A 140,740-nucleotide genomic window follows, 5' to 3' on the forward strand; every position below is an offset into this window, starting at 1 on the left:
ACATGCACGCCTGTGGGAGGGTGGTGCAGAGGGACAGGACGTGGGTTTGGAGGGACCGTGAGGGACCCTGAGGAGCCGCCTCCTTAGTCCTCCAGGGACACGTGGTTTTGCGGTGATCCTGACTAGAGGAAGCATGCACGGGACGGCATCACAGCAATGCAGGGCACGCTTCCAGGAGAAAGGGTACAGGGAGAAGCTCTCCAAGCGGGGTGAACGGGGCGGTAGCAGAGCCACCGGGCCACGAGTGCCCCGCTCGGCACGCCCCTTCCCCTGCCCTGAAGAACACGGCTCCCATGTAGAGAGGTGTGCCCTTTCCCGTCCTCCTCCCTGACCTGCCGAGCAAGAGCGGTGGTCTCTCCACAACCAAGCCCTGCCCTGCCCTGCCCCCGTGCCTTACAGCCCCCGCACACACGGAATCCCACAGGCCAGGGCTGATCTCCTACTGGCCGTGTGCTGGGTCCCCCATACCCATCCACACACAGACACATAGGGCTTCTGAACTTGTTTATGACTCGCCCGCCATCCCTGGCGATCTGGGTGCTGGACACTCTCTAGAGCTGGCCCTGAAGATCTGTTCCCCCACGTCTGTCCTGTGCGGGCAGAGCACCACGTAGACTCGTCCACCCGTCTCTCACAACGCTGGACGCCTCCTCCACTGCTTCTCGTTGGTCCAACTCTGATGCTCTGCGGTGTCCACGTCCGCACAGCTGCCGTGCCCGCGACACACACACACAAACACACGACACACGGACGCACAAGGGAGGTGTTCGTGACACTGCCTCATGCCGAGGATCGCTAAGGCGGCGGTGACCGAGGGCCCTGTCCTTGTGGGATCCCGCTTCCTCCTCCTCTAGGGCTTCACCACCCTCCTCCAGATGGCCTAGTACCATTGCCAAGAATGGCCGTGTGGCTCTGGGAGGCCACGGGGTGGTCCGTAACACGGAGGGACGTCGGAGCGTCTCGGGACAAGGGAGCCCCACTCGAAAAATTTGGCAGACTGTCCCCACCTGAAAAGCCAGCAGGAGAACTGAGGACCCGGCGGACGGCCATGGGTGAGTGTTCAGAGAAATGGGGTGGAGGAGCCTTGCTTCCCCCGAACGACCTGAGACTTTCTGGCTCCCACCTGGCTCACCGGATGAACTTGCCCCAGTGGACACCCTGCCCTGGGTGTGTGCCCTGAGTTCCCTCGCCAGGGTCCCTACTCTCCCTCCAGCCGCTCCCTGGGTGATCCGGGGCCCAGGGTCCTCTGAGCCTCAGTTTCCAAACTGAGTCCCAAACCCGACTGTGCCCTGGCACCTCCCACACATATTTCAGGACGCAGTGGCCCGGCTGCTCACCGACAGGTCCTCCTGTCTGCTCAGTGTCGTCGGCTGCCTCCCTGCCTCAGGTAGTACCGCAAGGGATTGCGCCACAGGTCCTCGATGATGATCTGGTAGGGGAAACCGCCCAGGTGAGCACGGGGCCCGGGACCCCTTCCCAGGCTGCCCCCATTGCCATCACCAATGCTAATGAAGGCCTCAGCGGCCCCACCTCGGCAATCTTGTTAGACCCTGGGCAGCTGGGGTCGCACAACCACTTGAAGAAGGTAAGGCTGGTGGAGTCGAGTCTTCGGCTGGGAGCTCCACGTTCTTCATCCCAGAACCACTGCACTGGAGTGGACCGAGTCGCCCTGTATCCTGCAGGAAGGGAAAATTCAGGGGAGGCTCTGCACTGCCTAGGACCCACACCCTGTCGCCCTCTCTCCCGCTCTCCTCTCAGCCTCTCTCCCTCCTGTGCCGGCTCTGGCTTCCACTTGTGTCCCTGCACACTCCCTGCTCCTCCCGAGTGCCCACCTGCCCCCGCCGGCCCGCCCCCGGCACCCTCGAAGCTCTAGCCCACTCCTACCGGCAATGCTAAGGTGATACTCCTTAAGGATCACTTTGTTCTGGAAGTAGGGGTTGTTCCCAAAGAAGAACATCAACCTGCTGTGGTCCTTGGGACGGCCCAGTTCCTCCACCTGCAACATAAAAGAAAGACGAGGGGAAGGGGACTTGTCCTCCACGGGTCCCGAGATGCTCCCTGCATCCTCCGCTGAACAATACTACCGGGCCCTCCCTTGCCCAAATTCCACTCCCAGTGGTCCTACCCCCGCCACCCACTCCCAGTGCTGACCTCCAAATCGGTCATGTAGCTGAGCACATCTTTGTCCTGGTCACCCGTCACGGCTGATATCTGGGGGTGATTCAGGATCTGCCTTGGGTCAAGGAGCCTCGCCTTCAGCGCTATGGAAGGAGAGCCAGGACCAACCCAGCCCTTCCCGGGGAGAGGAAGGGCCCCAAACAGGGCACGGGTAGAACCACCAGGCCCTGCTGCCCTCCCAAGCCACTCAGCTCCTGCTCTTTCATCACAGCTGCTCAATACCAGCAGGTGCCTTGGCTTCCAGTGCCTCCGAGAGGGTCTGCGCCCGGCAGGACAAGGTCAAGGGCCTGCCTGTTCTCCCTTCCACCGTCACCCTGGCCTGTGTGTTTGGCAGGCAGGCAGTGACTGCTTTGGGTGTCCAGATGTGGTCGGTCGCGCTCTCAGGGCCGTGTTTGCTTATGTGTTGGCCTGCAGGCCTGTGTCCTGGAGGGGCCTTCTGCGCCCACAAAGGGGCCACTCATCTCCCTTAGCCTGGCTGCACACCCACAGGGCAAAGGGAGGGCCCGTTAGGTTCAGCGAGAGAGGGAGGGAAGGGGGTTGGGTGGCAACGGGGGGGGGGGAAAGCAAAGGAGAGACAGAGACAGAGATACCCACACAGGAGGAAGGGACACAGAGGGAGGGCAGAGGGGAGCGAGGGAGAGGGTGGGACGCACATAGAGGGGAGAGACACGGAGGGAGCAAACGGGGGGTGGGGGGGCGCCTGGGCATGGGGCCGCAGCCTGGCTGTGTAGGGCCTGAGGAGACAGTTTGCAGCACCGCGTACAGCGTGTCTGGGTTTCTGATGTACGGGGAAGCCTGGCGGCCTGCTGAATGACTCTGGAAGCCGCATGAGGACGCAGCAGTGGGTGGGCACTGTACTCTTTGGAAAAGAACACAGGCTCTGAAGGACAGGGAAGGGGGTGGCCTGCCTCTCAATGGGCATACCCCACGCAGCCGGCAGGACGTTTCCTTCCAGGACCTGCTCCGAGCCAAGGGTGGAACTACACTAGACATGCAGGGTGTGGACATGTGCTCCATGACCCCTGGGAGAGTGTTGGGAGTGCTCCCTGCAGTCCCAGAGCATTTGCCCGCAGCTTCTGCTCAGACGTGGTCTCCACAAGCCTCAGCCCTTGCCTTCCCCCCACCTTCCAGGCCCACGCCCCTGTGCTGCGCCTTATAGGGACGGGGGACCCACTCCCACTGGGGGTGGAGAGGGGCCGGGGACCCTTTCCCCCAGCGCTCCTGCCCCTGGCAGAGCCTCTGCTGGTCCCTTCCTCCCAGTGGACCTCCACCGCAGACAAACCCAAGCCCAGCAGGAGAAAGGATACCGCCTGGGCCCAGAAGCCGGGGATGCGCTGGATGATGGCCCTTCTTCGAGCCAGGTGAGAACTCCGCTTCTGATTCATCCTGCGCTTGAGCCGCAAGTAGGCCCTGGTAGCTTGGGCATCCACAGAGCTGAGCGCGAACTGAGCCATCTCCAGCGCGGCAAGTGGGGCGCTGGCTGTCTCGGGACCCGGCCCTGACTCCCCCTGCTGCAGCTGCTGCAGCTGCTCGTCCTGCTGTGCTTGCACCGCCTCCTGGTCTTCCTCGGCCACGACCTCCACCACCGCCATGATATCCTCCACCACCAGCACCAACTCGTCCCCGGGGCCGGCCTGCTCTCTGCCCTGCTGGGCCTCCGCACCCAGCACAGCCTCTGCGCCCATCCCCCCGGCACCTAGGGCCTGCAGCGGCCCCGCCTCACCCCAGGCGCCTGCCTGGGCGCAGGGCTCCGGCGCCTCACGGCCCCCCTCCAGGAACAAGGTGCTCCAGGATGGCAGGGCAGCCCCGCCTTGCCCGGAGCCCGCCGCGCTCTCCATGTGGTGCTGGTGCTGAGGGAGCAGAGCCCGCAGCGGAGCGAAGGAGTTGGAGGAGCCAGCACCTGGCTCCCGCACGCGGCCGGCAGGTGGAGCTCTGGCGCCCCCAACTGGAGGCGGGAAGCAGAGGCCTCCAAGAGGCCGGAGGCTGGTGAAGGCATGCGCAGAAGAGCTAGGGACCAGATGGCCACGGGGCGACGGTGACGCGACGCCACGCATGCGGCCTTTGTGACACGGAGCCCTGAGTCACGCCCAGGCCGCTGGGCACGGAGCGTACTGAGGATGACAGGGCGGAGCGTGTGCCCGCCCAGACCCCCGCCCCTCGGCCCCCGAAGGCACCAGCCAGGGAGCCGGCCTGTGTGCCTCCTCCTCCGGGGTGGCCTCCGCATCTGGAACCTGGTCTATTCCCGGCTATCACCTGCCAGGCCATGAGCCGGAGGTCCCTCCTATCACACAGCCCGTGTTGCCTTTCCCGGCCGTCCAGGGGGACCAGGCTGCTGGCACTGGGGAATTCCAATGCAACGGCTCAAGAGGGTGACCCCCTGACCCCCGGAAGCCTCACCCGGCCCTTTCTTAGTGACCCTGAAGGAAAGCCCTGGAGCCATTACCTGGTGCTCCAACCACCGCCAGATCGCTGTGCCCATGGCCTTCCCGCATTTACCCGAACGGTGGCGAAGGGTGTCAGGGGGCCGCCCACCAGGATCCAGGATGCAGGGGCTGCCTCCCTCACCCCCTCCGCGCCCGGACTCTCCTCAAAAGAGAGGAAACACACACACATAACTGGCCTCAAATTAGCAAAGAGCCAAGGTCCCTGGCCACCCCACGGTGCCTACAGAGCTACTAACACAGCCCCAGGGAGGTCCGGGATTCGGACTCGGTGGCATGCCAGTGGGCAGGCCATGTAGCCTACACAGTGACTCGGGGTAGTCTTTCGTCAAAGCCGCTGGCAGGACTTGCTCCCGCTGTACTTTCCTCTGCCACACCCTTCTCTGTCTGGCTCTCTTCCCATCTTTGCTTTCTCCTTCCTTGGGGGACTCTCGTGTCCTCCTTCCCTCCTGCTCTAACTGCCAAGGATGTCAGAGCTCCAGCAGAATGGTCCACGGAGCCTGCTTTTATCCACCTTCCTGAGGAGCTGAGGCTGCTGGGCAGCTCCACTGCCTTTGGTCCCCCCACTGGCTGCATGTTCCTGCTGTGTCTGTCACCGAGTGGACCACCTGCCTGCGAGGGGATATGGCAGCGAGCATTGGCAGCACACGTGCCCTTTCTCCGGTACTCACCAGGTCCTTCGGGACAGTCCCACGCCTCATGGCGGTCCCCACCTTGGGTGAACATTGAGGTGCCCGAGGGATACCGCCTTGAGTGCCAGGAAGGCCGCGTGGGTGATGCCAAGGCCGCGAGGGTTAGTGTTGCATTGTGGGAGGGCCTCATTTAAAAGGAATGGGTCTGGGCGCCTGGAGGATTTCAACCGGAAAGGGGCAGGAGGGTCCCCCTTGGGGTAAAGTGCAGGGCTTTTGGCGGTAGCACGTTTCAGTGTTTCAAAATCTGCTTGTGGACGCAAACGAGGAAGGGAGCAAAACCAAAGGCCATATGGCGGGAGAAGCAAAATTTTCTAACACCGTCCCTGAGACAGCCCAGACGTTGGAGTTACCACTACAGTCCTAAGTACACTAGCTCTTGTCATGTTGCTCGAGCCCCTGAAGGAAGCTCCTGAGGCAACACTGCACCAGAAGCAGCACAGCCATGGAAATGGAGAAGGCTGGGGGCTCCAGGTGATGGGAGACGGGGAAGAGAGCAAGAGGGGGAAGAGAGGGAGAGTAGGACTGAGGAGGGAGGAAAAGGGAGGGAGGGGAAGGAAGAGAGAGGAGGGAGAGAGGAGGGAGAGGGACACAGAAGGGAGAGGGGGAGGAGAGGGAGAGGGTGAAGAGAGGGAAAGGAGGGGAGAAGTAGAGGAGGAGGGAGGGGGAAGAAGAGAGAGGAGGGAGAGAGGAGGGAGAGGGACACAGAAGGGTGAGGGAGAGAGGAGGGAGAGGGAGAGGAGGGATGGAGAGGAGAAGCGAGGGAAAGGGAGAGGGAGAGAGGAGGGAGAGACTCTGCAGGGAGAGAGGAAGGGAGAGAGGGAGAGGGAGGGAGAGGGGTCAGCTCATGCTGACCACCAGCAGGCACAAATTGGGAATGCCAGGAAGAGGTGGGAGAGAGGAAGAGGCAGCCAGTGCATGAGGACCTAAGGTGATAAAGCTTTGCCACTTTGCGGACAATGCTGACTCTGCACATCCAAGGAGCCCAATGCAGTCCTAGGGGAAGGAAGGATCCAAAGGGATGCCCAGGCCAATGGGCTCTTGTGTTTGGTGCAAAGGCAAGGACAGGCCTCTCGGCAGCCCACAGAGGCGGGACTGACCCATCACACCCCGGGGTTCCTCAGTGGGAGGAAGAGCCAGCTTCCCCTTAGGATGGACGGTGGCCAGAAGGCAGTGGGTGATAACCTTCAACACGTTCAGGGAAAAAGAGTGTAACGTAAAGGTTATGGTCGCCAAGGACGCCCGAGAAAATATGCACCAGGCATCAGGAGAAGGAGTGAGAGGATGAGCCTAGGGTGGTAGGGAGAGGGCCGTGGGGTGGCGGTGGGGGTGTGTGGCTCTAAGATAAGCAGAGTCCTACCCGCTGAAAGGAAGCCGGTCACTAGACCCTTAAGTCAAAGGGCTAGCCTGAGATACAAGGCATCCCCGTAAAGTACTCGCAGAGGAAACAGGAGAGCAGGATTTGCCTATGGAACCACGCTGCGTTGCCTGTGTGGCCTGAAGGACAAGTGCATCCAAGCAGGGGCACGTGTAGGATCGTCGGCTCAGCATGCACAGAGCTGGGTCTTGTAAGCTGTGGGAACGTGAAGTGGAGTCACGACACCCAGCCGGGAGCAGGCCCCTCGCCCACTACGTCAACCAAGTCCACGTATGGGCAAACCTGGGTTCCCCCAGGCTGGGGTGTTCCCTGCAACTGTGAGTGGGGAGGGCCCCCAAGAAGGGGCGTTCAGCGTAGAATCGGTAAAGCACTGTCTACCGTGGAGGAAGCCAGCCCCTTCCCAGGAGGAAGCCTATGGGTGGGAGCACCCATGTGTAGGAAGCTAACAGAGCCAGAGGCGGGCAAGCAACCCCAGGGTAGAGCAGTGGTGACGGGGTGAACGGGGTCGGGGTGTGAACACTGAGTTACGCCAGGCGCAGGAGTTCTACCGACCCAAGGTGCCCCGGGCCTGCAGGTGGCAATATTGGCTTCGTCCCTAGCGTTGGGATCAGCCAAGCGTTTGCAGAGGAATTTCAGAACGAAGGGGCAGGAAGGACCTCTTGGAGGTCCCCGCATGTCCCTGACGGTGCCTTGGGTACCTCGCTCACGCACAAGGTCTCGGAGGCCTAGCGCAGTTCGATCCAGTGGTGCCAGAGATGTCCGCCTGTCTCCCAGACACACGAAGCGGACAGCAAAGGAGGACGTAACGCAGGAATTGAGGATGGAAAGGGGCATGGGTTACACAGAAACCAAGTACCACAGTGGCGGACGTCAGTCGGTCCTGCTCAGGAGCAGGCGACGGGGCAACACAGCAAGATGGGGACGGCAGCAGGACGTTCTGCCTTTGAAAACCTGCCCACATCAACGCACTGTGCAAGAGACTGAGGCCACAAAGTAGTTGAAAGCGGGAAAAGGGAGAACGATGAGTGACCTTCGGCCCTAAGCGGGGCGGCTGAGGACCCTTTGGTGAGCCCCTCGCTGCCCGGCAGGAGGAGCTTGGCCCTTCCTCTGTTTCCAAGGAGGCGTCACTGCGCCACCCTACGGTCCAGGAAGTGAAGGACTTCTCAAGACTCACCAAAGATTCCTAACGCGCCCCCGTCGGAGGAGGAGAGGATTCTGACCCCAAAATGGATGAAACGGGGTCCAATTCACAGGTGGACAGACTCAGAGACAGGAACCCTTACGCCAACACATTGGCAGGCCAACGGCCCGGCAGCTGTAGCCAAGCAGAGACTCGCAAAGCCCAAAGCACTCCTAGAGGCACAGCTGTGCCTATCTGGGCTCAGCACGGATGCGAGATGGGAGACCTGACGGCACAGGCACAGCCGGGCCAAGACACGCCAAGGCATGTTCGGGAAGACAGACTAACACGGGCAAAGAGGGACGCTTTACACAGACAAGAACACGAAGATCCAGAAGGGCCAGGGACACACACGTGGTTCAGAGTCATGGAGCCAGAACGCTAGTGAACTCCTGATGTGGTCCTCTCCGATGAGACAGCAGTCTGGGATCCAGGACTGTGGGTCCCTCAGTGCCCGGGTTCTCGGTCATGCCGTGTCGTGGAAAGGAGATGTAGTCCAGAAGAGGAGTGGTGGGCAGCAGGGCAAAGTTTATTCAGCAAGTGTACAGAGCTCCCCAAAGGGTTGCTGCGTTCCTGTTCAAGTTTAGGGGGTTTGGGGCGCCTGGGTGGCTAGACGCTTAAGCGTCTTGCCTTCGGCTCAGGTCCTGCAGCCAGGCTCCTGGGATCGAGCCCCGCTTCGGGCTCCCTGCTCGACGGGAAGCCTGCCTCTCCCTCTCCCTGGGCTGTTTCCCTGCTTGTTCTCTCTCTCTCTCTCTCTCTGATAAATAAATAAATAAATAAATAAATAAATAAATAAATAAGTTTAAATAAAATAAGTTTCAGGATCTTGGAAGCCATGGTAATGTACAAAACAAAAGTTTAGGGAGTTGGATAAGCTCTTTCCAACCTGGAGTGTGGGGCCCTGTGCAATCCCTGATAAGGTGTTGCAATCACGGCTTTGATCCTGCCCCTACCTATGGGGTTATTGTTCACGTGTGGAAGGGTCTTGTGGGCTGACACCTGGAGACTAACTGCCTCAGCTTGTGACAGGGACCAGTGATTCGTGCCTCTTGGTGGTGCTTACCTTGTGGGGTCTTCAGCGGAGAGAGGGCCTTGGGCAAACGCCTTAAGCCCATGTGGAAACAGGAATCTCAGCACCACAGTGGTCATGGGACAGACAGCACACCGCTGCGGGGACTGGGCCTTGCCAGTCCTGAGGAACCATACCACCCCTCCCGCACGCCTCCGCCTCTTTGTCGTCTGGGGGAGCCCAAACGAGGGCCCTAGGGAGTCAGGGCACTAGAGATGCCGGCAGAGCGTGGCTGTGTGAGCTTGTGTGTGCCAGGACAAGTGAGGGAGTGGAGTGTGTGGGGGGGTGGGTGACTGAGGGTGCACCTGAGTGAGTGTGTGTGTCAGCTTGTGGGTGCGGCTGTTTGAGTGTGTGTGTGAGGACGCAGTGTCTGTGCACCACTGTGTGTGAGCGTGCGTGTGTGTGTGTCCCCCTGCAATTTCTCCTTTCTCCTGGGCCCTTGTGCCGGAACGAGAGGGTCATGTTTCCTACCCTCCCAGCTCCCTCTGTCCCCTCTCCCACAGTCCCTCCATACAGCCTGGCCCTCACTCCTTAACGTGGTTGCTGGTCCTCAGAGCCTGACTGTGTCAGCAGGAGGCTGTGTGCGTTCCTAGACCTGGGGAGAGCAGTGGCACTGGGTTCGACAGAGTCATGGACCTTGAGTCCTCCCCCCATGGAATGTGCGGTGGGTGTGTCTGAGGCCATCCACCAGGGAGCATCCCTGGAGGCCACCATCGGCGTCCACCTAACCTGGCTACTGGACGTGTTTGGCCCTGGCTCGTTATTCCCTTTCCTTGAACTCCCTCATTTCCCCAGGGAAGAGATGAGCCCCGGTTGGCTGGCCTTTCGATCAGGTCTTCTCCCTGCCCGGCTCCACTGGGCCTGGGGGAACGGTACCTCTGCCCCCTGGGATGCAGTCCCAGACCATGCGTGTCCTAGCCCTGTGGGCAAGCCTACAGGACAGGCCGATCCACAGACTGGGGAAGCCCAGGCGCAGAAGGAAAACACCGACATGCAGCCGCTGTGTTCAGTCAGTCCCCTGGAGCCCCTTCCAGGAGGAAGAGTGCGTGTGCCAGAGCACACAGACACACACACACACACACACACACAAACACACACACACACACACACGGAAACACACTTGACGTTGTTTATTTACATTTCGATATTTCTCCAGGGCTCCCGGGGCCTCAACAGGCCGTGTTTCGCCCCGGCACCTGTCTTCAGTTATTTCCTGCAGAGAGGAAGCGGGTTGACCCTTCGGCTCCTTCTGAAGTTTCCGGACTGCTTTCCGTCAAGTGCGATGGTCCTCATCCTCACTTCAACATCATGAAGCTCCCTAGACGAGATGGCACACACACACACACGCACACGCACACGCACAAGCACGCACGCGGGGACACACGTGCACACGGACACAGGAGGACAGCAGTGGGTATCTTCACTGGGCCATACTTAAGGTTGCTTGAGGGTTTCAAGGTTCTCGATGGGAATGGCGTTCATTCTCCCCTGGCCAAGCCCCTGCCCCCGACTGTGATCGCTTTATGTTTCCTCCAGCCACGTGTTACCGAGCCTGCTCCTTCATGACTGCCCGCGGGCCAGTGGGCTTGGCAAAGGAGATGCCTCCGGAATTTAAGGGGACAACTGTGGTGATCAACACAGAGAAGGGACGGGAAGGCGGGGTGCGGCTTTGCACCAGGACACCCAGACATTTGGGCCAAGGGTGCCTCTGGTCACCCTTGTAATGCGCTGCTCGCAGACCTGAGGCTGGGGTTCACGGGCCACAGAATGACAGTTGCCGCAAGTGCAGCCGCTGAGCCGGCTTTGCTTCTCCGGCTCCGCTCCATGACGCTGCGTGGCCTCGCCTGCCTCAAGCTTCCCCAGGCACAACCCGTTTGGCACTGCACCTCCCCACGTTCCATGTCAGGGTGACGTGCTTTGTCCCGGGGTCGCTGTCTCGGAGTGTTCCTGTGAACCTCAGTGTCTCCCTTTGTGTAGCCCAGGGCCCAGGGATCCCGACAGCACACGTCTCGGCGCCCACGCCCTGGGCTCCTCACCTGTCGTCCTCTCAGTTCCCTCTCCTGCTGCCTTCTTGCTCACATAATACTGCAGGGGATTGGGCCACAGGTCGTCCATGAGGATCTGGCAGGAGAAACGGGGGCAGGGCTCAGGTGTCCATCCCAAGCAGCTGGAGAAGCCAGCAAGGTCATTTACGCTGTTTGTCACAGGGCCCCACCTCAGCTATCCTGCTAGCCCCGGCAAAGCTGTGGTCAGAGAACCAGTTGAAGAAGTTAAGGCTGCTGTTGTGGTGCCTGCGGCTGTGGGCCTCTCGTTCGAAATCCTGGTGCCACTGGATGGGAGGGGAATGAGATGGCCCGTACCCTGCAGGAAGACGAGTGTGTGACAGGGTGCTGGGTAATGAGTCGGGGAAGGCAACCCGCCCTCCTCCACCTGCCACCGCCCATCCAGACAGCGGCCTCTTACCAGCAGCGCTGACGACATACTCCTTCACAACCACTTCATTCCGGAAGTAGGAGTTCTTGCGAAAGAAGAGCAGGATGTGGCGGCACTCACGGGGAAACCGCAGTTCCTCCACCTGCCCGGCGGGAAAGTGGGGCAGAGGCGTGAAAGCTCTGTCCAGCAGACCTTGACCCTCCTGACTTTGGGGAGGACTCACTTTGGCCACCCTCTCCTCTCCTGTCCCCCACCCCGGCCTCAGTCTCCCGGGCCAGACCTTCAAATCCGTCAGGTAGCCAAGTATGCCTTCATCTTGCTCACTGATCATGGCTGACATCTGCGAGTGGTTCACAGACTGCTTTCGGTCAAGGATCTCCGAGGGCTGGAGATGAAAGAGCTACAGCAACAGAGCGAGTCTGGACAGCAACCGGGCACTGTCTCCCCTCTCCGCCGCGGGGTCCCACTGCCTCCGCCCCGGCTGCCTCAAGGACCACGGCGCCCCGTGGTGCTACATATCTCAGCAGGGACACAGGCAGCTGGCATCCTGAGAGACACCCCTCCCGCCCCACACCCCCTCCACAGCTCATCCTCGTGTGCTGATGGCTAGGCAGAACTAGCGCGTTTCCGGACAGCACACATTCCTGCCTCAGGCTGACCGGGTGGGCTCTCACCACCCCTTGCCTGCAGCATTCTACCCAGGGGAACCCGTGCTTGGTGTGAATGTGTTTTGGGTGAAGAGACCCTGCTGCTATTCCTGACTCTGACCCGAACCAGTGCTCCTAGATGCCCAGCGGAGTTTCAGTGCCTCGTGCGACACCCAGAGCACCCTGCGGCCCCCACGCCCAACCGGAACCAGGATTTCCAGGCTGTCTTGATCCCCACGGCATGAGCGTGTCCTCTGCAATGCTGCGGGGCGTGAGGGGGGTTCCCCCCCATGATGCATGTTGATAGTCAACAGCCCCCTCCCTCTCGTTCCTCACGCACTGGCCCAGATACATCGGAATCCCTCAGTGACAGCATGAAGGATACAGCCTTGGCCCAGAAGCCAGGGATGCCCCGGATAATGGCGCTTCGGTGTTCCAGGTGACGCTGCCGCCTCTGACATGACTTGAGCTTGAGCAGAGAGTAGGACCTGCTGGCTTGCTTATTCCCGGGCTCCAGCTCGGACTGCAGGGCCCCTAGAGCCTCGAGCGGGGACAGGGATGGACCCCGCCGTGCCTCTGGCTGTTCTTCCCCTTCCTGCTTCTCCTGCGCCTCTTCCTCCTTCTGGCCCTCCTCCCTGGCCTCCTCCTGCACAGCCACCTCCTCAGCCTCTTCAGCCTTCTCCCCTTCCTCAGGCTGCTCCCACTCCTCGGCCTCCTCTTCCTCAGCCACCTGCTCTTCACCATCTGCGTCCTCCTCCTTCTTAGCCTCCTCCTCCTTGGCCTCAGATGCTCCGTCCACAGAATCCTCCTCAGCCTTCTCCGCCTCCTCATGCTCTTTCTCCGTGGACTTCTCATTTCCCTCATCAGCTTCCTCCCCCACCTCCGTAACCTCTTGGAGGTATATCTCAGACTCTTCCGCAACAGCCCCCTCCTCAGTGTCCTCCTTCTCATCCTCAACAGCCTCCCCTTCCTCAGCCTCTTCAGGCCGTGCCACCACTTCAGCTTTCTCCTCTTCCTCAGACTTGACTGTGTCCTGAGACTCCACCGCAACTTTGGCTTCCTGCTCAGCCTCCTTGTCCTCCTCCTCCTCTGATTCCTCTACAGTGTGCTCCCCTCCAACCTCCTCTACACCAGGGTCCAGCGCTACCATGACATCCACCACCAGCACCAACTCGTCCCCGGGGCCGGCCTGCTCTCTGCCCTGCTGGGCCTCAGCACCCACCACAGCCTCTGCGCCCATCCCGGCGGCACCTAGGGCCTGCAGCGGCCCTGCGTCCCCCCGGGCGCCTGCCTGGGCGCGGGGCCCCGACGCCTCACGGCCCCCCTCCAGGACCAAGGTGGTGCAGGACGGCGGGGCAGCCCCGCCTTCCCCGGAGCCCGCCGCGCTCTCCATGTGGTCCTGGTCGTGAGCGAGCAGAGCCAGCAGCGGAGAGGAGCTGGAGGTGAGAGCACGTGGCTCCCGCAAACGGTCGGGCAGGTGGAGCTCCGGCGCCCCTGGTTGTCTGCGGGAGGCAGCGTCCTCCCAGAGGCCGTGGGCCGCTGAACGCATGCGCACAAGGGATAGCGGGCATGCTGTGACGCCCCAGGAGGACGCTGTATCACGTGTGCGGTCTTGGTGGGACTGAGTCCTGGGCTGGCCTTGGACGAGGGAGAACCCCGCGTCCAATCAGGTAACGGCTGGTGGGCGTGGTCACGCAGGGCCCCGCCCCTCGCGCTGCAGGCACCACTCAGGGAGCCAGCTGCGGCGCCCCCGCCTGCCGTCCCGCCGGGACACACCTCCACCTTCACCCCTCCCGCCGCTTCCTCCCGGGGGGCCCTCCGCCTGGTATTTGAAGCCAGGCAATGCCAGGCTGTCCCTCGCCTACCCGAATAGACTCCTCTAGGACTCAGGACACGGTACACACCCCCGAGAGCCCTGGACCAGTGTGTGTGGAAAGCGTCAGCCCATGCCCCGGAGAATCTAGGGCAATTCCAGGACACAGGTGCCCCGATGCTCTCTGCCAGGCCAGCGTGGGGGGAAAAGTGTGGCCACAGTTTGTTCCAGCCCATGTCCTTTGCTACTCAGGAGAAGAGTGACAAAGAGTGCTCTGTCCATCTGCGTGCCTGTGCTTTCTTCTTGCTCTCCTCTCCGTCTTCCTCTAAGTCTTTGGGTTCAGGTGCTCTTTCTCTGGCCCCTCACTGGCCACACGGTCTCTAGGGGAGAAGGACTTCAGGACAGAAGATGCATTCACCCCTCTGAGCAGCTCTTTTCCCTGGGCATAAAAGCCCTGTCCCCCTCTGTGACTGGCACCCAGTCAGGTGACCCTGGAAAAGGTCCCAAGCGGGGTCCCACAGCAGCACACTCACCCAACAACCACGCAAGCAGACACGCAGTGTGTTTGCCCTGGAGGACAGAGCAACTGACCCTTAGAGGAGCCACGAGCATAGAGCAAAGGGGACCCTGAAGAGGATGTCTGGGTGAACCCTGTTAAGAGGGTGGCAGGTGATGCCGTCTGCTGGCCTGGAGCCACCTGTCTGTCTGCTGTTAGGGAGGTCAGGCGGCAAGGAGCTGAGGACGGCACCCAGGACACACGTAGCAGGAATGCACACGCCTTTCCCACTAGACACAGAATGTGTTGTGCTGCATTGTGCCAACACTGCGAATGCCATGGGAAGGGGTTCCCGGCTCGCCTGGCCTGCAGAAGAGAACGTACCCTTCCTAGCCTTGGCCCGTCCAGGCCACCCGGGTCAGACCGTGAGCGGAATATCAGGCCGGGCCACCACGGCCCCGCGGCGGGCTCGCAGTCGTGGTGAGAGGACACCCAGAGTGTGCTTGTAAGCCGGCACAGTAAGCTTTGGGCAGTTGCTTTGGTGCCAATGCAAGCCAGTCTCTCCAGGCATGACTGAAAAGTAGGGCCTTCTTCCACACCCACTTTGTCCTCGGTGCCGGCAAAGTGCCTCACGAGCCATGCCCCGGAGACGGCGTGGCAACGTAAGACTTACTCCCTGGCAGCTGATGCCTGCATCCAATCAACCCCACCTCATTCCACGGCAGACAGGTCTTCCACGTGGCCGAGGCAGCACGGCGCCTTGCTCTGGGGGCACAGGGCATGTGGCTACCGTCCAGCCTTTCCTCTCCCTTTTATAGCTGGGAGGTCCTTCCCGAAAGGCCAGAGGAAGCCCAGAAGGTTCCAGGGAAAACAGGCATGGTGGGCTGGCCCTTTCTGGGGACTTCTAGGGCCTAAGGCATGCTGGCCGGTCCCGTGGGACCAGTGGGGTCCATGGGTCTTCAGCTCCACCTTGCGGACATGAAGAATCCTAGGGACCAGACCATGGGAGCTGCCAGGTTGCCCTGCAGCTTAGGAGTCAAGGAGCCGGGAAGACGTGTATGAGGGAACAGCCTTTCCAGTGGCTCAAGGGAAGCTCCCTGTGCCCACGGCACTGCGGCTCTCCAGCGCACTACTCTGTTCCTGAGGAGTGTATCGGGCTTCAGATCCCCACCACTGCCGCACAGTGGTGCCACCTAGTGCTGTTCCGGACATGGGGCCATGGGCCCAGCAGGGCTTCCAGAGCCCGAAGGCCAGAACCCTCCTCTACCTACAGCTAGCTGCTCCGACAGGCAGGAAGGAACAGAGTTCCCCAAAGACGAGAGGCCAAGAGTCCAAACAGGCTGAGCTGTCAGCATAGCAGCCCAGGGGCCACTGGGTCGCTCACACAGAGACCATTGATGGGCAACAGGAAGACAGAGCTGGGGCCCACGTTGCGAGGTCCAGTTGTGGCAGAGCTAGTGGGGAACGTCACCTGGGGAAGTGCGTCCTCGGGGGCGTGCTGGTGGTGGGAGCCAGCTCAGGGGTAGTGAGAGGTGTTGATTTGGGAAGCGCCTGTCGACTCAGGAGCAGCAAGCTAGGTGCCCCTCGGTGAGGCAGAGAACACGGGCCCTGAGGGTCCACCTCCTCTCCTTTCCCTCTTCTCCACCTGGTCCACAGGAGGCAGAGATGACCGCCCCAACCGGGAGCTCATCGGACACCAGGACGGCCCTTCGGCCAGGAGGAGCGCTCCCCTCAGGACTCTTTCCTCTGCAGAAACGTACTGCCAGTGGGGACTTACTTACTCTTTGGGACCCTTGGCCGACAGCGCAAATCGGGGCACAAGTTCTTAGCCCCTCTGTAGCACATGCTGAAACCTCACGGTGTTTCCCACAGCTGGGACCAGCCGTGCCAGCAGCACAGATGGGAGGTCGCTTGACATACGCCTGCCAGCTCCCACCCCTCCCTGCTCCCCTTGGCCCCTCTGCGTGTGGCATCCGGGGGCAGACACACCCCTGAATACCCAAGGAATGCCCACGACGTCTGTGTGTCAGGAGGGATGTGGCTGCAGTCAGCCACTGGCCCCTTTCTCCTCAGTCAGCAGAGCTAGAAACCCCGCAGTCCCTCTCCATCATCGAACAGGGCCTACAACCACACTGGGACAGGTGTGTGCTCATGCAGACACTTGAACACGCAACACACACACACACACACACACACACACACACACACACATGCACGCCTGTGGGAGGGTGGTGCAGAGGGACAGGACGTGGGTTTGGAGGGACCGTGAGGGACCCTGAGGAACCGCCTCCTTAGTCCTCCAGGGACACGTGGTTTTGCGGTGATCCTGACTAGAGGAAGCATGCACGGGACGGCATCACAGCAATGCAGGGCACGCTTCCAGGAGAAAGGGTACAGGGAGAAGCTCTCCAAGCGGGGTGAACGGGGCGGTAGCAGAGCCACCGGGCCACGAGTGCCCCGCTCGGCACGCCCCTTCCCCTGCCCTGAAGAACACGGCTCCCATGTAGAGAGGTGTGCCCTTTCCCGTCCTCCTCCCTGACCTGCCGAGCAAGAGCGGTGGTCTCTCCACAACCAAGCCCTGCCCTGCCCTGCCCCCGTGCCTTACAGCCCCCGCACACACGGAATCCCACAGGCCAGGGCTGATCTCCTACTGGCCGTGTGCTGGGTCCCCCATACACATCCACACACAGACACATAGGGCTTCTGAACTTGTTTATGACTCGCCCGCCATCCCTGGCGATCTGGGTGCTGGACACTCTCTAGAGCTGGCCCTGAAGATCTGTTCCCCCACGTCTGTCCTGTGCGGGCAGAGCACCACGTAGACTCGTCCACCCGTCTCTCACAACGCTGGACGCCTCCTCCACTGCTTCTCGTTGGTCCAACTCTGATGCTCTGCGGTGTCCACGTCCGCACAGCTGCCGTGCCCGCGACACACACACACAAACACACGACACACGGACGCACAAGGGAGGTGTTCGTGACACTGCCTCATGCCGAGGATCGCTAAGGCGGCGGTGACCGAGGGCCCTGTCCTTGTGGGATCCCGCTTCCTCCTCCTCTAGGGCTTCACCACCCTCCTCCAGATGGCCTAGTACCATTGCCAAGAATGGCCGTGTGGCTCTGGGAGGCCACGGGGTGGTCCGTAACACGGAGGGACGTCGGAGCGTCTCGGGACAAGGGAGCCCCACTCGAAAACTTTGGCAGACTGTCCCCACCTGAAAAGCCAGCAGGAGAACTGAGGACCCGGCGGACGGCCATGGGTGAGTGTTCAGAGAAATGGGGTGGAGGAGCCTTGCTTCCCCCGAACGACCTGAGACTTTCTGGCTCCCACCTGGCTCACCGGATGAACTTGCCCCAGTGGACACCCTGCCCTGGGTGTGTGCCCTGAGTTCCCTCGCCAGGGTCCCTACTCTCCCTCCAGCCGCTCCCTGGGTGATCCGGGGCCCAGGGTCCTCTGAGCCTCAGTTTCCAAACTGAGTCCCAAACCCGACTGTGCCCTGGCACCTCCCACACATATTTCAGGACGCAGTGGCCCGGCTGCTCACCGACAGGTCCTCCTGTCTGCTCAGTGTCGTCGGCTGCCTCCCTGCCTCAGGTAGTACCGCAAGGGATTGCGCCACAGGTCCTCGATGATGATCTGGTAGGGGAAACCGCCCAGGTGAGCACGGGGCCCGGGACCCCTTCCCAGGCTGCCCCCATTGCCATCACCAATGCTAATGAAGGCCTCAGCGGCCCCACCTCGGCAATCTTGTTAGACCCTGGGCAGCTGGGGTCGCACAACCACTTGAAGAAGGTAAGGCTGGTGGAGTCGAGTCTTCGGCTGGGAGCTCCACGTTCTTCATCCCAGAACCACTGCACTGGAGTGGACCGAGTCGCCCTGTATCCTGCAGGAAGGGAAAATTCAGGGGAGGCTCTGCACTGCCTAGGACCCACACCCTGTCGCCCTCTCTCCCGCTCTCCTCTCAGCCTCTCTCCCTCCTGTGCCGGCTCTGGCTTCCACTTGTGTCCCTGCACACTCCCTGCTCCTCCCGAGTGCCCACCTGCCCCCGCCGGCCCGCCCCCGGCACCCTCGAAGCTCTAGCCCACTCCTACCGGCAATGCTAAGGTGATACTCCTTAAGGATCACTTTGTTCTGGAAGTAGGGGTTGTTCCCAAAGAAGAACATCAACCTGCTGTGGTCCTTGGGACGGCCAAGTTCCTCCACCTGCAACATAAAAGAAAGACGAGGGGAAGGGGACTTGTCCTCCACGGGTCCCGAGATGCTCCCTGCATCCTCCGCTGAACAATACTACCGGGCCCTCCCTTGCCCAAATTCCACTCCCAGTGGTCCTACCCCCGCCACCCACTCCCAGTGCTGACCTCCAAATCGGTCATGTAGCTGAGCACATCTTTGTCCTGGTCACCCGTCACGGCTGATATCTGGGGGTGATTCAGGATCTGCCTTGGGTCAAGGAGCCTCGCCTTCAGCGCTATGGAAGGAGAGCCAGGACCAACCCAGCCCTTCCCGGGGAGAGGAAGGGCCCCAAACAGGGCACGGGTAGAACCACCAGGCCCTGCTGCCCTCCCAAGCCACTCAGCTCCTGCTCTTTCATCACAGCTGCTCAATACCAGCAGGTGCCTTGGCTTCCAGTGCCTCCGAGAGGGTCTGCGCCCGGCAGGACAAGGTCAAGGGCCTGCCTGTTCTCCCTTCCACCGTCACCCTGGCCTGTGTGTTTGGCAGGCAGGCAGTGACTGCTTTGGGTGTCCAGATGTGGTCGGTCGCGCTCTCAGGGCCGTGTTTGCTTATGTGTTGGCCTGCAGGCCTGTGTCCTGGAGGGGCCTTCTGCGCCCACAAAGGGGCCACTCATCTCCCTTAGCCTGGCTGCACACCCACAGGGCAAAGGGAGGGCCCGTTAGGTTCAGCGAGAGAGGGAGGGAAGGGGGGGGGAAAGCAAAGGGGGGGGGAAGCAAAGGAGAGACAGAGACAGAGATACCCACACAGGAGGAAGGGACACAGAGGGAGGGCAGAGGGGAGCGAGGGAGAGGGTGGGACGCACATAGAGGGGAGAGACACGGAGGGAGCAAACGGGGGGTGGGGGGGCGCCTGGGCATGGGGCCGCAGCCTGGCTGTGTAGGGCCTGAGGAGACAGTTTGCAGCACCGCGTACAGCGTGTCTGGGTTTCTGATGTACGGGGAAGCCTGGCGGCCTGCTGAATGACTCTGGAAGCCGCATGAGGACGCAGCAGTGGGTGGGCACTGTACTCTTTGGAAAAGAACACAGGCTCTGAAGGACAGGGAAGGGGGTGGCCTGCCTCTCAATGGGCATACCCCACGCAGCCGGCAGGACGTTTCCTTCCAGGACCTGCTCCGAGCCAAGGGTGGAACTACACTAGACATGCAGGGTGTGGACATGTGCTCCATGACCCCTGGGAGAGTGTTGGGAGTGCTCCCTGCAGTCCCAGAGCATTTGCCCGCAGCTTCTGCTCAGACGTGGTCTCCACAAGCCTCAGCCCTTGCCTTCCCCCCACCTTCCAGGCCCACGCCCCTGTGCTGCGCCTTATAGGGACGGGGGACCCACTCCCACTGGGGGTGGAGAGGGGCCGGGGACCCTTTCCCCCAGCGCTCCTGCCCCTGGCAGAGCCTCTGCTGGTCCCTTCCTCCCAGTGGACCTCCACCGCAGACAAACCCAAGCCCAGCAGGAGAAAGGATACCGCCTGGGCCCAGAAGCCGGGGATGCGCTGGATGATGGCCCTTCTTCGAGCCAGGTGAGAACTCCGCTTCTGATTCATCCTGCGCTTGAGCCGCAAGTAGGCCCTGGTAGCTTGGGCATCCACAGAGCTGAGCGCGAACTGAACCATCTCCAGCGCGGCAAGTGGGGCGCCGGCTGTCTCGGGACCCGGCCCTGACTCCCCCTGCTGCAGCTGCTGCAGCTGCTCGTCCTGCTGTGCTTGCACCGCCTCCTGGTCTTCCTCGGCCACGACCTCCACCACCGCCATGATATCCTCCACCACCAGCACCAACTCGTCCCCGGGGCCGGCCTGCTCTCTGCCCTGCTGGGCCTCCGCACCCAGCACAGCCTCTGCGCCCATCCCCCCGGCACCTAGGGCCTGCAGCGGCCCCGCCTCACCCCAGGCGCCTGCCTGGGCGCAGGGCTCCGGCGCCTCACGGCCCCCCTCCAGGAACAAGGTGCTCCAGGATGGCAGGGCAGCCCCGCCTTGCCCGGAGCCCGCCGCGCTCTCCATGTGGTGCTGGTGCTGAGGGAGCAGAGCCCGCAGCGGAGCGAAGGAGCTGGAGGAGCCAGCACCTGGCTCCCGCACGCGGCCGGCAGGTGGAGCTCTGGCGCCCCCAACTGGAGGCGGGAAGCAGAGGCCTCCAAGAGGCCGGAGGCTGGTGAAGGCATGCGCAGAAGAGCTAGGGACCAGATGGCCACGGGGCGACGGTGACGCGACGCCACGCATGCGGCCTTTGTGACACGGAGCCCTGAGTCACGCCCAGGCCGCTGGGCACGGAGCGTACTGAGGATGACAGGGCGGAGCGTGTGCCCGCCCAGACCCCCGCCCCTCGGCCCCCGAAGGCACCAGCCAGGGAGCCGGCCTGTGTGCCTCCTCCTCCGGGGTGGCCTCCGCATCTGGAACCTGGTCTATTCCCGGCTATCACCTGCCAGGCCATGAGCCGGAGGTCCCTCCTATCACACAGCCCGTGTTGCCTTTCCCGGCCGTCCAGGGGGACCAGGCTGCTGGCACTGGGGAATTCCAATGCAACGGCTCAAGAGGGTGACCCCCTGACCCCCGGAAGCCTCACCCGGCCCTTTCTTAGTGACCCTGAAGGAAAGCCCTGGAGCCATTACCTGGTGCTCCAACCACCGCCAGATCGCTGTGCCCATGGCCTTCCCGCATTTACCCGAACGGTGGCGAAGGGTGTCAGGGGGCCGCCCACCAGGATCCAGGATGCAGGGGCTGCCTCCCTCACCCCCTCCGCGCCCGGACTCTCCTCAAAAGAGAGGAAACACACACACATAACTGGCCTCAAATTAGCAAAGAGCCAAGGTCCCTGGCCACCCCACGGTGCCTACAGAGCTACTAACACAGCCCCAGGGAGGTCCGGGATTCGGACTGGGTGGCATGCCAATGGGCAGGCCATGTAGCCTACACAGTGACTCGGGGTAGTCTTTCGTCAAAGCCGCTGGCAGGACTTGCTCCCGCTGTACTTTCCTCTGCCACACCCTTCTCTGTCTGGCTCTCTTCCCATCTTTGCTTTCTCCTTCCTTGGGGGACTCTCGTGTCCTCCTTCCCTCCTGCTCTAACTGCCAAGGATGTCAGAGCTCCAGCAGAATGGTCCACGGAGCCTGCTTTTATCCACCTTCCTGAGGAGCTGAGGCTGCTGGGCAGCTCCACTGCCTTTGGTCCCCCCACTGGCTGCATGTTCCTGCTGTGTCTGTCACCGAGTGGACCACCTGCCTGCGAGGGGATATGGCAGCGAGCATTGGCAGCACACGTGCCCTTTCTCCGGTACTCACCAGGTCCTTCGGGACAGTCCCACGCCTCATGGCGGTCCCCACCTTGGGTGAACATTGAGGTGCCCGAGGGATACCGCCTTGAGTGCCAGGAAGGCCGCGTGGGTGATGCCAAGGCCGCGAGGGTTAGTGTTGCATTGTGGGAGGGCCTCATTTAAAAGGAATGGGTCTGGGCGCCTGGAGGATTTCAACCGGAAAGGGGCAGGAGGGTCCCCCTTGGGGTAAAGTGCAGGGCTTTTGGCGGTAGCACGTTTCAGTGTTTCAAAATCTGCTTGTGGACGCAAACGAGGAAGGGAGCAAAACCAAAGGCCATATGGCGGGAGAAGCAAAATTTTCTAACACCGTCCCTGAGACAGCCCAGACGTTGGAGTTACCACTACAGTCCTAAGTACACTAGCTCTTGTCATGTTGCTCGAGCCCCTGAAGGAAGCTCCTGAGGCAACACTGCACCAGAAGCAGCACAGCCATGGAAATGGAGAAGGCTGGGGGCTCCAGGTGATGGGAGACGGGGAAGAGAGCAAGAGGGGGAAGAGAGGGAGAGTAGGACTGAGGAGGGAGGAAAAGGGAGGGAGGGGAAGGAAGAGAGAGGAGGGAGAGAGGAGGGAGAGGGACACAGAAGGGAGAGGGGGAGGAGAGGGAGAGGGTGAAGAGAGGGAAAGGAGGGGAGAAGTAGAGGAGGAGGGAGGGGGAAGAAGAGAGAGGAGGGAGAGAGGAGGGAGAGGGACACAGAAGGGTGAGGGAGAGAGGAGGGAGAGGGAGAGGAGGGATGGAGAGGAGAAGCGAGGGAAAGGGAGAGGGAGAGAGGAGGGAGAGACTCTGCAGGGAGAGAGGAAGGGAGAGAGGGAGAGGGAGGGAGAGGGGTCAGCTCATGCTGACCACCAGCAGGCACAAATTGGGAATGCCAGGAAGAGGTGGGAGAGAGGAAGAGGCAGCCAGTGCATGAGGACCTAAGGTGATAAAGCTTTGCCACTTTGCGGACAATGCTGACTCTGCACATCCAAGGAGCCCAATGCAGTCCTAGGGGAAGGAAGGATCCAAAGGGATGCCCAGGCCAATGGGCTCTTGTGTTTGGTGCAAAGGCAAGGACAGGCCTCTCGGCAGCCCACAGAGGCGGGACTGACCCATCACACCCCGGGGTTCCTCAGTGGGAGGAAGAGCCAGCTTCCCCTTAGGATGGACGGTGGCCAGAAGGCAGTGGGTGATAACCTTCAACACGTTCAGGGAAAAAGAGTGTAACGTAAAGGTTATGGTCGCCAAGGACGCCCGAGAAAATATGCACCAGGCATCAGGAGAAGGAGTGAGAGGATGAGCCTAGGGTGGTAGGGAGAGGGCCGTGGGGTGGCGGTGGGGGTGTGTGGCTCCAAGATAAGCAGAGTCCTACCCGCTGAAAGGAAGCCGGTCACTAGACCCTTAAGTCAAAGGGCTAGCCTGAGATACAAGGCATCCCCGTAAAGTACTCGCAGAGGAAACAGGAGAGCAGGATTTGCCTATGGAACCATGCTGCGTTGCCTGTGTGGCCTGAAGGACAAGTGCATCCAAGCAGGGGCACGTGTAGGATCGTCGGCTCAGCATGCACAGAGCTGGGTCTTGTAAGCTGTGGGAACGTGAAGTGGAGTCACGACACCCAGCCGGGAGCAGGCCCCTCGCCCACGACGTCAACCAAGTCCACGTATGGGCAAACCTGGGTTCCCCCAGGCTGGGGTGTTCCCTGCAACTGTGAGTGGGGAGGGCCCCCAAGAAGGGGCGTTCAGCGTAGAATCGGTAAAGCACAGTCTACCGTGGAGGAAGCCAGCCCCTTCCCAGAAGGAAGCCTATGGGTGGGAGCACCCATGTGTAGGAAGCTAATAGAGCCAGAGGCGGGCAAGCAACCCCAGGGTAGAGCAGTGGTGACGGGGTGAACGGGGTCGGGGAGGGCTCAAGGGTGTCAACACTGAGTTCCGCCCGGCGCAGGAGTTCTACCGACCCAAGGTGCCCTGGGCCGGCAGGTGGCAATATTGGCTGCGTCCCTAGCGTTGGGATCAGCCAAGCGTTTGCAGAGGAATTTCAGAACGAAGGGGCAGGAAGGACCTCTTGGAGGTCCCCGCATGTCCCTGACGGTGCCTTGGGTACCTCGCTCACGCACAAGGTCTCGGAGGCCTAGCGGAGCTCGATCCAGTGGTGCCAGAGATGTCCGCCTGTCTCCCAGACACACGACACGGACAGCAAAGGAGGACGTAACGCAGGAATTGAGGATGGAAAGGGGCATGGGTTACACAGAAACCAAGTACAACAGTGGCGGACGTCAGTCGGTCCTGCTCAGGAGCAGGCTACGCGGCAACACAGCAAGATGGGGACGGCAGCAGGACGTTCTGCCTTTGAAAACCTGCCCACATCAATGCACTGTGCAAGAGACTGAGGCCACAAAGTAGTTGAAAGTGGGAAAAGGGAGAACGATGAGTGACCTTCGGCCCTAAGCGGGGCGGCTGAGGACACTTTGGTGAGCCCCTCGCTGCCCGGCAGGAGGAGCTTGGCCCTTCCTCTGTTTCCAAGGAGGCGTCACTGCGCCACCCTACGGTACAGGAAGTGAAGGACTTCTCAAGACTCACCAAAGATTCCTAATGCGCCCCCGTCGGAGGAGGAGAGGATTCTGACCCCAAAATGGATGAAACGGGGTCCAATTCACAGGTGGACAGACTCAGAGACAGGAACCCTTACGCCAACACATTGGCAGGCCAACGGCCCGGCAGCTGTAGCCAAGCAGAGACTCGCAAAGCCCAAAGCACTCCTAGAGGCACAGCTGTGCCTATCTGGGCTCAGCACGGATGCGAGATGGGAGACCTGACGGCACAGGCACAGCCGGGCCAAGACACGCCAAGGCATGTTCGGGAAGACAGACTAACACGGGCAAAGAGGGACGCTTTACACAGACAAGAACACGAAGATCCAGAAGGGCCAGGGACACACACGTGGTTCAGAGTCATGGAGCCAGAACGCTAGTGAACTCCTGATGTGGTCCTCTCCGATGAGACAGCAGTCTGGGATCCAGGACTGTGGGTCCCTCAGTGCCCGGGTTCTCGGTCATGCCGTGTCGTGGAAAGGAGATGTAGTCCAGAAGAGGAGTGGTGGGCAGCAGGGCAAAGTTTATTCAGCAAGTGTACAGAGCTCCCCAAAGGGTTGCTGCGTTCCTGTTCAAGTTTAGGGGGTTTGGGGCGCCTGGGTGGCTAGACGCTTAAGCGTCTGCCTTCGGCTCAGGTCCTGCAGCCAGGCTCCTGGGATCGAGCCCCGCTTCGGGCTCCCTGCTCGACGGGAAGCCTGCCTCTCCCTCTCCCTGGGCTGTTTCCCTGCTTGTTCTCTCTCTCTCTCTCTCTCTGATAAATAAATAAATAAATAAATAAATAAATAAATAAATAAGTTTAAATAAAATAAGTTTCAGGATCTTGGAAGCCATGGTAATGTACAAAACAAAAGTTTAGGGAGTTGGATAAGCTCTTTCCAACCTGGAGTGTGGGGCCCTGTGCAATCCCTGATAAGGTGTTGCAATCACGGCTTTGATCCTGCCCCTACCTATGGGGTTATTGTTCACGTGTGGAAGGGTCTTGTGGGCTGACACCTGGAGACTAACTGCCTCAGCTTGTGACAGGGACCAGTGATTCGTGCCTCTTGGTGGTGCTTACCTTGTGGGGTCTTCAGCGGAGAGAGGGCCTTGGGCAAACGCCTTAAGCCCATGTGGAAACAGGAATCTCAGCACCACAGTGGTCATGGGACAGACAGCACACCGCTGCGGGGACTGGGCCTTGCCAGTCCTGAGGAACCATACCACCCCTCCCGCACGCCTCCGCCTCTTTGTCGTCTGGGGGAGCCCAAACGAGGGCCCTAGGGAGTCAGGGCACTAGAGATGCCGGCAGAGCGTGGCTGTGTGAGCTTGTGTGTGCCAGGACAAGTGAGGGAGTGGAGTGTGTGGGGGGGTGGGTGACTGAGGGTGCACCTGAGTGAGTGTGTGTGTCAGCTTGTGGGTGCGGCTGTTTGAGTGTGTGTGTGAGGACGCAGTGTCTGTGCACCACTGTGTGTGAGCGTGCGTGTGTGTGTGTCCCCGTGCAATTTCTCCTTTCTCCTGGGCCCTTGTGCCGGAACGAGAGGGTCATCTTTCCTACCCTCCCAGCTCCCTCTGTCCCCTCTCCCACAGTCCCTCCATACAGCCTGGCCCTCACTCCTTAACGTGGTTGCTGGTCCTCAGAGCCTGACTGTGTCAGCAGGAGGCTGTGTGCGTTCCTAGACCTGGGGAGAGCAGTGGCACTGGGTTCGACAGAGTCATGGACCTTGAGTCCTCCCCCCATGGAATGTGCGGTGGGTGTGTCTGAGGCCATCCACCAGGGAGCATCCCTGGAGGCCACCATCGGCGTCCACCTAACCTGGCTACTGGACGTGTTTGTCCCTGGCTCGTTATTCCCTTTCCTTGAACTCCCTCATTTCCCCAGGGAAGAGATGAGCCCCGGTTGGCTGGCCTTTCGATCAGGTCTTCTCCCTGCCCAGCCCCACTGGGCCTGGGGGAACGGTACCTCTGCCCCCTGGGATGCAGTCCCAGACCATGCGTGTCCTAGCCCTGTGGGCAAGCCTACAGGACAGGCCGATCCACAGACTGGGGAAGCCCAGGCGCAGAAGGAAAACACCGACATGCAGCCGCTGTGTTCAGTCAGTCCCCTGGAGCCCCTTCCAGGAGGAAGAGTGCGTGTGCCAGAGCACACAGACACACACAGACACACACACACACACACACAGACACACACACACACACACACACGGAAACACACTTGACGTTGTTTATTTACATTTCGATATTTCTCCAGGGCTCCCGGGGCCTCAACAGGCCGTGTTTCACCCCGGCACCTGTCTTCAGTTATTTCCTGCAGAGAGGAAGCGGGTTGACCCTTCGGCTCCTTCTGAAGTTTCCGGACTGCTTTCCGTCAAGTGCGATGGTCCTCATCCTCATTTCAACATCATGAAGCTCCCTAGACGAGATGGCACACACACACACACGCACACGCACACGCACAAGCACGCACGCGGGGACACACGTGCACACGGACACAGGAGGACAGCAGTGGGTATCTTCACTGGGCCATACTTAAGGTTGCTTGAGGGTTTCAAGGTTCTCGTCGGGAATGGCGTTCATTCTCCCCTGGCCAAGCCCCTGCCCCCGACTGTGATCGCTTTATGTTTCCTCCAGCCACGTGTTACCGAGCCTGCTCCTTCATGACTGCCCGCGGGCCAGTGGGCTTGGCAAAGGAGATGCCTCCGGAATTTAAGGGGACAACTGTGGTGATCAACAAAGAGAAGGGACGGGAAGGCGGGGTGCGGCTTTGCACCAGGACACCCAGACATTTGGGCCAAGGGTGCCTCTGGTCACCCTTGTAATGCGCTGCTCGCAGACCTGAGGCTGGGGTTCACGGGCCACAGAATGACAGTTGCCGCAAGTGCAGCCGCTGAGCCGGCTTTGCTTCTCCGGCTCTGCTCCATGACGCTGCGTGGCCTCGCCTGCCTCAAGCTTCCCCAGGCACAACCCGTTTGGCACGGCACCTCCCCACGTTCCATGTCAGGGTGACGTGCTTTGTCCCGGGGTCGCTGTCTCGGAGTGTTCCTGTGAACCTCAGTGTCTCCCTTTGTGTAGCCCAGGGCCCAGGGATCCCGACAGCACACGTCTCGGCGCCCACGCCCTGGGCTCCTCACCTGTCGTCCTCTCAGTTCCCTCTCCTGCTGCCTTCTTGCTCACATAATACTGCAGGGGATTGGGCCACAGGTCGTCCATGAGGATCTGGCAGGAGAAACGGGGGCAGGGCTCAGGTGTCCATCCCAAGCAGCTGGAGAAGCCAGCAAGGTCATTTACGCTGTTTGTCACAGGGCCCCACCTCAGCTATCCTGCTAGCCCCGGCAAAGCTGTGGTCAGAGAACCAGTTGAAGAAGTTAAGGCTGCTGTTGTGGTGCCTGCGGCTGTGGGCCTCTCGTTCGAAATCCTGGTGCCACTGGATGGGAGGGGAATGAGATGGCCCGTACCCTGCAGGAAGACGAGTGTGTGAGAGGGTGCTGGGTAATGAGTCGGGGAAGGCAACCCGCCCTCCTCCACCTGCCACCGCCCATCCAGACAGCGGCCTCTTACCAGCAGCGCTGACGACATACTCCTTCACAACCACTTCATTCCGGAAGTAGGAGTTCTTGCGAAAGAAGAGCAGGATGTGGCGGCACTCACGGGGAAACCGCAGTTCCTCCACCTGCCCGGCGGGAAAGTGGGGCAGAGGCGTGAAAGCTCTGTCCAGCAGACCTTGACCCTCCTGACTTTGGGGAGGACTCACTTTGGCCACCCTCTCCTCTCCTGTCCCCCACCCTGGCCTCAGTCTCCCGGGCCAGACCTTCAAATCCGTCAGGTAGCCAAGTATGCCTTCATCTTGCTCACTGATCATGGCTGACATCTGCGAGTGGTTCACAGACTGCTTTCGGTCAAGGATCTCCGAGGGCTGGAGATGAAAGAGCTACAGCAACAGAGCGAGTCTGGACAGCAACCGGGCACTGTCTCCCCTCTCCGCCGCGGGGTCCCACTGCCTCCGCCCCGGCTGCCTCAAGGACCACGGCGCCCCGTGGTGCTACATATCTCAGCAGGGACACAGGCAGCTGGCATCCTGAGAGACACCCCTCCTGCCCCACACCCCCTCCACAGCTCATCCTCGTGTGCTGATGGCTAGGCAGAACTAGTGCGTTTCCGGACAGCACACATTCCTGCCTCAGGCTGACCGGGTGGGCTCTCACCACCCCTTGCCTGCAGCATTCTACCCAGGGGAACCCGTGCTTGGTGTGAATGTGTTTTGGGTGAAGAGACCCTGCTGCTATTCCTGACTCTGACCCGAACCAGTGCTCCTAGATGCCCAGCGGAGTTTCAGTGCCTCGTGCGACACCCAGAGCACCCTGCGGCCCCCACGCCCAACCGGAACCAGGATTTCCAGGCTGTCTTGATCCCCACGGCATGAGCGTGTCCTCTGCAATGCTGCGGGGCGTGAGGGGGGTTCCCCCCCATGATGCATGTTGATAGTCAACAGCCCCCTCCCTCTCGTTCCTCACGCACTGGCCCAGATACATCGGAATCCCTCAGTGACAGCATGAAGGATACAGCCTTGGCCCAGAAGCCAGGGATGCCCCGGATAATGGCGCTTCGGTGTTCCAGGTGACGCTGCCGCCTCTGACATGACTTGAGCTTGAGCAGAGAGTAGGACCTGCTGGCTTGCTTATTCCCGGGCTCCAGCTCGGACTGCAGGGCCCCTAGAGCCTCGAGCGGGCACAGGGATGGACCCCGCCGTGCCTCTGGCTGTTCTTCCCCTTCCTGCTTCTCCTGCGCCTCTTCCTCCTTCTGGCCCTCCTCCCTGGCCTCCTCCTGCACAGCCACCTCCTCAGCCTCTTCAGCCTTCTCCCCTTCCTCAGGCTGCTCCCACTCCTCGGCCTCCTCTTCCTCAGCCACCTGCTCTTCACCATCTGCGTCCTCCTCCTTCTTAGCCTCCTCCTCCTTGGCCTCAGATGCTCCGTCCACAGAATCCTCCTCAGCCTTCTCCGCCTCCTCATGCTCTTTCTCCGTGGACTTCTCATTTCCCTCATCAGCTTCCTCCCCCACCTCCGTAACCTCTTGGAGGTATATCTCAGACTCTTCCGCAACAGCCCCCTCCTCAGTGTCCTCCTTCTCATCCTCAACAGCCTCCCCTTCCTCAGCCTCTTCAGGCCGTGCCACCACTTCAGCTTTCTCCTCTTCCTCAGACTTGACTGTGTCCTGAGACTCCACCGCAACTTTGGCTTCCTGCTCAGCCTCCTTGTCCTCCTCCTCCTCTGATTCCTCTACAGTGTGCTCCCCTCCAACCTCCTCTACACCAGGGTCCAGCGCTACCATGACATCCACCACCAGCACCAACTCGTCCCCGGGGCCGGCCTGCTCTCTGCCCTGCTGGGCCTCAGCACCCACCACAGCCTCTGCGCCCATCCCGGCGGCACCTAGGGCCTGCAGCGGCCCTGCGTCCCCCCGGGCGCCTGCCTGGGCGCGGGGCCCCGACGCCTCACGGCCCCCCTCCAGGACCAAGGTGGTGCAGGACGGCGGGGCAGCCCCGCCTTCCCCGGAGCCCGCCGCGCTCTCCATGTGGTCCTGGTCGTGAGCGAGCAGAGCCAGCAGCGGAGAGGAGCTGGAGGTGAGAGCACGTGGCTCCCGCAAACGGTCGGGCAGGTGGAGCTCCGGCGCCCCTGGTTGTCTGCGGGAGGCAGCGTCCTCCCAGAGGCCGTGGGCCGCTGAACGCATGCGCACAAGGGATAGCGGGCATGCTGTGACGCCCCAGGAGGACGCTGTATCACGTGTGCGGCCTTGGTGGGACTGAGTCCTGGGCTGGCCTTGGACGAGGGAGAACCCCGCGTCCAATCAGGTAACGGCTGGTGGGCGTGGTCACGCAGGGCCCCGCCCCTCGCGCTGCAGGCACCACTCAGGGAGCCAGCTGCGGCGCCCCCGCCTGCCGTCCCGCCGGGACACACCTCCACCTTCACCCCTCCCGCCGCTTCCTCCCGGGGGGCCCTCCGCCTGGTATTTGAAGCCAGGCAATGCCAGGCTGTCCCTCGCCTACCCGAATAGACTCCTCTAGGACTCAGGACACGGTACACACCCCCGAGAGCCCTGGACCAGTGTGTGTGGAAAGCGTCAGCCCATGCCCCGGAGAATCTAGGGCAATTCCAGGACACAGGTGCCCCGATGCTCTCTGCCAGGCCAGCGTGGGGGGAAAAGTGTGGCCACAGTTTGTTCCAGCCCATGTCCTTTGCTACTCAGGAGAAGAGTGACAAAGAGTGCTCTGTCCATCTGCGTGCCTGTGCTTTCTTCTTGCTCTCCTCTCCGTCTTCCTCTAAGTCTTTGGGTTCAGGTGCTCTTTCTCTGGCCCCTCACTGGCCACACGGTCTCTAGGGGAGAAGGACTTCAGGACAGAAGATGCATTCACCCCTCTGAGCAGCTCTTTTCCCTGGGCATAAAAGCCCTGTCCCCCTCTGTGACTGGCACCCAGTCAGGTGACCCTGGAAAAGGTCCCAAGCGGGGTCCCACAGCAGCACACTCACCCAACAACCACGCAAGCAGACACGCAGTGTGTTTGCCCTGGAGGACAGAGCAACTGACCCTTAGAGGAGCCACGAGCATAGAGCAAAGGGGACCCTGAAGAGGATGTCTGGGTGAACCCTGTTAAGAGGGTGGCAGGTGATGCCGTCTGCTGGCCTGGAGCCACCTGTCTGTCTGCTGTTAGGGAGGTCAGGCGGCAAGGAGCTGAGGACGGCACCCAGGACACACGTAGCAGGAATGCACACGCCTTTCCCACTAGACACAGAATGTGTTGTGCTGCATTGTGCCAACACTGCGAATGCCATGGGAAGGGGTTCCCGGCTCGCCTGGCCTGCAGAAGAGAACGTACCCTTCCTAGCCTTGGCCCGTCCAGGCCACCCGGGTCAGACCGTGAGCGGAATATCAGGCCGGGCCACCACGGCCCCGCGGCGGGCTCGCAGTCGTGGTGAGAGGACACCCAGAGTGTGCTTGTAAGCCGGCACAGTAAGCTTTGGGCAGTTGCTTTGGTGCCAATGCAAGCCAGTCTCTCCAGGCATGACTGAAAAGTAGGGCCTTCTTCCACACCCACTTTGTCCTCGGTGCCGGCAAAGTGCCTCACGAGCCATGCCCCGGAGACGGCGTGGCAACGTAAGACTTACTCCCTGGCAGCTGATGCCTGCATCCAATCAACCCCACCTCATTCCACGGCAGACAGGTCTTCCACGTGGCCGAGGCAGCACGGCGCCTTGCTCTGGGGGCACAGGGCATGTGGCTACCGTCCAGCCTTTCCTCTCCCTTTTATAGCTGGGAGGTCCTTCCCGAAAGGCCAGAGGAAGCCCAGAAGGTTCCAGGGAAAACAGGCATGGTGGGCTGGCCCTTTCTGGGGACTTCTAGGGCCTAAGGCATGCTGGCCGGTCCCGTGGGGGACCAGTGGGGTCCATGGGTCTTCAGCTCCACCTTGCGGACATGAAGAATCCTAGGGACCAGACCATGGGAGCTGCCAGGTTGCCCTGCAGCTTAGGAGTCAAGGAGCCGGGAAGACGTGTATGAGGGAACAGCCTTTCCAGTGGCTCAAGGGAAGCTCCCTGTGCCCACGGCACTGCGGCTCTCCAGCGCACTACTCTGTTCCTGAGGAGTGTATCGGGCTTCAGATCCCCACCACTGCCGCACAGTGGTGCCACCTAGTGCTGTTCCGGACATGGGGCCATGGGCCCAGCAGGGCTTCCAGAGCCCGAAGGCCAGAACCCTCCTCTACCTACAGCTAGCTGCTCCGACAGGCAGGAAGGAACAGAGTTCCCCAAAGACGAGAGGCCAAGAGTCCAAACAGGCTGAGCTGTCAGCATAGCAGCCCAGGGGCCACTGGGTCGCTCACACAGAGACCATTGATGGGCAACAGGAAGACAGAGCTGGGGCCCACGTTGCGAGGTCCAGTTGTGGCAGAGCTAGTGGGGAACGTCACCTGGGGAAGTGCGTCCTCGGGGGCGTGCTGGTGGTGGGAGCCAGCTCAGGGGTAGTGAGAGGTGTTGATTTGGGAAGCGCCTGTCGACTCAGGAGCAGCAAGCTAGGTGCCCCTCGGTGAGGCAGAGAACACGGGCCCTGAGGGTCCACCTCCTCTCCTTTCCCTCTTCTCCACCTGGTCCACAGGAGGCAGAGATGACCGCCCCAACCGGGAGCTCATCGGACACCAGGACGGCCCTTCGGCCAGGAGGAGCGCTCCCCTCAGGACTCTTTCCTCTGCAGAAACGTACTGCCAGTGGGGACTTACTTACTCTTTGGGACCCTTGGCCGACAGCGCAAATCGGGGCACAAGTTCTTAGCCCCTCTGTAGCACATGCTGAAACCTCACGGTGTTTCCCACAGCTGGGACCAGCCGTGCCAGCAGCACAGATGGGAGGTCGCTTGACATACGCCTGCCAGCTCCCACCCCTCCCTGCTCCCCTTGGCCCCTCTGCGTGTGGCATCCGGGGGCAGACACACCCCTGAATACCCAAGGAATGCCCACGACGTCTGTGTGTCAGGAGGGATGTGGCTGCAGTCAGCCACTGGCCCCTTTCTCCTCAGTCAGCAGAGCTAGAAACCCCGCAGTCCCTCTCCATCATCGAACAGGGCCTACAACCACACTGGGACAGGTGTGTGCTCATGCAGACACTTGAACACGCAACACACACACACACACACACACACACACACACACACACATGCACGCCTGTGGGAGGGTGGTGCAGAGGGACAGGACGTGGGTTTGGAGGGACCGTGAGGGACCCTGAGGAACCGCCTCCTTAGTCCTCCAGGGACACGTGGTTTTGCGGTGATCCTGACTAGAGGAAGCATGCACGGGACGGCATCACAGCAATGCAGGGCACGCTTCCAGGAGAAAGGGTACAGGGAGAAGCTCTCCAAGCGGGGTGAACGGGGCGGTAGCAGAGCCACCGGGCCACGAGTGCCCCGCTCGGCACGCCCCTTCCCCTGCCCTGAAGAACACGGCTCCCATGTAGAGAGGTGTGCCCTTTCCCGTCCTCCTCCCTGACCTGCCGAGCAAGAGCGGTGGTCTCTCCACAACCAAGCCCTGCCCTGCCCTGCCCCCGTGCCTTACAGCCCCCGCACACACGGAATCCCACAGGCCAGGGCTGATCTCCTACTGGCCGTGTGCTGGGTCCCCCATACACATCCACACACAGACACATAGGGCTTCTGAACTTGTTTATGACTCGCCCGCCATCCCTGGCGATCTGGGTGCTGGACACTCTCTAGAGCTGGCCCTGAAGATCTGTTCCCCCACGTCTGTCCTGTGCGGGCAGAGCACCACGTAGACTCGTCCACCCGTCTCTCACAACGCTGGACGCCTCCTCCACTGCTTCTCGTTGGTCCAACTCTGATGCTCTGCGGTGTCCACGTCCGCACAGCTGCCGTGCCCGCGACACACACACACAAACACACGACACACGGACGCACAAGGGAGGTGTTCGTGACACTGCCTCATGCCGAGGATCGCTAAGGCGGCGGTGACCGAGGGCCCTGTCCTTGTGGGATCCCGCTTCCTCCTCCTCTAGGGCTTCACCACCCTCCTCCAGATGGCCTAGTACCATTGCCAAGAATGGCCGTGTGGCTCTGGGAGGCCACGGGGTGGTCCGTAACACGGAGGGACGTCGGAGCGTCTCGGGACAAGGGAGCCCCACTCGAAAAATTTGGCAGACTGTCCCCACCTGAAAAGCCAGCAGGAGAACTGAGGACCCGGCGGACGGCCATGGGTGAGTGTTCAGAGAAATGGGGTGGAGGAGCCTTGCTTCCCCCGAACGACCTGAGACTTTCTGGCTCCCACCTGGCTCACCGGATGAACTTGCCCCAGTGGACACCCTGCCCTGGGTGTGTGCCCTGAGTTCCCTCGCCAGGGTCCCTACTCTCCCTCCAGCCGCTCCCTGGGTGATCCGGGGCCCAGGGTCCTCTGAGCCTCAGTTTCCAAACTGAGTCCCAAACCCGACTGTGCCCTGGCACCTCCCACACATATTTCAGGACGCAGTGGCCCGGCTACTCACCGACAGGTCCTCCTGTCTGCTCAGTGTCGTCGGCTGCCTCCCTGCCTCAGGTAGTACCGCAAGGGATTGCGCCACAGGTCCTCGATGATGATCTGGTAGGGGAAACCGCCCAGGTGAGCACGGGGCCCGGGACCCCTTCCCAGGCTGCCCCCATTGCCATCACCAATGCTAATGAAGGCCTCAGCGGCCCCACCTCGGCAATCTTGTTAGACCCTGGGCAGCTGGGGTCGCACAACCACTTGAAGAAGGTAAGGCTGGTGGAGTCGAGTCTTCGGCTGGGAGCTCCACGTTCTTCATCCCAGAACCACTGCACTGGAGTGGACCGAGTCGCCCTGTATCCTGCAGGAAGGGAAAATTCAGGGGAGGCTCTGCACTGCCTAGGACCCACACCCTGTCGCCCTCTCTCCCGCTCTCCTCTCAGCCTCTCTCCCTCCTGTGCCGGCTCTGGCTTCCACTTGTGTCCCTGCACACTCCCTGCTCCTCCCGAGTGCCCACCTGCCCCCGCCGGCCCGCCCCCGGCACCCTCGAAGCTCTAGCCCACTCCTACCGGCAATGCTAAGGTGATACTCCTTAAGGATCACTTTGTTCTGGAAGTAGGGGTTGTTCCCAAAGAAGAACATCAACCTGCTGTGGTCCTTGGGACGGCCCAGTTCCTCCACCTGCAACATAAAAGAAAGACGAGGGGAAGGGGACTTGTCCTCCACGGGTCCCGAGATGCTCCCTGCATCCTCCGCTGAACAATACTACCGGGCCCTCCCTTGCCCAAATTCCACTCCCAGTGGTCCTACCCCCGCCACCCACTCCCAGTGCTGACCTCCAAATCGGTCATGTAGCTGAGCACATCTTTGTCCTGGTCACCCGTCACGGCTGATATCTGGGGGTGATTCAGGATCTGCCTTGGGTCAAGGAGCCTCGCCTTCAGCGCTATGGAAGGAGAGCCAGGACCAACCCAGCCCTTCCCGGGGAGAGGAAGGGCCCCAAACAGGGCACGGGTAGAACCACCAGGCCCTGCTGCCCTCCCAAGCCACTCAGCTCCTGCTCTTTCATCACAGCTGCTCAATACCAGCAGGTGCCTTGGCTTCCAGTGCCTCCGAGAGGGTCTGCGCCCGGCAGGACAAGGTCAAGGGCCTGCCTGTTCTCCCTTCCACCGTCACCCTGGCCTGTGTGTTTGGCAGGCAGGCAGTGACTGCTTTGGGTGTCCAGATGTGGTCGGTCGCGCTCTCAGGGCCGTGTTTGCTTATGTGTTGGCCTGCAGGCCTGTGTCCTGGAGGGGCCTTCTGCGCCCACAAAGGGGCCACTCATCTCCCTTAGCCTGGCTGCACACCCACAGGGCAAAGGGAGGGCCCGTTAGGTTCAGCGAGAGAGGGAGGGAAGGGGGGGGGAAAGCAAAGGGGGGGGGGAAGCAAAGGAGAGACAGAGACAGAGATACCCACACAGGAGGAAGGGACACAGAGGGAGGGCAGAGGGGAGCGAGGGAGAGGGTGGGACGCACATAGAGGGGAGAGACACGGAGGGAGCAAACGGGGGGTGGGGGGGCGCCTGGGCATGGGGCCGCAGCCTGGCTGTGTAGGGCCTGAGGAGACAGTTTGCAGCACCGCGTACAGCGTGTCTGGGTTTCTGATGTACGGGGAAGCCTGGCGGCCTGCTGAATGACTCTGGAAGCCGCATGAGGACGCAGCAGTGGGTGGGCACTGTACTCTTTGGAAAAGAACACAGGCTCTGAAGGACAGGGAAGGGGGTGGCCTGCCTCTCAATGGGCATACCCCACGCAGCCGGCAGGACGTTTCCTTCCAGGACCTGCTCCGAGCCAAGGGTGGAACTACACTAGACATGCAGGGTGTGGACATGTGCTCCATGACCCCTGGGAGAGTGTTGGGAGTGCTCCCTGCAGTCCCAGAGCATTTGCCCGCAGCTTCTGCTCAGACGTGGTCTCCACAAGCCTCAGCCCTTGCCTTCCCCCCACCTTCCAGGCCCACGCCCCTGTGCTGCGCCTTATAGGGACGGGGGACCCACTCCCACTGGGGGTGGAGAGGGGCCGGGGACCCTTTCCCCCAGCGCTCCTGCCCCTGGCAGAGCCTCTGCTGGTCCCTTCCTCCCAGTGGACCTCCACCGCAGACAAACCCAAGCCCAGCAGGAGAAAGGATACCGCCTGGGCCCAGAAGCCGGGGATGCGCTGGATGATGGCCCTTCTTCGAGCCAGGTGAGAACTCCGCTTCTGATTCATCCTGCGCTTGAGCCGCAAGTAGGCCCTGGTAGCTTGGGCATCCACAGAGCTGAGCGCGAACTGAACCATCTCCAGCGCGGCAAGTGGGGCGCCGGCTGTCTCGGGACCCGGCCCTGACTCCCCCTGCTGCAGCTGCTGCAGCTGCTCGTCCTGCTGTGCTTGCACCGCCTCCTGGTCTTCCTCGGCCACGACCTCCACCACCGCCATGATATCCTCCACCACCAGCACCAACTCGTCCCCGGGGCCGGCCTGCTCTCTGCCCTGCTGGGCCTCCGCACCCAGCACAGCCTCTGCGCCCATCCCCCCGGCACCTAGGGCCTGCAGCGGCCCCGCCTCACCCCAGGCGCCTGCCTGGGCGCAGGGCTCCGGCGCCTCACGGCCCCCCTCCAGGAACAAGGTGCTCCAGGATGGCAGGGCAGCCCCGCCTTGCCCGGAGCCCGCCGCGCTCTCCATGTGGTGCTGGTGCTGAGGGAGCAGAGCCCGCAGCGGAGCGAAGGAGCTGGAGGAGCCAGCACCTGGCTCCCGCACGCGGCCGGCAGGTGGAGCTCTGGCGCCCCCAACTGGAGGCGGGAAGCAGAGGCCTCCAAGAGGCCGGAGGCTGGTGAAGGCATGCGCAGAAGAGCTAGGGACCAGATGGCCACGGGGCGACGGTGACGCGACGCCACGCATGCGGCCTTTGTGACACGGAGCCCTGAGTCACGCCCAGGCCGCTGGGCACGGAGCGTACTGAGGATGACAGGGCGGAGCGTGTGCCCGCCCAGACCCCCGCCCCTCGGCCCCCGAAGGCACCAGCCAGGGAGCCGGCCTGTGTGCCTCCTCCTCCGGGGTGGCCTCCGCATCTGGAACCTGGTCTATTCCCGGCTATCACCTGCCAGGCCATGAGCCGGAGGTCCCTCCTATCACACAGCCCGTGTTGCCTTTCCCGGCCGTCCAGGGGGACCAGGCTGCTGGCACTGGGGAATTCCAATGCAACGGCTCAAGAGGGTGACCCCCTGACCCCCGGAAGCCTCACCCGGCCCTTTCTTAGTGACCCTGAAGGAAAGCCCTGGAGCCATTACCTGGTGCTCCAACCACCGCCAGATCGCTGTGCCCATGGCCTTCCCGCATTTACCCGAACGGTGGCGAAGGGTGTCAGGGGGCCGCCCACCAGGATCCAGGATGCAGGGGCTGCCTCCCTCACCCCCTCCGCGCCCGGACTCTCCTCAAAAGAGAGGAAACACACACACATAACTGGCCTCAAATTAGCAAAGAGCCAAGGTCCCTGGCCACCCCACGGTGCCTACAGAGCTACTAACACAGCCCCAGGGAGGTCCGGGATTCGGACTGGGTGGCATGCCAATGGGCAGGCCATGTAGCCTACACAGTGACTCGGGGTAGTCTTTCGTCAAAGCCGCTGGCAGGACTTGCTCCCGCTGTACTTTCCTCTGCCACACCCTTCTCTGTCTGGCTCTCTTCCCATCTTTGCTTTCTCCTTCCTTGGGGGACTCTCGTGTCCTCCTTCCCTCCTGCTCTAACTGCCAAGGATGTCAGAGCTCCAGCAGAATGGTCCACGGAGCCTGCTTTTATCCACCTTCCTGAGGAGCTGAGGCTGCTGGGCAGCTCCACTGCCTTTGGTCCCCCCACTGGCTGCATGTTCCTGCTGTGTCTGTCACCGAGTGGACCACCTGCCTGCGAGGGGATATGGCAGCGAGCATTGGCAGCACACGTGCCCTTTCTCCGGTACTCACCAGGTCCTTCGGGACAGTCCCACGCCTCATGGCGGTCCCCACCTTGGGTGAACATTGAGGTGCCCGAGGGATACCGCCTTGAGTGCCAGGAAGGCCGCGTGGGTGATGCCAAGGCCGCGAGGGTTAGTGTTGCATTGTGGGAGGGCCTCATTTAAAAGGAATGGGTCTGGGCGCCTGGAGGATTTCAACCGGAAAGGGGCAGGAGGGTCCCCCTTGGGGTAAAGTGCAGGGCTTTTGGCGGTAGCACGTTTCAGTGTTTCAAAATCTGCTTGTGGACGCAAACAAGGAAGGGAGCAAAACCAAAGGCCATATGGCGGGAGAAGCAAAATTTTCTAACACCGTCCCTGAGACAGCCCAGACGTTGGAGTTAGCACTACAGTCCTAAGTACACTAGCTCTTGTCATGTTGCTCGAGCCCCTGAAGGAAGCTCCTGAGGCAACACTGCACCAGAAGCAGCACAGCCATGGAAATGGAGAAGGCTGGGGGCTCCAGGTGATGGGAGACGGGGAAGAGAGCAAGAGGGGGAAGAGAGGGAGAGTAGGACTGAGGAGGGAGGAAAAGGGAGGGAGGGGAAGGAAGAGAGAGGAGGGAGAGAGGAGGGAGAGGGACACAGAAGGGAGAGGGGGAGGAGAGGGAGAGGGTGAAGAGAGGGAAAGGAGGGGAGAAGTAGAGGAGGAGGGAGGGGGAAGAAGAGAGAGGAGGGAGAGAGGAGGGAGAGGGACACAGAAGGGTGAGGGAGAGAGGAGGGAGAGGGAGAGGAGGGATGGAGAGGAGAAGCGAGGGAAAGGGAGAGGGAGAGAGGAGGGAGAGACTCTGCAGGGAGAGAGGAAGGGAGAGAGGGAGAGGGAGGGAGAGGGGTCAGCTCATGCTGACCACCAGCAGGCACAAATTGGGAATGCCAGGAAGAGGTGGGAGAGAGGAAGAGGCAGCCAGTGCATGAGGACCTAAGGTGATAAAGCTTTGCCACTTTGCGGACAATGCTGACTCTGCACATCCAAGGAGCCCAATGCAGTCCTAGGGGAAGGAAGGATCCAAAGGGATGCCCAGGCCAATGGGCTCTTGTGTTTGGTGCAAAGGCAAGGACAGGCCTCTCGGCAGCCCACAGAGGCGGGACTGACCCATCACACCCCGGGGTTCCTCAGTGGGAGGAAGAGCCAGCTTCCCCTTAGGATGGACGGTGGCCAGAAGGCAGTGGGTGATAACCTTCAACACGTTCAGGGAAAAAGAGTGTAACGTAAAGGTTATGGTCGCCAAGGACGCCCGAGAAAATATGCACCAGGCATCAGGAGAAGGAGTGAGAGGATGAGCCTAGGGTGGTAGGGAGAGGGCCGTGGGGTGGCGGTGGGGGTGTGTGGCTCCAAGATAAGCAGAGTCCTACCCGCTGAAAGGAAGCCGGTCACTAGACCCTTAAGTCAAAGGGCTAGCCTGAGATACAAGGCATCCCCGTAAAGTACTCGCAGAGGAAACAGGAGAGCAGGATTTGCCTATGGAACCACGCTGCGTTGCCTGTGTGGCCTGAAGGACAAGTGCATCCAAGCAGGGGCACGTGTAGGATCGTCGGCTCAGCATGCACAGAGCTGGGTCTTGTAAGCTGTGGGAACGTGAAGTGGAGTCACGACACCCAGCCGGGAGCAGGCCCCTCGCCCACTACGTCAACCAAGTCCACATATGGGCAAACCTGGGTTCCCCCAGGCTGGGGTGTTCCCTGCAACTGTGAGTGGGGAGGGCCCCCAAGAAGGGGCGTTCAGCGTAGAATCGGTAAAGCACAGTCTACCGTGGAGGAAGCCAGCCCCTTCCCAGAAGGAAGCCTATGGGTGGGAGCACCCATGTGTAGGAAGCTAACAGAGCCAGAGGCGGGCAAGCAACCCCAGGGTAGAGCAGTGGTGACGGGGTGAACGGGGTTGGGGAGGGCTCAAGGGTGTCAACACTGAGTTCCGCCCGGCGCAGGAGTTCTACCGACCCAAGGTGCCCCGGGCCTGCAGGTGGCAATATTGGCTTCGTCCCTAGCGTTGGGATCAGCCAAGCGTTTGCAGAGGAATTTCAGAACGAAGGGGCAGGAAGGACCTCTTGGAGGTCCCCGCATGTCCCTGACTGTGCCTTGGGTACCTCGCTCACCCACAAGGTCTCGGAGGCCTAGCGGAGCTCGATCCAGTGGTGCCAGAGATGTCCGCCTGTCTCCCAGACACACGACACGGACAGCAAAGGAGGACGTAACGCAGGAATTGAGGATGGAAAGGGGCATGGGTTACACAGAAACCAAGTACAACAGTGGCGGACGTCAGTCGGTCCTGCTCAGGAGCAGGCTACGCGGCAACACAGCAAGATGGGGACGGCAGCAGGACGTTCTGCCTTTGAAAACCTGCCCACATCAATGCACTGTGCAAGAGACTGAGGCCACAAAGTAGTTGAAAGCGGGAAAAGGGAGAATGATGAGTGACCTTCGGCCCTAAGCGGGGCGGCTGAGGACACTTTGGTGAGCCCCTCGCTGCCCGGCAGGAGGAGCTTGGCCCTTCCTCTGTTTCCAAGGAGGCGTCACTGCGCCACCCTACGGTCCAGGAAGTGAAGGACTTCTCAAGACTCACCAAAGATTCCTAATGCGCCCCTGTCGGAGGAGGAGAGGATTCTGACCCCAAAATGGATGAAACAGGGTCCAATTCACAGGTGGACAGACTCAGAGACAGGAACCCTTACGCCAACACATTGGCAGGCCAACGGCCCGGCAGCTGTAGCCAAGCAGAGACTCGCAAAGCCCAAAGCACTCCTAGAGGCACAGCTGTGCCTATCTGGGCTCAGCACGGATGCGAGATGGGAGACCTGACGGCACAGGCACAGCCGGGCCAAGACACGCCAAGGCATGTTCGGGAAGACACACTAACACGGGCAAAGAGGGACGCTTTACACAGACAAGAACACGAAGATCCAGAAGGGCCAGGGACACACACGTGGTTCAGAGTCATGGAGCCAGAACGCTAGTGAACTCCTGATGTGGTCCTCTCCGATGAGACAGCAGTCTGGGATCCAGGACTGTGGGTCCCTCAGTGCCCGGGTTCTCGGTCATGCCGTGTCGTGGAAAGGAGATGTAGTCCAGAAGAGGAGTGGTGGGCAGCAGGGCAAAGTTTATTCAGCAAGTGTACAGAGCTCCCCAAAGGGTTGCTGCGTTCCTGTTCAAGTTTAGGGGGTTTGGGGCGCCTGGGTGGCTAGACGCTTAAGCGTCTTGCCTTCGGCTCAGGTCCTGCAGCCAGGCTCCTGGGATCGAGCCCCGCTTCGGGCTCCCTGCTCGACGGGAAGCCTGCCTCTCCCTCTCCCTGGGCTGTTTCCCTGCTTGTTCTCTCTCTCTCTCTCTCTCTGATAAATAAATAAATAAATAAATAAATAAATAAATAAATAAATAAGTTTAAATAAAATAAGTTTCAGGATCTTGGAAGCCATGGTAATGTACAAAACAAAAGTTTAGGGAGTTGGATAAGCTCTTTCCAACCTGGAGTGTGGGGCCCTGTGCAATCCCTGATAAGGTGTTGCAATCACGGCTTTGATCCTGCCCCTACCTATGGGGTTATTGTTCACGTGTGGAAGGGTCTTGTGGGCTGACACCTGGAGACTAACTGCCTCAGCTTGTGACAGGGACCAGTGATTCGTGCCTCTTGGTGGTGCTTACCTTGTGGGGTCTTCAGCGGAGAGAGGGCCTTGGGCAAACGCCTTAAGCCCATGTGGAAACAGGAATCTCAGCACCACAGTGGTCATGGGACAGACAGCACACCGCTGCGGGGACTGGGCCTTGCCAGTCCTGAGGAACCATACCACCCCTCCCGCACGCCTCCGCCTCTTTGTCGTCTGGGGGAGCCCAAACGAGGGCCCTAGGGAGTCAGGGCACTAGAGATGCCCGCAGAGCGTGGCTGTGTGAGCTTGTGTGTGCCAGGACAAGTGAGGGAGTGGAGTGTGGGGGGGGGGGTGACTGAGGGTGCACCTGAGTGAGTGTGTGTGTCAGCTTGTGGGTGCGGCTGTTTGAGTGTGTGTGTGAGGACGCAGTGTCTGTGCACCACTGTGTGTGAGCGTGCGTGTGTGTGTGTCCCCGTGCAATTTCTCCTTTCTCCTGGGCCCTTGTGCCGGAACGAGAGGGTCATGTTTCCTACCCTCCCAGCTCCCTCTGTCCCCTCTCCCACAGTCCCTCCATACAGCCTGGCCCTCACTCCTTAACGTGGTTGCTGGTCCTCAGAGCCTGACTGTGTCAGCAGGAGGCTGTGTGCGTTCCTAGACCTGGGGAGAGCAGTGGCACTGGGTTCGACAGAGTCATGGACCTTGAGTCCTCCCCCCATGGAATGTGCGGTGGGTGTGTCTGAGGCCATCCACCAGGGAGCATCCCTGGAGGCCACCATCGGCGTCCACCTAACCTGGCTACTGGACGTGTTTGTCCCTGGCTCGTTATTCCCTTTCCTTGAACTCCCTCATTTCCCCAGGGAAGAGATGAGCCCCGGTTGGCTGGCCTTTCGATCAGGTCTTCTCCCTGCCCAGCCCCCCTGCGCCTGGGGGAACGGTACCTCTGCCCCCTGGGATGCAGTCCCAGACCATGCGTGTCCTAGCCCTGTGGGCAAGCCTACAGGACAGGCCGATCCACAGACTGGGGAAGCCCAGGCGCAGAAGGAAAACACCGACATGCAGCCGCTGTGTTCAGTCAGTCCCCTGGAGCCCCTTCCAGGAGGAAGAGTGCGTGTGCCAGAGCACACAGACACACACACACACACACACACACACACACGGAAACACACTTGACGTTGTTTATTTACATTTCGATATTTCTCCAGGGCTCCCGGGGCCTCAACAGGCCGTGTTTCACCCCGGCACCTGTCTTCAGTTATTTCCTGCAGAGAGGAAGCGGGTTGACCCTTCGGCTCCTTCTGAAGTTTCCGGACTGCTTTCCGTCAAGTGCGATGGTCCTCATCCTCACTTCAACATCATGAAGCTCCCTAGACGAGATGGCACACACACACACGCACACGCACACGCACAAGCACGCACGCGGGGACACACGTGCACACGGACACAGGAGGACAGCAGTGGGTATCTTCACTGGGCCATACTTAAGGTTGCTTGAGGGTTTCAAGGTTCTCGTCGGGAATGGCGTTCATTCTCCCCTGGCCAAGCCCCTGCCCCCGACTGTGATCGCTTTATGTTTCCTCCAGCCACGTGTTACCGAGCCTGCTCCTTCATGACTGCCCGCGGGCCAGTGGGCTTGGCAAAGGAGATGCCTCCGGAATTTAAGGGGACAACTGTGGTGATCAACACAGAGAAGGGACGGGAAGGCGGGGTGCGGCTTTGCACCAGGACACCCAGACATTTGGGCCAAGGGTGCCTCTGGTCACCCTTGTAATGCGCTGCTCGCAGACCTGAGGCTGGGGTTCACGGGCCACAGAATGACAGTTGCCGCAAGTGCAGCCGCTGAGCCGGCTTTGCTTCTCCGGCTCTGCTCCATGACGCTGCGTGGCCTCGCCTGCCTCAAGCTTCCCCAGGCACAACCCGTTTGGCACTGCACCTCCCCACGTTCCATGTCAGGGTGACGTGCTTTGTCCCGGGGTCGCTGTCTCGGAGTGTTCCTGTGAACCTCAGTGTCTCCCTTTGTGTAGCCCAGGGCCCAGGGATCCCGACAGCACACGTCTCGGCGCCCACGCCCTGGGCTCCTCACCTGTCGTCCTCTCAGTTCCCTCTCCTGCTGCCTTCTTGCTCACATAATACTGCAGGGGATTGGGCCACAGGTCGTCCATGAGGATCTGGCAGGAGAAACGGGGGCAGGGCTCAGGTGTCCATCCCAAGCAGCTGGAGAAGCCAGCAAGGTCATTTACGCTGTTTGTCACAGGGCCCCACCTCAGCTATCCTGCTAGCCCCGGCAAAGCTGTGGTCAGAGAACCAGTTGAAGAAGTTAAGGCTGCTGTTGTGGTGCCTGCGGCTGTGGGCCTCTCGTTCGAAATCCTGGTGCCACTGGATGGGAGGGGAATGAGATGGCCCGTACCCTGCAGGAAGACGAGTGTGTGAGAGGGTGCTGGGTAATGAGTCGGGGAAGGCAACCCGCCCTCCTCCACCTGCCACCGCCCATCCAGACAGCGGCCTCTTACCAGCAGCGCTGACGACATACTCCTTCACAACCACTTCATTCCGGAAGTAGGAGTTCTTGTGAAAGAAGAGCAGGATGTGGCGGCACTCACGGGGAAACCGCAGTTCCTCCACCTGCCCGGCGGGAAAGTGGGGCAGAGGCGTGAAAGCTCTGTCCAGCAGACCTTGACCCTCCTGACTTTGGGGAGGACTCACTTTGGCCACCCTCTCCTCTCCTGTCCCCCACCCCGGCCTCAGTCTCCCGGGCCAGACCTTCAAATCCGTCAGGTAGCCAAGTATGCCTTCATCTTGCTCACTGATCATGGCTGACATCTGCGAGTGGTTCACAGACTGCTTTCGGTCAAGGATCTCCGAGGGCTGGAGATGAAAGAGCTACAGCAACAGAGCGAGTCTGGACAGCAACCGGGCACTGTCTCCCCTCTCCGCCGCGGGGTCCCACTGCCTCCGCCCCGGCTGCCTCAAGGACCACGGCGCCCCGTGGTGCTACATATCTCAGCAGGGACACAGGCAGCTGGCATCCTGAGAGACACCCCTCCCGCCCCACACCCCCTCCACAGCTCATCCTCGTGTGCTGATGGCTAGGCAGAACTAGCGCGTTTCCGGACAGCACACATTCCTGCCTCAGGCTGACCGGGTGGGCTCTCACCACCCCTTGCCTGCAGCATTCTACCCAGGGGAACCCGTGCTTGGTGTGAATGTGTTTTGGGTGAAGAGACCCTGCTGCTATTCCTGACTCTGACCCGAACCAGTGCTCCTAGATGCCCAGCGGAGTTTCAGTGCCTCGTGCGACACCCAGAGCACCCTGCGGTCCCCACGCCCAACCGGAACCAGGATTTCCAGGCTGTCTTGATCCCCACGGCATGAGCGTGTCCTCTGCAATGCTGCGGGGCGTGAGGGGGGTTCCCCCCCATGATGCATGTTGATAGTCAACAGCCCCCTCCCTCTCGTTCCTCACGCACTGGCCCAGATACATCGGAATCCCTCAGTGACAGCATGAAGGATACAGCCTTGGCCCAGAAGCCAGGGATGCCCCGGATAATGGCGCTTCGGTGTTCCAGGTGACGCTGCCGCCTCTGACATGACTTGAGCTTGAGCAGAGAGTAGGACCTGCTGGCTTGCTTATTCCCGGGCTCCAGCTCGGACTGCAGGGCCCCTAGAGCCTCGAGCGGGGACAGGGATGGACCCCGCCGTGCCTCTGGCTGTTCTTCCCCTTCCTGCTTCTCCTGCGCCTCTTCCTCCTTCTGGCCCTCCTCCGTGGCCTCCTCCTGCACAGCCACCTCCTCAGCCTCTTCAGCCTTCTCCCCTTCCTCAGGCTGCTCCCACTCCTCGGCCTCCTCTTCCTCAGCCACCTGCTCTTCACCATCTGCGTCCTCCTCCTTCTTAGCCTCCTCCTCCTTGGCCTCAGATGCTCCGTCCACAGAATCCTCCTCAGCCTTCTCCGCCTCCTCATGCTCTTTCTCCGTGGACTTCTCATTTCCCTCATCAGCTTCCTCCCCCACCTCCGTAACCTCTTGGAGGTATATCTCAGACTCTTCCGCAACAGCCCCCTCCTCAGTGTCCTCCTTCTCATCCTCAACAGCCTCCCCTTCCTCAGCCTCTTCAGGCCGTGCCACCACTTCAGCTTTCTCCTCTTCCTCAGACTTGACTGTGTCCTGAGACTCCACCGCAACTTTGGCTTCCTGCTCAGCCTCCTTGTCCTCCTCCTCCTCTGATTCCTCTACAGTGTGCTCCCCTCCAACCTCCTCTACACCAGGGTCCAGCGCTACCATGACATCCACCACCAGCACCAACTCGTCCCCGGGGCCGGCCTGCTCTCTGCCCTGCTGGGCCTCAGCACCCACCACAGCCTCTGCGCCCATCCCGGCGGCACCTAGGGCCTGCAGCGGCCCTGCGTCCCCCCGGGCGCCTGCCTGGGCGCGGGGCCCCGACGCCTCACGGCCCCCCTCCAGGACCAAGGTGGTGCAGGACGGCGGGGCAGCCCCGCCTTCCCCGGAGCCCGCCGCGCTCTCCATGTGGTCCTGGTCGTGAGCGAGCAGAGCCAGCAGCGGAGAGGAGCTGGAGGTGAGAGCACGTGGCTCCCGCAAACGGTCGGGCAGGTGGAGCTCCGGCGCCCCTGGTTGTCTGCGGGAGGCAGCGTCCTCCCAGAGGCCGTGGGCCGCTGAACGCATGCGCACAAGGGATAGCGGGCATGCTGTGACGCCCCAGGAGGACGCTGTATCACGTGTGCGGCCTTGGTGGGACTGAGTCCTGGGCTGGCCTTGGACGAGGGAGAACCCCGCGTCCAATCAGGTAACGGCTGGTGGGCGTGGTCACGCAGGGCCCCGCCCCTCGCGCTGCAGGCACCACTCAGGGAGCCAGCTGCGGCGCCCCCGCCTGCCGTCCCGCCGGGACACACCTCCACCTTCACCCCTCCCGCCGCTTCCTCCCGGGGGGCCCTCCGCCTGGTATTTGAAGCCAGGCAATGCCAGGCTGTCCCTCGCCTACCCGAATAGACTCCTCTAGGACTCAGGACACGGTACACACCCCCGAGAGCCCTGGACCAGTGTGTGTGGAAAGCGTCAGCCCATGCCCCGGAGAATCTAGGGCAATTCCAGGACACAGGTGCCCCGATGCTCTCTGCCAGGCCAGCGTGGGGGGAAAAGTGTGGCCACAGTTTGTTCCAGCCCATGTCCTTTGCTACTCAGGAGAAGAGTGACAAAGAGTGCTCTGTCCATCTGCGTGCCTGTGCTTTCTTCTTGCTCTCCTCTCCGTCTTCCTCTAAGTCTTTGGGTTCAGGTGCTCTTTCTCTGGCCCCTCACTGGCCACACGGTCTCTAGGGGAGAAGGACTTCAGGACAGAAGATGCATTCACCCCTCTGAGCAGCTCTTTTCCCTGGGCATAAAAGCCCTGTCCCCCTCTGTGACTGGCACCCAGTCAGGTGACCCTGGAAAAGGTCCCAAGCGGGGTCCCACAGCAGCACACTCACCCAACAACCACGCAAGCAGACACGCAGTGTGTTTGCCCTGGAGGACAGAGCAACTGACCCTTAGAGGAGCCACGAGCATAGAGCAAAGGGGACCCTGAAGAGGATGTCTGGGTGAACCCTGTTAAGAGGGTGGCAGGTGATGCCGTCTGCTGGCCTGGAGCCACCTGTCTGTCTGCTGTTAGGGAGGTCAGGCGGCAAGGAGCTGAGGACGGCACCCAGGACACACGTAGCAGGAATGCACACGCCTTTCCCACTAGACACAGAATGTGTTGTGCTGCATTGTGCCAACACTGCGAATGCCATGGGAAGGGGTTCCCGGCTCGCCTGGCCTGCAGAAGAGAACGTACCCTTCCTAGCCTTGGCCCGTCCAGGCCACCCGGGTCAGACCGTGAGCGGAATATCAGGCCGGGCCACCACGGCCCCGCGGCGGGCTCGCAGTCGTGGTGAGAGGACACCCAGAGTGTGCTTGTAAGCCGGCACAGTAAGCTTTGGGCAGTTGCTTTGGTGCCAATGCAAGCCAGTCTCTCCAGGCATGACTGAAAAGTAGGGCCTTCTTCCACACCCACTTTGTCCTCGGTGCCGGCAAAGTGCCTCACGAGCCATGCCCCGGAGACGGCGTGGCAACGTAAGACTTACTCCCTGGCAGCTGATGCCTGCATCCAATCAACCCCACCTCATTCCACGGCAGACAGGTCTTCCACGTGGCCGAGGCAGCACGGCGCCTTGCTCTGGGGGCACAGGGCATGTGGCTACCGTCCAGCCTTTCCTCTCCCTTTTATAGCTGGGAGGTCCTTCCCGAAAGCCCAGAGGAAGCCCAGAAGGTTCCAGGGAAAACAGGCATGGTGGGCTGGCCCTTTCTGGGGACTTCTAGGGCCTAAGGCATGCTGGCCGGTCCCGTGGGGGACCAGTGGGGTCCATGGGTCTTCAGCTCCACCTTGCGGACATGAAGAATCCTAGGGACCAGACCATGGGAGCTGCCAGGTTGCCCTGCAGCTTAGGAGTCAAGGAGCCGGGAAGACGTGTATGAGGGAACAGCCTTTCCAGTGGCTCAAGGGAAGCTCCCTGTGCCCACGGCACTGCGGCTCTCCAGCGCACTACTCTGTTCCTGAGGAGTGTATCGGGCTTCAGATCCCCACCACTGCCGCACAGTGGTGCCACCTAGTGCTGTTCCGGACATGGGGCCATGGGCCCAGCAGGGCTTCCAGAGCCCGAAGGCCAGAACCCTCCTCTACCTACAGCTAGCTGCTCCGACAGGCAGGAAGGAACAGAGTTCCCCAAAGACGAGAGGCCAAGAGTCCAAACAGGCTGAGCTGTCAGCATAGCAGCCCAGGGGCCACTGGGTCGCTCACACAGAGACCATTGATGGGCAACAGGAAGACAGAGCTGGGGCCCACGTTGCGAGGTCCAGTTGTGGCAGAGCTAGTGGGGAACGTCACCTGGGGAAGTGCGTCCTCGGGGGCGTGCTGGTGGTGGGAGCCAGCTCAGGGGTAGTGAGAGGTGTTGATTTGGGAAGCGCCTGTCGACTCAGGAGCAGCAAGCTAGGTGCCCCTCGGTGAGGCAGAGAACACGGGCCCTGAGGGTCCACCTCCTCTCCTTTCCCTCTTCTCCACCTGGTCCACAGGAGGCAGAGATGACCGCCCCAACCGGGAGCTCATCGGACACCAGGACGGCCCTTCGGCCAGGAGGAGCGCTCCCCTCAGGACTCTTTCCTCTGCAGAAACGTACTGCCAGTGGGGACTTACTTACTCTTTGGGACCCTTGGCCGACAGCGCAAATCGGGGCACAAGTTCTTAGCCCCTCTGTAGCACATGCTGAAACCTCACGGTGTTTCCCACAGCTGGGACCAGCCGTGCCAGCAGCACAGATGGGAGGTCGCTTGACATACGCCTGCCAGCTCCCACCCCTCCCTGCTCCCCTTGGCCCCTCTGCGTGTGGCATCCGGGGGCAGACACACCCCTGAATACCCAAGGAATGCCCACGACGTCTGTGTGTCAGGAGGGATGTGGCTGCAGTCAGCCACTGGCCCCTTTCTCCTCAGTCAGCAGAGCTAGAAACCCCGCAGTCCCTCTCCATCATCGAACAGGGCCTACAACCACACTGGGACAGGTGTGTGCTCATGCAGACACTTGAACACGCAACACACACACACACACACACACACACACACACACATGCACGCCTGTGGGAGGGTGGTGCAGAGGGACAGGACGTGGGTTTGGAGGGACCGTGAGGGACCCTGAGGAACCGCCTCCTTAGTCCTCCAGGGACACGTGGTTTTGCGGTGATCCTGACTAGAGGAAGCATGCACGGGACGGCATCACAGCAATGCAGGGCACGCTTCCAGGAGAAAGGGTACAGGGAGAAGCTCTCCAAGCGGGGTGAACGGGGCGGTAGCAGAGCCACCGGGCCACGAGTGCCCCGCTCGGCACGCCCCTTCCCCTGCCCTGAAGAACACGGCTCCCATGTAGAGAGGTGTGCCCTTTCCCGTCCTCCTCCCTGACCTGCCGAGCAAGAGCGGTGGTCTCTCCACAACCAAGCCCTGCCCTGCCCTGCCCCCGTGCCTTACAGCCCCCGCACACACGGAATCCCACAGGCCAGGGCTGATCTCCTACTGGCCGTGTGCTGGGTCCCCCATACACATCCACACACAGACACATAGGGCTTCTGAACTTGTTTATGACTCGCCCGCCATCCCTGGCGATCTGGGTGCTGGACACTCTCTAGAGCTGGCCCTGAAGATCTGTTCCCCCACGTCTGTCCTGTGCGGGCAGAGCACCACGTAGACTCGTCCACCCGTCTCTCACAACGCTGGACGCCTCCTCCACTGCTTCTCGTTGGTCCAACTCTGATGCTCTGCGGTGTCCACGTCCGCACAGCTGCCGTGCCCGCGACACACACACACAAACACACGACACACGGACGCACAAGGGAGGTGTTCGTGACACTGCCTCATGCCGAGGATCGCTAAGGCGGCGGTGACCGAGGGCCCTGTCCTTGTGGGATCCCGCTTCCTCCTCCTCTAGGGCTTCACCACCCTCCTCCAGATGGCCTAGTACCATTGCCAAGAATGGCCGTGTGGCTCTGGGAGGCCACGGGGTGGTCCGTAACACGGAGGGACGTCGGAGCGTCTCGGGACAAGGGAGCCCCACTCGAAAACTTTGGCAGACTGTCCCCACCTGAAAAGCCAGCAGGAGAACTGAGGACCCGGCGGACGGCCATGGGTGAGTGTTCAGAGAAATGGGGTGGAGGAGCCTTGCTTCCCCCGAACGACCTGAGACTTTCTGGCTCCCACCTGGCTCACCGGATGAACTTGCCCCAGTGGACACCCTGCCCTGGGTGTGTGCCCTGAGTTCCCTCGCCAGGGTCCCTACTCTCCCTCCAGCCGCTCCCTGGGTGATCCGGGGCCCAGGGTCCTCTGAGCCTCAGTTTCCAAACTGAGTCCCAAACCCGACTGTGCCCTGGCACCTCCCACACATATTTCAGGACGCAGTGGCCCGGCTGCTCACCGACAGGTCCTCCTGTCTGCTCAGTGTCGTCGGCTGCCTCCCTGCCTCAGGTAGTACCGCAAGGGATTGCGCCACAGGTCCTCGATGATGATCTGGTAGGGGAAACCGCCCAGGTGAGCACGGGGCCCGGGACCCCTTCCCAGGCTGCCCCCATTGCCATCACCAATGCTAATGAAGGCCTCAGCGGCCCCACCTCGGCAATCTTGTTAGACCCTGGGCAGCTGGGGTCGCACAACCACTTGAAGAAGGTAAGGCTGGTGGAGTCGAGTCTTCGGCTGGGAGCTCCACGTTCTTCATCCCAGAACCACTGCACTGGAGTGGACCGAGTCGCCCTGTATCCTGCAGGAAGGGAAAATTCAGGGGAGGCTCTGCACTGCCTAGGACCCACACCCTGTCGCCCTCTCTCCCGCTCTCCTCTCAGCCTCTCTCCCTCCTGTGCCGGCTCTGGCTTCCACTTGTGTCCCTGCACACTCCCTGCTCCTCCCGAGTGCCCACCTGCCCCCGCCGGCCCGCCCCCGGCACCCTCGAAGCTCTAGCCCACTCCTACCGGCAATGCTAAGGTGATACTCCTTAAGGATCACTTTGTTCTGGAAGTAGGGGTTGTTCCCAAAGAAGAACATCAACCTGCTGTGGTCCTTGGGACGGCCCAGTTCCTCCACCTGCAACATAAAAGAAAGACGAGGGGAAGGGGACTTGTCCTCCACGGGTCCCGAGATGCTCCCTGCATCCTCCGCTGAACAATACTACCGGGCCCTCCCTTGCCCAAATTCCACTCCCAGTGGTCCTACCCCCGCCACCCACTCCCAGTGCTGACCTCCAAATCGGTCATGTAGCTGAGCACATCTTTGTCCTGGTCACCCGTCACGGCTGATATCTGGGGGTGATTCAGGATCTGCCTTGGGTCAAGGAGCCTCGCCTTCAGCGCTATGGAAGGAGAGCCAGGACCAACCCAGCCCTTCCCGGGGAGAGGAAGGGCCCCAAACAGGGCACGGGTAGAACCACCAGGCCCTGCTGCCCTCCCAAGCCACTCAGCTCCTGCTCTTTCATCACAGCTGCTCAATACCAGCAGGTGCCTTGGCTTCCAGTGCCTCCGAGAGGGTCTGCGCCCGGCAGGACAAGGTCAAGGGCCTGCCTGTTCTCCCTTCCACCGTCACCCTGGCCTGTGTGTTTGGCAGGCAGGCAGTGACTGCTTTGGGTGTCCAGATGTGGTCGGTCGCGCTCTCAGGGCCGTGTTTGCTTATGTGTTGGCCTGCAGGCCTGTGTCCTGGAGGGGCCTTCTGCGCCCACAAAGGGGCCACTCATCTCCCTTAGCCTGGCTGCACACCCACAGGGCAAAGGGAGGGCCCGTTAGGTTCAGCGAGAGAGGGAGGGAAGGGGGGGGGAAAGCAAAGGGGGGGGGGAAGCAAAGGAGAGACAGAGACAGAGATACCCACACAGGAGGAAGGGACACAGAGGGAGGGCAGAGGGGAGCGAGGGAGAGGGTGGGACGCACATAGAGGGGAGAGACACGGAGGGAGCAAACGGGGGGTGGGGGGGCGCCTGGGCATGGGGCCGCAGCCTGGCTGTGTAGGGCCTGAGGAGACAGTTTGCAGCACCGCGTACAGCGTGTCTGGGTTTCTGATGTACGGGGAAGCCTGGCGGCCTGCTGAATGACTCTGGAAGCCGCATGAGGACGCAGCAGTGGGTGGGCACTGTACTCTTTGGAAAAGAACACAGGCTCTGAAGGACAGGGAAGGGGGTGGCCTGCCTCTCAATGGGCATACCCCACGCAGCCGGCAGGACGTTTCCTTCCAGGACCTGCTCCGAGCCAAGGGTGGAACTACACTAGACATGCAGGGTGTGGACATGTGCTCCATGACCCCTGGGAGAGTGTTGGGAGTGCTCCCTGCAGTCCCAGAGCATTTGCCCGCAGCTTCTGCTCAGACGTGGTCTCCACAAGCCTCAGCCCTTGCCTTCCCCCCACCTTCCAGGCCCACGCCCCTGTGCTGCGCCTTATAGGGACGGGGGACCCACTCCCACTGGGGGTGGAGAGGGGCCGGGGACCCTTTCCCCCAGCGCTCCTGCCCCTGGCAGAGCCTCTGCTGGTCCCTTCCTCCCAGTGGACCTCCACCGCAGACAAACCCAAGCCCAGCAGGAGAAAGGATACCGCCTGGGCCCAGAAGCCGGGGATGCGCTGGATGATGGCCCTTCTTCGAGCCAGGTGAGAACTCCGCTTCTGATTCATCCTGCGCTTGAGCCGCAAGTAGGCCCTGGTAGCTTGGGCATCCACAGAGCTGAGCGCGAACTGAACCATCTCCAGCGCGGCAAGTGGGGCGCCGGCTGTCTCGGGACCCGGCCCTGACTCCCCCTGCTGCAGCTGCTGCAGCTGCTCGTCCTGCTGTGCTTGCACCGCCTCCTGGTCTTCCTCGGCCACGACCTCCACCACCGCCATGATATCCTCCACCACCAGCACCAACTCGTCCCCGGGGCCGGCCTGCTCTCTGCCCTGCTGGGCCTCCGCACCCAGCACAGCCTCTGCGCCCATCCCCCCGGCACCTAGGGCCTGCAGCGGCCCCGCCTCACCCCAGGCGCCTGCCTGGGCGCAGGGCTCCGGCGCCTCACGGCCCCCCTCCAGGAACAAGGTGCTCCAGGATGGCAGGGCAGCCCCGCCTTGCCCGGAGCCCGCCGCGCTCTCCATGTGGTGCTGGTGCTGAGGGAGCAGAGCCCGCAGCGGAGCGAAGGAGCTGGAGGAGCCAGCACCTGGCTCCCGCACGCGGCCGGCAGGTGGAGCTCTGGCGCCCCCAACTGGAGGCGGGAAGCAGAGGCCTCCAAGAGGCCGGAGGCTGGTGAAGGCATGCGCAGAAGAGCTAGGGACCAGATGGCCACGGGGCGACGGTGACGCGACGCCACGCATGCGGCCTTTGTGACACGGAGCCCTGAGTCACGCCCAGGCCGCTGGGCACGGAGCGTACTGAGGATGACAGGGCGGAGCGTGTGCCCGCCCAGACCCCCGCCCCTCGGCCCCCGAAGGCACCAGCCAGGGAGCCGGCCTGTGTGCCTCCTCCTCCGGGGTGGCCTCCGCATCTGGAACCTGGTCTATTCCCGGCTATCACCTGCCAGGCCATGAGCCGGAGGTCCCTCCTATCACACAGCCCGTGTTGCCTTTCCCGGCCGTCCAGGGGGACCAGGCTGCTGGCACTGGGGAATTCCAATGCAACGGCTCAAGAGGGTGACCCCCTGACCCCCGGAAGCCTCACCCGGCCCTTTCTTAGTGACCCTGAAGGAAAGCCCTGGAGCCATTACCTGGTGCTCCAACCACCGCCAGATCGCTGTGCCCATGGCCTTCCCGCATTTACCCGAACGGTGGCGAAGGGTGTCAGGGGGCCGCCCACCAGGATCCAGGATGCAGGGGCTGCCTCCCTCACCCCCTCCGCGCCCGGACTCTCCTCAAAAGAGAGGAAACACACACACATAACTGGCCTCAAATTAGCAAAGAGCCAAGGTCCCTGGCCACCCCACGGTGCCTACAGAGCTACTAACACAGCCCCAGGGAGGTCCGGGATTCGGACTCGGTGGCATGCCAGTGGGCAGGCCATGTAGCCTACACAGTGACTCGGGGTAGTCTTTCGTCAAAGCCGCTGGCAGGACTTGCTCCCGCTGTACTTTCCTCTGCCACACCCTTCTCTGTCTGGCTCTCTTCCCATCTTTGCTTTCTCCTTCCTTGGGGGACTCTCGTGTCCTCCTTCCCTCCTGCTCTAACTGCCAAGGATGTCAGAGCTCCAGCAGAATGGTCCACGGAGCCTGCTTTTATCCACCTTCCTGAGGAGCTGAGGCTGCTGGGCAGCTCCACTGCCTTTGGTCCCCCCACTGGCTGCATGTTCCTGCTGTGTCTGTCACCGAGTGGACCACCTGCCTGCGAGGGGATATGGCAGCGAGCATTGGCAGCACACGTGCCCTTTCTCCGGTACTCACCAGGTCCTTCGGGACAGTCCCACGCCTCATGGCGGTCCCCACCTTGGGTGAACATTGAGGTGCCCGAGGGATACCGCCTTGAGTGCCAGGAAGGCCGCGTGGGTGATGCCAAGGCCGCGAGGGTTAGTGTTGCATTGTGGGAGGGCCTCATTTAAAAGGAATGGGTCTGGGCGCCTGGAGGATTTCAACCGGAAAGGGGCAGGAGGGTCCCCCTTGGGGTAAAGTGCAGGGCTTTTGGCGGTAGCACGTTTCAGTGTTTCAAAATCTGCTTGTGGACGCAAACGAGGAAGGGAGCAAAACCAAAGGCCATATGGCGGGAGAAGCAAAATTTTCTAACACCGTCCCTGAGACAGCCCAGACGTTGGAGTTACCACTACAGTCCTAAGTACACTAGCTCTTGTCATGTTGCTCGAGCCCCTGAAGGAAGCTCCTGAGGCAACACTGCACCAGAAGCAGCACAGCCATGGAAATGGAGAAGGCTGGGGGCTCCAGGTGATGGGAGACGGGGAAGAGAGCAAGAGGGGGAAGAGAGGGAGAGTAGGACTGAGGAGGGAGGAAAAGGGAGGGAGGGGAAGGAAGAGAGAGGAGGGAGAGAGGAGGGAGAGGGACACAGAAGGGAGAGGGGGAGGAGAGGGAGAGGGTGAAGAGAGGGAAAGGAGGGGAGAAGTAGAGGAGGAGGGAGGGGGAAGAAGAGAGAGGAGGGAGAGAGGAGGGAGAGGGACACAGAAGGGTGAGGGAGAGAGGAGGGAGAGGGAGAGGAGGGATGGAGAGGAGAAGCGAGGGAAAGGGAGAGGGAGAGAGGAGGGAGAGACTCTGCAGGGAGAGAGGAAGGGAGAGAGGGAGAGGGAGGGAGAGGGGTCAGCTCATGCTGACCACCAGCAGGCACAAATTGGGAATGCCAGGAAGAGGTGGGAGAGAGGAAGAGGCAGCCAGTGCATGAGGACCTAAGGTGATAAAGCTTTGCCACTTTGCGGACAATGCTGACTCTGCACATCCAAGGAGCCCAATGCAGTCCTAGGGGAAGGAAGGATCCAAAGGGATGCCCAGGCCAATGGGCTCTTGTGTTTGGTGCAAAGGCAAGGACAGGCCTCTCGGCAGCCCACAGAGGCGGGACTGACCCATCACACCCCGGGGTTCCTCAGTGAGAGGAAGAGCCAGCTTCCCCTTAGGATGGACGGTGGCCAGAAGGCAGTGGGTGATAACCTTCAACACGTTCAGGGAAAAAGAGTGTAACGTAAAGGTTATGGTCGCCAAGGACGCCCGAGAAAATATGCACCAGGCATCAGGAGAAGGAGTGAGAGGATGAGCCTAGGGTGGTAGGGAGAGGGCCGTGGGGTGGCGGTGGGGGTGTGTGGCTCCAAGATAAGCAGAGTCCTACCCGCTGAAAGGAAGCCGGTCACTAGACCCTTAAGTCAAAGGGCTAGCCTGAGATACAAGGCATCCCCGTAAAGTACTCGCAGAGGAAACAGGAGAGCAGGATTTGCCTATGGAACCACGCTGCGTTGCCTGTGTGGCCTGAAGGACAAGTGCATCCAAGCAGGGGCACGTGTAGGATCGTCGGCTCAGCATGCACAGAGCTGGGTCTTGTAAGCTGTGGGAACGTGAAGTGGAGTCACGACACCCAGCCGGGAGCAGGCCCCTCGCCCACTACGTCAACCAAGTCCACATATGGGCAAACCTGGGTTCCCCCAGGCTGGGGTGTTCCCTGCAACTGTGAGTGGGGAGGGCCCCCAAGAAGGGGCGTTCAGCGTAGAATCGGTAAAGCACAGTCTACCGTGGAGGAAGCCAGCCCCTTCCCAGAAGGAAGCCTATGGGTGGGAGCACCCATGTGTAGGAAGCTAACAGAGCCAGAGGCGGGCAAGCAACCCCAGGGTAGAGCAGTGGTGACGGGGTGAACGGGGTTGGGGAGGGCTCAAGGGTGTCAACACTGAGTTCCGCCCGGCGCAGGAGTTCTACCGACCCAAGGTGCCCCGGGCCTGCAGGTGGCAATATTGGCTTCGTCCCTAGCGTTGGGATCAGCCAAGCGTTTGCAGAGGAATTTCAGAACGAAGGGGCAGGAAGGACCTCTTGGAGGTCCCCGCATGTCCCTGACTGTGCCTTGGGTACCTCGCTCACCCACAAGGTCTCGGAGGCCTAGCGGAGCTCGATCCAGTGGTGCCAGAGATGTCCGCCTGTCTCCCAGACACACGACACGGACAGCAAAGGAGGACGTAACGCAGGAATTGAGGATGGAAAGGGGCATGGGTTACACAGAAACCAAGTACAACAGTGGCGGACGTCAGTCGGTCCTGCTCAGGAGCAGGCTACGCGGCAACACAGCAAGATGGGGACGGCAGCAGGACGTTCTGCCTTTGAAAACCTGCCCACATCAATGCACTGTGCAAGAGACTGAGGCCACAAAGTAGTTGAAAGCGGGAAAAGGGAGAACGATGAGTGACCTTCGGCCCTAAGCGGGGCGGCTGAGGACCCTTTGGTGAGCCCCTCGCTGCCCGGCAGGAGGAGCTTGGCCCTTCCTCTGTTTCCAAGGAGGCGTCACTGCGCCACCCTACGGTCCAGGAAGTGAAGGACTTCTCAAGACTCACCAAAGATTCCTAATGCGCCCCTGTCGGAGGAGGAGAGGATTCTGACCCCAAAATGGATGAAACAGGGTCCAATTCACAGGTGGACAGACTCAGAGACAGGAACCCTTACGCCAACACATTGGCAGGCCAACGGCCCGGCAGCTGTAGCCAAGCAGAGACTCGCAAAGCCCAAAGCACTCCTAGAGGCACAGCTGTGCCTATCTGGGCTCAGCACGGATGCGAGATGGGAGACCTGACGGCACAGGCACAGCCGGGCCAAGACACGCCAAGGCATGTTCGGGAAGACACACTAACACGGGCAAAGAGGGACGCTTTACACAGACAAGAACACGAAGATCCAGAAGGGCCAGGGACACACACGTGGTTCAGAGTCATGGAGCCAGAACGCCAGTGAACTCCTGATGTGGTCCTCTCCGATGAGACAGCACTCTGGGATCCAGGACTGTGGGTCCCTCAGTGCCCGGGTTCTCGGTCATGCCGTGTCGTGGAAAGGAGATGTAGTCCAGAAGAGGAGTGGTGGGCAGCAGGGCAAAGTTTATTCAGCAAGTGTACAGAGCTCCCCAAAGGGTTGCTGCGTTCCTGTTCAAGTTTAGGGGGTTTGGGGCGCCTGGGTGGCTAGACGCTTAAGCGTCTTGCCTTCGGCTCAGGTCCTGCAGCCAGGCTCCTGGGATCGAGCCCCGCTTCGGGCTCCCTGCTCGACGGGAAGCCTGCCTCTCCCTCTCCCTGGGCTGTTTCCCTGCTTGTTCTCTCTCTCTCTCTCTCTCTCTCTGATAAATAAATAAATAAATAAATAAATAAATAAATAAATAAATAAATAAGTTTAAATAAAATAAGTTTCAGGATCTTGGAAGCCATGGTAATGTACAAAACAAAAGTTTAGGGAGTTGGATAAGCTCTTTCCAACCTGGAGTGTGGGGCCCTGTGCAATCCCTGATAAGGTGTTGCAATCACGGCTTTGATCCTGCCCCTACCTATGGGGTTATTGTTCACGTGTGGAAGGGTCTTGTGGGCTGACACCTGGAGACTAACTGCCTCAGCTTGTGACAGGGACCAGTGATTCGTGCCTCTTGGTGGTGCTTACCTTGTGGGGTCTTCAGCGGAGAGAGGGCCTTGGGCAAACGCCTTAAGCCCATGTGGAAACAGGAATCTCAGCACCACAGTGGTCATGGGACAGACAGCACACCGCTGCGGGGACTGGGCCTTGCCAGTCCTGAGGAACCATACCACCCCTCCCGCACGCCTCCGCCTCTTTGTCGTCTGGGGGAGCCCAAACGAGGGCCCTAGGGAGTCAGGGCACTAGAGATGCCCGCAGAGCGTGGCTGTGTGAGCTTGTGTGTGCCAGGACAAGTGAGGGAGTGGAGTGTGGGGGGGGGTGACTGAGGGTGCACCTGAGTGAGTGTGTGTGTCAGCTTGTGGGTGCGGCTGTTTGAGTGTGTGTGTGAGGACGCAGTGTCTGTGCACCACTGTGTGTGAGCGTGCGTGTGTGTGTGTCCCCCTGCAATTTCTCCTTTCTCCTGGGCCCTTGTGCCGGAACGAGAGGGTCATGTTTCCTACCCTCCCAGCTCCCTCTGTCCCCTCTCCCACAGTCCCTCCATACAGCCTGGCCCTCACTCCTTAACGTGGTTGCTGGTCCTCAGAGCCTGACTGTGTCAGCAGGAGGCTGTGTGCGTTCCTAGACCTGGGGAGAGCAGTGGCACTGGGTTCGACAGAGTCATGGACCTTGAGTCCTCCCCCCATGGAATGTGCGGTGGGTGTGTCTGAGGCCATCCACCAGGGAGCATCCCTGGAGGCCACCATCGGCGTCCACCTAACCTGGCTACTGGACGTGTTTGTCCCTGGCTCGTTATTCCCTTTCCTTGAACTCCCTCATTTCCCCAGGGAAGAGATGAGCCCCGGTTGGCTGGCCTTTCGATCAGGTCTTCTCCCTGCCTGGCCCCACTGGGCCTGGGGGAACGGTACCTCTGCCCCCTGGGATGCAGTCCCAGACCATGCGTGTCCTAGCCCTGTGGGCAAGCCTACAGGACAGGCCGATCCACAGACTGGGGAAGCCCAGGCGCAGAAGGAAAACACCGACATGCAGCCGCTGTGTTCAGTCAGTCCCCTGGAGCCCCTTCCAGGAGGAAGAGTGCGTGTGCCAGAGCACACAGACACACACACACACACACACACAGACACACACACACACACACACACGGAAACACACTTGACGTTGTTTATTTACATTTCGATATTTCTCCAGGGCTCCCGGGGCCTCAACAGGCCGTGTTTCACCCCGGCACCTGTCTTCAGTTATTTCCTGCAGAGAGGAAGCGGGTTGACCCTTCGGCTCCTTCTGAAGTTTCCGGACTGCTTTCCGTCAAGTGCGATGGTCCTCATCCTCATTTCAACATCATGAAGCTCCCTAGACGAGATGGCACACACACACACACGCACACGCACACGCACAAGCACGCACGCGGGGACACACGTGCACACGGACACAGGAGGACAGCAGTGGGTATCTTCACTGGGCCATACTTAAGGTTGCTTGAGGGTTTCAAGGTTCTCGTCGGGAATGGCGTTCATTCTCCCCTGGCCAAGCCCCTGCCCCCGACTGTGATCGCTTTATGTTTCCTCCAGCCACGTGTTACCGAGCCTGCTCCTTCATGACTGCCCGCGGGCCAGTGGGCTTGGCAAAGGAGATGCCTCCGGAATTTAAGGGGACAACTGTGGTGATCAACACAGAGAAGGGACGGGAAGGCGGGGTGCGGCTTTGCACCAGGACACCCAGACATTTGGGCCAAGGGTGCCTCTGGTCACCCTTGTAATGCGCTGCTCGCAGACCTGAGGCTGGGGTTCACGGGCCACAGAATGACAGTTGCCGCAAGTGCAGCCGCTGAGCCGGCTTTGCTTCTCCGGCTCTGCTCCATGACGCTGCGTGGCCTCGCCTGCCTCAAGCTTCCCCAGGCACAACCCGTTTGGCACTGCACCTCCCCACGTTCCATGTCAGGGTGACGTGCTTTGTCCCGGGGTCGCTGTCTCGGAGTGTTCCTGTGAACCTCAGTGTCTCCCTTTGTGTAGCCCAGGGCCCAGGGATCCCGACAGCACACGTCTCGGCGCCCACGCCCTGGGCTCCTCACCTGTCGTCCTCTCAGTTCCCTCTCCTGCTGCCTTCTTGCTCACATAATACTGCAGGGGATTGGGCCACAGGTCGTCCATGAGGATCTGGCAGGAGAAACGGGGGCAGGGCTCAGGTGTCCATCCCAAGCAGCTGGAGAAGCCAGCAAGGTCATTTACGCTGTTTGTCACAGGGCCCCACCTCAGCTATCCTGCTAGCCCCGGCAAAGCTGTGGTCAGAGAACCAGTTGAAGAAGTTAAGGCTGCTGTTGTGGTGCCTGCGGCTGTGGGCCTCTCGTTCGAAATCCTGGTGCCACTGGATGGGAGGGGAATGAGATGGCCCGTACCCTGCAGGAAGACGAGTGTGTGAGAGGGTGCTGGGTAATGAGTCGGGGAAGGCAACCCGCCCTCCTCCACCTGCCACCGCCCATCCAGACAGCGGCCTCTTACCAGCAGCGCTGACGACATACTCCTTCACAACCACTTCATTCCGGAAGTAGGAGTTCTTGCGAAAGAAGAGCAGGATGTGGCGGCACTCACGGGGAAACCGCAGTTCCTCCACCTGCCCGGCGGGAAAGTGGGGCAGAGGCGTGAAAGCTCTGTCCAGCAGACCTTGACCCTCCTGACTTTGGGGAGGACTCACTTTGGCCACCCTCTCCTCTCCTGTCCCCCACCCCGGCCTCAGTCTCCCGGGCCAGACCTTCAAATCCGTCAGGTACCCAAGTATGCCTTCATCTTGCTCACTGATCATGGCTGACATCTGCGAGTGGTTCACAGACTGCTTTCGGTCAAGGATCTCCGAGGGCTGGAGATGAAAGAGCTACAGCAACAGAGCGAGTCTGGACAGCAACTGGGCACTGTCTCCCCTCTCCGCCGCGGGGTCCCACTGCCTCCGCCCCGGCTGCCTCAAGGACCACGGCGCCCCGTGGTGCTACATATCTCAGCAGGGACACAGGCAGCTGGCATCCTGAGAGACACCCCTCCCGCCCCACACCCCCTCCACAGCTCATCCTCGTGTGCTGATGGCTAGGCAGAACTAGCGCGTTTCCGGACAGCACACATTCCTGCCTCAGGCTGACCGGGTGGGCTCTCACCACCCCTTGCCTGCAGCATTCTACCCAGGGGAACCCGTGCTTGGTGTGAATGTGTTTTGGGTGAAGAGACCCTGCTGCTATTCCTGACTCTGACCCGAACCAGTGCTCCTAGATGCCCAGCGGAGTTTCAGTGCCTCGTGCGACACCCAGAGCACCCTGCGGCCCCCACGCCCAACCGGAACCAGGATTTCCAGGCTGTCTTGATCCCCACGGCATGAGCGTGTCCTCTGCAATGCTGCGGGGCGTGAGGGGGGTTCCCCCCCATGATGCATGTTGATAGTCAACAGCCCCCTCCCTCTCGTTCCTCACGCACTGGCCCAGATACATCGGAATCCCTCAGTGACAGCATGAAGGATACAGCCTTGGCCCAGAAGCCAGGGATGCCCCGGATAATGGCGCTTCGGTGTTCCAGGTGACGCTGCCGCCTCTGACATGACTTGAGCTTGAGCAGAGAGTAGGACCTGCTGGCTTGCTTATTCCCGGGCTCCAGCTCGGACTGCAGGGCCCCTAGAGCCTCGAGCGGGGACAGGGATGGACCCCGCCGTGCCTCTGGCTGTTCTTCCCCTTCCTGCTTCTCCTGCGCCTCTTCCTCCTTCTGGCCCTCCTCCCTGGCCTCCTCCTGCACAGCCACCTCCTCAGCCTCTTCAGCCTTCTCCCCTTCCTCAGGCTGCTCCCACTCCTCGGCCTCCTCTTCCTCAGCCACCTGCTCTTCACCATCTGCGTCCTCCTCCTTCTTAGCCTCCTCCTCCTTGGCCTCAGATGCTCCGTCCACAGAATCCTCCTCAGCCTTCTCCGCCTCCTCATGCTCTTTCTCCGTGGACTTCTCATTTCCCTCATCAGCTTCCTCCCCCACCTCCGTAACCTCTTGGAGGTATATCTCAGACTCTTCCGCAACAGCCCCCTCCTCAGTGTCCTCCTTCTCATCCTCAACAGCCTCCCCTTCCTCAGCCTCTTCAGGCCGTGCCACCACTTCAGCTTTCTCCTCTTCCTCAGACTTGACTGTGTCCTGAGACTCCACCGCAACTTTGGCTTCCTGCTCAGCCTCCTTGTCCTCCTCCTCCTCTGATTCCTCTACAGTGTGCTCCCCTCCAACCTCCTCTACACCAGGGTCCAGCGCTACCATGACATCCACCACCAGCACCAACTCGTCCCCGGGGCCGGCCTGCTCTCTGCCCTGCTGGGCCTCAGCACCCACCACAGCCTCTGCGCCCATCCCGGCGGCACCTAGGGCCTGCAGCGGCCCTGCGTCCCCCCGGGCGCCTGCCTGGGCGCGGGGCCCCGACGCCTCACGGCCCCCCTCCAGGACCAAGGTGGTGCAGGACGGCGGGGCAGCCCCGCCTTCCCCGGAGCCCGCCGCGCTCTCCATGTGGTCCTGGTCGTGAGCGAGCAGAGCCAGCAGCGGAGAGGAGCTGGAGGTGAGAGCACGTGGCTCCCGCAAACGGTCGGGCAGGTGGAGCTCCGGCGCCCCTGGTTGTCTGCGGGAGGCAGCGTCCTCCCAGAGGCCGTGGGCCGCTGAACGCATGCGCACAAGGGATAGCGGGCATGCTGTGACGCCCCAGGAGGACGCTGTATCACGTGTGCGGCCTTGGTGGGACTGAGTCCTGGGCTGGCCTTGGACGAGGGAGAACCCCGCGTCCAATCAGGTAACGGCTGGTGGGCGTGGTCACGCAGGGCCCCGCCCCTCGCGCTGCAGGCACCACTCAGGGAGCCAGCTGCGGCGCCCCCGCCTGCCGTCCCGCCGGGACACACCTCCACCTTCACCCCTCCCGCCGCTTCCTCCCGGGGGGCCCTCCGCCTGGTATTTGAAGCCAGGCAATGCCAGGCTGTCCCTCGCCTACCCGAATAGACTCCTCTAGGACTCAGGACACGGTACACACCCCCGAGAGCCCTGGACCAGTGTGTGTGGAAAGCGTCAGCCCATGCCCCGGAGAATCTAGGGCAATTCCAGGACACAGGTGCCCCGATGCTCTCTGCCAGGCCAGCGTGGGGGGAAAAGTGTGGCCACAGTTTGTTCCAGCCCATGTCCTTTGCTACTCAGGAGAAGAGTGACAAAGAGTGCTCTGTCCATCTGCGTGCCTGTGCTTTCTTCTTGCTCTCCTCTCCGTCTTCCTCTAAGTCTTTGGGTTCAGGTGCTCTTTCTCTGGCCCCTCACTGGCCACACGGTCTCTAGGGGAGAAGGACTTCAGGACAGAAGATGCATTCACCCCTCTGAGCAGCTCTTTTCCCTGGGCATAAAAGCCCTGTCCCCCTCTGTGACTGGCACCCAGTCAGGTGACCCTGGAAAAGGTCCCAAGCGGGGTCCCACAGCAGCACACTCACCCAACAACCACGCAAGCAGACACGCAGTGTGTTTGCCCTGGAGGACAGAGCAACTGACCCTTAGAGGAGCCACGAGCATAGAGCAAAGGGGACCCTGAAGAGGATGTCTGGGTGAACCCTGTTAAGAGGGTGGCAGGTGATGCCGTCTGCTGGCCTGGAGCCACCTGTCTGTCTGCTGTTAGGGAGGTCAGGCGGCAAGGAGCTGAGGACGGCACCCAGGACACACGTAGCAGGAATGCACACGCCTTTCCCACTAGACACAGAATGTGTTGTGCTGCATTGTGCCAACACTGCGAATGCCATGGGAAGGGGTTCCCGGCTCGCCTGGCCTGCAGAAGAGAACGTACCCTTCCTAGCCTTGGCCCGTCCAGGCCACCCGGGTCAGACCGTGAGCGGAATATCAGGCCGGGCCACCACGGCCCCGCGGCGGGCTCGCAGTCGTGGTGAGAGGACACCCAGAGTGTGCTTGTAAGCCGGCACAGTAAGCTTTGGGCAGTTGCTTTGGTGCCAATGCAAGCCAGTCTCTCCAGGCATGACTGAAAAGTAGGGCCTTCTTCCACACCCACTTTGTCCTCGGTGCCGGCAAAGTGCCTCACGAGCCATGCCCCGGAGACGGCGTGGCAACGTAAGACTTACTCCCTGGCAGCTGATGCCTGCATCCAATCAACCCCACCTCATTCCACGGCAGACAGGTCTTCCACGTGGCCGAGGCAGCACGGCGCCTTGCTCTGGGGGCACAGGGCATGTGGCTACCGTCCAGCCTTTCCTCTCCCTTTTATAGCTGGGAGGTCCTTCCCGAAAGGCCAGAGGAAGCCCAGAAGGTTCCAGGGAAAACAGGCATGGTGGGCTGGCCCTTTCTGGGGACTTCTAGGGCCTAAGGCATGCTGGCCGGTCCCGTGGGGGACCAGTGGGGTCCATGGGTCTTCAGCTCCACCTTGCGGACATGAAGAATCCTAGGGACCAGACCATGGGAGCTGCCAGGTTGCCCTGCAGCTTAGGAGTCAAGGAGCCGGGAAGACGTGTATGAGGGAACAGCCTTTCCAGTGGCTCAAGGGAAGCTCCCTGTGCCCACGGCACTGCGGCTCTCCAGCGCACTACTCTGTTCCTGAGGAGTGTATCGGGCTTCAGATCCCCACCACTGCCGCACAGTGGTGCCACCTAGTGCTGTTCCGGACATGGGGCCATGGGCCCAGCAGGGCTTCCAGAGCCCGAAGGCCAGAACCCTCCTCTACCTACAGCTAGCTGCTCCGACAGGCAGGAAGGAACAGAGTTCCCCAAAGACGAGAGGCCAAGAGTCCAAACAGGCTGAGCTGTCAGCATAGCAGCCCAGGGGCCACTGGGTCGCTCACACAGAGACCATTGATGGGCAACAGGAAGACAGAGCTGGGGCCCACGTTGCGAGGTCCAGTTGTGGCAGAGCTAGTGGGGAACGTCACCTGGGGAAGTGCGTCCTCGGGGGCGTGCTGGTGGTGGGAGCCAGCTCAGGGGTAGTGAGAGGTGTTGATTTGGGAAGCGCCTGTCGACTCAGGAGCAGCAAGCTAGGTGCCCCTCGGTGAGGCAGAGAACACGGGCCCTGAGGGTCCACCTCCTCTCCTTTCCCTCTTCTCCACCTGGTCCACAGGAGGCAGAGATGACCGCCCCAACCGGGAGCTCATCGGACACCAGGACGGCCCTTCGGCCAGGAGGAGCGCTCCCCTCAGGACTCTTTCCTCTGCAGAAACGTACTGCCAGTGGGGACTTACTTACTCTTTGGGACCCTTGGCCGACAGCGCAAATCGGGGCACAAGTTCTTAGCCCCTCTGTAGCACATGCTGAAACCTCACGGTGTTTCCCACAGCTGGGACCAGCCGTGCCAGCAGCACAGATGGGAGGTCGCTTGACATACGCCTGCCAGCTCCCACCCCTCCCTGCTCCCCTTGGCCCCTCTGCGTGTGGCATCCGGGGGCAGACACACCCCTGAATACCCAAGGAATGCCCACGACGTCTGTGTGTCAGGAGGGATGTGGCTGCAGTCAGCCACTGGCCCCTTTCTCCTCAGTCAGCAGAGCTAGAAACCCCGCAGTCCCTCTCCATCATCGAACAGGGCCTACAACCACACTGGGACAGGTGTGTGCTCATGCAGACACTTGAACACGCAACACACACACACACACACACACACACACACACACATGCACGCCTGTGGGAGGGTGGTGCAGAGGGACAGGACGTGGGTTTGGAGGGACCGTGAGGGACCCTGAGGAACCGCCTCCTTAGTCCTCCAGGGACACGTGGTTTTGCGGTGATCCTGACTAGAGGAAGCATGCACGGGACGGCATCACAGCAATGCAGGGCACGCTTCCAGGAGAAAGGGTACAGGGAGAAGCTCTCCAAGCGGGGTGAACGGGGCGGTAGCAGAGCCACCGGGCCACGAGTGCCCCGCTCGGCACGCCCCTTCCCCTGCCCTGAAGAACACGGCTCCCATGTAGAGAGGTGTGCCCTTTCCCGTCCTCCTCCCTGACCTGCCGAGCAAGAGCGGTGGTCTCTCCACAACCAAGCCCTGCCCTGCCCTGCCCCCGTGCCTTACAGCCCCCGCACACACGGAATCCCACAGGCCAGGGCTGATCTCCTACTGGCCGTGTGCTGGGTCCCCCATACACATACACACACAGACACATAGGGCTTCTGAACTTGTTTATGACTCGCCCGCCATCCCTGGCGATCTGGGTGCTGGACACTCTCTAGAGCTGGCCCTGAAGATCTGTTCCCCCACGTCTGTCCTGTGCGGGCAGAGCACCACGTAGACTCGTCCACCCGTCTCTCACAACGCTGGACGCCTCCTCCACTGCTTCTCGTTGGTCCAACTCTGATGCTCTGCGGTGTCCACGTCCGCACAGCTGCCGTGCCCGCGACACACACACACAAACACACGACACACGGACGCACAAGGGAGGTGTTCGTGACACTGCCTCATGCCGAGGATCGCTAAGGCGGCGGTGACCGAGGGCCCTGTCCTTGTGGGATCCCGCTTCCTCCTCCTCTAGGGCTTCACCACCCTCCTCCAGATGGCCTAGTACCATTGCCAAGAATGGCCGTGTGGCTCTGGGAGGCCACGGGGTGGTCCGTAACACGGAGGGACGTCGGAGCGTCTCGGGACAAGGGAGCCCCACTCGAAAACTTTGGCAGACTGTCCCCACCTGAAAAGCCAGCAGGAGAACTGAGGACCCGGCGGACGGCCATGGGTGAGTGTTCAGAGAAATGGGGTGGAGGAGCCTTGCTTCCCCCGAACGACCTGAGACTTTCTGGCTCCCACCTGGCTCACCGGATGAACTTGCCCCAGTGGACACCCTGCCCTGGGTGTGTGCCCTGAGTTCCCTCGCCAGGGTCCCTACTCTCCCTCCAGCCGCTCCCTGGGTGATCCGGGGCCCAGGGTCCTCTGAGCCTCAGTTTCCAAACTGAGTCCCAAACCCGACTGTGCCCTGGCACCTCCCACACATATTTCAGGACGCAGTGGCCCGGCTGCTCACCGACAGGTCCTCCTGTCTGCTCAGTGTCGTCGGCTGCCTCCCTGCCTCAGGTAGTACCGCAAGGGATTGCGCCACAGGTCCTCGATGATGATCTGGTAGGGGAAACCGCCCAGGTGAGCACGGGGCCCGGGACCCCTTCCCAGGCTGCCCCCATTGCCATCACCAATGCTAATGAAGGCCTCAGCGGCCCCACCTCGGCAATCTTGTTAGACCCTGGGCAGCTGGGGTCGCACAACCACTTGAAGAAGGTAAGGCTGGTGGAGTCGAGTCTTCGGCTGGGAGCTCCACGTTCTTCATCCCAGAACCACTGCACTGGAGTGGACCGAGTCGCCCTGTATCCTGCAGGAAGGGAAAATTCAGGGGAGGCTCTGCACTGCCTAGGACCCACACCCTGTCGCCCTCTCTCCCGCTCTCCTCTCAGCCTCTCTCCCTCCTGTGCCGGCTCTGGCTTCCACTTGTGTCCCTGCACACTCCCTGCTCCTCCCGAGTGCCCACCTGCCCCCGCCGGCCCGCCCCCGGCACCCTCGAAGCTCTAGCCCACTCCTACCGGCAATGCTAAGGTGATACTCCTTAAGGATCACTTTGTTCTGGAAGTAGGGGTTGTTCCCAAAGAAGAACATCAACCTGCTGTGGTCCTTGGGACGGCCCAGTTCCTCCACCTGCAACATAAAAGAAAGACGAGGGGAAGGGGACTTGTCCTCCACGGGTCCCGAGATGCTCCCTGCATCCTCCGCTGAACAATACTACCGGGCCCTCCCTTGCCCAAATTCCACTCCCAGTGGTCCTACCCCCGCCACCCACTCCCAGTGCTGACCTCCAAATCGGTCATGTAGCTGAGCACATCTTTGTCCTGGTCACCCGTCACGGCTGATATCTGGGGGTGATTCAGGATCTGCCTTGGGTCAAGGAGCCTCGCCTTCAGCGCTATGGAAGGAGAGCCAGGACCAACCCAGCCCTTCCCGGGGAGAGGAAGGGCCCCAAACAGGGCACGGGTAGAACCACCAGGCCCTGCTGCCCTCCCAAGCCACTCAGCTCCTGCTCTTTCATCACAGCTGCTCAATACCAGCAGGTGCCTTGGCTTCCAGTGCCTCCGAGAGGGTCTGCGCCCGGCAGGACAAGGTCAAGGGCCTGCCTGTTCTCCCTTCCACCGTCACCCTGGCCTGTGTGTTTGGCAGGCAGGCAGTGACTGCTTTGGGTGTCCAGATGTGGTCGGTCGCGCTCTCAGGGCCGTGTTTGCTTATGTGTTGGCCTGCAGGCCTGTGTCCTGGAGGGGCCTTCTGCGCCCACAAAGGGGCCACTCATCTCCCTTAGCCTGGCTGCACACCCACAGGGCAAAGGGAGGGCCCGTTAGGTTCAGCGAGAGAGGGAGGGAAGGGGGTTGGGTGGCAACGGGGGGGGGGGGGGAAGCAAAGGAGAGACAGAGACAGAGATACCCACACAGGAGGAAGGGACACAGAGGGAGGGCAGAGGGGAGCGAGGGAGAGGGTGGGACGCACATAGAGGGGAGAGACACGGAGGGAGCAAACGGGGGGTGGGGGGGCGCCTGGGCATGGGGCCGCAGCCTGGCTGTGTAGGGCCTGAGGAGACAGTTTGCAGCACCGCGTACAGCGTGTCTGGGTTTCTGATGTACGGGGAAGCCTGGCGGCCTGCTGAATGACTCTGGAAGCCGCATGAGGACGCAGCAGTGGGTGGGCACTGTACTCTTTGGAAAAGAACACAGGCTCTGAAGGACAGGGAAGGGGGTGGCCTGCCTCTCAATGGGCATACCCCACGCAGCCGGCAGGACGTTTCCTTCCAGGACCTGCTCCGAGCCAAGGGTGGAACTACACTAGACATGCAGGGTGTGGACATGTGCTCCATGACCCCTGGGAGAGTGTTGGGAGTGCTCCCTGCAGTCCCAGAGCATTTGCCCGCAGCTTCTGCTCAGACGTGGTCTCCACAAGCCTCAGCCCTTGCCTTCCCCCCACCTTCCAGGCCCACGCCCCTGTGCTGCGCCTTATAGGGACGGGGGACCCACTCCCACTGGGGGTGGAGAGGGGCCGGGGACCCTTTCCCCCAGCGCTCCTGCCCCTGGCAGAGCCTCTGCTGGTCCCTTCCTCCCAGTGGACCTCCACCGCAGACAAACCCAAGCCCAGCAGGAGAAAGGATACCGCCTGGGCCCAGAAGCCGGGGATGCGCTGGATGATGGCCCTTCTTCGAGCCAGGTGAGAACTCCGCTTCTGATTCATCCTGCGCTTGAGCCGCAAGTAGGCCCTGGTAGCTTGGGCATCCACAGAGCTGAGCGCGAACTGAACCATCTCCAGCGCGGCAAGTGGGGCGCCGGCTGTCTCGGGACCCGGCCCTGACTCCCCCTGCTGCAGCTGCTGCAGCTGCTCGTCCTGCTGTGCTTGCACCGCCTCCTGGTCTTCCTCGGCCACGACCTCCACCACCGCCATGATATCCTCCACCACCAGCACCAACTCGTCCCCGGGGCCGGCCTGCTCTCTGCCCTGCTGGGCCTCCGCACCCAGCACAGCCTCTGCGCCCATCCCCCCGGCACCTAGGGCCTGCAGCGGCCCCGCCTCACCCCAGGCGCCTGCCTGGGCGCAGGGCTCCGGCGCCTCACGGCCCCCCTCCAGGAACAAGGTGCTCCAGGATGGCAGGGCAGCCCCGCCTTGCCCGGAGCCCGCCGCGCTCTCCATGTGGTGCTGGTGCTGAGGGAGCAGAGCCCGCAGCGGAGCGAAGGAGCTGGAGGAGCCAGCACCTGGCTCCCGCACGCGGCCGGCAGGTGGAGCTCTGGCGCCCCCAACTGGAGGCGGGAAGCAGAGGCCTCCAAGAGGCCGGAGGCTGGTGAAGGCATGCGCAGAAGAGCTAGGGACCAGATGGCCACGGGGCGACGGTGACGCGACGCCACGCATGCGGCCTTTGTGACACGGAGCCCTGAGTCACGCCCAGGCCGCTGGGCACGGAGCGTACTGAGGATGACAGGGCGGAGCGTGTGCCCGCCCAGACCCCCGCCCCTCGGCCCCCGAAGGCACCAGCCAGGGAGCCGGCCTGTGTGCCTCCTCCTCCGGGGTGGCCTCCGCATCTGGAACCTGGTCTATTCCCGGCTATCACCTGCCAGGCCATGAGCCGGAGGTCCCTCCTATCACACAGCCCGTGTTGCCTTTCCCGGCCGTCCAGGGGGACCAGGCTGCTGGCACTGGGGAATTCCAATGCAACGGCTCAAGAGGGTGACCCCCTGACCCCCGGAAGCCTCACCCGGCCCTTTCTTAGTGACCCTGAAGGAAAGCCCTGGAGCCATTACCTGGTGCTCCAACCACCGCCAGATCGCTGTGCCCATGGCCTTCCCGCATTTACCCGAACGGTGGCGAAGGGTGTCAGGGGGCCGCCCACCAGGATCCAGGATGCAGGGGCTGCCTCCCTCACCCCCTCCGCGCCCGGACTCTCCTCAAAAGAGAGGAAACACACACACATAACTGGCCTCAAATTAGCAAAGAGCCAAGGTCCCTGGCCACCCCACGGTGCCTACAGAGCTACTAACACAGCCCCAGGGAGGTCCGGGATTCGGACTGGGTGGCATGCCAATGGGCAGGCCATGTAGCCTACACAGTGACTCGGGGTAGTCTTTCGTCAAAGCCGCTGGCAGGACTTGCTCCCGCTGTACTTTCCTCTGCCACACCCTTCTCTGTCTGGCTCTCTTCCCATCTTTGCTTTCTCCTTCCTTGGGGGACTCTCGTGTCCTCCTTCCCTCCTGCTCTAACTGCCAAGGATGTCAGAGCTCCAGCAGAATGGTCCACGGAGCCTGCTTTTATCCACCTTCCTGAGGAGCTGAGGCTGCTGGGCAGCTCCACTGCCTTTGGTCCCCCCACTGGCTGCATGTTCCTGCTGTGTCTGTCACCGAGTGGACCACCTGCCTGCGAGGGGATATGGCAGCAAGCATTGGCAGCACACGTGCCCTTTCTCCGGTACTCACCAGGTCCTTCGGGACAGTCCCACGCCTCATGGCGGTCCCCACCTTGGGTGAACATTGAGGTGCCCGAGGGATACCGCCTTGAGTGCCAGGAAGGCCGCGTGGGTGATGCCAAGGCCGCGAGGGTTAGTGTTGCATTGTGGGAGGGCCTCATTTAAAAGGAATGGGTCTGGGCGCCTGGAGGATTTCAACCGGAAAGGGGCAGGAGGGTCCCCCTTGGGGTAAAGTGCAGGGCTTTTGGCGGTAGCACGTTTCAGTGTTTCAAAATCTGCTTGTGGACGCAAACGAGGAAGGGAGCAAAACCAAAGGCCATATGGCGGGAGAAGCAAAATTTTCTAACACCGTCCCTGAGACAGCCCAGACGTTGGAGTTACCACTACAGTCCTAAGTACACTAGCTCTTGTCATGTTGCTCGAGCCCCTGAAGGAAGCTCCTGAGGCAACACTGCACCAGAAGCAGCACAGCCATGGAAATGGAGAAGGCTGGGGGCTCCAGGTGATGGGAGACGGGGAAGAGAGCAAGAGGGGGAAGAGAGGGAGAGTAGGACTGAGGAGGGAGGAAAAGGGAGGGAGGGGAAGGAAGAGAGAGGAGGGAGAGAGGAGGGAGAGGGACACAGAAGGGAGAGGGGGAGGAGAGGGAGAGGGTGAAGAGAGGGAAAGGAGGGGAGAAGTAGAGGAGGAGGGAGGGGGAAGAAGAGAGAGGAGGGAGAGAGGAGGGAGAGGGACACAGAAGGGTGAGGGAGAGAGGAGGGAGAGGGAGAGGAGGGATGGAGAGGAGAAGCGAGGGAAAGGGAGAGGGAGAGAGGAGGGAGAGACTCTGCAGGGAGAGAGGAAGGGAGAGAGGGAGAGGGAGGGAGAGGGGTCAGCTCATGCTGACCACCAGCAGGCACAAATTGGGAATGCCAGGAAGAGGTGGGAGAGAGGAAGAGGCAGCCAGTGCATGAGGACCTAAGGTGATAAAGCTTTGCCACTTTGCGGACAATGCTGACTCTGCACATCCAAGGAGCCCAATGCAGTCCTAGGGGAAGGAAGGATCCAAAGGGATGCCCAGGCCAATGGGCTCTTGTGTTTGGTGCAAAGGCAAGGACAGGCCTCTCGGCAGCCCACAGAGGCGGGACTGACCCATCACACCCCGGGGTTCCTCAGTGGGAGGAAGAGCCAGCTTCCCCTTAGGATGGACGGTGGCCAGAAGGCAGTGGGTGATAACCTTCAACACGTTCAGGGAAAAAGAGTGTAACGTAAAGGTTATGGTCGCCAAGGACGCCCGAGAAAATATGCACCAGGCATCAGGAGAAGGAGTGAGAGGATGAGCCTAGGGTGGTAGGGAGAGGGCCGTGGGGTGGCGGTGGGGGTGTGTGGCTCCAAGATAAGCAGAGTCCTACCCGCTGAAAGGAAGCCGGTCACTAGACCCTTAAGTCAAAGGGCTAGCCTGAGATACAAGGCATCCCCGTAAAGTACTCGCAGAGGAAACAGGAGAGCAGGATTTGCCTATGGAACCACGCTGCGTTGCCTGTGTGGCCTGAAGGACAAGTGCATCCAAGCAGGGGCACGTGTAGGATCGTCGGCTCAGCATGCACAGAGCTGGGTCTTGTAAGCTGTGGGAACGTGAAGTGGAGTCACGACACCCAGCCGGGAGCAGGCCCCTCGCCCACTACGTCAACCAAGTCCACGTATGGGCAAACCTGGGTTCCCCCAGGCTGGGGTGTTCCCTGCAACTGTGAGTGGGGAGGGCCCCCAAGAAGGGGCGTTCAGCGTAGAATCGGTAAAGCACTGTCTACCGTGGAGGAAGCCAGCCCCTTCCCAGGAGGAAGCCTATGGGTGGGAGCACCCATGTGTAGGAAGCTAACAGAGCCAGAGGCGGGCAAGCAACCCCAGGGTAGAGCAGTGGTGACGGGGTGAACGGGGTCGGGGTGTGAACACTGAGTTCCGCCAGGCGCAGGAGTTCTACCGACCCAAGGTGCCCCGGGCCGGCAGGTGGCAATATTGGCTGCATCCCTAGCGTTGGGATCAGCCAAGCGTTTGCAGAGGAATTTCAGAACGAAGGGGCAGGAAGGACCTCTTGGAGGTCCCCGCATGTCCCTGAAGGTGCCTTGGGTACCTCGCTCACGCACAAGGTCTCGGAGGCCTAGCGCAGTTCGATCCAGTGGTGCCAGAGATGTCCGCCTGTCTCCCAGACACACGAAGCGGACAGCAAAGGAGGACGTAACGCAGGAATTGAGGATGGAAAGGGGCATGGGTTACACAGAAACCAAGTACCACAGTGGCGGACGTCAGTCGGTCCTGCTCAGGAGCAGGCTACGGGGCAACACAGCAAGATGGGGAGGGCAGCAGGACGTTCTGCCTTTGAAAACCTGCCCACATCAACGCACTGTGCAAGAGACTGAGGCCACAAAGTAGTTGAAAGCGGGAAAAGGGAGAACGATGAGTGACCTTCGGCCCTAAGCGGGGCGGCTGAGGACCCTTTGGTGAGCCCCTCGCTGCCCGGCAGGAGGAGCTTGGCCCTTCCTCTGTTTCCAAGGAGGCGTCACTGCGCCACCCTACGGTCCAGGAAGTGAAGGACTTCTCAAGACTCACCAAAGATTCCTAACGCGCCCCCGTCGGAGGAGGAGAGGATTCTGACCCCAAAATGGATGAAACGGGGTCCAATTCACAGGTGGACAGACTCAGAGACAGGAACCCTTACGCCAACACATTGGCAGGCCAACGGCCCGGCAGCTGTAGCCAAGCAGAGACTCGCAAAGCCCAAAGCACTCCTAGAGGCACAGCTGTGCCTATCTGGGCTCAGCACGGATGCGAGATGGGAGACCTGACGGCACAGGCACAGCCGGGCCAAGACACGCCAAGGCATGTTCGGGAAGACAGACTAACACGGGCAAAGAGGGACGCTTTACACAGACAAGAACACGAAGATCCAGAAGGGCCAGGGACACACACGTGGTTCAGAGTCATGGAGCCAGAACGCCAGTGAACTCCTGATGTGGTCCTCTCCGATGAGACAGCACTCTGGGATCCAGGACTGTGGGTCCCTCAGTGCCCGGGTTCTCGGTCATGCCGTGTCGTGGAAAGGAGATGTAGTCCAGAAGAGGAGTGGTGGGCAGCAGGGCAAAGTTTATTCAGCAAGTGTACAGAGCTCCCCAAAGGGTTGCTGCGTTCCTGTTCAAGTTTAGGGGGTTTGGGGCGCCTGGGTGGCTAGACGCTTAAGCGTCTGCCTTCGGCTCAGGTCCTGCAGCCAGGCTCCTGGGATCGAGCCCCGCTTCGGGCTCCCTGCTCGACGGGAAGCCTGCCTCTCCCTCTCCCTGGGCTGTTTCCCTGCTTGTGCTCTCTCTCTCTCTCTCTGATAAATAAATAAATAAATAAATAAATAAATAAATAAATAAATAAATAAGTTTAAATAAAATAAGTTTCAGGATCTTGGAAGTCATGGTAATGTACAAAACAAAAGTTTAGGGAGTTGGATAAGCTCTTTCCAACCTGGAGTGTGGGGCCCTGTGCAATCCCTGATAAGGTGTTGCAATCACGGCTTTGATCCTGCCCCTACCTATGGGGTTATTGTTCACGTGTGGAAGGGTCTTGTGGGCTGACACCTGGAGACTAACTGCCTCAGCTTGTGACAGGGACCAGTGATTCGTGCCTCTTGGTGGTGCTTACCTTGTGGGGTCTTCAGCGGAGAGAGGGCCTTGGGCAAACGCCTTAAGCCCATGTGGAAACAGGAATCTCAGCACCACAGTGGTCATGGGACAGACAGCACACCGCTGCGGGGACTGGGCCTTGCCAGTCCTGAGGAACCATACCACCCCTCCCGCACGCCTCCGCCTCTTTGTCGTCTGGGGGAGCCCAAACGAGGGCCCTAGGGAGTCAGGGCACTAGAGATGCCCGCAGAGCGTGGCTGTGTGAGCTTGTGTGTGCCAGGACAAGTGAGGGAGTGGAGTGTGGGGGGGGGTGGGTGACTGAGGGTGCACCTGAGTGAGTGTGTGTGTCAGCTTGTGGGTGCGGCTGTTTGAGTGTGTGTGTGAGGACGCAGTGTCTGTGCACCACTGTGTGTGAGCGTGCGTGTGTGTGTGTCCCCCTGCAATTTCTCCTTTCTCCTGGGCCCTTGTGCCGGAACGAGAGGGTCATGTTTCCTACCCTCCCAGCTCCCTCTGTCCCCTCTCCCACAGTCCCTCCATACAGCCTGGCCCTCACTCCTTAACGTGGTTGCTGGTCCTCAGAGCCTGACTGTGTCAGCAGGAGGCTGTGTGCGTTCCTAGACCTGGGGAGAGCAGTGGCACTGGGTTCGACAGAGTCATGGACCTTGAGTCCTCCCCCCATGGAATGTGCGGTGGGTGTGTCTGAGGCCATCCACCAGGGAGCATCCCTGGAGGCCACCATCGGCGTCCACCTAACCTGGCTACTGGACGTGTTTGTCCCTGGCTCGTTATTCCCTTTCCTTGAACTCCCTCATTTCCCCAGGGAAGAGATGAGCCCCGGTTGGCTGGCCTTTCGATCAGGTCTTCTCCCTGCCCAGCCCCACTGGGCCTGGGGGAACGGTACCTCTGCCCCCTGGGATGCAGTCCCAGACCATGCGTGTCCTAGCCCTGTGGGCAAGCCTACAGGACAGGCCGATCCACAGACTGGGGAAGCCCAGGCGCAGAAGGAAAACACCGACATGCAGCCGCTGTGTTCAGTCAGTCCCCTGGAGCCCCTTCCAGGAGGAAGAGTGCGTGTGCCAGAGCACACAGACACACACACACAGACACACACACAAACACACACACACACACACACGGAAACACACTTGACGTTGTTTATTTACATTTCGATATTTCTCCAGGGCTCCCGGGGCCTCAACAGGCCGTGTTTCACCCCGGCACCTGTCTTCAGTTATTTCCTGCAGAGAGGAAGCGGGTTGACCCTTCGGCTCCTTCTGAAGTTTCCGGACTGCTTTCCGTCAAGTGCGATGGTCCTCATCCTCACTTCAACATCATGAAGCTCCCTAGACGAGATGGCACACACACACACACGCACACGCACACGCACAAGCACGCACGCGGGGACACACGTGCACACGGACACAGGAGGACAGCAGTGGGTATCTTCACTGGGCCATACTTAAGGTTGCTTGAGGGTTTCAAGGTTCTCGTCGGGAATGGCGTTCATTCTCCCCTGGCCAAGCCCCTGCCCCCGACTGTGATCGCTTTATGTTTCCTCCAGCCACGTGTTACCGAGCCTGCTCCTTCATGACTGCCCGCGGGCCAGTGGGCTTGGCAAAGGAGATGCCTCCGGAATTTAAGGGGACAACTGTGGTGATCAACACAGAGAAGGGACGGGAAGGCGGGGTGCGGCTTTGCACCAGGACACCCAGACATTTGGGCCAAGGGTGCCTCTGGTCACCCTTGTAATGCGCTGCTCGCAGACCTGAGGCTGGGGTTCACGGGCCACAGAATGACAGTTGCCGCAAGTGCAGCCGCTGAGCCGGCTTTGCTTCTCCGGCTCTGCTCCATGACGCTGCGTGGCCTCGCCTGCCTCAAGCTTCCCCAGGCACAACCCGTTTGGCACTGCACCTCCCCACGTTCCATGTCAGGGTGACGTGCTTTGTCCCGGGGTCGCTGTCTCGGAGTGTTCCTGTGAACCTCAGTGTCTCCCTTTGTGTAGCCCAGGGCCCAGGGATCCCGACAGCACACGTCTCGGCGCCCACGCCCTGGGCTCCTCACCTGTCGTCCTCTCAGTTCCCTCTCCTGCTGCCTTCTTGCTCACATAATACTGCAGGGGATTGGGCCACAGGTCGTCCATGAGGATCTGGCAGGAGAAACGGGGGCAGGGCTCAGGTGTCCATCCCAAGCAGCTGGAGAAGCCAGCAAGGTCATTTACGCTGTTTGTCACAGGGCCCCACCTCAGCTATCCTGCTAGCCCCGGCAAAGCTGTGGTCAGAGAACCAGTTGAAGAAGTTAAGGCTGCTGTTGTGGTGCCTGCGGCTGTGGGCCTCTCGTTCGAAATCCTGGTGCCACTGGATGGGAGGGGAATGAGATGGCCCGTACCCTGCAGGAAGACGAGTGTGTGAGAGGGTGCTGGGTAATGAGTCGGGGAAGGCAACCCGCCCTCCTCCACCTGCCACCGCCCATCCAGACAGCGGCCTCTTACCAGCAGCGCTGACGACATACTCCTTCACAACCACTTCATTCCGGAAGTAGGAGTTCTTGCGAAAGAAGAGCAGGATGTGGCGGCACTCACGGGGAAACCGCAGTTCCTCCACCTGCCCGGCGGGAAAGTGGGGCAGAGGCGTGAAAGCTCTGTCCAGCAGACCTTGACCCTCCTGACTTTGGGGAGGACTCACTTTGGCCACCCTCTCCTCTCCTGTCCCCCACCCCGGCCTCAGTCTCCCGGGCCAGACCTTCAAATCCGTCAGGTAGCCAAGTATGCCTTCATCTTGCTCACTGATCATGGCTGACATCTGCGAGTGGTTCACAGACTGCTTTCGGTCAAGGATCTCCGAGGGCTGGAGATGAAAGAGCTACAGCAACAGAGCGAGTCTGGACAGCAACCGGGCACTGTCTCCCCTCTCCGCCGCGGGGTCCCACTGCCTCCGCCCCGGCTGCCTCAAGGACCACGGCGCCCCGTGGTGCTACATATCTCAGCAGGGACACAGGCAGCTGGCATCCTGAGAGACACCCCTCCCGCCCCACACCCCCTCCACAGCTCATCCTCGTGTGCTGATGGCTAGGCAGAACTAGCGCGTTTCCGGACAGCACACATTCCTGCCTCAGGCTGACCGGGTGGGCTCTCACCACCCCTTGCCTGCAGCATTCTACCCAGGGGAACCCGTGCTTGGTGTGAATGTGTTTTGGGTGAAGAGACCCTGCTGCTATTCCTGACTCTGACCCGAACCAGTGCTCCTAGATGCCCAGCGGAGTTTCAGTGCCTCGTGCGACACCCAGAGCACCCTGCGGCCCCCACGCCCAACCGGAACCAGGATTTCCAGGCTGTCTTGATCCCCACGGCATGAGCGTGTCCTCTGCAATGCTGCGGGGCGTGAGGGGGGTTCCCCCCCATGATGCATGTTGATAGTCAACAGCCCCCTCCCTCTCGTTCCTCACGCACTGGCCCAGATACATCGGAATCCCTCAGTGACAGCATGAAGGATACAGCCTTGGCCCAGAAGCCAGGGATGCCCCGGATAATGGCGCTTCGGTGTTCCAGGTGACGCTGCCGCCTCTGACATGACTTGAGCTTGAGCAGAGAGTAGGACCTGCTGGCTTGCTTATTCCCGGGCTCCAGCTCGGACTGCAGGGCCCCTAGAGCCTCGAGCGGGGACAGGGATGGACCCCGCCGTGCCTCTGGCTGTTCTTCCCCTTCCTGCTTCTCCTGCGCCTCTTCCTCCTTCTGGCCCTCCTCCCTGGCCTCCTCCTGCACAGCCACCTCCTCAGCCTCTTCAGCCTTCTCCCCTTCCTCAGGCTGCTCCCACTCCTCGGCCTCCTCTTCCTCAGCCACCTGCTCTTCACCATCTGCGTCCTCCTCCTTCTTAGCCTCCTCCTCCTTGGCCTCAGATGCTCCGTCCACAGAATCCTCCTCAGCCTTCTCCGCCTCCTCATGCTCTTTCTCCGTGGACTTCTCATTTCCCTCATCAGCTTCCTCCCCCACCTCCGTAACCTCTTGGAGGTATATCTCAGACTCTTCCGCAACAGCCCCCTCCTCAGTGTCCTCCTTCTCATCCTCAACAGCCTCCCCTTCCTCAGCCTCTTCAGGCCGTGCCACCACTTCAGCTTTCTCCTCTTCCTCAGACTTGACTGTGTCCTGAGACTCCACCGCAACTTTGGCTTCCTGCTCAGCCTCCTTGTCCTCCTCCTCCTCTGATTCCTCTACAGTGTGCTCCCCTCCAACCTCCTCTACACCAGGGTCCAGCGCTACCATGACATCCACCACCAGCACCAACTCGTCCCCGGGGCCGGCCTGCTCTCTGCCCTGCTGGGCCTCAGCACCCACCACAGCCTCTGCGCCCATCCCGGCGGCACCTAGGGCCTGCAGCGGCCCTGCGTCCCCCCGGGCGCCTGCCTGGGCGCGGGGCCCCGACGCCTCACGGCCCCCCTCCAGGACCAAGGTGGTGCAGGACGGCGGGGCAGCCCCGCCTTCGCCGGAGCCCGCCGCGCTCTCCATGTGGTCCTGGTCGTGAGCGAGCAGAGCCAGCAGCGGAGAGGAGCTGGAGGTGAGAGCACGTGGCTCCCGCAAACGGTCGGGCAGGTGGAGCTCCGGCGCCCCTGGTTGTCTGCGGGAGGCAGCGTCCTCCCAGAGGCCGTGGGCCGCTGAACGCATGCGCACAAGGGATAGCGGGCATGCTGTGACGCCCCAGGAGGACGCTGTATCACGTGTGCGGCCTTGGTGGGACTGAGTCCTGGGCTGGCCTTGGACGAGGGAGAACCCCGCGTCCAATCAGGTAACGGCTGGTGGGCGTGGTCACGCAGGGCCCCGCCCCTCGCGCTGCAGGCACCACTCAGGGAGCCAGCTGCGGCGCCCCCGCCTGCCGTCCCGCCGGGACACACCTCCACCTTCACCCCTCCCGCCGCTTCCTCCCGGGGGGCCCTCCGCCTGGTATTTGAAGCCAGGCAATGCCAGGCTGTCCCTCGCCTACCCGAATAGACTCCTCTAGGACTCAGGACACGGTACACACCCCCGAGAGCCCTGGACCAGTGTGTGTGGAAAGCGTCAGCCCATGCCCCGGAGAATCTAGGGCAATTCCAGGACACAGGTGCCCCGATGCTCTCTGCCAGGCCAGCGTGGGGGGAAAAGTGTGGCCACAGTTTGTTCCAGCCCATGTCCTTTGCTACTCAGGAGAAGAGTGACAAAGAGTGCTCTGTCCATCTGCGTGCCTGTGCTTTCTTCTTGCTCTCCTCTCCGTCTTCCTCTAAGTCTTTGGGTTCAGGTGCTCTTTCTCTGGCCCCTCACTGGCCACACGGTCTCTAGGGGAGAAGGACTTCAGGACAGAAGATGCATTCACCCCTCTGAGCAGCTCTTTTCCCTGGGCATAAAAGCCCTGTCCCCCTCTGTGACTGGCACCCAGTCAGGTGACCCTGGAAAAGGTCCCAAGCGGGGTCCCACAGCAGCACACTCACCCAACAACCACGCAAGCAGACACGCAGTGTGTTTGCCCTGGAGGACAGAGCAACTGACCCTTAGAGGAGCCACGAGCATAGAGCAAAGGGGACCCTGAAGAGGATGTCTGGGTGAACCCTGTTAAGAGGGTGGCAGGTGATGCCGTCTGCTGGCCTGGAGCCACCTGTCTGTCTGCTGTTAGGGAGGTCAGGCGGCAAGGAGCTGAGGACGGCACCCAGGACACACGTAGCAGGAATGCACACGCCTTTCCCACTAGACACAGAATGTGTTGTGCTGCATTGTGCCAACACTGCGAATGCCATGGGAAGGGGTTCCCGGCTCGCCTGGCCTGCAGAAGAGAACGTACCCTTCCTAGCCTTGGCCCGTCCAGGCCACCCGGGTCAGACCGTGAGCGGAATATCAGGCCGGGCCACCACGGCCCCGCGGCGGGCTCGCAGTCGTGGTGAGAGGACACCCAGAGTGTGCTTGTAAGCCGGCACAGTAAGCTTTGGGCAGTTGCTTTGGTGCCAATGCAAGCCAGTCTCTCCAGGCATGACTGAAAAGTAGGGCCTTCTTCCACACCCACTTTGTCCTCGGTGCCGGCAAAGTGCCTCACGAGCCATGCCCCGGAGACGGCGTGGCAACGTAAGACTTACTCCCTGGCAGCTGATGCCTGCATCCAATCAACCCCACCTCATTCCACGGCAGACAGGTCTTCCACGTGGCCGAGGCAGCACGGCGCCTTGCTCTGGGGGCACAGGGCATGTGGCTACCGTCCAGCCTTTCCTCTCCCTTTTATAGCTGGGAGGTCCTTCCCGAAAGCCCAGAGGAAGCCCAGAAGGTTCCAGGGAAAACAGGCATGGTGGGCTGGCCCTTTCTGGGGACTTCTAGGGCCTAAGGCATGCTGGCCGGTCCCGTGGGACCAGTGGGGTCCATGGGTCTTCAGCTCCACCTTGCGGACATGAAGAATCCTAGGGACCAGACCATGGGAGCTGCCAGGTTGCCCTGCAGCTTAGGAGTCAAGGAGCCGGGAAGACGTGTATGAGGGAACAGCCTTTCCAGTGGCTCAAGGGAAGCTCCCTGTGCCCACGGCACTGCGGCTCTCCAGCGCACTACTCTGTTCCTGAGGAGTGTATCGGGCTTCAGATCCCCACCACTGCCGCACAGTGGTGCCACCTAGTGCTGTTCCGGACATGGGGCCATGGGCCCAGCAGGGCTTCCAGAGCCCGAAGGCCAGAACCCTCCTCTACCTACAGCTAGCTGCTCCGACAGGCAGGAAGGAACAGAGTTCCCCAAAGACGAGAGGCCAAGAGTCCAAACAGGCTGAGCTGTCAGCATAGCAGCCCAGGGGCCACTGGGTCGCTCACACAGAGACCATTGATGGGCAACAGGAAGACAGAGCTGGGGCCCACGTTGCGAGGTCCAGTTGTGGCAGAGCTAGTGGGGAACGTCACCTGGGGAAGTGCGTCCTCGGGGGCGTGCTGGTGGTGGGAGCCAGCTCAGGGGTAGTGAGAGGTGTTGATTTGGGAAGCGCCTGTCGACTCAGGAGCAGCAAGCTAGGTGCCCCTCGGTGAGGCAGAGAACACGGGCCCTGAGGGTCCACCTCCTCTCCTTTCCCTCTTCTCCACCTGGTCCACAGGAGGCAGAGATGACCGCCCCAACCGGGAGCTCATCGGACACCAGGACGGCCCTTCGGCCAGGAGGAGCGCTCCCCTCAGGACTCTTTCCTCTGCAGAAACGTACTGCCAGTGGGGACTTACTTACTCTTTGGGACCCTTGGCCGACAGCGCAAATCGGGGCACAAGTTCTTAGCCCCTCTGTAGCACATGCTGAAACCTCACGGTGTTTCCCACAGCTGGGACCAGCCGTGCCAGCAGCACAGATGGGAGGTCGCTTGACATACGCCTGCCAGCTCCCACCCCTCCCTGCTCCCCTTGGCCCCTCTGCGTGTGGCATCCGGGGGCAGACACACCCCTGAATACCCAAGGAATGCCCACGACGTCTGTGTGTCAGGAGGGATGTGGCTGCAGTCAGCCACTGGCCCCTTTCTCCTCAGTCAGCAGAGCTAGAAACCCCGCAGTCCCTCTCCATCATCGAACAGGGCCTACAACCACACTGGGACAGGTGTGTGCTCATGCAGACACTTGAACACGCAACACACACACACACACACACACACACACACACACACACATGCACGCCTGTGGGAGGGTGGTGCAGAGGGACAGGACGTGGGTTTGGAGGGACCGTGAGGGACCCTGAGGAACCGCCTCCTTAGTCCTCCAGGGACACGTGGTTTTGCGGTGATCCTGACTAGAGGAAGCATGCACGGGACGGCATCACAGCAATGCAGGGCACGCTTCCAGGAGAAAGGGTACAGGGAGAAGCTCTCCAAGCGGGGTGAACGGGGCGGTAGCAGAGCCACCGGGCCACGAGTGCCCCGCTCGGCACGCCCCTTCCCCTGCCCTGAAGAACACGGCTCCCATGTAGAGAGGTGTGCCCTTTCCCGTCCTCCTCCCTGACCTGCCGAGCAAGAGCGGTGGTCTCTCCACAACCAAGCCCTGCCCTGCCCTGCCCCCGTGCCTTACAGCCCCCGCACACACGGAATCCCACAGGCCAGGGCTGATCTCCTACTGGCCGTGTGCTGGGTCCCCCATACACATCCACACACAGACACATAGGGCTTCTGAACTTGTTTATGACTCGCCCGCCATCCCTGGCGATCTGGGTGCTGGACACTCTCTAGAGCTGGCCCTGAAGATCTGTTCCCCCACGTCTGTCCTGTGCGGGCAGAGCACCACGTAGACTCGTCCACCCGTCTCTCACAACGCTGGACGCCTCCTCCACTGCTTCTCGTTGGTCCAACTCTGATGCTCTGCGGTGTCCACGTCCGCACAGCTGCCGTGCCCGCGACACACACACACAAACACACGACACACTGACGCACAAGGGAGGTGTTCGTGACACTGCCTCATGCCGAGGATCGCTAAGGCGGCGGTGACCGAGGGCCCTGTCCTTGTGGGATCCCGCTTCCTCCTCCTCTAGGGCTTCACCACCCTCCTCCAGATGGCCTAGTACCATTGCCAAGAATGGCCGTGTGGCTCTGGGAGGCCACGGGGTGGTCCGTAACACGGAGGGACGTCGGAGCGTCTCGGGACAAGGGAGCCCCACTCGAAAAATTTGGCAGACTGTCCCCACCTGAAAAGCCAGCAGGAGAACTGAGGACCCGGCGGACGGCCATGGGTGAGTGTTCAGAGAAATGGGGTGGAGGAGCCTTGCTTCCCCCGAACGACCTGAGACTTTCTGGCTCCCACCTGGCTCACCGGATGAACTTGCCCCAGTGGACACCCTGCCCTGGGTGTGTGCCCTGAGTTCCCTCGCCAGGGTCCCTACTCTCCCTCCAGCCGCTCCCTGGGTGATCCGGGGCCCAGGGTCCTCTGAGCCTCAGTTTCCAAACTGAGTCCCAAACCCGACTGTGCCCTGGCACCTCCCACACATATTTCAGGACGCAGTGGCCCGGCTGCTCACCGACAGGTCCTCCTGTCTGCTCAGTGTCGTCGGCTGCCTCCCTGCCTCAGGTAGTACCGCAAGGGATTGCGCCACAGGTCCTCGATGATGATCTGGTAGGGGAAACCGCCCAGGTGAGCACGGGGCCCGGGACCCCTTCCCAGGCTGCCCCCATTGCCATCACCAATGCTAATGAAGGCCTCAGCGGCCCCACCTCGGCAATCTTGTTAGACCCTGGGCAGCTGGGGTCGCACAACCACTTGAAGAAGGTAAGGCTGGTGGAGTCGAGTCTTCGGCTGGGAGCTCCACGTTCTTCATCCCAGAACCACTGCACTGGAGTGGACCGAGTCGCCCTGTATCCTGCAGGAAGGGAAAATTCAGGGGAGGCTCTGCACTGCCTAGGACCCACACCCTGTCGCCCTCTCTCCCGCTCTCCTCTCAGCCTCTCTCCCTCCTGTGCCGGCTCTGGCTTCCACTTGTGTCCCTGCACACTCCCTGCTCCTCCCGAGTGCCCACCTGCCCCCGCCGGCCCGCCCCCGGCACCCTCGAAGCTCTAGCCCACTCCTACCGGCAATGCTAAGGTGATACTCCTTAAGGATCACTTTGTTCTGGAAGTAGGGGTTGTTCCCAAAGAAGAACATCAACCTGCTGTGGTCCTTGGGACGGCCCAGTTCCTCCACCTGCAACATAAAAGAAAGACGAGGGGAAGGGGACTTGTCCTCCACGGGTCCCGAGATGCTCCCTGCATCCTCCGCTGAACAATACTACCGGGCCCTCCCTTGCCCAAATTCCACTCCCAGTGGTCCTACCCCCGCCACCCACTCCCAGTGCTGACCTCCAAATCGGTCATGTAGCTGAGCACATCTTTGTCCTGGTCACCCGTCACGGCTGATATCTGGGGGTGATTCAGGATCTGCCTTGGGTCAAGGAGCCTCGCCTTCAGCGCTATGGAAGGAGAGCCAGGACCAACCCAGCCCTTCCCGGGGAGAGGAAGGGCCCCAAACAGGGCACGGGTAGAACCACCAGGCCCTGCTGCCCTCCCAAGCCACTCAGCTCCTGCTCTTTCATCACAGCTGCTCAATACCAGCAGGTGCCTTGGCTTCCAGTGCCTCCGAGAGGGTCTGCGCCCGGCAGGACAAGGTCAAGGGCCTGCCTGTTCTCCCTTCCACCGTCACCCTGGCCTGTGTGTTTGGCAGGCAGGCAGTGACTGCTTTGGGTGTCCAGATGTGGTCGGTCGCGCTCTCAGGGCCGTGTTTGCTTATGTGTTGGCCTGCAGGCCTGTGTCCTGGAGGGGCCTTCTGCGCCCACAAAGGGGCCACTCATCTCCCTTAGCCTGGCTGCACACCCACAGGGCAAAGGGAGGGCCCGTTAGGTTCAGCGAGAGAGGGAGGGAAGGGGGGGGGAAAGCAAAGGGGGGGGGAAGCAAAGGAGAGACAGAGACAGAGATACCCACACAGGAGGAAGGGACACAGAGGGAGGGCAGAGGGGAGCGAGGGAGAGGGTGGGACGCACATAGAGGGGAGAGACACGGAGGGAGCAAACGGGGGGTGGGGGGGCGCCTGGGCATGGGGCCGCAGCCTGGCTGTGTAGGGCCTGAGGAGACAGTTTGCAGCACCGCGTACAGCGTGTCTGGGTTTCTGATGTACGGGGAAGCCTGGCGGCCTGCTGAATGACTCTGGAAGCCGCATGAGGACGCAGCAGTGGGTGGGCACTGTACTCTTTGGAAAAGAACACAGGCTCTGAAGGACAGGGAAGGGGGTGGCCTGCCTCTCAATGGGCATACCCCACGCAGCCGGCAGGACGTTTCCTTCCAGGACCTGCTCCGAGCCAAGGGTGGAACTACACTAGACATGCAGGGTGTGGACATGTGCTCCATGACCCCTGGGAGAGTGTTGGGAGTGCTCCCTGCAGTCCCAGAGCATTTGCCCGCAGCTTCTGCTCAGACGTGGTCTCCACAAGCCTCAGCCCTTGCCTTCCCCCCACCTTCCAGGCCCACGCCCCTGTGCTGCGCCTTATAGGGACGGGGGACCCACTCCCACTGGGGGTGGAGAGGGGCCGGGGACCCTTTCCCCCAGCGCTCCTGCCCCTGGCAGAGCCTCTGCTGGTCCCTTCCTCCCAGTGGACCTCCACCGCAGACAAACCCAAGCCCAGCAGGAGAAAGGATACCGCCTGGGCCCAGAAGCCGGGGATGCGCTGGATGATGGCCCTTCTTCGAGCCAGGTGAGAACTCCGCTTCTGATTCATCCTGCGCTTGAGCCGCAAGTAGGCCCTGGTAGCTTGGGCATCCACAGAGCTGAGCGCGAACTGAACCATCTCCAGCGCGGCAAGTGGGGCGCCGGCTGTCTCGGGACCCGGCCCTGACTCCCCCTGCTGCAGCTGCTGCAGCTGCTCGTCCTGCTGTGCTTGCACCGCCTCCTGGTCTTCCTCGGCCACGACCTCCACCACCGCCATGATATCCTCCACCACCAGCACCAACTCGTCCCCGGGGCCGGCCTGCTCTCTGCCCTGCTGGGCCTCCGCACCCAGCACAGCCTCTGCGCCCATCCCCCCGGCACCTAGGGCCTGCAGCGGCCCCGCCTCACCCCAGGCGCCTGCCTGGGCGCAGGGCTCCGGCGCCTCACGGCCCCCCTCCAGGAACAAGGTGCTCCAGGATGGCAGGGCAGCCCCGCCTTGCCCGGAGCCCGCCGCGCTCTCCATGTGGTGCTGGTGCTGAGGGAGCAGAGCCCGCAGCGGAGCGAAGGAGCTGGAGGAGCCAGCACCTGGCTCCCGCACGCGGCCGGCAGGTGGAGCTCTGGCGCCCCCAACTGGAGGCGGGAAGCAGAGGCCTCCAAGAGGCCGGAGGCTGGTGAAGGCATGCGCAGAAGAGCTAGGGACCAGATGGCCACGGGGCGACGGTGACGCGACGCCACGCATGCGGCCTTTGTGACACGGAGCCCTGAGTCACGCCCAGGCCGCTGGGCACGGAGCGTACTGAGGATGACAGGGCGGAGCGTGTGCCCGCCCAGACCCCCGCCCCTCGGCCCCCGAAGGCACCAGCCAGGGAGCCGGCCTGTGTGCCTCCTCCTCCGGGGTGGCCTCCGCATCTGGAACCTGGTCTATTCCCGGCTATCACCTGCCAGGCCATGAGCCGGAGGTCCCTCCTATCACACAGCCCGTGTTGCCTTTCCCGGCCGTCCAGGGGGACCAGGCTGCTGGCACTGGGGAATTCCAATGCAACGGCTCAAGAGGGTGACCCCCTGACCCCCGGAAGCCTCACCCGGCCCTTTCTTAGTGACCCTGAAGGAAAGCCCTGGAGCCATTACCTGGTGCTCCAACCACCGCCAGATCGCTGTGCCCATGGCCTTCCCGCATTTACCCGAACGGTGGCGAAGGGTGTCAGGGGGCCGCCCACCAGGATCCAGGATGCAGGGGCTGCCTCCCTCACCCCCTCCGCGCCCGGACTCTCCTCAAAAGAGAGGAAACACACACACATAACTGGCCTCAAATTAGCAAAGAGCCAAGGTCCCTGGCCACCCCACGGTGCCTACAGAGCTACTAACACAGCCCCAGGGAGGTCCGGGATTCGGACTCGGTGGCATGCCAGTGGGCAGGCCATGTAGCCTACACAGTGACTCGGGGTAGTCTTTCGTCAAAGCCGCTGGCAGGACTTGCTCCCGCTGTACTTTCCTCTGCCACACCCTTCTCTGTCTGGCTCTCTTCCCATCTTTGCTTTCTCCTTCCTTGGGGGACTCTCGTGTCCTCCTTCCCTCCTGCTCTAACTGCCAAGGATGTCAGAGCTCCAGCAGAATGGTCCACGGAGCCTGCTTTTATCCACCTTCCTGAGGAGCTGAGGCTGCTGGGCAGCTCCACTGCCTTTGGTCCCCCCACTGGCTGCATGTTCCTGCTGTGTCTGTCACCGAGTGGACCACCTGCCTGCGAGGGGATATGGCAGCGAGCATTGGCAGCACACGTGCCCTTTCTCCGGTACTCACCAGGTCCTTCGGGACAGTCCCACGCCTCATGGCGGTCCCCACCTTGGGTGAACATTGAGGTGCCCGAGGGATACCGCCTTGAGTGCCAGGAAGGCCGCGTGGGTGATGCCAAGGCCGCGAGGGTTAGTGTTGCATTGTGGGAGGGCCTCATTTAAAAGGAATGGGTCTGGGCGCCTGGAGGATTTCAACCGGAAAGGGGCAGGAGGGTCCCCCTTGGGGTAAAGTGCAGGGCTTTTGGCGGTAGCACGTTTCAGTGTTTCAAAATCTGCTTGTTGACGCAAACGAGGAAGGGAGCAAAACCAAAGGCCATATGGCGGGAGAAGCAAAATTTTCTAACACCGTCCCTGAGACAGCCCAGACGTTGGAGTTAGCACTACAGTCCTAAGTACACTAGCTCTTGTCATGTTGCTCGAGCCCCTGAAGGAAGCTCCTGAGGCAACACTGCACCAGAAGCAGCACAGCCATGGAAATGGAGAAGGCTGGGGGCTCCAGGTGATGGGAGACGGGGAAGAGAGCAAGAGGGGGAAGAGAGGGAGAGTAGGACTGAGGAGGGAGGAAAAGGGAGGGAGGGGAAGGAAGAGAGAGGAGGGAGAGAGGAGGGAGAGGGACACAGAAGGGAGAGGGGGAGGAGAGGGAGAGGGTGAAGAGAGGGAAAGGAGGGGAGAAGTAGAGGAGGAGGGAGGGGGAAGAAGAGAGAGGAGGGAGAGAGGAGGGAGAGGGACACAGAAGGGTGAGGGAGAGAGGAGGGAGAGGGAGAGGAGGGATGGAGAGGAGAAGCGAGGGAAAGGGAGAGGGAGAGAGGAGGGAGAGACTCTGCAGGGAGAGAGGAAGGGAGAGAGGGAGAGGGAGGGAGAGGGGTCAGCTCATGCTGACCACCAGCAGGCACAAATTGGGAATGCCAGGAAGAGGTGGGAGAGAGGAAGAGGCAGCCAGTGCATGAGGACCTAAGGTGATAAAGCTTTGCCACTTTGCGGACAATGCTGACTCTGCACATCCAAGGAGCCCAATGCAGTCCTAGGGGAAGGAAGGATCCAAAGGGATGCCCAGGCCAATGGGCTCTTGTGTTTGGTGCAAAGGCAAGGACAGGCCTCTCGGCAGCCCACAGAGGCGGGACTGACCCATCACACCCCGGGGTTCCTCAGTGGGAGGAAGAGCCAGCTTCCCCTTAGGATGGACGGTGGCCAGAAGGCAGTGGGTGATAACCTTCAACACGTTCAGGGAAAAAGAGTGTAACGTAAAGGTTATGGTCGCCAAGGACGCCCGAGAAAATATGCACCAGGCATCAGGAGAAGGAGTGAGAGGATGAGCCTAGGGTGGTAGGGAGAGGGCCGTGGGGTGGCGGTGGGGGTGTGTGGCTCCAAGATAAGCAGAGTCCTACCCGCTGAAAGGAAGCCGGTCACTAGACCCTTAAGTCAAAGGGCTAGCCTGAGATACAAGGCATCCCCGTAAAGTACTCGCAGAGGAAACAGGAGAGCAGGATTTGCCTATGGAACCATGCTGCGTTGCCTGTGTGGCCTGAAGGACAAGTGCATCCAAGCAGGGGCACGTGTAGGATCGTCGGCTCAGCATGCACAGAGTTGGGTCTTGTAAGCTGTGGGAACGTGAAGTGGAGTCACGACACCCAGCCGGGAGCAGGCCCCTCGCCCACGACGTCAACCAAGTCCACGTATGGGCAAACCTGGGTTCCCCCAGGCTGGGGTGTTCCCTGCAACTGTGAGTGGGGAGGGCCCCCAAGAAGGGGCGTTCAGCGTAGAATCGGTAAAGCACAGTCTACCGTGGAGGAAGCCAGCCCCTTCCCAGAAGGAAGCCTATGGGTGGGAGCACCCATGTGTAGGAAGCTAATAGAGCCAGAGGCGGGCAAGCAACCCCAGGGTAGAGCAGTGGTGACGGGGTGAACGGGGTCGGGGAGGGCTCAAGGGTGTCAACACTGAGTTCCGCCCGGCGCAGGAGTTCTACCGACCCAAGGTGCCCCGGGCCGGCAGGTGGCAATATTGGCTGCGTCCCTAGCGTTGGGATCAGCCAAGCGTTTGCAGAGGAATTTCAGAACGAAGGGGCAGGAAGGACCTCTTGGAGGTCCCCGCATGTCCCTGACGGTGCCTTGGGTACCTCGCTCACGCACAAGGTCTCGGAGGCCTAGCGGAGCTCGATCCAGTGGTGCCAGAGATGTCCGCCTGTCTCCCAGACACACGACACGGACAGCAAAGGAGGACGTAACGCAGGAATTGAGGATGGAAAGGGGCATGGGTTACACAGAAACCAAGTACAACAGTGGCGGACGTCAGTCGGTCCTGCTCAGGAGCAGGCTACGCGGCAACACAGCAAGATGGGGACGGCAGCAGGACGTTCTGCCTTTGAAAACCTGCCCACATCAATGCACTGTGCAAGAGACTGAGGCCACAAAGTAGTTGAAAGTGGGAAAAGGGAGAACGATGAGTGACCTTCGGCCCTAAGCGGGGCGGCTGAGGACACTTTGGTGAGCCCCTCGCTGCCCGGCAGGAGGAGCTTGGCCCTTCCTCTGTTTCCAAGGAGGCGTCACTGCGCCACCCTACGGTACAGGAAGTGAAGGACTTCTCAAGACTCACCAAAGATTCCTAATGCGCCCCCGTCGGAGGAGGAGAGGATTCTGACCCCAAAATGGATGAAACGGGGTCCAATTCACAGGTGGACAGACTCAGAGACAGGAACCCTTACGCCAACACATTGGCAGGCCAACGGCCCGGCAGCTGTAGCCAAGCAGAGACTCGCAAAGCCCAAAGCACTCCTAGAGGCACAGCTGTGCCTATCTGGGCTCAGCACGGATGCGAGATGGGAGACCTGACGGCACAGGCACAGCCGGGCCAAGACACGCCAAGGCATGTTCGGGAAGACAGACTAACACGGGCAAAGAGGGACGCTTTACACAGACAAGAACACGAAGATCCAGAAGGGCCAGGGACACACACGTGGTTCAGAGTCATGGAGCCAGAACGCTAGTGAACTCCTGATGTGGTCCTCTCCGATGAGACAGCAGTCTGGGATCCAGGACTGTGGGTCCCTCAGTGCCCGGGTTCTCGGTCATGCCGTGTCGTGGAAAGGAGATGTAGTCCAGAAGAGGAGTGGTGGGCAGCAGGGCAAAGTTTATTCAGCAAGTGTACAGAGCTCCCCAAAGGGTTGCTGCGTTCCTGTTCAAGTTTAGGGGGTTTGGGGCGCCTGGGTGGCTAGACGCTTAAGCGTCTGCCTTCGGCTCAGGTCCTGCAGCCAGGCTCCTGGGATCGAGCCCCGCTTCGGGCTCCCTGCTCGACGGGAAGCCTGCCTCTCCCTCTCCCTGGGCTGTTTCCCTGCTTGTTCTCTCTCTCTCTCTCTGATAAATAAATAAATAAATAAATAAATAAATAAATAAATAAATAAGTTTAAATAAAATAAGTTTCAGGATCTTGGAAGCCATGGTAATGTACAAAACAAAAGTTTAGGGAGTTGGATAAGCTCTTTCCAACCTGGAGTGTGGGGCCCTGTGCAATCCCTGATAAGGTGTTGCAATCACGGCTTTGATCCTGCCCCTACCTATGGGGTTATTGTTCACGTGTGGAAGGGTCTTGTGGGCTGACACCTGGAGACTAACTGCCTCAGCTTGTGACAGGGACCAGTGATTCGTGCCTCTTGGTGGTGCTTACCTTGTGGGGTCTTCAGCGGAGAGAGGGCCTTGGGCAAACGCCTTAAGCCCATGTGGAAACAGGAATCTCAGCACCACAGTGGTCATGGGACAGACAGCACACCGCTGCGGGGACTGGGCCTTGCCAGTCCTGAGGAACCATACCACCCCTCCCGCACGCCTCCGCCTCTTTGTCGTCTGGGGGAGCCCAAACGAGGGCCCTAGGGAGTCAGGGCACTAGAGATGCCGGCAGAGCGTGGCTGTGTGAGCTTGTGTGTGCCAGGACAAGTGAGGGAGTGGAGTGTGTGGGGGGGTGGGTGACTGAGGGTGCACCTGAGTGAGTGTGTGTGTCAGCTTGTGGGTGCGGCTGTTTGAGTGTGTGTGTGAGGACGCAGTGTCTGTGCACCACTGTGTGTGAGCGTGCGTGTGTGTGTGTCCCCGTGCAATTTCTCCTTTCTCCTGGGCCCTTGTGCCGGAACGAGAGGGTCATCTTTCCTACCCTCCCAGCTCCCTCTGTCCCCTCTCCCACAGTCCCTCCATACAGCCTGGCCCTCACTCCTTAACGTGGTTGCTGGTCCTCAGAGCCTGACTGTGTCAGCAGGAGGCTGTGTGCGTTCCTAGACCTGAGGAGAGCAGTGGCACTGGGTTCGACAGAGTCATGGACCTTGAGTCCTCCCCCCATGGAATGTGCGGTGGGTGTGTCTGAGGCCATCCACCAGGGAGCATCCCTGGAGGCCACCATCGGCGTCCACCTAACCTGGCTACTGGACGTGTTTGTCCCTGGCTCGTTATTCCCTTTCCTTGAACTCCCTCATTTCCCCAGGGAAGAGATGAGCCCCGGTTGGCTGGCCTTTCGATCAGGTCTTCTCCCTGCCCAGCCCCACTGGGCCTGGGGGAACGGTACCTCTGCCCCCTGGGATGCAGTCCCAGACCATGCGTGTCCTAGCCCTGTGGGCAAGCCTACAGGACAGGCCGATCCACAGACTGGGGAAGCCCAGGCTCAGAAGGAAAACACCGACATGCAGCCGCTGTGTTCAGTCAGTCCCCTGGAGCCCCTTCCAGGAGGAAGAGTGCGTGTGCCAGAGCACACAGACACACACACACACACACACACACAAACACACACACACACACACACGGAAACACACTTGACGTTGTTTATTTACATTTCGATATTTCTCCAGGGCTCCCGGGGCCTCAACAGGCCGTGTTTCACCCCGGCACCTGTCTTCAGTTATTTCCTGCAGAGAGGAAGCGGGTTGACCCTTCGGCTCCTTCTGAAGTTTCCGGACTGCTTTCCGTCAAGTGCGATGGTCCTCATCCTCATTTCAACATCATGAAGCTCCCTAGACGAGATGGCACACACACACACACGCACACGCACACGCACAAGCACGCACGCGGGGACACACGTGCACACGGACACAGGAGGACAGCAGTGGGTATCTTCACTGGGCCATACTTAAGGTTGCTTGAGGGTTTCAAGGTTCTCGTCGGGAATGGCGTTCATTCTCCCCTGGCCAAGCCCCTGCCCCCGACTGTGATCGCTTTATGTTTCCTCCAGCCACGTGTTACCGAGCCTGCTCCTTCATGACTGCCCGCGGGCCAGTGGGCTTGGCAAAGGAGATGCCTCCGGAATTTAAGGGGACAACTGTGGTGATCAACAAAGAGAAGGGACGGGAAGGCGGGGTGCGGCTTTGCACCAGGACACCCAGACATTTGGGCCAAGGGTGCCTCTGGTCACCCTTGTAATGCGCTGCTCGCAGACCTGAGGCTGGGGTTCACGGGCCACAGAATGACAGTTGCCGCAAGTGCAGCCGCTGAGCCGGCTTTGCTTCTCCGGCTCTGCTCCATGACGCTGCGTGGCCTCGCCTGCCTCAAGCTTCCCCAGGCACAACCCGTCTGGCACTGCACCTCCCCACGTTCCATGTCAGGGTGACGTGCTTTGTCCCGGGGTCGCTGTCTCGGAGTGTTCCTGTGAACCTCAGTGTCTCCCTTTGTGTAGCCCAGGGCCCAGGGATCCCGACAGCACACGTCTCGGCGCCCACGCCCTGGGCTCCTCACCTGTCGTCCTCTCAGTTCCCTCTCCTGCTGCCTTCTTGCTCACATAATACTGCAGGGGATTGGGCCACAGGTCGTCCATGAGGATCTGGCAGGAGAAACGGGGGCAGGGCTCAGGTGTCCATCCCAAGCAGCTGGAGAAGCCAGCAAGGTCATTTACGCTGTTTGTCACAGGGCCCCACCTCAGCTATCCTGCTAGCCCCGGCAAAGCTGTGGTCAGAGAACCAGTTGAAGAAGTTAAGGCTGCTGTTGTGGTGCCTGCGGCTGTGGGCCTCTCGTTCGAAATCCTGGTGCCACTGGATGGGAGGGGAATGAGATGGCCCGTACCCTGCAGGAAGACGAGTGTGTGAGAGGGTGCTGGGTAATGAGTCGGGGAAGGCAACCCGCCCTCCTCCACCTGCCACCGCCCATCCAGACAGCGGCCTCTTACCAGCAGCGCTGACGACATACTCCTTCACAACCACTTCATTCCGGAAGTAGGAGTTCTTGCGAAAGAAGAGCAGGATGTGGCGGCACTCACGGGGAAACCGCAGTTCCTCCACCTGCCCGGCGGGAAAGTGGGGCAGAGGCGTGAAAGCTCTGTCCAGCAGACCTTGACCCTCCTGACTTTGGGGAGGACTCACTTTGGCCACCCTCTCCCCTCCTGTCCCCCACCCCGGCCTCAGTCTCCCGGGCCAGACCTTCAAATCCGTCAGGTAGCCAAGTATGCCTTCATCTTGCTCACTGATCATGGCTGACATCTGCGAGTGGTTCACAGACTGCTTTCGGTCAAGGATCTCCGAGGGCTGGAGATGAAAGAGCTACAGCAACAGAGCGAGTCTGGACAGCAACCGGGCACTGTCTCCCCTCTCCGCCGCGGGGTCCCACTGCCTCCGCCCCGGCTGCCTCAAGGACCACGGCGCCCCGTGGTGCTACATATCTCAGCAGGGACACAGGCAGCTGGCATCCTGAGAGACACCCCTCCCGCCCCACACCCCCTCCACAGCTCATCCTCGTGTGCTGATGGCTAGGCAGAACTAGCGCGTTTCCGGACAGCACACATTCCTGCCTCAGGCTGACCGGGTGGGCTCTCACCACCCCTTGCCTGCAGCATTCTACCCAGGGGAACCCGTGCTTGGTGTGAATGTGTTTTGGGTGAAGAGACCCTGCTGCTATTCCTGACTCTGACCCGAACCAGTGCTCCTAGATGCCCAGTGGAGTTTCAGTGCCTCGTGCGACACCCAGAGCACCCTGCGGCCCCCACGCCCAACTGGAACCAGGATTTCCAGGCTGTCTTGATCCCCACGGCATGAGCGTGTCCTCTGCAATGCTGCGGGGCGTGAGGGGGGTTCCCCCCCATGATGCATGTTGATAGTCAACAGCCCCCTCCCTCTCGTTCCTCACGCACTGGCCCAGATACATCGGAATCCCTCAGTGACAGCATGAAGGATACAGCCTTGGCCCAGAAGCCAGGGATGCCCCGGATAATGGCGCTTCGGTGTTCCAGGTGACGCTGCCGCCTCTGACATGACTTGAGCTTGAGCAGAGAGTAGGACCTGCTGGCTTGGTTATTCCCGGGCTCCAGCTCGGACTGCAGGGCCCCTAGAGCCTCGAGCGGGGACAGGGATGGACCCCGCCGTGCCTCTGGCTGTTCTTCCCCTTCCTGCTTCTCCTGCGCCTCTTCCTCCTTCTGGCCCTCCTCCCTGGCCTCCTCCTGCACAGCCACCTCCTCAGCCTCTTCAGCCTTCTCCCCTTCCTCAGGCTGCTCCCACTCCTCGGCCTCCTCTTCCTCAGCCACCTGCTCTTCACCATCTGCGTCCTCCTCCTTCTTAGCCTCCTCCTCCTTGGCCTCAGATGCTCCGTCCACAGAATCCTCCTCAGCCTTCTCCGCCTCCTCATGCTCTTTCTCCGTGGACTTCTCATTTCCCTCATCAGCTTCCTCCCCCACCTCCGTAACCTCTTGGAGGTATATCTCAGACTCTTCCGCAACAGCCCCCTCCTCAGTGTCCTCCTTCTCATCCTCAACAGCCTCCCCTTCCTCAGCCTCTTCAGGCCGTGCCACCACTTCAGCTTTCTCCTCTTCCTCAGACTTGACTGTGTCCTGAGACTCCACCGCAACTTTGGCTTCCTGCTCAGCCTCCTTGTCCTCCTCCTCCTCTGATTCCTCTACAGTGTGCTCCCCTCCAACCTCCTCTACACCAGGGTCCAGCGCTACCATGACATCCACCACCAGCACCAACTCGTCCCCGGGGCCGGCCTGCTCTCTGCCCTGCTGGGCCTCAGCACCCACCACAGCCTCTGCGCCCATCCCGGCGGCACCTAGGGCCTGCAGCGGCCCTGCGTCCCCCCGGGCGCCTGCCTGGGCGCGGGGCCCCGACGCCTCACGGCCCCCCTCCAGGACCAAGGTGGTGCAGGACGGCGGGGCAGCCCCGCCTTCCCCGGAGCCCGCCGCGCTCTCCATGTGGTCCTGGTCGTGAGCGAGCAGAGCCAGCAGCGGAGAGGAGCTGGAGGTGAGAGCACGTGGCTCCCGCAAACGGTCGGGCAGGTGGAGCTCCGGCGCCCCTGGTTGTCTGCGGGAGGCAGCGTCCTCCCAGAGGCCGTGGGCCGCTGAACGCATGCGCACAAGGGATAGCGGGCATGCTGTGACGCCCCAGGAGGACGCTGTATCACGTGTGCGGCCTTGGTGGGACTGAGTCCTGGGTTGGCCTTGGACGAGGGAGAACCCCGCGTCCAATCAGGTAACGGCTGGTGGGCGTGGTCACGCAGGGCCCCGCCCCTCGCGCTGCAGGCACCACTCAGGGAGCCAGCTGCGGCGCCCCCGCCTGCCGTCCCGCCGGGACACACCTCCACCTTCACCCCTCCCGCCGCTTCCTCCCGGGGGGCCCTCCGCCTGGTATTTGAAGCCAGGCAATGCCAGGCTGTCCCTCGCCTACCCGAATAGACTCCTCTAGGACTCAGGACACGGTACACACCCCCGAGAGCCCTGGACCAGTGTGTGTGGAAAGCGTCAGCCCATGCCCCGGAGAATCTAGGGCAATTCCAGGACACAGGTGCCCCGATGCTCTCTGCCAGGCCAGCGTGGGGGGAAAAGTGTGGCCACAGTTTGTTCCAGCCCATGTCCTTTGCTACTCAGGAGAAGAGTGACAAAGAGTGCTCTGTCCATCTGCGTGCCTGTGCTTTCTTCTTGCTCTCCTCTCCGTCTTCCTCTAAGTCTTTGGGTTCAGGTGCTCTTTCTCTGGCCCCTCACTGGCCACACGGTCTCTAGGGGAGAAGGACTTCAGGACAGAAGATGCATTCACCCCTCTGAGCAGCTCTTTTCCCTGGGCATAAAAGCCCTGTCCCCCTCTGTGACTGGCACCCAGTCAGGTGACCCTGGAAAAGGTCCCAAGCGGGGTCCCACAGCAGCACACTCACCCAACAACCACGCAAGCAGACACGCAGTGTGTTTGCCCTGGAGGACAGAGCAACTGACCCTTAGAGGAGCCACGAGCATAGAGCAAAGGGGACCCTGAAGAGGATGTCTGGGTGAACCCTGTTAAGAGGGTGGCAGGTGATGCCGTCTGCTGGCCTGGAGCCACCTGTCTGTCTGCTGTTAGGGAGGTCAGGCGGCAAGGAGCTGAGGACGGCACCCAGGACACACGTAGCAGGAATGCACACGCCTTTCCCACTAGACACAGAATGTGTTGTGCTGCATTGTGCCAACACTGCGAATGCCATGGGAAGGGGTTCCCGGCTCGCCTGGCCTGCAGAAGAGAACGTACCCTTCCTAGCCTTGGCCCGTCCAGGCCACCCGGGTCAGACCGTGAGCGGAATATCAGGCCGGGCCACCACGGCCCCGCGGCGGGCTCGCAGTCGTGGTGAGAGGACACCCAGAGTGTGCTTGTAAGCCGGCACAGTAAGCTTTGGGCAGTTGCTTTGGTGCCAATGCAAGCCAGTCTCTCCAGGCATGACTGAAAAGTAGGGCCTTCTTCCACACCCACTTTGTCCTCGGTGCCGGCAAAGTGCCTCACGAGCCATGCCCCGGAGACGGCGTGGCAACGTAAGACTTACTCCCTGGCAGCTGATGCCTGCATCCAATCAACCCCACCTCATTCCACGGCAGACAGGTCTTCCACGTGGCCGAGGCAGCACGGCGCCTTGCTCTGGGGGCACAGGGCATGTGGCTACCGTCCAGCCTTTCCTCTCCCTTTTATAGCTGGGAGGTCCTTCCCGAAAGGCCAGAGGAAGCCCAGAAGGTTCCAGGGAAAACAGGCATGGTGGGCTGGCCCTTTCTGGGGACTTCTAGGGCCTAAGGCATGCTGGCCGGTCCCGTGGGACCAGTGGGGTCCATGGGTCTTCAGCTCCACCTTGCGGACATGAAGAATCCTAGGGACCAGACCATGGGAGCTGCCAGGTTGCCCTGCAGCTTAGGAGTCAAGGAGCCGGGAAGACGTGTATGAGGGAACAGCCTTTCCAGTGGCTCAAGGGAAGCTCCCTGTGCCCACGGCACTGCGGCTCTCCAGCGCACTACTCTGTTCCTGAGGAGTGTATCGGGCTTCAGATCCCCACCACTGCCGCACAGTGGTGCCACCTAGTGCTGTTCCGGACATGGGGCCATGGGCCCAGCAGGGCTTCCAGAGCCCGAAGGCCAGAACCCTCCTCTACCTACAGCTAGCTGCTCCGACAGGCAGGAAGGAACAGAGTTCCCCAAAGACGAGAGGCCAAGAGTCCAAACAGGCTGAGCTGTCAGCATAGCAGCCCAGGGGCCACTGGGTCGCTCACACAGAGACCATTGATGGGCAACAGGAAGACAGAGCTGGGGCCCACGTTGCGAGGTCCAGTTGTGGCAGAGCTAGTGGGGAACGTCACCTGGGGAAGTGCGTCCTCGGGGGCGTGCTGGTGGTGGGAGCCAGCTCAGGGGTAGTGAGAGGTGTTGATTTGGGAAGCGCCTGTCGACTCAGGAGCAGCAAGCTAGGTGCCCCTCGGTGAGGCAGAGAACACGGGCCCTGAGGGTCCACCTCCTCTCCTTTCCCTCTTCTCCACCTGGTCCACAGGAGGCAGAGATGACCGCCCCAACCGGGAGCTCATCGGACACCAGGACGGCCCTTCGGCCAGGAGGAGCGCTCCCCTCAGGACTCTTTCCTCTGCAGAAACGTACTGCCAGTGGGGACTTACTTACTCTTTGGGACCCTTGGCCGACAGCGCAAATCGGGGCACAAGTTCTTAGCCCCTCTGTAGCACATGCTGAAACCTCACGGTGTTTCCCACAGCTGGGACCAGCCGTGCCAGCAGCACAGATGGGAGGTCGCTTGACATACGCCTGCCAGCTCCCACCCCTCCCTGCTCCCCTTGGCCCCTCTGCGTGTGGCATCCGGGGGCAGACACACCCCTGAATACCCAAGGAATGCCCACGACGTCTGTGTGTCAGGAGGGATGTGGCTGCAGTCAGCCACTGGCCCCTTTCTCCTCAGTCAGCAGAGCTAGAAACCCCGCAGTCCCTCTCCATCATCGAACAGGGCCTACAACCACACTGGGACAGGTGTGTGCTCATGCAGACACTTGAACACGCAACACACACACACACACACACACACACACACACACATGCACGCCTGTGGGAGGGTGGTGCAGAGGGACAGGACGTGGGTTTGGAGGGACCGTGAGGGACCCTGAGGAACCGCCTCCTTAGTCCTCCAGGGACACGTGGTTTTGCGGTGATCCTGACTAGAGGAAGCATGCACGGGACGGCATCACAGCAATGCAGGGCACGCTTCCAGGAGAAAGGGTACAGGGAGAAGCTCTCCAAGCGGGGTGAACGGGGCGGTAGCAGAGCCACCGGGCCACGAGTGCCCCGCTCGGCACGCCCCTTCCCCTGCCCTGAAGAACACGGCTCCCATGTAGAGAGGTGTGCCCTTTCCCGTCCTCCTCCCTGACCTGCCGAGCAAGAGCGGTGGTCTCTCCACAACCAAGCCCTGCCCTGCCCTGCCCCCGTGCCTTACAGCCCCCGCACACACGGAATCCCACAGGCCAGGGCTGATCTCCTACTGGCCGTGTGCTGGGTCCCCCATACACATCCACACACAGACACACAGGGCTTCTGAACTTGTTTATGACTCGCCCGCCATCCCTGGCGATCTGGGTGCTGGACACTCTCTAGAGCTGGCCCTGAAGATCTGTTCCCCCACGTCTGTCCTGTGCGGGCAGAGCACCACGTAGACTCGTCCACCCGTCTCTCACAACGCTGGACGCCTCCTCCACTGCTTCTCGTTGGTCCAACTCTGATGCTCTGCGGTGTCCACGTCCGCACAGCTGCCGTGCCCGCGACACACACACACAAACACACGACACACGGACGCACAAGGGAGGTGTTCGTGACACTGCCTCATGCCGAGGATCGCTAAGGCGGCGGTGACCGAGGGCCCTGTCCTTGTGGGATCCCGCTTCCTCCTCCTCTAGGGCTTCACCACCCTCCTCCAGATGGCCTAGTACCATTGCCAAGAATGGCCGTGTGGCTCTGGGAGGTCACGGGGTGGTCCGTAACACGGAGGGACGTCGGAGCGTCTCGGGACAAGGGAGCCCCACTCGAAAAATTTGGCAGACTGTCCCCACCTGAAAAGCCAGCAGGAGAACTGAGGACCCGGCGGACGGCCATGGGTGAGTGTTCAGAGAAATGGGGTGGAGGAGCCTTGCTTCCCCCGAACGACCTGAGACTTTCTGGCTCCCACCTGGCTCACCGGATGAACTTGCCCCAGTGGACACCCTGCCCTGGGTGTGTGCCCTGAGTTCCCTCGCCAGGGTCCCTACTCTCCCTCCAGCCGCTCCCTGGGTGATCCGGGGCCCAGGGTCCTCTGAGCCTCAGTTTCCAAACTGAGTCCCAAACCCGACTGTGCCCTGGCACCTCCCACACATATTTCAGGACGCAGTGGCCCGGCTGCTCACCGACAGGTCCTCCTGTCTGCTCAGTGTCGTCGGCTGCCTCCCTGCCTCAGGTAGTACCGCAAGGGATTGCGCCACAGGTCCTCGATGATGATCTGGTAGGGGAAACCGCCCAGGTGAGCACGGGGCCCGGGACCCCTTCCCAGGCTGCCCCCATTGCCATCACCAATGCTAATGAAGGCCTCAGCGGCCCCACCTCGGCAATCTTGTTAGACCCTGGGCAGCTGGGGTCGCACAACCACTTGAAGAAGGTAAGGCTGGTGGAGTCGAGTCTTCGGCTGGGAGCTCCACGTTCTTCATCCCAGAACCACTGCACTGGAGTGGACCGAGTCGCCCTGTATCCTGCAGGAAGGGAAAATTCAGGGGAGGCTCTGCACTGCCTAGGACCCACACCCTGTCGCCCTCTCTCCCGCTCTCCTCTCAGCCTCTCTCCCTCCTGTGCCGGCTCTGGCTTCCACTTGTGTCCCTGCACACTCCCTGCTCCTCCCGAGTGCCCACCTGCCCCCGCCGGCCCGCCCCCGGCACCCTCGAAGCTCTAGCCCACTCCTACCGGCAATGCTAAGGTGATACTCCTTAAGGATCACTTTGTTCTGGAAGTAGGGGTTGTTCCCAAAGAAGAACATCAACCTGCTGTGGTCCTTGGGACGGCCCAGTTCCTCCACCTGCAACATAAAAGAAAGACGAGGGGAAGGGGACTTGTCCTCCACGGGTCCCGAGATGCTCCCTGCATCCTCCGCTGAACAATACTACCGGGCCCTCCCTTGCCCAAATTCCACTCCCAGTGGTCCTACCCCCGCCACCCACTCCCAGTGCTGACCTCCAAATCGGTCATGTAGCTGAGCACATCTTTGTCCTGGTCACCCGTCACGGCTGATATCTGGGGGTGATTCAGGATCTGCCTTGGGTCAAGGAGCCTCGCCTTCAGCGCTATGGAAGGAGAGCCAGGACCAACCCAGCCCTTCCCGGGGAGAGGAAGGGCCCCAAACAGGGCACGGGTAGAACCACCAGGCCCTGCTGCCCTCCCAAGCCACTCAGCTCCTGCTCTTTCATCACAGCTGCTCAATACCAGCAGGTGCCTTGGCTTCCAGTGCCTCCGAGAGGGTCTGCGCCCGGCAGGACAAGGTCAAGGGCCTGCCTGTTCTCCCTTCCACCGTCACCCTGGCCTGTGTGTTTGGCAGGCAGGCAGTGACTGCTTTGGGTGTCCAGATGTGGTCGGTCGCGCTCTCAGGGCCGTGTTTGCTTATGTGTTGGCCTGCAGGCCTGTGTCCTGGAGGGGCCTTCTGCGCCCACAAAGGGGCCACTCATCTCCCTTAGCCTGGCTGCACACCCACAGGGCAAAGGGAGGGCCCGTTAGGTTCAGCGAGAGAGGGAGGGAAGGGGGGGGGAAAGCAAAGGGGGGGGGAAGCAAAGGAGAGACAGAGACAGAGATACCCACACAGGAGGAAGGGACACAGAGGGAGGGCAGAGGGGAGCGAGGGAGAGGGTGGGACGCACATAGAGGGGAGAGACACGGAGGGAGCAAACGGGGGGTGGGGGGGGTGCCTGGGCATGGGGCCGCAGCCTGGCTGTGTAGGGCCTGAGGAGACAGTTTGCAGCACCGCGTACAGCGTGTCTGGGTTTCTGATGTACGGGGAAGCCTGGCGGCCTGCTGAATGACTCTGGAAGCCGCATGAGGACGCAGCAGTGGGTGGGCACTGTACTCTTTGGAAAAGAACACAGGCTCTGAAGGACAGGGAAGGGGGTGGCCTGCCTCTCAATGGGCATACCCCACGCAGCCGGCAGGACGTTTCCTTCCAGGACCTGCTCCGAGCCAAGGGTGGAACTACACTAGACATGCAGGGTGTGGACATGTGCTCCATGACCCCTGGGAGAGTGTTGGGAGTGCTCCCTGCAGTCCCAGAGCATTTGCCCGCAGCTTCTGCTCAGACGTGGTCTCCACAAGCCTCAGCCCTTGCCTTCCCCCCACCTTCCAGGCCCACGCCCCTGTGCTGCGCCTTATAGGGACGGGGGACCCACTCCCACTGGGGGTGGAGAGGGGCCGGGGACCCTTTCCCCCAGCGCTCCTGCCCCTGGCAGAGCCTCTGCTGGTCCCTTCCTCCCAGTGGACCTCCACCGCAGACAAACCCAAGCCCAGCAGGAGAAAGGATACCGCCTGGGCCCAGAAGCCGGGGATGCGCTGGATGATGGCCCTTCTTCGAGCCAGGTGAGAACTCCGCTTCTGATTCATCCTGCGCTTGAGCCGCAAGTAGGCCCTGGTAGCTTGGGCATCCACAGAGCTGAGCGTGAACTGAACCATCTCCAGCGCGGCAAGTGGGGCGCCGGCTGTCTCGGGACCCGGCCCTGACTCCCCCTGCTGCAGCTGCTGCAGCTGCTCGTCCTGCTGTGCTTGCACCGCCTCCTGGTCTTCCTCGGCCACGACCTCCACCACCGCCATGATATCCTCCACCACCAGCACCAACTCGTCCCCGGGGCCGGCCTGCTCTCTGCCCTGCTGGGCCTCCGCACCCAGCACAGCCTCTGCGCCCATCCCCCCGGCACCTAGGGCCTGCAGCGGCCCCGCCTCACCCCAGGCGCCTGCCTGGGCGCAGGGCTCCGGCGCCTCACGGCCCCCCTCCAGGAACAAGGTGCTCCAGGATGGCAGGGCAGCCCCGCCTTGCCCGGAGCCCGCCGCGCTCTCCATGTGGTGCTGGTGCTGAGGGAGCAGAGCCCGCAGCGGAGCGAAGGAGCTGGAGGAGCCAGCACCTGGCTCCCGCACGCGGCCGGCAGGTGGAGCTCTGGCGCCCCCAACTGGAGGCGGGAAGCAGAGGCCTCCAAGAGGCCGGAGGCTGGTGAAGGCATGCGCAGAAGAGCTAGGGACCAGATGGCCACGGGGCGACGGTGACGCGACGCCACGCATGCGGCCTTTGTGACACGGAGCCCTGAGTCACGCCCAGGCCGCTGGGCACGGAGCGTACTGAGGATGACAGGGCGGAGCGTGTGCCCGCCCAGACCCCCGCCCCTCGGCCCCCGAAGGCACCAGCCAGGGAGCCGGCCTGTGTGCCTCCTCCTCCGGGGTGGCCTCCGCATCTGGAACCTGGTCTATTCCCGGCTATCACCTGCCAGGCCATGAGCCGGAGGTCCCTCCTATCACACAGCCCGTGTTGCCTTTCCCGGCCGTCCAGGGGGACCAGGCTGCTGGCACTGGGGAATTCCAATGCAACGGCTCAAGAGGGTGACCCCCTGACCCCCGGAAGCCTCACCCGGCCCTTTCTTAGTGACCCTGAAGGAAAGCCCTGGAGCCATTACCTGGTGCTCCAACCACCGCCAGATCGCTGTGCCCATGGCCTTCCCGCATTTACCCGAACGGTGGCGAAGGGTGTCAGGGGGCCGCCCACCAGGATCCAGGATGCAGGGGCTGCCTCCCTCACCCCCTCCGCGCCCGGACTCTCCTCAAAAGAGAGGAAACACACACACATAACTGGCCTCAAATTAGCAAAGAGCCAAGGTCCCTGGCCACCCCACGGTGCCTACAGAGCTACTAACACAGCCCCAGGGAGGTCCGGGATTCGGACTCGGTGGCATGCCAGTGGGCAGGCCATGTAGCCTACACAGTGACTCGGGGTAGTCTTTCGTCAAAGCCGCTGGCAGGACTTGCTCCCGCTGTACTTTCCTCTGCCACACCCTTCTCTGTCTGGCTCTCTTCCCATCTTTGCTTTCTCCTTCCTTGGGGGACTCTCGTGTCCTCCTTCCCTCCTGCTCTAACTGCCAAGGATGTCAGAGCTCCAGCAGAATGGTCCACGGAGCCTGCTTTTATCCACCTTCCTGAGGAGCTGAGGCTGCTGGGCAGCTCCACTGCCTTTGGTCCCCCCACTGGCTGCATGTTCCTGCTGTGTCTGTCACCGAGTGGACCACCTGCCTGCGAGGGGATATGGCAGCGAGCATTGGCAGCACACGTGCCCTTTCTCCGGTACTCACCAGGTCCTTCGGGACAGTCCCACGCCTCATGGCGGTCCCCACCTTGGGTGAACATTGAGGTGCCCGAGGGATACCGCCTTGAGTGCCAGGAAGGCCGCGTGGGTGATGCCAAGGCCGCGAGGGTTAGTGTTGCATTGTGGGAGGGCCTCATTTAAAAGGAATGGGTCTGGGCGCCTGGAGGATTTCAACCGGAAAGGGGCAGGAGGGTCCCCCTTGGGGTAAAGTGCAGGGCTTTTGGCGGTAGCACGTTTCAGTGTTTCAAAATCTGCTTGTGGACGCAAACGAGGAAGGGAGCAAAACCAAAGGCCATATGGCGGGAGAAGCAAAATTTTCTAACACCGTCCCTGAGACAGCCCAGACGTTGGAGTTACCACTACAGTCCTAAGTACACTAGCTCTTGTCATGTTGCTCGAGCCCCTGAAGGAAGCTCCTGAGGCAACACTGCACCAGAAGCAGCACAGCCATGGAAATGGAGAAGGCTGGGGGCTCCAGGTGATGGGAGACGGGGAAGAGAGCAAGAGGGGGAAGAGAGGGAGAGTAGGACTGAGGAGGGAGGAAAAGGGAGGGAGGGGAAGGAAGAGAGAGGAGGGAGAGAGGAGGGAGAGGGACACAGAAGGGAGAGGGGGAGGAGAGGGAGAGGGTGAAGAGAGGGAAAGGAGGGGAGAAGTAGAGGAGGAGGGAGGGGGAAGAAGAGAGAGGAGGGAGAGAGGAGGGAGAGGGACACAGAAGGGTGAGGGAGAGAGGAGGGAGAGGGAGAGGAGGGATGGAGAGGAGAAGCGAGGGAAAGGGAGAGGGAGAGAGGAGGGAGAGACTCTGCAGGGAGAGAGGAAGGGAGAGAGGGAGAGGGAGGGAGAGGGGTCAGCTCATGCTGACCACCAGCAGGCACAAATTGGGAATGCCAGGAAGAGGTGGGAGAGAGGAAGAGGCAGCCAGTGCATGAGGACCTAAGGTGATAAAGCTTTGCCACTTTGCGGACAATGCTGACTCTGCACATCCAAGGAGCCCAATGCAGTCCTAGGGGAAGGAAGGATCCAAAGGGATGCCCAGGCCAATGGGCTCTTGTGTTTGGTGCAAAGGCAAGGACAGGCCTCTCGGCAGCCCACAGAGGCGGGACTGACCCATCACACCCCGGGGTTCCTCAGTGGGAGGAAGAGCCAGCTTCCCCTTAGGATGGACGGTGGCCAGAAGGCAGTGGGTGATAACCTTCAACACGTTCAGGGAAAAAGAGTGTAACGTAAAGGTTATGGTCACCAAGGACGCCCGAGAAAATATGCACCAGGCATCAGGAGAAGGAGTGAGAGGATGAGCCTAGGGTGGTAGGGAGAGGGCCGTGGGGTGGCGGTGGGGGTGTGTGGCTCCAAGATAAGCAGAGTCCTACCCGCTGAAAGGAAGCCGGTCACTAGACCCTTAAGTCAAAGGGCTAGCCTGAGATACAAGGCATCCCCGTAAAGTACTCGCAGAGGAAACAGGAGAGCAGGATTTGCCTATGGAACCATGCTGCGTTGCCTGTGTGGCCTGAAGGACAAGTGCATCCAAGCACGGGCACGTGTAGGATCGTCGGCTCAGCATGCACAGAGCTGGGTCTTGTAAGCTGTGGGAACGTGAAGTGGAGTCACGACACCCAGCCGGGAGCAGGCCCCTCGCCCACGACGTCAACCAAGTCCACGTATGGGCAAACCTGGGTTCCCCCAGGCTGGGGTGTTCCCTGCAACTGTGAGTGGGGAGGGCCCCCAAGAAGGGGCGTTCAGCGTAGAATCGGTAAAGCACAGTCTACCGTGGAGGAAGCCAGCCCCTTCCCAGAAGGAAGCCTATGGGTGGGAGCACCCATGTGTAGGAAGCTAACAGAGCCAGAGGCAGGCAAGCAACCCCAGGGTAGAGCAGTGGTTACGGGGTGAACGGGGTCGGGGAGGGCTCAAGGGTGTCAACACTGAGTTCTGCCCGGCGCAGGAGTTCTACCGACCCAAGGTGCCCCGGGCCTGCAGGTGGCAATATTGGCTTCGTCCCTAGCGCTGGGATCAGCCAAGCGTTTGCAGAGGAATTTCAGAACGAAGGGGCAGGAAGGACCTCTTGGAGGTCCCCGCATGTCCCTGACGGTGCCTTGGGTACCTCGCTCACCCACAAGGTCTCGGAGGCCTAGCGGAGCTCGATCCAGTGGTGCCAGAGATGTCTGCCTGTCTCCCAGACACACGACACGGACAGCAAAGGAGGACGTAACGCAGGAATTGAGGATGGAAAGGGGCATGGGTTACACAGAAACCAAGTACAACAGTGGCGGACGTCAGTCGGTCCTGCTCAGGAGCAGGCTACGCGGCAACACAGCAAGATGGGGACGGCAGCAGGACGTTCTGCCTTTGAAAACCTGCCCACATCAATGCACTGTGCAAGAGACTGAGGCCACAAAGTAGTTGAAAGTGGGAAAAGGGAGAACGATGAGTGACCTTCGGCCCTAAGCGGGGCGGCTGAGGACACTTTGGTGAGCCCCTCGCTGCCCGGCAGGAGGAGCTTGGCCCTTCCTCTGTTTCCAAGGAGGCGTCACTGCGCCACCCTACGGTCCAGGAAGTGAAGGACTTCTCAAGACTCACCAAAGATTCCTAATGCGCCCCCGTCGGAGGAGGAGAGGATTCTGACCCCAAAATGGATGAAACGGGGTCCAATTCACAGGTGGACAGACTCAGAGACAGGAACCCTTACGCCAACACATTGGCAGGCCAACGGCCCGGCAGCTGTAGCCAAGCAGAGACTCGCAAAGCCCAAAGCACTCCTAGAGGCACAGCTGTGCCTATCTGGGCTCAGCACGGATGCGAGATGGGAGACCTGACGGCACAGGCACAGCCGGGCCAAGACACGCCAAGGCATGTTCGGGAAGACACACTAACACGGGCAAAGAGGGACGCTTTACACAGACAAGAACACGAAGATCCAGAAGGGCCAGGGACACACACGTGGTTCAGAGTCATGGAGCCAGAACGCTAGTGAACTCCTGATGTGGTCCTCTCCGATGAGACAGCAGTCTGGGATCCAGGACTGTGGGTCCCTCAGTGCCCGGGTTCTCGGTCATGCCGTGTCGTGGAAAGGAGATGTAGTCCAGAAGAGGAGTGGTGGGCAGCAGGGCAAAGTTTATTCAGCAAGTGTACAGAGCTCCCCAAAGGGTTGCTGCGTTCCTGTTCAAGTTTAGGGGGTTTGGGGCGCCTGGGTGGCTAGACGCTTAAGCGTCTTGCCTTCGGCTCAGGTCCTGCAGCCAGGCTCCTGGGATCGAGCCCCGCTTCGGGCTCTCTGCTCGACGGGAAGCCTGCCTCTCCCTCTCTCTGGGCTGTTTCCCTGCTTGTTCTCTCTCTCTCTCTCTCTCTGATAAATAAATAAATAAATAAATAAATAAATAAATAAATAAATAAGTTTAAATAAAATAAGTTTCAGGATCTTGGAAGCCATGGTAATGTACAAAACAAAAGTTTAGGGAGTTGGATAAGCTCTTTCCAACCTGGAGTGTGGGGCCCTGTGCAATCCCTGATAAGGTGTTGCAATCACGACTTTGATCCTGCCCCTACCTATGGGGTTATTGTTCACGTGTGGAAGGGTCTTGTGGGCTGACACCTGGAGACTAACTGCCTCAGCTTGTGACAGGGACCAGTGATTCGTGCCTCTTGGTGGTGCTTACCTTGTGGGGTCTTCAGCGGAGAGAGGGCCTTGGGCAAACGCCTTAAGCCCATGTGGAAACAGGAATCTCAGCACCACAGTGGTCATGGGACAGACAGCACACCGCTGCGGGGACTGGGCCTTGCCAGTCCTGAGGAACCATACCACCCCTCCCGCACGCCTCCGCCTCTTTGTCGTCTGGGGGAGCCCAAACGAGGGCCCTAGGGAGTCAGGGCACTAGAGATGCCGGCAGAGCGTGGCTGTGTGAGCTTGTGTGTGCCAGGACAAGTGAGGGAGTGGAGTGTGTGGGGGGGTGGGTGACTGAGGGTGCACCTGAGTGAGTGTGTGTGTCAGCTTGTGGGTGCGGCTGTTTGAGTGTGTGTGTGAGGACGCAGTGTCTGTGCACCACCGTGTGTGAGCGTGCGTGTGTGTGTGTCCCCCTGCAATTTCTCCTTTCTCCTGGGCCCTTGTGCCGGAACGAGAGGGTCATGTTTCCTACCCTCCCAGCTCCCTCTGTCCCCTCTCCCACAGTCCCTCCATACAGCCTGGCCCTCACTCCTTAACGTGGTTGCTGGTCCTCAGAGCCTGACTGTGTCAGCAGGAGGCTGTGTGCGTTCCTAGACCTGGGGAGAGCAGTGGCACTGGGTTCGACAGAGTCATGGACCTTGAGTCCTCCCCCCATGGAATGTGCGGTGGGTGTGTCTGAGGCCATCCACCAGGGAGCATCCCTGGAGGCCACCATCGGCGTCCACCTAACCTGGCTACTGGACGTGTTTGTCCCTGGCTCGTTATTCCCTTTCCTTGAACTCCCTCATTTCCCCAGGGAAGAGATGAGCCCCGGTTGGCTGGCCTTTCGATCAGGTCTTCTCCATGACCAGCCCCACTGGGCCTGGGGGAACGGTACCTCTGCCCCCTGGGATGCAGTCCCAGACCATGCGTGTCCTAGCCCTGTGGGCAAGCCTACAGGACAGGCCGATCCACAGACTGGGGAAGCGCAGGCGCAGAAGGAAAACACCGACATGCAGCCGCTGTGTTCAGTCAGTCCCCTGGAGCCCCTTCCAGGAGGAAGAGTGCGTGTGCCAGAGCACACAGACACACAGACACACACACACACACACAAACACACACACACACACACACGGAAACACACTTGACGTTGTTTATTTACATTTCGATATTTCTCCAGGGCTCCCGGGGCCTCAACAGGCCGTGTTTCACCCCGGCACCTGTCTTCAGTTATTTCCTGCAGAGAGGAAGCGGGTTGACCCTTCGGCTCCTTCTGAAGTTTCCGGACTGCTTTCCGTCAAGTGCGATGGTCCTCATCCTCACTTCAACATCATGAAGCTCCCTAGACGAGATGGCACACACACACACACGCACACGCACATGCACAAGCACGCACGCGGGGACACACGTGCACACGGACACAGGAGGACAGCAGTGGGTATCTTCACTGGGCCATACTTAAGGTTGCTTGAGGGTTTCAAGGTTCTCGTCGGGAATGGCGTTCATTCTCCCCTGGCCAAGCCCCTGCCCCCGACTGTGATCGCTTTATGTTTCCTCCAGCCACGTGTTACCGAGCCTGCTCCTTCATGACTGCCCGCGGGCCAGTGGGCTTGGCAAAGGAGATGCCTCCGGAATTTAAGGGGACAACTGTGGTGATCAACACAGAGAAGGGACGGGAAGGCGGGGTGCGGCTTTGCACCAGGACACCCAGACATTTGGGCCAAGGGTGCCTCTGGTCACCCTTGTAATGCGCTGCTCGCAGACCTGAGGCTGGGGTTCACGGGCCACAGAATGACAGTTGCCGCAAGTGCAGCCGCTGAGCCGGCTTTGCTTCTCCGGCTCTGCTCCATGACGCTGCGTGGCCTCGCCTGCCTCAAGCTTCCCCAGGCACAACCCGTTTGGCACTGCACCTCCCCACGTTCCATGTCAGGGTGACGTGCTTTGTCCCGGGGTCGCTGTCTCGGAGTGTTCCTGTGAACCTCAGTGTCTCCCTTTGTGTAGCCCAGGGCCCAGGGATCCCGACAGCACACGTCTCGGCGCCCACGCCCTGGGCTCCTCACCTGTCGTCCTCTCAGTTCCCTCTCCTGCTGCCTTCTTGCTCACATAATACTGCAGGGGATTGGGCCACAGGTCGTCCATGAGGATCTGGCAGGAGAAACGGGGGCAGGGCTCAGGTGTCCATCCCAAGCAGCTGGAGAAGCCAGCAAGGTCATTTACGCTGTTTGTCACAGGGCCCCACCTCAGCTATCCTGCTAGCCCCGGCAAAGCTGTGGTCAGAGAACCAGTTGAAGAAGTTAAGGCTGCTGTTGTGGTGCCTGCGGCTGTGGGCCTCTCGTTCGAAATCCTGGTGCCACTGGATGGGAGGGGAATGAGATGGCCCGTACCCTGCAGGAAGACGAGTGTGTGAGAGGGTGCTGGGTAATGAGTCGGGGAAGGCAACCCGCCCTCCTCCACCTGCCACCGCCCATCCAGACAGCGGCCTCTTACCAGCAGCGCTGACGACATACTCCTTCACAACCACTTCATTCCGGAAGTAGGAGTTCTTGCGAAAGAAGAGCAGGATGTGGCGGCACTCACGGGGAAACCGCAGTTCCTCCACCTGCCCGGCGGGAAAGTGGGGCAGAGGCGTGAAAGCTCTGTCCAGCAGACCTTGACCCTCCTGACTTTGGGGAGGACTCACTTTGGCCACCCTCTCCTCTCCTGTCCCCCACCCCGGCCTCAGTCTCCCGGGCCAGACCTTCAAATCCGTCAGGTAGCCAAGTATGCCTTCATCTTGCTCACTGATCATGGCTGACATCTGCGAGTGGTTCACAGACTGCTTTCGGTCAAGGATCTCCGAGGGCTGGAGATGAAAGAGCTACAGCAACAGAGCGAGTCTGGACAGCAACCGGGCACTGTCTCCCCTCTCCGCCGCGGGGTCCCACTGCCTCCGCCCCGGCTGCCTCAAGGACCACGGCGCCCCGTGGTGCTACATATCTCAGCAGGGACACAGGCAGCTGGCATCCTGAGAGACACCCCTCCCGCCCCACACCCCCTCCACAGCTCATCCTCGTGTGCTGATGGCTAGGCAGAACTAGCGCGTTTCCGGACAGCACACATTCCTGCCTCAGGCTGACCGGGTGGGCTCTCACCACCCCTTGCCTGCAGCATTCTACCCAGGGGAACCCGTGCTTGGTGTGAATGTGTTTTGGGTGAAGAGACCCTGCTGCTATTCCTGACTCTGACCCGAACCAGTGCTCCTAGATGCCCAGCGGAGTTTCAGTGCCTCGTGCGACACCCAGAGCACCCTGCGGCCCCCACGCCCAACCGGAACCAGGATTTCCAGGCTGTCTTGATCCCCACGGCATGAGCGTGTCCTCTGCAATGCTGCGGGGCGTGAGGGGGGTTCCCCCCCATGATGCATGTTGATAGTCAACAGCCCCCTCCCTCTCGTTCCTCACGCACTGGCCCAGATACATCGGAATCCCTCAGTGACAGCATGAAGGATACAGCCTTGGCCCAGAAGCCAGGGATGCCCCGGATAATGGCGCTTCGGTGTTCCAGGTGACGCTGCCGCCTCTGACATGACTTGAGCTTGAGCAGAGAGTAGGACCTGCTGGCTTGGTTATTCCCGGGCTCCAGCTCGGACTGCAGGGCCCCTAGAGCCTCGAGCGGGGACAGGGATGGACCCCGCCGTGCCTCTGGCTGTTCTTCCCCTTCCTGCTTCTCCTGCGCCTCTTCCTCCTTCTGGCCCTCCTCCCTGGCCTCCTCCTGCACAGCCACCTCCTCAGCCTCTTCAGCCTTCTCCCCTTCCTCAGGCTGCTCCCACTCCTCGGCCTCCTCTTCCTCAGCCACCTGCTCTTCACCATCTGCGTCCTCCTCCTTCTTAGCCTCCTCCTCCTTGGCCTCAGATGCTCCGTCCACAGAATCCTCCTCAGCCTTCTCCGCCTCCTCATGCTCTTTCTCCGTGGACTTCTCATTTCCCTCATCAGCTTCCTCCCCCACCTCCGTAACCTCTTGGAGGTATATCTCAGACTCTTCCGCAACAGCCCCCTCCTCAGTGTCCTCCTTCTCATCCTCAACAGCCTCCCCTTCCTCAGCCTCTTCAGGCCGTGCCACCACTTCAGCTTTCTCCTCTTCCTCAGACTTGACTGTGTCCTGAGACTCCACCGCAACTTTGGCTTCCTGCTCAGCCTCCTTGTCCTCCTCCTCCTCTGATTCCTCTACAGTGTGCTCCCCTCCAACCTCCTCTACACCAGGGTCCAGCGCTACCATGACATCCACCACCAGCACCAACTCGTCCCCGGGGCCGGCCTGCTCTCTGCCCTGCTGGGCCTCAGCACCCACCACAGCCTCTGCGCCCATCCCGGCGGCACCTAGGGCCTGCAGCGGCCCTGCGTCCCCCCGGGCGCCTGCCTGGGCGCGGGGCCCCGACGCCTCACGGCCCCCCTCCAGGACCAAGGTGGTGCAGGACGGCGGGGCACCCCGCCTTCCCCGGAGCCCGCCGCGCTCTCCATGTGGTCCTGGTCGTGAGTGAGCAGAGCCAGCAGCGGAGAGGAGCTGGAGGTGAGAGCACGTGGCTCCCGCAAACGGTCGGGCAGGTGGAGCTCCGGCGCCCCTGGTTTTCTGCGGGAGGCAGCGTCCTCCCAGAGGCCGTGGGCCGCTGAACGCATGCGCACAAGGGATAGCGGGCATGCTGTGACGCCCCAGGAGGACGCTGTATCACGTGTGCGGCCTTGGTGGGACTGAGTCCTGGGCTGGCCTTGGACGAGGGAGAACCCCGCGTCCAATCAGGTAACGGCTGGTGGGCGTGGTCACGCAGGGCCCCGCCCCTCGCGCTGCAGGCACCACTCAGGGAGCCAGCTGCGGCGCCCCCGCCTGCCGTCCCGCCGGGACACACCTCCACCTTCACCCCTCCCGCCGCTTCCTCCCGGGGGGCCCTCCGCCTGGTATTTGAAGCCAGGCAATGCCAGGCTGTCCCTCGCCTACCCGAATAGACTCCTCTAGGACTCAGGACACGGTACACACCCCCGAGAGCCCTGGACCAGTGTGTGTGGAAAGCGTCAGCCCATGCCCCGGAGAATCTAGGGCAATTCCAGGACACAGGTGCCCCGATGCTCTCTGCCAGGCCAGCGTGGGGGGAAAAGTGTGGCCACAGTTTGTTCCAGCCCATGTCCTTTGCTACTCAGGAGAAGAGTGACAAAGAGTGCTCTGTCCATCTGCGTGCCTGTGCTTTCTTCTTGCTCTCCTCTCCGTCTTCCTCTAAGTCTTTGGGTTCAGGTGCTCTTTCTCTGGCCCCTCACTGGCCACACGGTCTCTAGGGGAGAAGGACTTCAGGACAGAAGATGCATTCACCCCTCTGAGCAGCTCTTTTCCCTGGGCATAAAAGCCCTGTCCCCCTCTGTGACTGGCACCCAGTCGGGTGACCCTGGAAAAGGTCCCAAGCGGGGTCCCACAGCAGCACACTCACCCAACAACCACGCAAGCAGACACGCAGTGTGTTTGCCCTGGAGGACAGAGCAACTGACCCTTAGAGGAGCCACGAGCATAGAGCAAAGGGGACCCTGAAGAGGATGTCTGGGTGAACCCTGTTAAGAGGGTGGCAGGTGATGCCGTCTGCTGGCCTGGAGCCACCTGTCTGTCTGCTGTTAGGGAGGTCAGGCGGCAAGGAGCTGAGGACGGCACCCAGGACACACGTAGCAGGAATGCACACGCCTTTCCCACTAGACACAGAATGTGTTGTGCTGCATTGTGCCAACACTGCGAATGCCATGGGAAGGGGTTCCCGGCTCGCCTGGCCTGCAGAAGAGAACGTACCCTTCCTAGCCTTGGCCCGTCCAGGCCACCCGGGTCAGACCGTGAGCGGAATATCAGGCCGGGCCACCACGGCCCCGCGGCGGGCTCGCAGTCGTGGTGAGAGGACACCCAGAGTGTGCTTGTAAGCCGGCACAGTAAGCTTTGGGCAGTTGCTTTGGTGCCAATGCAAGCCAGTCTCTCCAGGCATGACTGAAAAGTAGGGCCTTCTTCCACACCCACTTTGTCCTCGGTGCCGGCAAAGTGCCTCACGAGCCATGCCCCGGAGACGGCGTGGCAACGTAAGACTTACTCCCTGGCAGCTGATGCCTGCATCCAATCAACCCCACCTCATTCCACGGCAGACAGGTCTTCCACGTGGCCGAGGCAGCACGGCGCCTTGCTCTGGGGGCACAGGGCATGTGGCTACCGTCCAGCCTTTCCTCTCCCTTTTATAGCTGGGAGGTCCTTCCCGAAAGGCCAGAGGAAGCCCAGAAGGTTCCAGGGAAAACAGGCATGGTGGGCTGGCCCTTTCTGGGGACTTCTAGGGCCTAAGGCATGCTGGCCGGTCCCGTGGGACCAGTGGGGTCCATGGGTCTTCAGCTCCACCTTGCGGACATGAAGAATCCTAGGGACCAGACCATGGGAGCTGCCAGGTTGCCCTGCAGCTTAGGAGTCAAGGAGCCGGGAAGACGTGTATGAGGGAACAGCCTTTCCAGTGGCTCAAGGGAAGCTCCCTGTGCCCACGGCACTGCGGCTCTCCAGCGCACTACTCTGTTCCTGAGGAGTGTATCGGGCTTCAGATCCCCACCACTGCCGCACAGTGGTGCCACCTAGTGCTGTTCCGGACATGGGGCCATGGGCCCAGCAGGGCTTCCAGAGCCCGAAGGCCAGAACCCTCCTCTACCTACAGCTAGCTGCTCCGACAGGCAGGAAGGAACAGAGTTCCCCAAAGACGAGAGGCCAAGAGTCCAAACAGGCTGAGCTGTCAGCATAGCAGCCCAGGGGCCACTGGGTCGCTCACACAGAGACCATTGATGGGCAACAGGAAGACAGAGCTGGGGCCCACGTTGCGAGGTCCAGTTGTGGCAGAGCTAGTGGGGAACGTCACCTGGGGAAGTGCGTCCTCGGGGGCGTGCTGGTGGTGGGAGCCAGCTCAGGGGTAGTGAGAGGTGTTGATTTGGGAAGCGCCTGTCGACTCAGGAGCAGCAAGCTAGGTGCCCCTCGGTGAGGCAGAGAACACGGGCCCTGAGGGTCCACCTCCTCTCCTTTCCCTCTTCTCCACCTGGTCCACAGGAGGCAGAGATGACCGCCCCAACCGGGAGCTCATCGGACACCAGGACGGCCCTTCGGCCAGGAGGAGCGCTCCCCTCAGGACTCTTTCCTCTGCAGAAACGTACTGCCAGTGGGGACTTACTTACTCTTTGGGACCCTTGGCCGACAGCGCAAATCGGGGCACAAGTTCTTAGCCCCTCTGTAGCACATGCTGAAACCTCACGGTGTTTCCCACAGCTGGGACCAGCCGTGCCAGCAGCACAGATGGGAGGTCGCTTGACATACGCCTGCCAGCTCCCACCCCTCCCTGCTCCCCTTGGCCCCTCTGCGTGTGGCATCCGGGGGCAGACACACCCCTGAATACCCAAGGAATGCCCACGACGTCTGTGTGTCAGGAGGGATGTGGCTGCAGTCAGCCACTGGCCCCTTTCTCCTCAGTCAGCAGAGCTAGAAACCCCGCAGTCCCTCTCCATCATCGAACAGGGCCTACAACCACACTGGGACAGGTGTGTGCTCATGCAGACACTTGAACACGCAACACACACACACACACACACACACACACACACACACATGCACGCCTGTGGGAGGGTGGTGCAGAGGGACAGGACGTGGGTTTGGAGGGACCGTGAGGGACCCTGAGGAACCGCCTCCTTAGTCCTCCAGGGACACGTGGTTTTGCGGTGATCCTGACTAGAGGAAGCATGCACGGGACGGCATCACAGCAATGCAGGGCACGCTTCCAGGAGAAAGGGTACAGGGAGAAGCTCTCCAAGCGGGGTGAACGGGGCGGTAGCAGAGCCACCGGGCCACGAGTGCCCCGCTCGGCACGCCCCTTCCCCTGCCCTGAAGAACACGGCTCCCATGTAGAGAGGTGTGCCCTTTCCCGTCCTCCTCCCTGACCTGCCGAGCAAGAGCGGTGGTCTCTCCACAACCAAGCCCTGCCCTGCCCTGCCCCCGTGCCTTACAGCCCCCGCACACACGGAATCCCACAGGCCAGGGCTGATCTCCTACTGGCCGTGTGCTGGGTCCCCCATACACATCCACACACAGACACATAGGGCTTCTGAACTTGTTTATGACTCGCCCGCCATCCCTGGCGATCTGGGTGCTGGACACTCTCTAGAGCTGGCCCTGAAGATCTGTTCCCCCACGTCTGTCCTGTGCGGGCAGAGCACCACGTAGACTCGTCCACCCGTCTCTCACAACGCTGGACGCCTCCTCCACTGCTTCTCGTTGGTCCAACTCTGATGCTCTGCGGTGTCCACGTCCGCACAGCTGCCGTGACCGCGACACACACACACAAACACACGACACACGGACGCACAAGGGAGGTGTTCGTGACACTGCCTCATGCCGAGGATCGCTAAGGCGGCGGTGACCGAGGGCCCTGTCCTTGTGGGATCCCGCTTCCTCCTCCTCTAGGGCTTCACCACCCTCCTCCAGATGGCCTAGTACCATTGCCAAGAATGGCCGTGTGGCTCTGGGAGGCCACGGGGTGGTCCGTAACACGGAGGGACGTCGGAGCGTCTCGGGACAAGGGAGCCCCACTCGAAAACTTTGGCAGACTGTCCCCACCTGAAAAGCCAGCAGGAGAACTGAGGACCCGGCGGACGGCCATGGGTGAGTGTTCAGAGAAATGGGGTGGAGGAGCCTTGCTTCCCCCGAACGACCTGAGACTTTCTGGCTCCCACCTGGCTCACCGGATGAACTTGCCCCAGTGGACACCCTGCCCTGGGTGTGTGCCCTGAGTTCCCTCGCCAGGGTCCCTACTCTCCCTCCAGCCGCTCCCTGGGTGATCCGGGGCCCAGGGTCCTCTGAGCCTCAGTTTCCAAACTGAGTCCCAAACCCGACTGTGCCCTGGCACCTCCCACACATATTTCAGGACGCAGTGGCCCGGCTGCTCACCGACAGGTCCTCCTGTCTGCTCAGTGTCGTCGGCTGCCTCCCTGCCTCAGGTAGTACCGCAAGGGATTGCGCCACAGGTCCTCGATGATGATCTGGTAGGGGAAACCGCCCAGGTGAGCACGGGGCCCGGGACCCCTTCCCAGGCTGCCCCCATTGCCATCACCAATGCTAATGAAGGCCTCAGCGGCCCCACCTCGGCAATCTTGTTAGACCCTGGGCAGCTGGGGTCGCACAACCACTTGAAGAAGGTAAGGCTGGTGGAGTCGAGTCTTCGGCTGGGAGCTCCACGTTCTTCATCCCAGAACCACTGCACTGGAGTGGACCGAGTCGCCCTGTATCCTGCAGGAAGGGAAAATTCAGGGGAGGCTCTGCACTGCCTAGGACCCACACCCTGTCGCCCTCTCTCCCGCTCTCCTCTCAGCCTCTCTCCCTCCTGTGCCGGCTCTGGCTTCCACTTGTGTCCCTGCACACTCCCTGCTCCTCCCGAGTGCCCACCTGCCCCCGCCGGCCCGCCCCCGGCACCCTCGAAGCTCTAGCCCACTCCTACCGGCAATGCTAAGGTGATACTCCTTAAAGATCACTTTGTTCTGGAAGTAGGGGTTGTTCCCAAAGAAGAACATCAACCTGCTGTGGTCCTTGGGACGGCCCAGTTCCTCCACCTGCAACATAAAAGAAAGACGAGGGGAAGGGGACTTGTCCTCCACGGGTCCCGAGATGCTCCCTGCATCCTCCGCTGAACAATACTACCGGGCCCTCCCTTGCCCAAATTCCACTCCCAGTGGTCCTACCCCCGCCACCCACTCCCAGTGCTGACCTCCTAATCGGTCATGTAGCTGAGCACATCTTTGTCCTGGTCACCCGTCACGGCTGATATCTGGGGGTGATTCAGGATCTGCCTTGGGTCAAGGAGCCTCGCCTTCAGCGCTATGGAAGGAGAGCCAGGACCAACCCAGCCCTTCCGGGGGAGAGGAAGGGCCCCAAACAGGGCACGGGTAGAACCACCAGGCCCTGCTGCCCTCCCAAGCCACTCAGCTCCTGCTCTTTCATCACAGCTGCTCAATACCAGCAGGTGCCTTGGCTTCCAGTGCCTCCGAGAGGGTCTGCGCCCGGCAGGACAAGGTCAAGGGCCTGCCTGTTCTCCCTTCCACCGTCACCCTGGCCTGTGTGTTTGGCAGGCAGGCAGTGACTGCTTTGGGTGTCCAGATGTGGTCGGTCGCGCTCTCAGGGCCGTGTTTGCTTATGTGTTGGCCTGCAGGCCTGTGTCCTGGAGGGGCCTTCTGCGCCCACAAAGGGGCCACTCATCTCCCTTAGCCTGGCTGCACACCCACAGGGCAAAGGGAGGGCCCGTTAGGTTCAGCGAGAGAGGGAGGGAAGGGGGTTGGGTGGCAACGGGGGGGGGGGGAAAGCAAAGGAGAGACAGAGACAGAGATACCCACACAGGAGGAAGGGACACAGAGGGAGGGCAGAGGGGAGCGAGGGAGAGGGTGGGACGCACATAGAGGGGAGAGACACGGAGGGAGCAAACGGGGGGTGGGGGGGCGCCTGGGCATGGGGCCGCAGCCTGGCTGTGTAGGGCCTGAGGAGACAGTTTGCAGCACCGCGTACAGCGTGTCTGGGTTTCTGATGTACGGGGAAGCCTGGCGGCCTGCTGAATGACTCTGGAAGCCGCATGAGGACGCAGCAGTGGGTGGGCACTGTACTCTTTGGAAAAGAACACAGGCTCTGAAGGACAGGGAAGGGGGTGGCCTGCCTCTCAATGGGCATACCCCACGCAGCCGGCAGGACGTTTCCTTCCAGGACCTGCTCCGAGCCAAGGGTGGAACTACACTAGACATGCAGGGTGTGGACATGTGCTCCATGACCCCTGGGAGAGTGTTGGGAGTGCTCCCTGCAGTCCCAGAGCATTTGCCCGCAGCTTCTGCTCAGACGTGGTCTCCACAAGCCTCAGCCCTTGCCTTCCCCCCACCTTCCAGGCCCACGCCCCTGTGCTGCGCCTTATAGGGACGGGGGACCCACTCCCACTGGGGGTGGAGAGGGGCCGGGGACCCTTTCCCCCAGCGCTCCTGCCCCTGGCAGAGCCTCTGCTGGTCCCTTCCTCCCAGTGGACCTCCACCGCAGACAAACCCAAGCCCAGCAGGAGAAAGGATACCGCCTGGGCCCAGAAGCCGGGGATGCGCTGGATGATGGCCCTTCTTCGAGCCAGGTGAGAACTCCGCTTCTGATTCATCCTGCGCTTGAGCCGCAAGTAGGCCCTGGTAGCTTGGGCATCCACAGAGCTGAGCGCGAACTGAACCATCTCCAGCGCGGCAAGTGGGGCGCCGGCTGTCTCGGGACCCGGCCCTGACTCCCCCTGCTGCAGCTGCTGCAGCTGCTCGTCCTGCTGTGCTTGCACCGCCTCCTGGTCTTCCTCGGCCACGACCTCCACCACCGCCATGATATCCTCCACCACCAGCACCAACTCGTCCCCGGGGCGGGCCTGCTCTCTGCCCTGCTGGGCCTCCGCACCCAGCACAGCCTCTGCGCCCATCCCCCCGGCACCTAGGGCCTGCAGCGGCCCCGCCTCACCCCAGGCGCCTGCCTGGGCGCAGGGCTCCGGCGCCTCACGGCCCCCCTCCAGGAACAAGGTGCTCCAGGATGGCAGGGCAGCCCCGCCTTGCCCGGAGCCCGCCGCGCTCTCCATGTGGTGCTGGTGCTGAGGGAGCAGAGCCCGCAGCGGAGCGAAGGAGCTGGAGGAGCCAGCACCTGGCTCCCGCACGCGGCCGGCAGGTGGAGCTCTGGCGCCCCCAACTGGAGGCGGGAAGCAGAGGCCTCCAAGAGGCCGGAGGCTGGTGAAGGCATGCGCAGAAGAGCTAGGGACCAGATGGCCACGGGGCGACGGTGACGCGACGCCACGCATGCGGCCTTTGTGACACGGAGCCCTGAGTCACGCCCAGGCCGCTGGGCACGGAGCGTACTGAGGATGACAGGGCGGAGCGTGTGCCCGCCCAGACCCCCGCCCCTCGGCCCCCGAAGGCACCAGCCAGGGAGCCGGCCTGTGTGCCTCCTCCTCCGGGGTGGCCTCCGCATCTGGAACCTGGTCTATTCCCGGCTATCACCTGCCAGGCCATGAGCCGGAGGTCCCTCCTATCACACAGCCCGTGTTGCCTTTCCCGGCCGTCCAGGGGGACCAGGCTGCTGGCACTGGGGAATTCCAATGCAACGGCTCAAGAGGGTGACCCCCTGACCCCCGGAAGCCTCACCCGGCCCTTTCTTAGTGACCCTGAAGGAAAGCCCTGGAGCCATTACCTGGTGCTCCAACCACCGCCAGATCGCTGTGCCCATGGCCTTCCCGCATTTACCCGAACGGTGGCGAAGGGTGTCAGGGGGCCGCCCACCAGGATCCAGGATGCAGGGGCTGCCTCCCTCACCCCCTCCGCGCCCGGACTCTCCTCAAAAGAGAGGAAACACACACACATAACTGGCCTCAAATTAGCAAAGAGCCAAGGTCCCTGGCCACCCCACGGTGCCTACAGAGCTACTAACACAGCCCCAGGGAGGTCCGGGATTCGGACTCGGTGGCATGCCAATGGGCAGGCCATGTAGCCTACACAGTGACTCGGGGTAGTCTTTCGTCAAAGCCGCTGGCAGGACTTGCTCCCGCTGTACTTTCCTCTGCCACACCCTTCTCTGTCTGGCTCTCTTCCCATCTTTGCTTTCTCCTTCCTTGGGGGACTCTCGTGTCCTCCTTCCCTCCTGCTCTAACTGCCAAGGATGTCAGAGCTCCAGCAGAATGGTCCACGGAGCCTGCTTTTATCCACCTTCCTGAGGAGCTGAGGCTGCTGGGCAGCTCCACTGCCTTTGGTCCCCCCACTGGCTGCATGTTCCTGCTGTGTCTGTCACCGAGTGGACCACCTGCCTGCGAGGGGATATGGCAGCGAGCATTGGCAGCACACGTGCCCTTTCTCCGGTACTCACCAGGTCCTTCGGGACAGTCCCACGCCTCATGGCGGTCCCCACCTTGGGTGAACATTGAGGTGCCCGAGGGATACCGCCTTGAGTGCCAGGAAGGCCGCGTGGGTGATGCCAAGGCCGCGAGGGTTAGTGTTGCATTGTGGGAGGGCCTCATTTAAAAGGAATGGGTCTGGGCGCCTGGAGGATTTCAACCGGAAAGGGGCAGGAGGGTCCCCCTTGGGGTAAAGTGCAGGGCTTTTGGCGGTAGCACGTTTCAGTGTTTCAAAATCTGCTTGTGGACGCAAACGAGGAAGGGAGCAAAACCAAAGGCCATATGGCGGGAGAAGCAAAATTTTCTAACACCGTCCCTGAGACAGCCCAGACGTTGGAGTTAGCACTACAGTCCTAAGTACACTAGCTCTTGTCATGTTGCTCGAGCCCCTGAAGGAAGCTCCTGAGGCAACACTGCACCAGAAGCAGCACAGCCATGGAAATGGAGAAGGCTGGGGGCTCCAGGTGATGGGAGACGGGGAAGAGAGCAAGAGGGGGAAGAGAGGGAGAGTAGGACTGAGGAGGGAGGAAAAGGGAGGGAGGGGAAGGAAGAGAGAGGAGGGAGAGAGGAGGGAGAGGGACACAGAAGGGAGAGGGGGAGGAGAGGGAGAGGGTGAAGAGAGGGAAAGGAGGGGAGAAGTAGAGGAGGAGGGAGGGGGAAGAAGAGAGAGGAGGGAGAGAGGAGGGAGAGGGACACAGAAGGGTGAGGGAGAGAGGAGGGAGAGGGAGAGGAGGGATGGAGAGGAGAAGCGAGGGAAAGGGAGAGGGAGAGAGGAGGGAGAGACTCTGCAGGGAGAGAGGAAGGGAGAGAGGGAGAGGGAGGGAGAGGGGTCAGCTCATGCTGACCACCAGCAGGCACAAATTGGGAATGCCAGGAAGAGGTGGGAGAGAGGAAGAGGCAGCCAGTGCATGAGGACCTAAGGTGATAAAGCTTTGCCACTTTGCGGACAATGCTGACTCTGCACATCCAAGGAGCCCAATGCAGTCCTAGGGGAAGGAAGGATCCAAAGGGATGCCCAGGCCAATGGGCTCTTGTGTTTGGTGCAAAGGCAAGGACAGGCCTCTCGGCAGCCCACAGAGGCGGGACTGACCCATCACACCCCGGGGTTCCTCAGTGGGAGGAAGAGCCAGCTTCCCCTTAGGATGGACGGTGGCCAGAAGGCAGTGGGTGATAACCTTCAACACGTTCAGGGAAAAAGAGTGTAACGTAAAGGTTATGGTCGCCAAGGACGCCCGAGAAAATATGCACCAGGCATCAGGAGAAGGAGTGAGAGGATGAGCCTAGGGTGGTAGGGAGAGGGCCGTGGGGTGGCGGTGGGGGTGTGTGGCTCTAAGATAAGCAGAGTCCTACCCGCTGAAAGGAAGCCGGTCACTAGACCCTTAAGTCAAAGGGCTAGCCTGAGATACAAGGCATCCCCGTAAAGTACTCGCAGAGGAAACAGGAGAGCAGGATTTGCCTATGGAACCATGCTGCGTTGCCTGTGTGGCCTGAAGGACAAGTGCATCCAAGCAGGGGCACGTGTAGGATCGTCGGCTCAGCATGCACAGAGCTGGGTCTTGTAAGCTGTGGGAACGTGAAGTGGAGTCACGACACCCAGCCGGGAGCAGGCCCCTCGCCCACGACGTCAACCAAGTCCACGTATGGGCAAACCTGGGTTCCCCCAGGCTGGGGTGTTCCCTGCAACTGTGAGTGGGGAGGGCCCCCAAGAAGGGGCGTTCAGCGTAGAATCGGTAAAGCACTGTCTACCGTGGAGGAAGCCAGCGCCTTCCCAGAAGGAAGCCTACGGGTGGGAGCACCCATGTGTAGGAAGCTAACAGAGCCAGAGGCGGGAAAGCAACCCCAGGGTAGAGCAGTGGTGACGGGGTGAACGGGGTCGGGGTGTGAACACTGAGTTCCGCCCGGCGCAGGAGTTCTACCGACCCAAGGTGCCCCGGGCCGGCAGGTGGCAATATTGGCTGCGTCCCTAGCGTTGGGATCAGCCAAGCGTTTACAGAGGAATTTCAGAACGAAGGGGCAGGAAGGACCTCTTGGAGGTCCCCGCATGTCCCTGACGGTGCCTTGGGTACCTCGCTCACGCACAAGGTCTCGGAGGCCTAGCGGAGCTCGATCCAGTGGTGCCAGAGATGTCCGCCTGTCTCCCAGACACACGAAGCGGACAGCAAAGGAGGACGTAACGCAGGAATTGAGGATGGAAAGGGGCATGGGTTACACAGAAACCAAGTACTACAGTGGCGGACGTCAGTCGGTCCTGCTCAGGAGCAGGCTACGCGGCAACACAGCAAGATGGGGACGGCAGCAGGACGTTCTGCCTTTGAAAACCTGCCCACATCAACGCACTGTGCAAGAGACTGAGGCCACAAAGTAGTTGAAAGCGGGAAAAGGGAGAACGATGAGTGACCTTCGGCCCTAAGCGGGGCGGCTGAGGACCCTTTGGTGAGCCCCTCGCTGCCCGGCAGGAGGAGCTTGGCCCTTCCTCTGTTTCCAAGGAGGCGTCACTGCGCCACCCTACGGTCCAGGAAGTGAAGGACTTCTCAAGACTCACCAAAGATTCCTAACGCGCCCCCGTCGGAGGAGGAGAGGATTCTGACCCCAAAATGGATGAAACGGGGTCCAATTCACAGGTGGACAGACTCAGAGACAGGAACCCTTACGCCAACACATTGGCAGGCCAACGGCCCGGCAGCTGTAGCCAAGCAGAGACTCGCAAAGCCCAAAGCACTCCTAGAGGCACAGCTGTGCCTATCTGGGCTCAGCACGGATGCGAGATGGGAGACCTGACGGCACAGGCACAGCCGGGCCAAGACACGCCAAGGCATGTTCGGGAAGACAGACTAACACGGGCAAAGAGGGACGCTTTACACAGACAAGAACACGAAGATCCAGAAGGGCCAGGGACACACACGTGGTTCAGAGTCATGGAGCCAGAACGCCAGTGAACTCCTGATGTGGTCCTCTCCGATGAGACAGCACTCTGGGATCCAGGACTGTGGGTCCCTCAGTGCCCGGGTTCTCGGTCATGCCGTGTCGTGGAAAGGAGATGTAGTCCAGAAGAGGAGTGGTGGGCAGCAGGGCAAAGTTTATTCAGCAAGTGTACAGAGCTCCCCAAAGGGTTGCTGCGTTCCTGTTCAAGTTTAGGGGGTTTGGGGCGCCTGGGTGGCTAGACGCTTAAGCGTCTGCCTTCGGCTCAGGTCCTGCAGCCAGGCTCCTGGGATCGAGCCCCGCTTCGGGCTCCCTGCTCGACGGGAAGCCTGCCTCTCCCTCTCCCTGGGCTGTTTCCCTGCTTGTGCTCTCTCTCTCTCTCTCTGATAAATAAATAAATAAATAAATAAATAAATAAATAAATAAGTTTAAATAAAATAAGTTTCAGGATCTTGGAAGCCATGGTAATGTACAAAACAAAAGTTTAGGGAGTTGGATAAGCTCTTTCCAACCTGGAGTGTGGGGCCCTGTGCAATCCCTGATAAGGTGTTGCAATCACGGCTTTGATCCTGCCCCTACCTATGGGGTTATTGTTCACGTGTGGAAGGGTCTTGTGGGCTGACACCTGGAGACTAACTGCCTCAGCTTGTGACAGGGACCAGTGATTCGTGCCTCTTGGTGGTGCTTACCTTGTGGGGTCTTCAGCGGAGAGAGGGCCTTGGGCAAACGCCTTAAGCCCATGTGGAAACAGGAATCTCAGCACCACAGTGGTCATGGGACAGACAGCACACCGCTGCGGGGACTGGGCCTTGCCAGTCCTGAGGAACCATACCACCCCTCCCGCACGCCTCCGCCTCTTTGTCGTCTGGGGGAGCCCAAACGAGGGCCCTAGGGAGTCAGGGCACTAGAGATGCCCGCAGAGCGTGGCTGTGTGAGCTTGTGTGTGCCAGGACAAGTGAGGGAGTGGAGTGTGGGGGGGGGGTGGGTGACTGAGGGTGCACCTGAGTGAGTGTGTGTGTCAGCTTGTGGGTGCGGCTGTTTGAGTGTGTGTGTGAGGACGCAGTGTCTGTGCACCACTGTGTGTGAGCGTGCGTGTGTGTGTGTCCCCCTGCAATTTCTCCTTTCTCCTGGGCCCTTGTGCCGGAACGAGAGGGTCATGTTTCCTACCCTCCCAGCTCCCTCTGTCCCCTCTCCCACAGTCCCTCCATACAGCCTGGCCCTCACTCCTTAACGTGGTTGCTGGTCCTCAGAGCCTGACTGTGTCAGCAGGAGGCTGTGTGCGTTCCTAGACCTGGGGAGAGCAGTGGCACTGGGTTCGACAGAGTCATGGACCTTGAGTCCTCCCCCCATGGAATGTGCGGTGGGTGTGTCTGAGGCCATCCACCAGGGAGCATCCCTGGAGGCCACCATCGGCGTCCACCTAACCTGGCTACTGGACGTGTTTGTCCCTGGCTCGTTATTCCCTTTCCTTGAACTCCCTCATTTCCCCAGGGAAGAGATGAGCCCCGGTTGGCTGGCCTTTCGATCAGGTCTTCTCCCTGCCCAGCCCCACTGGGCCTGGGGGAACGGTACCTCTGCCCCCTGGGATGCAGTCCCAGACCATGCGTGTCCTAGCCCTGTGGGCAAGCCTACAGGACAGGCCGATCCACAGACTGGGGAAGCCCAGGCGCAGAAGGAAAACACCGACATGCAGCCGCTGTGTTCAGTCAGTCCCCTGGAGCCCCTTCCAGGAGGAAGAGTGCGTGTGCCAGAGCACACAGACACACACACACACACACACACACACACACGGAAACACACTTGACGTTGTTTATTTACATTTCGATATTTCTCCAGGGCTCCCGGGGCCTCAACAGGCCGTGTTTCACCCCGGCACCTGTCTTCAGTTATTTCCTGCAGAGAGGAAGCGGGTTGACCCTTCGGCTCCTTCTGAAGTTTCCGGACTGCTTTCCGTCAAGTGCGATGGTCCTCATCCTCACTTCAACATCATGAAGCTCCCTAGACGAGATGGCACACACACACACACGCACACGCACACGCACAAGCACGCACGCGGGGACACACGTGCACACGGACACAGGAGGACAGCAGTGGGTATCTTCACTGGGCCATACTTAAGGTTGCTTGAGGGTTTCAAGGTTCTCGTCGGGAATGGCGTTCATTCTCCCCTGGCCAAGCCCCTGCCCCCGACTGTGATCGCTTTATGTTTCCTCCAGCCACGTGTTACCGAGCCTGCTCCTTCATGACTGCCCGCGGGCCAGTGGGCTTGGCAAAGGAGATGCCTCCGGAATTTAAGGGGACAACTGTGGTGATCAACACAGAGAAGGGACGGGAAGGCGGGGTGCGGCTTTGCACCAGGACACCCAGACATTTGGGCCAAGGGTGCCTCTGGTCACCCTTGTAATGCGCTGCTCGCAGACCTGAGGCTGGGGTTCACGGGCCACAGAATGACAGTTGCCGCAAGTGCAGCCGCTGAGCCGGCTTTGCTTCTCCGGCTCTGCTCCATGACGCTGCGTGGCCTCGCCTGCCTCAAGCTTCCCCAGGCACAACCCGTTTGGCACTGCACCTCCCCACGTTCCATGTCAGGGTGACGTGCTTTGTCCCGGGGTCGCTGTCTCGGAGTGTTCCTGTGAACCTCAGTGTCTCCCTTTGTGTAGCCCAGGGCCCAGGGATCCCGACAGCACACGTCTCGGCGCCCACGCCCTGGGCTCCTCACCTGTCGTCCTCTCAGTTCCCTCTCCTGCTGCCTTCTTGCTCACATAATACTGCAGGGGATTGGGCCACAGGTCGTCCATGAGGATCTGGCAGGAGAAACGGGGGCAGGGCTCAGGTGTCCATCCCAAGCAGCTGGAGAAGCCAGCAAGGTCATTTACGCTGTTTGTCACAGGGCCCCACCTCAGCTATCCTGCTAGCCCCGGCAAAGCTGTGGTCAGAGAACCAGTTGAAGAAGTTAAGGCTGCTGTTGTGGTGCCTGCGGCTGTGGGCCTCTCGTTCGAAATCCTGGTGCCACTGGATGGGAGGGGAATGAGATGGCCCGTACCCTGCAGGAAGACGAGTGTGTGAGAGGGTGCTGGGTAATGAGTCGGGGAAGGCAACCTGCCCTCCTCCACCTGCCACCGCCCATCCAGACAGCGGCCTCTTACCAGCAGCGCTGACGACATACTCCTTCACAACCACTTCATTCCGGAAGTAGGAGTTCTTGCGAAAGAAGAGCAGGATGTGGCGGCACTCACGGGGAAACCGCAGTTCCTCCACCTGCCCGGCGGGAAAGTGGGGCAGAGGCGTGAAAGCTCTGTCCAGCAGACCTTGACCCTCCTGACTTTGGGGAGGACTCACTTTGGCCACCCTCTCCTCTCCTGTCCCCCACCCCGGCCTCAGTCTCCCGGGCCAGACCTTCAAATCCGTCAGGTAGCCAAGTATGCCTTCATCTTGCTCACTGATCATGGCTGACATCTGCGAGTGGTTCACAGACTGCTTTCGGTCAAGGATCTCCGAGGGCTGGAGATGAAAGAGCTACAGCAACAGAGCGAGTCTGGACAGCAACCGGGCACTGTCTCCCCTCTCCGCCGCGGGGTCCCACTGCCTCCGCCCCGGCTGCCTCAAGGACCACGGCGCCCCGTGGTGCTACATATCTCAGCAGGGACACAGGCAGCTGGCATCCTGAGAGACACCCCTCCCGCCCCACACCCCCTCCACAGCTCATCCTCGTGTGCTGATGGCTAGGCAGAACTAGCGCGTTTCTGGACAGCACACATTCCTGCCTCAGGCTGACCGGGTGGGCTCTCACCACCCCTTGCCTGCAGCATTCTACCCAGGGGAACCCGTGCTTGGTGTGAATGTGTTTTGGGTGAAGAGACCCTGCTGCTATTCCTGACTCTGACCCGAACCAGTGCTCCTAGATGCCCAGCGGAGTTTCAGTGCCTCGTGCGACACCCAGAGCACCCTGCGGCCCCCACGCCCAACCGGAACCAGGATTTCCAGGCTGTCTTGATCCCCACGGCATGAGCGTGTCCTCTGCAATGCTGCGGGGCGTGAGGGGGGTTCCCCCCCATGATGCATGTTGATAGTCAACAGCCCCCTCCCTCTCGTTCCTCACGCACTGGCCCAGATACATCGGAATCCCTCAGTGACAGCATGAAGGATACAGCCTTGGCCCAGAAGCCAGGGATGCCCCGGATAATGGCGCTTCGGTGTTCCAGGTGACGCTGCCGCCTCTGACATGACTTGAGCTTGAGCAGAGAGTAGGACCTGCTGGCTTGCTTATTCCCGGGCTCCAGCTCGGACTGCAGGGCCCCTAGAGCCTCGAGCGGGGACAGGGATGGACCCCGCCGTGCCTCTGGCTGTTCTTCCCCTTCCTGCTTCTCCTGCGCCTCTTCCTCCTTCTGGCCCTCCTCCCTGGCCTCCTCCTGCACAGCCACCTCCTCAGCCTCTTCAGCCTTCTCCCCTTCCTCAGGCTGCTCCCACTCCTCGGCCTCCTCTTCCTCAGCCACCTGCTCTTCACCATCTGCGTCCTCCTCCTTCTTAGCCTCCTCCTCCTTGGCCTCAGATGCTCCGTCCACAGAATCCTCCTCAGCCTTCTCCGCCTCCTCATGCTCTTTCTCCGTGGACTTCTCATTTCCCTCATCAGCTTCCTCCCCCACCTCCGTAACCTCTTGGAGGTATATCTCAGACTCTTCCGCAACAGCCCCCTCCTCAGTGTCCTCCTTCTCATCCTCAACAGCCTCCCCTTCCTCAGCCTCTTCAGGCCGTGCCACCACTTCAGCTTTCTCCTCTTCCTCAGACTTGACTGTGTCCTGAGACTCCACCGCAACTTTGGCTTCCTGCTCAGCCTCCTTGTCCTCCTCCTCCTCTGATTCCTCTACAGTGTGCTCCCCTCCAACCTCCTCTACACCAGGGTCCAGCGCTACCATGACATCCACCACCAGCACCAACTCGTCCCCGGGGCCGGCCTGCTCTCTGCCCTGCTGGGCCTCAGCACCCACCACAGCCTCTGCGCCCATCCCGGCGGCACCTAGGGCCTGCAGCGGCCCTGCGTCCCCCCGGGCGCCTGCCTGGGCGCGGGGCCCCGACGCCTCACGGCCCCCCTCCAGGACCAAGGTGGTGCAGGACGGCGGGGCAGCCCCGCCTTCGCCGGAGCCCGCCGCGCTCTCCATGTGTTCCTGGTCGTGAGCGAGCAGAGCCAGCAGCGGAGAGGAGCTGGAGGTGAGAGCACGTGGCTCCCGCAAACGGTCGGGCAGGTGGAGCTCCGGCGCCCCTGGTTGTCTGCGGGAGGCAGCGTCCTCCCAGAGGCCGTGGGCCGCTGAACGCATGCGCACAAGGGATAGCGGGCATGCTGTGACGCCCCAGGAGGACGCTGTATCACGTGTGCGGCCTTGGTGGGACTGAGTCCTGGGCTGGCCTTGGACGAGGGAGAACCCCGCGTCCAATCAGGTAACGGCTGGTGGGCGTGGTCACGCAGGGCCCCGCCCCTCGCGCTGCAGGCACCACTCAGGGAGCCAGCTGCGGCGCCCCCGCCTGCCGTCCCGCCGGGACACACCTCCACCTTCACCCCTCCCGCCGCTTCCTCCCGGGGGGCCCTCCGCCTGGTATTTGAAGCCAGGCAATGCCAGGCTGTCCCTCGCCTACCCGAATAGACTCCTCTAGGACTCAGGACACGGTACACACCCCCGAGAGCCCTGGACCAGTGTGTGTGGAAAGCGTCAGCCCATGCCCCGGAGAATCTAGGGCAATTCCAGGACACAGGTGCCCCGATGCTCTCTGCCAGGCCAGCGTGGGGGGAAAAGTGTGGCCACAGTTTGTTCCAGCCCATGTCCTTTGCTACTCAGGAGAAGAGTGACAAAGAGTGCTCTGTCCATCTGCGTGCCTGTGCTTTCTTCTTGCTCTCCTCTCCGTCTTCCTCTAAGTCTTTGGGTTCAGGTGCTCTTTCTCTGGCCCCTCACTGGCCACACGGTCTCTAGGGGAGAAGGACTTCAGGACAGAAGATGCATTCACCCCTCTGAGCAGCTCTTTTCCCTGGGCATAAAAGCCCTGTCCCCCTCTGTGACTGGCACCCAGTCAGGTGACCCTGGAAAAGGTCCCAAGCGGGGTCCCACAGCAGCACACTCACCCAACAACCACGCAAGCAGACACGCAGTGTGTTTGCCCTGGAGGACAGAGCAACTGACCCTTAGAGGAGCCACGAGCATAGAGCAAAGGGGACCCTGAAGAGGATGTCTGGGTGAACCCTGTTAAGAGGGTGGCAGGTGATGCCGTCTGCTGGCCTGGAGCCACCTGTCTGTCTGCTGTTAGGGAGGTCAGGCGGCAAGGAGCTGAGGACGGCACCCAGGACACACGTAGCAGGAATGCACACGCCTTTCCCACTAGACACAGAATGTGTTGTGCTGCATTGTGCCAACACTGCGAATGCCATGGGAAGGGGTTCCCGGCTCGCCTGGCCTGCAGAAGAGAACGTACCCTTCCTAGCCTTGGCCCGTCCAGGCCACCCGGGTCAGACCGTGAGCGGAATATCAGGCCGGGCCACCACGGCCCCGCGGCGGGCTCGCAGTCGTGGTGAGAGGACACCCAGAGTGTGCTTGTAAGCCGGCACAGTAAGCTTTGGGCAGTTGCTTTGGTGCCAATGCAAGCCAGTCTCTCCAGGCATGACTGAAAAGTAGGGCCTTCTTCCACACCCACTTTGTCCTCGGTGCCGGCAAAGTGCCTCACGAGCCATGCCCCGGAGACGGCGTGGCAACGTAAGACTTACTCCCTGGCAGCTGATGCCTGCATCCAATCAACCCCACCTCATTCCACGGCAGACAGGTCTTCCACGTGGCCGAGGCAGCACGGCGCCTTGCTCTGGGGGCACAGGGCATGTGGCTACCGTCCAGCCTTTCCTCTCCCTTTTATAGCTGGGAGGTCCTTCCCGAAAGCCCAGAGGAAGCCCAGAAGGTTCCAGGGAAAACAGGCATGGTGGGCTGGCCCTTTCTGGGGACTTCTAGGGCCTAAGGCATGCTGGCCGGTCCCGTGGGACCAGTGGGGTCCATGGGTCTTCAGCTCCACCTTGCGGACATGAAGAATCCTAGGGACCAGACCATGGGAGCTGCCAGGTTGCCCTGCAGCTTAGGAGTCAAGGAGCCGGGAAGACGTGTATGAGGGAACAGCCTTTCCAGTGGCTCAAGGGAAGCTCCCTGTGCCCACGGCACTGCGGCTCTCCAGCGCACTACTCTGTTCCTGAGGAGTGTATCGGGCTTCAGATCCCCACCACTGCCGCACAGTGGTGCCACCTAGTGCTGTTCCGGACATGGGGCCATGGGCCCAGCAGGGCTTCCAGAGCCCGAAGGCCAGAACCCTCCTCTACCTACAGCTAGCTGCTCCGACAGGCAGGAAGGAACAGAGTTCCCCAAAGACGAGAGGCCAAGAGTCCAAACAGGCTGAGCTGTCAGCATAGCAGCCCAGGGGCCACTGGGTCGCTCACACAGAGACCATTGATGGGCAACAGGAAGACAGAGCTGGGGCCCACGTTGCGAGGTCCAGTTGTGGCAGAGCTAGTGGGGAACGTCACCTGGGGAAGTGCGTCCTCGGGGGCGTGCTGGTGGTGGGAGCCAGCTCAGGGGTAGTGAGAGGTGTTGATTTGGGAAGCGCCTGTCGACTCAGGAGCAGCAAGCTAGGTGCCCCTCGGTGAGGCAGAGAACACGGGCCCTGAGGGTCCACCTCCTCTCCTTTCCCTCTTCTCCACCTGGTCCACAGGAGGCAGAGATGACCGCCCCAACCGGGAGCTCATCGGACACCAGGACGGCCCTTCGGCCAGGAGGAGCGCTCCCCTCAGGACTCTTTCCTCTGCAGAAACGTACTGCCAGTGGGGACTTACTTACTCTTTGGGACCCTTGGCCGACAGCGCAAATCGGGGCACAAGTTCTTAGCCCCTCTGTAGCACATGCTGAAACCTCACGGTGTTTCCCACAGCTGGGACCAGCCGTGCCAGCAGCACAGATGGGAGGTCGCTTGACATACGCCTGCCAGCTCCCACCCCTCCCTGCTCCCCTTGGCCCCTCTGCGTGTGGCATCCGGGGGCAGACACACCCCTGAATACCCAAGGAATGCCCACGACGTCTGTGTGTCAGGAGGGATGTGGCTGCAGTCAGCCACTGGCCCCTTTCTCCTCAGTCAGCAGAGCTAGAAACCCCGCAGTCCCTCTCCATCATCGAACAGGGCCTACAACCACACTGGGACAGGTGTGTGCTCATGCAGACACTTGAACACGCAACACACACACACACACACACACACACACACACACACATGCACGCCTGTGGGAGGGTGGTGCAGAGGGACAGGACGTGGGTTTGGAGGGACCGTGAGGGACCCTGAGGAACCGCCTCCTTAGTCCTCCAGGGACACGTGGTTTTGCGGTGATCCTGACTAGAGGAAGCATGCACGGGACGGCATCACAGCAATGCAGGGCACGCTTCCAGGAGAAAGGGTACAGGGAGAAGCTCTCCAAGCGGGGTGAACGGGGCGGTAGCAGAGCCACCGGGCCACGAGTGCCCCGCTCGGCACGCCCCTTCCCCTGCCCTGAAGAACACGGCTCCCATGTAGAGAGGTGTGCCCTTTCCCGTCCTCCTCCCTGACCTGCCGAGCAAGAGCGGTGGTCTCTCCACAACCAAGCCCTGCCCTGCCCTGCCCCCGTGCCTTACAGCCCCCGCACACATGGAATCCCACAGGCCAGGGCTGATCTCCTACTGGCCGTGTGCTGGGTCCCCCATACACATCCACACACAGACACATAGGGCTTCTGAACTTGTTTATGACTCGCCCGCCATCCCTGGCGATCTGGGTGCTGGACACTCTCTAGAGCTGGCCCTGAAGATCTGTTCCCCCACGTCTGTCCTGTGCGGGCAGAGCACCACGTAGACTCGTCCACCCGTCTCTCACAACGCTGGACGCCTCCTCCACTGCTTCTCGTTGGTCCAACTCTGATGCTCTGCGGTGTCCACGTCCGCACAGCTGCCGTGCCCGCGACACACACACACAAACACACGACACACTGACGCACAAGGGAGGTGTTCGTGACACTGCCTCATGCCGAGGATCGCTAAGGCGGCGGTGACCGAGGGCCCTGTCCTTGTGGGATCCCGCTTCCTCCTCCTCTAGGGCTTCACCACCCTCCTCCAGATGGCCTAGTACCATTGCCAAGAATGGCCGTGTGGCTCTGGGAGGCCACGGGGTGGTCCGTAACACGGAGGGACGTCGGAGCGTCTCGGGACAAGGGAGCCCCACTCGAAAACTTTGGCAGACTGTCCCCACCTGAAAAGCCAGCAGGAGAACTGAGGACCCGGCGGACGGCCATGGGTGAGTGTTCAGAGAAATGGGGTGGAGGAGCCTTGCTTCCCCCGAACGACCTGAGACTTTCTGGCTCCCACCTGGCTCACCGGATGAACTTGCCCCAGTGGACACCCTGCCCTGGGTGTGTGCCCTGAGTTCCCTCGCCAGGGTCCCTACTCTCCCTCCAGCCGCTCCCTGGGTGATCCGGGGCCCAGGGTCCTCTGAGCCTCAGTTTCCAAACTGAGTCCCAAACCCGACTGTGCCCTGGCACCTCCCACACATATTTCAGGACGCAGTGGCCCGGCTGCTCACCGACAGGTCCTCCTGTCTGCTCAGTGTCGTCGGCTGCCTCCCTGCCTCAGGTAGTACCGCAAGGGATTGCGCCACAGGTCCTCGATGATGATCTGGTAGGGGAAACCGCCCAGGTGAGCACGGGGCCCGGGACCCCTTCCCAGGCTGCCCCCATTGCCATCACCAATGCTAATGAAGGCCTCAGCGGCCCCACCTCGGCAATCTTGTTAGACCCTGGGCAGCTGGGGTCGCACAACCACTTGAAGAAGGTAAGGCTGGTGGAGTCGAGTCTTCGGCTGGGAGCTCCACGTTCTTCATCCCAGAACCACTGCACTGGAGTGGACCGAGTCGCCCTGTATCCTGCAGGAAGGGAAAATTCAGGGGAGGCTCTGCACTGCCTAGGACCCACACCCTGTCGCCCTCTCTCCCGCTCTCCTCTCAGCCTCTCTCCCTCCTGTGCCGGCTCTGGCTTCCACTTGTGTCCCTGCACACGCCCTGCTCCTCCCGAGTGCCCACCTGCCCCCGCCGGCCCGCCCCCGGCACCCTCGAAGCTCTAGCCCACTCCTACCGGCAATGCTAAGGTGATACTCCTTAAGGATCACTTTGTTCTGGAAGTAGGGGTTGTTCCCAAAGAAGAACATCAACCTGCTGTGGTCCTTGGGACGGCCCAGTTCCTCCACCTGCAACATAAAAGAAAGACGAGGGGAAGGGGACTTGTCCTCCACGGGTCCCGAGATGCTCCCTGCATCCTCCGCTGAACAATACTACCGGGCCCTCCCTTGCCCAAATTCCACTCCCAGTGGTCCTACCCCCGCCACCCACTCCCAGTGCTGACCTCCAAATCGGTCATGTAGCTGAGCACATCTTTGTCCTGGTCACCCGTCACGGCTGATATCTGGGGGTGATTCAGGATCTGCCTTGGGTCAAGGAGCCTCGCCTTCAGCGCTATGGAAGGAGAGCCAGGACCAACCCAGCCCTTCCCGGGGAGAGGAAGGGCCCCAAACAGGGCACGGGTAGAACCACCAGGCCCTGCTGCCCTCCCAAGCCACTCAGCTCCTGCTCTTTCATCACAGCTGCTCAATACCAGCAGGTGCCTTGGCTTCCAGTGCCTCCGAGAGGGTCTGCGCCCGGCAGGACAAGGTCAAGGGCCTGCCTGTTCTCCCTTCCACCGTCACCCTGGCCTGTGTGTTTGGCAGGCAGGCAGTGACTGCTTTGGGTGTCCAGATGTGGTCGGTCGCGCTCTCAGGGCCGTGTTTGCTTATGTGTTGGCCTGCAGGCCTGTGTCCTGGAGGGGCCTTCTGCGCCCACAAAGGGGCCACTCATCTCCCTTAGCCTGGCTGCACACCCACAGGGCAAAGGGAGGGCCCGTTAGGTTCAGCGAGAGAGGGAGGGAAGGGGGTTGGGTGGCAACGGGAGGGGGGAAGCAAAGGAGAGACAGAGACAGAGATACCCACACAGGAGGAAGGGACACAGAGGGAGGGCAGAGGGGAGCGAGGGAGAGGGTGGGACGCACATAGAGGGGAGAGACACGGAGGGAGCAAACGGGGGGTGGGGGGGCGCCTGGGCATGGGGCCGCAGCCTGGCTGTGTAGGGCCTGAGGAGACAGTTTGCAGCACCGCGTACAGCGTGTCTGGGTTTCTGATGTACGGGGAAGCCTGGCGGCCTGCTGAATGACTCTGGAAGCCGCATGAGGACGCAGCAGTGGGTGGGCACTGTACTCTTTGGAAAAGAACACAGGCTCTCAAGGACAGGGAAGGGGGTGGCCTGCCTCTCAATGGGCATACCCCACGCAGCCGGCAGGACGTTTCCTTCCAGGACCTGCTCCGAGCCAAGGGTGGAACTACACTAGACATGCAGGGTGTGGACATGTGCTCCATGACCCCTGGGAGAGTGTTGGGAGTGCTCCCTGCAGTCCCAGAGCATTTGCCCGCAGCTTCTGCTCAGACGTGGTCTCCACAAGCCTCAGCCCTTGCCTTCCCCCCACCTTCCAGGCCCACGCCCCTGTGCTGCGCCTTATAGGGACGGGGGACCCACTCCCACTGGGGGTGGAGAGGGGCCGGGGACCCTTTCCCCCAGCGCTCCTGCCCCTGGCAGAGCCTCTGCTGGTCCCTTCCTCCCAGTGGACCTCCACCGCAGACAAACCCAAGCCCAGCAGGAGAAAGGATACCGCCTGGGCCCAGAAGCCGGGGATGCGCTGGATGATGGCCCTTCTTCGAGCCAGGTGAGAACTCCGCTTCTGATTCATCCTGCGCTTGAGCCGCAAGTAGGCCCTGGTAGCTTGGGCATCCACAGAGCTGAGCGCGAACTGAACCATCTCCAGCGCGGCAAGTGGGGCGCCGGCTGTCTCGGGACCCGGCCCTGACTCCCCCTGCTGCAGCTGCTGCAGCTGCTCGTCCTGCTGTGCTTGCACCGCCTCCTGGTCTTCCTCGGCCACGACCTCCACCACCGCCATGATATCCTCCACCACCAGCACCAACTCGTCCCCGGGGCCGGCCTGCTCTCTGCCCTGCTGGGCCTCCGCACCCAGCACAGCCTCTGCGCCCATCCCCCCGGCACCTAGGGCCTGCAGCGGCCCCGCCTCACCCCAGGCGCCTGCCTGGGCGCAGGGCTCCGGCGCCTCACGGCCCCCCTCCAGGAACAAGGTGCTCCAGGATGGCAGGGCAGCCCCGCCTTGCCCGGAGCCCGCCGCGCTCTCCATGTGGTGCTGGTGCTGAGGGAGCAGAGCCCGCAGCGGAGCGAAGGAGCTGGAGGAGCCAGCACCTGGCTCCCGCACGCGGCCGGCAGGTGGAGCTCTGGCGCCCCCAACTGGAGGCGGGAAGCAGAGGCCTCCAAGAGGCCGGAGGCTGGTGAAGGCATGCGCAGAAGAGCTAGGGACCAGATGGCCACGGGGCGACGGTGACGCGACGCCACGCATGCGGCCTTTGTGACACGGAGCCCTGAGTCACGCCCAGGCCGCTGGGCACGGAGCGTACTGAGGATGACAGGGCGGAGCGTGTGCCCGCCCAGACCCCCGCCCCTCGGCCCCCGAAGGCACCAGCCAGGGAGCCGGCCTGTGTGCCTCCTCCTCCGGGGTGGCCTCCGCATCTGGAACCTGGTCTATTCCCGGCTATCACCTGCCAGGCCATGAGCCGGAGGTCCCTCCTATCACACAGCCCGTGTTGCCTTTCCCGGCCGTCCAGGGGGACCAGGCTGCTGGCACTGGGGAATTCCAATGCAACGGCTCAAGAGGGTGACCCCCTGACCCCCGGAAGCCTCACCCGGCCCTTTCTTAGTGACCCTGAAGGAAAGCCCTGGAGCCATTACCTGGTGCTCCAACCACCGCCAGATCGCTGTGCCCATGGCCTTCCCGCATTTACCCGAATGGTGGCGAAGGGTGTCAGGGGGCCGCCCACCAGGATCCAGGATGCAGGGGCTCCCTCACCCCCTCCGCGCCCGGACTCTCCTCAAAAGAGAGGAAACACACACACATAACTGGCCTCAAATTAGCAAAGAGCCAAGGTCCCTGGCCACCCCACGGTGCCTACAGAGCTACTAACACAGCCCCAGGGAGGTCCGGGATTCGGACTGGGTGGCATGCCAATGGGCAGGCCATGTAGCCTACACAGTGACTCGGGGTAGTCTTTCGTCAAAGCCGCTGGCAGGACTTGCTCCCGCTGTACTTTCCTCTGCCACACCCTTCTCTGTCTGGCTCTCTTCCCATCTTTGCTTTCTCCTTCCTTGGGGGACTCTCGTGTCCTCCTTCCCTCCTGCTCTAACTGCCAAGGATGTCAGAGCTCCAGCAGAATGGTCCACGGAGCCTGCTTTTATCCACCTTCCTGAGGAGCTGAGGCTGCTGGGCAGCTCCACTGCCTTTGGTCCCCCCACTGGCTGCATGTTCCTGCTGTGTCTGTCACCGAGTGGACCACCTGCCTGCGAGGGGATATGGCAGCGAGCATTGGCAGCACACGTGCCCTTTCTCCGGTACTCACCAGGTCCTTCGGGACAGTCCCACGCCTCATGGCGGTCCCCACCTTGGGTGAACATTGAGGTGCCCGAGGGATACCGCCTTGAGTGCCAGGAAGGCCGCGTGGGTGATGCCAAGGCCGCGAGGGTTAGTGTTGCATTGTGGGAGGGCCTCATTTAAAAGGAATGGGTCTGGGCGCCTGGAGGATTTCAACCGGAAAGGGGCAGGAGGGTCCCCCTTGGGGTAAAGTGCAGGGCTTTTGGTGGTAGCACGTTTCAGTGTTTCAAAATCTGCTTGTGGACGCAAACGAGGAAGGGAGCAAAACCAAAGGCCATATGGCGGGAGAAGCAAAATTTTCTAACACCGTCCCTGAGACAGCCCAGACGTTGGAGTTACCACTACAGTCCTAAGTACACTAGCTCTTGTCATGTTGCTCGAGCCCCTGAAGGAAGCTCCTGAGGCAACACTGCACCAGAAGCAGCACAGCCATGGAAATGGAGAAGGCTGGGGGCTCCAGGTGATGGGAGACGGGGAAGAGAGCAAGAGGGGGAAGAGAGGGAGAGTAGGACTGAGGAGGGAGGAAAAGGGAGGGAGGGGAAGGAAGAGAGAGGAGGGAGAGAGGAGGGAGAGGGACACAGAAGGGAGAGGGGGAGGAGAGGGAGAGGGTGAAGAGAGGGAAAGGAGGGGAGAAGTAGAGGAGGAGGGAGGGGGAAGAAGAGAGAGGAGGGAGAGAGGAGGGAGAGGGACACAGAAGGGTGAGGGAGAGAGGAGGGAGAGGGAGAGGAGGGATGGAGAGGAGAAGCGAGGGAAAGGGAGAGGGAGAGAGGAGGGAGAGACTCTGCAGGGAGAGAGGAAGGGAGAGAGGGAGAGGGAGGGAGAGGGGTCAGCTCATGCTGACCACCAGCAGGCACAAATTGGGAATGCCAGGAAGAGGTGGGAGAGAGGAAGAGGCAGCCAGTGCATGAGGACCTAAGGTGATAAAGCTTTGCCACTTTGCGGACAATGCTGACTCTGCACATCCAAGGAGCCCAATGCAGTCCTAGGGGAAGGAAGGATCCAAAGGGATGCCCAGGCCAATGGGCTCTTGTGTTTGGTGCAAAGGCAAGGACAGGCCTCTCGGCAGCCCACAGAGGCGGGACTGACCCATCACACCCCGGGGTTCCTCAGTGGGAGGAAGAGCCAGCTTCCCCTTAGGATGGACGGTGGCCAGAAGGCAGTGGGTGATAACCTTCAACACGTTCAGGGAAAAAGAGTGTAACGTAAAGGTTATGGTCGCCAAGGACGCCCGAGAAAATATGCACCAGGCATCAGGAGAAGGAGTGAGAGGATGAGCCTAGGGTGGTAGGGAGAGGGCCGTGGGGTGGCGGTGGGGGTGTGTGGCTCTAAGATAAGCAGAGTCCTACCCGCTGAAAGGAAGCCGGTCACTAGACCCTTAAGTCAAAGGGCTAGCCTGAGATACAAGGCATCCCCGTAAAGTACTCGCAGAGGAAACAGGAGAGCAGGATTTGCCTATGGAACCACGCTGCGTTGCCTGTGTGGCCTGAAGGACAAGTGCATCCAAGCAGGGGCACGTGTAGGATCGTCGGCTCAGCATGCACAGAGCTGGGTCTTGGAAGCTGTGGGAACGTGAAGTGGAGTCACGACACCCAGCCGGGAGCAGGCCCCTCGCCCACTACGTCAACCAAGTCCACGTATGGGCAAACCTGGGTTCCCCCAGGCTGGGGTGTTCCCTGCAACTGTGAGTGGGGAGGGCCCCCAAGAAGGGGCGTTCAGCGTAGAATCGGTAAAGCACAGTCTACCGTGGAGGAAGCCAGCCCCTTCCCAGGAGGAAGCCTATGGGTGGGAGCACCCATGTGTAGGAAGCTAACAGAGCCAGAGGCGGGCAAGCATCCCAGGGTAGAGCAGTGGTGACGGGGTGAACGGGGTCGGGGAGGGCTCAAGGGTGTCAACACTGAGTTCCGCCCGGCGCAGGAGTTCTACCGACCCAAGGTGCCCCGGGCCGGCAGGTGGCAATATTGGCTGCGTCCCTAGCGCTGGGATCAGCTAAGCGTTTGCAGAGGAATTTCAGAACGAAGGGGCAGGAAGGACCTCTTGGAGGTCCCCGCATGTCCCTGACGGTGCCTTGGGTACCTCGCTCACGCACAAGGTCTCGGAGGCCTAGCGGAGCTCGATCCAGTGGTGCCAGAGATGTCCGCCTGTCTCCCAGACACACGACACGGACAGCAAAGGAGGACGTAATGCAGGAATTGAGGATGGAAAGGGGCATGGGTTACACAGAAACCAAGTACAACAGTGGCGGACGTCAGTCGGTCCTGCTCAGGAGCAGGCTACGCGGCAACACAGCAAGATGGGGACGGCAGCAGGACGTTCTGCCTTTGAAAACCTGCCCACATCAATGCACTGTGCAAGAGACTGAGGCCACAAAGTAGTTGAAAGCGGGAAAAGGGAGAACGATGAGTGACCTTCGGCCCTAAGCGGGGCGGCTGAGGACACTTTGGTGAGCCCCTCGCTGCCCGGCAGGAGGAGCTTGGCCCTTCCTCTGTTTCCAAGGAGGCGTCACTGCGCCACCCTACGGTCCAGGAAGTGAAGGACTTCTCAAGACTCACCAAAGATTCCTAATGCGCCCCCGTCGGAGGAGGAGAGGATTCTGACCCCAAAATGGATGAAACGGGGTCCAATTCACAGGTGGACAGACTCAGAGACAGGAACCCTTACGCCAACACATTGGCAGGCCAACGGCCCGGCAGCTGTAGCCAAGCAGAGACTCGCAAAGCCCAAAGCACTCCTAGAGGCACAGCTGTGCCTATCTGGGCTCAGCACGGATGCGAGATGGGAGACCTGACGGCACAGGCACAGCCGGGCCAAGACACGCCAAGGCATGTTCGGGAAGACAGACTAACACGGGCAAAGAGGGACGCTTTACACAGACAAGAACACGAAGATCCAGAAGGGCCAGGGACACACACGTGGTTCAGAGTCATGGAGCCAGAACGCTAGTGAACTCCTGATGTGGTCCTCTCCGATGAGACAGCAGTCTGGGATCCAGGACTGTGGGTCCCTCAGTGCCCGGGTTCTTGGTCATGCCGTGTCGTGGAAAGGAGATGTAGTCCAGAAGAGGAGTGGTGGGCAGCAGGGCAAAGTTTATTCAGCAAGTGTACAGAGCTCCCCAAAGGGTTGCTGCGTTCCTGTTCAAG

The sequence above is a fragment of the Ursus arctos genome, chromosome Y (assembly GCF_023065955.2).
Source record: "Ursus arctos isolate Adak ecotype North America chromosome Y, UrsArc2.0, whole genome shotgun sequence".
In the NCBI taxonomy this organism is placed as follows: Eukaryota; Metazoa; Chordata; class Mammalia; order Carnivora; family Ursidae; genus Ursus; species Ursus arctos.